The sequence below is a fragment of the Nymphaea colorata genome, chromosome 3, assembly GCF_008831285.2.
Source record: "Nymphaea colorata isolate Beijing-Zhang1983 chromosome 3, ASM883128v2, whole genome shotgun sequence".
Lineage (NCBI taxonomy): Eukaryota > Viridiplantae > Streptophyta > Magnoliopsida > Nymphaeales > Nymphaeaceae > Nymphaea > Nymphaea colorata.
The window spans coordinates 16,048,161-16,190,391 of record NC_045140.1 but is presented as its reverse complement, the minus strand read 5'-3'; the positions used below and the strand labels follow the sequence as shown (position 1 = coordinate 16,190,391).

Here is a 142,231-nt window from a genome sequence, read left to right as displayed (position 1 = left end):
GAACGGACAACGGAGGTCAGTTACGAAATAGACTTCGGATTCTTAGTGAAAGACAGAAGGCTCCCTTTTTTTATCTCAAAAGAATCACATCGAGTTTATGATTCGTTGTTCTTTAACTCTTTGTTTTCTTAGATTTGATCCGAAGCTTAGAATTATTTTAGGGGTGAACCTCAGTTACTAGATCCAACCAAATGGGGCGGTCCATCATGGCCCTCGGCTTCACTTTGTGGGTGGTGAACTTTGTCATCTTTCTCATGGCTCCGAAAAAATTATTGGTCTTCTTTTGTTTTTTCAGCTTTTTGTAAGTGACCAAAACAGCCTTTGCACGTCTGTCCACTGCGAGGATTCTTCCTTTTGAAAGTTTGACCGATGACGGACTGCCTGTTTGGTGGGCAACGAGAACGCGACCGAGTTCTCAAACTTTGCGGTTGGTGGATGAAGAAAGTAGGTTCAAGTTCTCGAACTTTGCAGCGGATCGCTCTGCTAATCGATTGAAACTTGTTCCAGACAAACGTGTACGTTCATTGCGTGCAAAATTCTCCTAAGAAGCCAAATAGTTAGCCACTTTTTTGGCCAGGCAATTATGTGCATTATTCTGTGAAAGGGGTGCCTCTAGATTCAAGATAAATGGGGTCCACCAACTTTGGATTCTCTTATTATTTCATACACATGTTCTTTCTAGGCGCCATTACTGGTCAAAGTAGCCCCACTTATAACTCCACCCTGTCTCCAAGGACCCCAAGACGAACTGGACTCTTGTCCCTTGCCTTCATGGTGCTTTCCAAAACTAATCCGGGATGACGCTAATATATATATATATATATATATATAGAGAGAGAGAGAGAGAGAGAGAAATATCCCACATGTGGTTTTTTTACTGTGTTGATGAGATGAAATGACTTGGTAGCATATTTATGACCAAATAGCAGAGCTACTGTGCGGGCTGGTGTGGGTCATTACAAACACCAGCCATGAAACTCCTACTATGATGTTCAGCTGCATGTGCTGCCCACATCAGACTTGGGTTAGTGCCCCTTAGGCACCCACCCACTAAACCAATGAGATTGGTTAGTGCTACTCAGCAAAGATTTTTTTTGCTCCTCCACTGGCTTGACCAGTATTGGCGAAAACAGGAAGAAAGCCCAGATGGATCTGATACAGTTCGCACTGACCTGTTCAACACCCAGACAAGCTGGTCTGAGTCAAGCAAACCTCCAAAAGCACAGCTGGGAGGGAGGAGGAGGAGATCAGGCTCGCTTGTGGGGCTTACCTTCTTCATTACTAAATTGAAGCCTTTGACCGCATAAATGGAACTAGTTTGAACATGGTTGATAAAGAAGACCTCATGATCAACATAATGTTTTCTTAATGATCTTCTTCAGAGAGATTCTTAGTGTCTGGTGTGTAATGACAGTAGACAGACAGCTGCCCCCACCACATGCTATTCGCTGCGACTCTATTGCCTTTAATGACAAACAAAAGTATCAGACAAATGGCAAGGGAGAGGCCTAGTCCATTAAAGAATAATAGTCCTAAACTATGAATTTGAACCTATCAACATAACGTTTCTGCCTTTTAAATAATTCTAGTAAAGATTGGGGATCCCCTGGGGTCTCAGATTAGGACTTGTAGGCCATTATTATAGCCCTCTTTGTGTTCTTCATTTAGAAGCAGTGCCGGCCATACCATATTTTCTTCTTATTTTTTATATCTTCTCTCTTCCGTGGCGTTAAACCACACTCAAAATCAAATTAATGTCCACTACCGCTTTTCTTAGTCAATGTACAAAAAGAGGGCCTCAAGTTCTAGAGATATTTGAGATGGTAATTAAATATTTTGAGATTCGAAGGGGTCAGCATGTCTTCGCAAAGCATTAAAATCTATTAATATTTTAATGAGAACAGTTATTTAATTAATAGTTGGTTGGGATACCTTCAATGCATTCTACAGGAACCAACAACATTAAAATATAACAAGTATTATGCGAAAATTCAAGAACATGCACGCACATGTTCAATTTGCGCCTGACAGGATAGCTGGCTCCCGTTGAGCCAAACCATCTTAAATTCTTAATCGACAGTTTCCTGTTTGAATCTTCTAATTAGGCTCACCGGCAGTTTCTAGAAATTCAGTTTTCAAAAATCAGGTCTTCGTGGCCTGTCTTGCGGACGGGACTTAATTTATTTGCATTGGTCATATTTTAGATTGCGAAAGAACATATGTTCCAATCTCTACTCATTCAGCTCGAATATAACCTTTCAAAAGTAAATAAACCAACCATTAATTATGACCATTCAGCTTTCTAATTGTTGTTAGTATGGGGCATGATGTTCCTATAAAGCCAAAGCAGGTTATCAAGAAGTGGGGAGTTTTTTTTCTTTATTTCTCTTATTTGCATCCCAAAGTGTGCCATCTTAACAGTGATCTAGGAACAAAAAATTGCAGTGCAAACAAATTAAAAACTAAAACATACATCTAGAAGAAAAACATCTAGTAAGTCGCCTTCCATTGCAAGGGACAAGAGCTTCAGTAGTTGACATGGGGCATGATTGTGATAGCTGGAACGCTTCAGTGGCAATGTTTTAGCAAGGGGCCTATCTCTTTGGACCTTTTATTTTATCTTCCAGCTTGGCTATAAAAAAGAATGCAGAAAAGGCATGAACTTGCCTTGTCCTTGACTGCTACCCATTTTTTTTATTATATTGAGAAGAATGGAAGCAGAAGAAAAGGCACTGCACCATGCATTCACATTCACTGTGGTTTGTTATGGAAAGAGCTAGGTGTGCCCATGTACTATTTGTTTAGGATTTATCAAAAGAAACTCCAATAATAGTGATCACCTTTTGCCCATAATATTATAACCAGGAGTTTCGTGTATCTGATTTTCTTAATGAGCCATCAATGCAAAGCTAAATACAATCATTTTGCAGCATTAATAAAACCTTCTTCTTTTCTTTCCCATATCAACCACCAAAGTTGATGCTAGATGAGTTAAAAAAAAAAATAACACCAATGACAAACTTTTTTTTGATAATTATGAGTAAAAACACGAAACATCAAGCACATTGTTATAATCATGACTAAAGGTGGACATCTGAAAATTCTTCTCGCTCGGCTTTTTAATATTCTCGACTTACCTCATGTGGTTCAGACCCTAGCTAGATAGAGCTATCACGTGACACCATTGCTGTAGCTCACGTGCAACTGATTATGTTCAGATACTTTATGTGCCCAAGAATGATTATCATAAGCACTGTGCTTGTCCTCTGGGGCAACTAATGACATGAAACACGGATTGGGAATAGTGATCAAAAGAAAAGAAGAAGTACCGAAAGGAACCTACATGTTTGGGTCAAAGGCAATAAAGGGCGCTATGTTAGGGGAAATAATATGGCTGATTTCTAGCGATCCATTGCACAAAGGTCATTAAATATAAAAGTACCTCAGCCTTTATTGGAACGAGGGCATTAAGTAGCTAGCTAGGCTCGGATATGGGCCCATAATTAGGTGGGCCTAGACCTGGGTTTAATAACCTAGTAAAGGTCAATGCGGGCCAGATATGGATCAGACAGGTTCTGATATGGACAGAAATGATAGTAGTGTGAATAATACTACTTTTTTGGATGTGACTGTTTGTTGGACTACTTTGTCAGAATCCGGATCTTATTTGGCATCCTACTTCAGATCCGAGTCCATTAATGTAGGTAAGATACTCCCTTCTTTAAGAGACCAGATTTGACAATGAAATAAAAACGTTCATAAAGAAGTCATTAGGGTTTCTGAGATTATAAGAAAAATGAAGTCTTTCTAGCGTTCAATCCATCATAATAAATGGCTGTAAGAAAGAAAAAAAGGTGATAAATATTTTCATCATTTTTATTGTTTTATTGTTAGTTGACACAACCCTTACTTGTAGCTTATACATTGATCTTCCCGCTTTCGCTTCACATATCATGACTTCCGGTGACTCTCTTTTTCTTTTACTCGCTACCATGAATTAGACAAATACATGATTTGCAGGATAATGTCTTAAAGTGATGTGGGATTTCGTTGAGCACCTCTTTGGAATGATAAAATTTCTGCTGTCTATAACGACGCACTCCTTTTGTGGTTCCCTCGACTTCTAGGGGAATAGTCAGATGAGGCAAACTGACAACGGAATCGGCGTATCATCTTGAGAGTTGCTCTCTCGAGGAATAAGTGCTCTGGCATCTCTCTCTCTCTCTCTCTCTCTCTCTCTCTCTCTCTCTCTCTCTCTCTCTCTCTCTCTCTCTCTCTCTCTCTCACAGAGTGGCAGACACATGGGGTCATGGACGAAACTGATAGTTTAATGCGACCTTATCCCTAAGCTTGACCAGACATGAGCTACTAGGCAGCCAATGATTGGTGCATGTTGGAGTATCCAAACTCCAGACAGCGAACCTTGTTTTTAAACTGTTCTTTCTAATCATTAGCTTGGTTTGTTGAGACATCTTCAACTGTTAATATCCATGCGATTTTATGGTGATTCTTGATGTTTAAATCAAGATCTCCTGGGTGGAACATGTCTGACCAAGCATTGTTAAACACATCAGGAGTTCCAAGAATGCGCCAGCTGAGGATCTGTTGGAGCTGTAATTAAGTGGATCTAGATTCGGTTCATGATGACCGACATGAAAATAGAAGGATGAATAAATGTGATCAAACAGGTGATTTTCTCGCCTAACTTTGCAGGCCTGGACTCTGACCCTTCCTGTTACAGTTTTACAGGAAAATGTCTGGACTTGTGATTGCTGAAGACATCTGGCAGTGATGTGAATAGTTTGGATTCCAACAATCTAATGCAATCAAATTTGCTGACAAATGTACTCGATTGAGCAGAAAAAGGAAAACTAAAACTGTTAAAAATCATAACCTTATCCAAAGTCCGGATTTCCAGTGGTTATTCCATCCTTGGATCCGGCCGGCACCGGTTGCAGATCCACCTGATCAGCCTCGTTCAAGTTCCACGCGTTTGCGTCCCCCTGGTAAGAGTGGTCCATATGCTACTGCTATCCAGGACAATTCGGGCTTCCAATTGGTAATAGCATGTACCCAAGTGCTTAAACATAGACACCTGTATGGTGTACTAGTACTCCTTCCTTAGGGCTAGAGCTTATGGGCGTTAGGATCCATGTCCAAGAAAATTTAAGCTACGTGAGTGGTGGCTGATGTTAGACAGTCGGTCGAGTCAAATAGTAATATTCGTGATTCTGGATCCGGCAGGTCTTCATCATCCTCTGTGTGTACGTAGTACTGGTTCCAACTGGCAGAGATTGAATGCTAAAACTTGTCCAAGCAGGAAGCAAATGAACACCCATGTCCAGATTAAGAATGCCATTATTACGAGAAGAATAAGAAGAGATGGGAGGTTTTCAAATAATTTGATTTCAGGCAGTTTCACAATCTGGATCTTAAAATGGTTCAGAAGCAGAGATGGCTTGGGCGTGACCTCATGTATGTATGGTTGCCTCCCTGTGTCCACGGATTAATCGTCGGAAACTGCCTCCTCTCTACTCTAGTTGACAGCGGAGAGATCCATGAAAGCATGGTGTTTCCGAGCCATTGAAAAGGCCGTTCCTGGGGTAGAGAATGCCATCGTTCATTCCCAATTTGACTTGTCTGCTGGAATCCGCTTTATCACACTGTCAAACATGCATTGAGAATGTCAAGTTGCATCGAGAGATCCAACTCAAATACGCCCCCCTGTTATTGATTCAGGACTTCAATTGCCTTCAGTCGGCTATCTGCCACAAGGGTCTCTAGAACTGAGATTTTCAGTCGCTTTCTTTAGTACTGTACCACACTGTGCTCTTTCCAGTATCATTTTTAATTTATCCTTCGTTCTTAAATTGACAATAGAAAGCTCATTCGGAGTATTTGTACCTCAAGAGTTTGTCCTCCTTAATTTAAATTTTAAATTCAAAGTACATTTTATACAATTCCCTGTAAATAAATGTTAAAGGATACGCAGTTTAGTTCCAGAGAACAACTGTTAGTTTTCATGACAAGATCACCTCCGTGCCTTTACATCTCCAGGAGGGGTACCTTGTATTCTCTGGGATTTGGTCACATCAGTAGTCAGCCATGATGCAGAAAGGCTCACTAGCTTGGCAAGAGCCTGTCATCTGATAATTCTAACCTGACTCGATCAAAACAATTATGTCTGATACGATACCCCAAGATTACCACCAAATCCTTCCCTTCTATCCTGGTGCTGGCCCTCCAACCGGAGTACCTTTCAAAACCTGTGGATTTGCAAGGGATCCATTAGTGCAGACTTTAATGGAGATCCTCAGCCTTATCACATGAGAACTTCGGTCCACTCATGGGAGCCTCAAATTCGGTCACAGGTTGAACCATTTCCTTTTGTTCTCCGGCTAGACTTAGTTTAGCCAAGGATCGTTCTAGACATTAGTGTCTTCAGTTTCAGTATTGGAGGTAAATCGATTCATCCTGTATCACCCCTGCTGGCCGTATTCAATCCGTCTGTAAAAGTTTGTTAATATTTAAAAATCAAAGATTAATTTCTTATGACAAGCACACCACATGTCACTCGAATTTCCTGAAGAACCAATTTCTGCAAATAACAGATGCAACACTTTGTTAAACTTAAGGACACATGATAAAGGGCAAGCCGTCGATCAGGATTCTCACTTCGTCACTGTGCTAAAAGCACAAGTGACCAATTATTAGAAAACCAAGTTTCCATGTTGTTTTCTGAAAAATCAATCTATCAGTCCAACTGTGACTGGGCAATTAAGACCAACAGAGACACGCATTTTGTGCGGAAAACTTGTAGCCTTTCTGCTATATGTTGAAATCAAAGAATTGATGTCCCTTAAGAAAATCAAGATGCCATCTCAGAAAAGAATGTGGAACTCCGAATTTGATGGCCCGATGTGATAGGCATGTTTGGTACCCTGCATGTGGAAGTAAACAAGAACATGAACAACGTATGGCTGTTCTAGTACAGACTACAGTAATTTGATCAGGAAATAAACAAGAACAATGAACAAAACTTTGGGCTAAGGAAACTGTGCCCCCAGATTTAGTAAGGAGTAGTCCTCCTGATCAAGAGAACTCATGTTTCTGACAAGCTATATGATTTCCAATTGTTGCTGTTCTGGTGTTGCAAAAAGATAGTTTCGGCAATTTTCGGGAAATTTTTATGTGTGCACGCCAATAGACTGGAGTTTGATGCAGGAAGCCAACCCCAGCTCTGTCAAAGTTGTCCATGCGACAACTGTAGATAGAAAAGATTGAGACTTTAGATTAGCAAGGGAAGTTTAGAATTAATCAATCATGATCGTGCATAGTTGCTAGTTACTGGCGTACTGGGACTTGCTTTTCAGTGAAAAGTTTCACCAGCCGGAGTTCCAACTTTTGAACTAAGTTTCTGACTCAAAAAATAGGTCTCATGAAGAGAACCAACCTAAACCTGTTCCGTAGATTTACTTGGTGGAGCAATCTACCTATAAAGAGTTATGCAGAGCGGTCCACACGTACTGAGGTCTCTCGTTAAAATTTAAAACTAGACATTTCATGAAAGCCTGCATAAGTTTGGTGAACATTAATCAGCTTCCTTGATTGAATACTATTCTCTGTATTTCATAGTGGTACCGAGTTATTTGTTGGTTCAATAATAAAATCTAAACATCTCGAAACTTGAGAAAAAGCACTTCAAGCCATGGGAAGTCAACATATCTCCTGGGGCATGTTCGTATCATTGTTAATTAATTTAGTTCAATTGAGTAAAACAAAAAATTGCTGAATATACTTGGTGATGTGGAAAACCAACAAAGATGTTAAGCTCATGTACACTTACCAATTAACATTGATCTGGATCCTACCCACTACAGGTCCTATATATCTAGCCCACATATTATAATTATAAATTTCAAACTAAAGAAAGTAAGCATCCATTCCATTCAAAATTCGGCTAAACGTCTATTTGATTCTAATTAGTGTGTGGATCCAAACATAGTTTCATATATAGAGTTCCTAGAAAATGATCCTACAAGTTGTCATTGAAAACAGACACACAAATACAACATTACCGTGACGGTAGGGCCTGGCCTGGTCTGAAAAAGTTGTCGCTGATCCTTATGGTAGGTCCAACCAGATCCAGACTCGCATTGGGCTTGATAAGCGCGAGTCCTACGTGCAGATTGGTTTATTTCACAAGCAAACAGCACGTGCGCATGCAGACGAACGATAATAGTTTGTGTTCTCACCAAAAGCTGCAAAATTTCTAATAATGGGATGGGCTTTTGAGGGGCAGTTTGACATTTGGAATAAAGTATAGTGTTTTTAAAATTGGGGTATATTTGTATAAAACTTGAACAAATGTCCTATAAATCTAATAAATAAATTCGTGAAACACAGAGCGCTCCGAAATCAACGGGTGCCTCCACAGACGGAGCAATCTAAGTAGATGGCACGCTACAGCTTGTTGAAAATGAACCCAACCACATAAATCTTACCTTCCCCACCTTGACTGACTCGAGGAAATTCAAAAGATCAGCTAACCACTATTCTCGCGGCTGCCATGTTTCCTTCCCATTTCCCCTTGACTGAAGCTGTTTGTACAATTTGGTTCTACTCGGTTTATCATATTTGTTCCTCAAAAGATCAAATCAAATAGATGGCAATGAATCGAATCTATTCCCTTCCAATGTGGTGCGAATCGATCAATTCTATCTGCTGATGTTTGCAACAAAATTTAGAAATTTTCAGATACACAGACCTTGGAAAATAAGTATATATTTTTCCCTTCCGAAAATTTTGATAAAGTAATAAATGACCCTCTGATCTTCATAAATCCATAGTACAGCGGACGATGCACGACCAACCTGCCTGCATGCCCTGGCAGGCTGCGCCTGCAATTAGGGTTGGCATTAATGGATCCATAATCGTCAACACACAAGCTCCACCACCTTTCCCAATCTTTTCTACAATAAACGCCCAGTTGGTTCTTTTCTTAAATGAGATCCAAATCCTAGCAGGCTCCCCATTCTGGCTCGGGTCGGGTTTCTTGTCCCTGCAAATTGGTGCAAAGGCAGTTACTTCTCATCGAAATTTTTTATACTGTAAAGAAAAATGAGGGACTGACATGCAAGTTAAAGCCTGGCATGCAAGTTAAAGCATGGAGTGAGTGACATTCAAAACACCAAAATCAGACCCCTATCTTAGACAAAGGGGACAATTGGGTCCGTGATTAGTTCGGCCAGAGTCAGAGCCAAATCCATACCCGTGCTTCCGCCACCAACTTATTTTATATCATCATCAAGCATTTAAAGTACCACACGTATGGAATATAACATGTTGAGGGGTACTTCACATAAATGATGGGTTGCATCATCTAGATTGCGTGATGGGGAGATGCTGGAACGAATATGACCCGACATAAGACTCGATTCTGATGCTTCGGCTCACGGTCTTTCGAAATTTTGCAGGCGAGGACACGACTATCATGCCGAATTTTTCTTTTCTTTTAATCGTCGACAAAAGAAAACGCGGCGCCGGACGCGATCTTGGCACATGGTGTTCGAAGTTCGAATTCATCTTGAAAAAATTGATGCACAAAAGCAAATGAATTATAATTTATCCATGTAAAGATTATATTTTTAACTGAACATTATCGAAGAAATGTTAATATCCACACATTTCAAGATCATGTTTGCCTTATAAGTAACGTACATCGCCAAAAGACAATTTAAAATTTTAAGTTGTTATATAGTAGTAAACGTATGACGACGCATAGAGATCTGGTTTGGCTACCCATCTCCCTTTTGCCTTGTTCGTGTCGCCCTCTTTTAAGTTCCTCATTAAAGCTAGCAATGAAGACTCGTAAGATCCCAATGTATCAACTTCTTATCTTATGTTATAAATGGCAGACACTAATATACAAGTTGAAACATAGTGAACCCAAAAGAGACCTGGTATTCTAGAGATGATGGAAAATGTATAGACTTCAGCGGCAGGTTAACATAATAGGCCAAAATATTCGCAAGCTACCTATTGATAGAAAACACTTATTTTTGATAAAAAAAAAAAGATAAAAATGCCACTCATAGAAAACCATTCATCTGTTAGCAACGAAAGATCTTGATCTTCAAGAAGGGTCTTTTTGTTATTTAATATTAAAAAATAATACCTTTTAGGTTTGGTGTCTCTTCTAAAAATTTTCTGACCTTTTTTATTAACGTTCGAACGTTAATCAATTAGTTCGAGTTTGACTATTTCTAATGTACTGATCAGTTTTATTTTAATCTAATCTCTAACGCATTTTGCTGTGCAAACCCCTGTAGTTGTTTGTTGGCAAACAAAATTAATAGCGCCTCTAAGTTATGCAGGCTGCACATGCACATCAACACACATGCCTTACACGCGTGCAAGCAAGAAGCACTGGGGTTTTCATGAGTGATAGCCGTATCAAAATTATCATGTCAGACTACAGCTCTCAAGTACCCTCACCCCAAAAGCTACTTTTGTTACTTGTTTTCTACTCTGTAATTATCTAATGTGGATAGTCATTGTTCGTGTCATTTATGGAGAGATACTGCGTCTGCTAGCGTTTCGATATATATATATATATATATAACAAAGAAACTGGAAATTTCCTTGTTTTTGGGGTTTTGAGTTACATGGATAGCAGCAATGCACTTTCCAACTTTGGTATTGTTCTCACCACTTAACTTAATGCTCATGAAAATTGAACTAGATGCATGTTTTTTTGGAGGCCCTTAATCAGAACAACTACACTGTATGATGTATCCTTTGAGAGGCAAGAAAGGAAAGACTTTGCCAATTTTTTGAAGAAAAAAAAAATGGATTTCTTGAAAGCTTTAGTCTATGTGCATGTGCTGCTGGTTAGGCATGGGGAGCAGTATAATATGTGGTGGCCACCAACCATGCAATTTTCATGAAAACGACGTTCACGTGCCAAGTAGAAAAGCCACTGGGAGAAGAAGGAATATAATTAGATGAGAGCGCCATGCCGACTCACACACGCTCTTGATGCTTTCTTTGACAGACTTTTGGACAACTAAAGTTTAATTTGTGCTTATTCTCATTGCCCTCCTTCTCCCTTGTCTTTTTTGTAAACTTCCTTTTATTTATGTTCATGATTAGCTTCAGAAATAAGTAACCACGCACCCATTTCTCTTAGTGCTCGAAATTCGTCAGTGACTAGTTAATACTGACGCTAGACTGCGTCGTAGCCGTTGACGACCCCTGTAGTGTGCATGAACTCTTCTTTCTTGCTGAAGCGGGATTAATAATAATGCCAAGAACCTCGAAAAGTATTGGTACTGAAACCGGGGAGGTACATGCATCCTAAAAGATAAACGACATGAATGGATTTAAAAATAGTAATCAACCCTTGTTTGGCACCTCCATCGCTTGGACACTCTCGTGTCAAATCTTTTTATTTTTACAATAATATCAGAAGGCTGATCATTTAGGTTGGATAGAGGATGGCAATTCAACAGGTGAGTTGTCACACACTCTTTAACAGATTTTGACTTTCATAACAATCGTCGCGAATTATTATAGTATCAGCTAGAATTTTTTTTGTAATGTAATTTTGGATGGTTTTGACAAAACTTTTGATGTCTCACACCAGCCACTATGTATCTCCGCCACTGGTTGGTAGCTAATAAGAAATCGGCCAATTGGTATCTACTTCTGAACTGATTTTGACTTCCATAACCATTGTCACCCTTTGTAGAATGAAGGTTAACTAGTGTGCTCTAGTCAAGGAGCGTAACGAGGGTTTTGGTAAGATGTGCTTCCACCTGGCTGATGCTAGAATAATACATGCTCCCAACTTCAAAGGAGGCAGAAAGTTCTTGAAATGAAATATATGCTCAATCATTGAGTGTCAATGGCAAATTATTCAAAAAAAAAAATTACTATTATTAACATTGATACTATTATTGTTATCATTATTTCACTTGGCACTTTTTTGACTACCAAGCCGTTGTATCTTCTTTTCTTGTCCAATCATGTTTTCTTTATCCTTAAGACGATAGCTTTGATCACAAGGGCGAATCTAATTATCTGTCAAGATCTGCTTTAGACTCGATTAACCCTTAGCTTAACTACCACCTTTCTTATTTTAGCTGTACTGCTTGTGGGATTTAAATCTCATAGGCATTTCCATTAGGATATTGATCTGAATGATAAAATGTTAAAAATTTATTTTTACTAATCAATTGAAAAGAGGCCTCGTGCTTTATATCTCGCGGAAAAAACTCGAAACTAGCCAAACTGAGGTCGACTAACGTATCTTTACATGCCTAAGTCGTCGTGACCTAGAGCGCCACCACCTCTTTGTTCATGGCTTTAATCGATAGTAACCATTTGAGTACTCCATTGCCTGATAGCCTAAGCCATTTTTACCTTTCTCTTTCCCTTGCTCCAAGGTCCAAAGTTGTGTCGGCGGCGTCTGGTGTGGGTCTTTAATGAATGCCAGTTAATTAGGACATTGCTCTATTCATTAACACATAACAATGTTTGGCCAGTAGCAATTTGGAGCCACTATTCTAAACCCCCACAATGGTAGAAACTAAAACTTGAAATGGGTTGGATGTGGTACAAAGTCTTTTTTCCTTTTTTCAACATATTGAACATGGTTCAATCGTCAAGGTATGATAAGAGTTGGTAGGTAGCTTTTTTAATAACTTTTCCTGCTGCTGTAAATGATAGGTAAGTTGAAGTACCGAAACATCAAAATGAGACGTTCTACTCTTTAACAATGAAAGGAAGGATGAGAACATCGGCAGAGTTTGCATGGGCGCTTTGAAATTTTTGCCAGTGTAGTTAGGATAACTGCAGTTAGACTTTAGTAGGAGGACTGACCGGAAGTCCGAACCACATTTGGCTGATCGGACCAGCTGTCACATCAGGCCTGGCTCACCAACTCTGCCGTAACGGCTAACCGTGGGTTTATTTTGAAAAGTTCAAATAACAGTTAAAAATAGGAAAATATTTTTTATCAATTTTTTTCTTCCTTTTCTCTTTTCTTTGGGGTCACAAGTCACGGAATATCCCTTCGATGTTATAAAGGTTTCCGTTTTGTTGCTGACGGGGCTAACAGTCGATGGTTTCTTAAAAGGGTAGAACGTTGTGAGTTTAAAAGATTTTTTGTATATTTTTTAAATTTTGGTGTTTCTGACGCTGTTTTTCTTTAATTCTTTAAAAGTTTATTGGGGATTTCTCATTCTCGGAACAATCTTCTCCATTACTTACAATCTGCCATAGTTTTTCCAAAAACCTTCCACATGCCGGTCTTCTTGCCATTGGGTTTCACGATTGAGCTTTTTTTTTCTTTTCTTTTTATTTAGAAGGTTTTGCTTTGTATATAAAAAATATGTCCTTACCTTGGAATTGTATGGCGTTTGGCTCGACTTATCTTGGACATAACCTGCATGAATTGATTAGCAACTTTGAAATAAACCAACCGCAAATAAAAAAAAGGTTAACAAGGCAAGGATGAGCAAGAACAATATCTTTTCGCTACAAATGAAATTTTTCCCAACCCAAATAGAAAACAGTAATACTTTAGAATTTGCCATATTTTCTGCCTCCTCATAGTTTTTATTTTGTTAAATTTGCTATCTTTTCAGGGCCACTCATGTAGAAATAAAGGAGTTTGCTGGTCATGGCCATTGGGGATGGTGGGTTTTGCTCTTTTCTCTTTGCAGGTTCCAGGAGAGGGGACCCACAGGCATCCGCCCTTTTTTGCATAAATTTTGGCCATAAAAATCCAGAAACGACTGAGTGTACCTGCGCATCAAGGATTCCCTTTGGCTTGGTTGAGAGTCCCAACACTCCCTTTTTTCTCTCTGTTTCCGTTTCTCTCTTTTTTGTTTTTCCTCAAATTTTCTTTAATTTTTATTTATTTCCCTCTCACGCTTCCCTGGCCTTTCCTTGGTATTGGCGACGTATGAATATGGTAATCCTTTTATAGCCCCTTCATACATTTCTTCTTTGTTGCTTCATAAATCTCTTCACCCTTTTCGTCTCCCCCCTTCTTTCTCCCTCTCTCTCTCTGATGGATTAGTTTTGCTTTCAAGGAGGAGTTAAAGGTTAGGAGATAGATCGCCATGGATCCTTCTTTCAATGGTAGTTCTCATTTCCTTCTCATGTTGATTTTTTTTCGTTTTCTCATTGTTTTTCCTTTTTTATTGAGCTGTCTTTTGATGTCAATGCTTGATGGGTGATGCATTGCTTGTTCTCATCATTATTCTTGGGCAAATGCATGAGATGGTTTGGTCTATACTGTGTCGGTGATGTTGGTGTCCGTGGTATTTCTGTACTTGTGTGCAAAGGTACATGACATTGGCAATGCTGAGTTTTTCCTTGCTTGTGGATTTTTTTTTTCTTTTTCCTTTTCTCCCTCCCTCGTTTTCCTTTGTGTGTTTCTTTTCCTTTCTTCATGTTCTTTTGGTATGATGGTTGCATGACATCAGTAGTTATGTTGAGACTCGAAAGTTTGTGGTTGATATCATTCTTTCATGATTTTGAATGGAAAACGCTTCTGTTTTTAGGTTTTTAATACTATGTGGCTCTGGCTTCTATAAGGTCTCCTATGTCGTGAATGGTGCAATTAATCGGAACGTCTTCATGCATGTAAGTTTTGTGCTTGAGATTAAAATGGTCACTGGTACTAGTTACAGTCCGGAGCTCTCTCTCTCTCTCTCTCTCTCTCTCTCGCTCCCCCTACATTTCCTTCTTGTTCTTTTGGAGTACACGTCGAAGCAGAGTTGATTCAGTTCTTATGTCTCAGGCGCTTATTCACCTTTTCTTTGCGTTAAAATGGTTCATGCATGTTTTTCCTTGTCATGGTTCCCGAGGGACAAGATGGTATGTTGAAATGTGTCACTGAGATAAATGTATCCACGGTTAGGAAGATTATTTTCATGATGCCTCTGGTTGTTCGACTACTAAAACCAATCGAATTGTATTTAGAAAAATAATTACTCTTAAAATTAGTGACAGAAATTTCCGCCTCTCAATGAATCAAAGGGCCCCAAGCAAGTGGTCATCTTCTGCGATTAGTGGTCATCTTCTGCGATTTAAACATCGACAAGAAAATAAACTCTATATGTCGCTTGCAACGTCAGAATTGCAGTGTGTTCAACAGAATGGAATGTGCCACAATTCTGTTCCCTTTGCTTTGGGCGGAAGCCCCAGAACTCGTCTGTTTGGTTTGTTCAAGCTATCCAGTCGATTAGCACCTTTTCAAGAGATGGAGCTTCACGAGAAGCTAGTTTAGTATTCTTTGTGCTTGGTTTTAAAATTGCAATTTGCATTAATGCATTTTCTGCAACAGAAATGCAGATTCTGTAGCCAAAGCTTCAATACTAGTTTTCCTTTTTCAGAAACTAGATTGGACAGAGTGTACATGTCAAAGAGCAAAAATGGTTTGTTGAGGGCATCTAGATCCTTACTGTACCTTCACCCATTATGCAGTCTATGTTTCATTTCTTGAACAAATTATTATCCTGCATGATTTCCTTCTATAATAAATGTACCACTAGCTACCAATCTTTACTTCCTGCCAAAAGTTTTGACCAGTGATCTTCTAAAAGGTAATGTTAAATTGTTAATTGCTACGAGATAAGTATTTGCCTTTATTTTATCCTGGATTAATGGCTAGATCCCAAGTTTGGGAAATTATTTAATCTAATGACAAACTCATGCTTGTAGGCTTTGTTCTCGATCCTTCAAAATGTAGCAAGCTGACCATGGAAGAAAAACAAGAGCTAGTGTATGAACTATCAAAATGGCCCGAACTTGCTCCTGAGCTGCTGCAGTCATGGAGCCGCCGGGAGCTGCTGGAGGTCATTTGTGCAGCCATGGGAAAAGAGAGAAAATATACTGGCCTACCAAAATCTAGGATGATAGAGCATCTTCTTAGGATAGTTTCAGAAAAAAAAATGGGACATAGTGACGAATATGCACAATCAGGATCATCTCCGATGCTGCCAAGTGCTCCAAATACTTCAAAAAGACAGAGGAAGACTGAGAATCCTTCACGACTAGCATTGGATTCTACCAGTTCATTGTATTGCCAGAATGTAGCTTGTAGAGCTACCTTGACCAACAAAGACACGTTTTGCAAGAGGTGTTCATGCTGCATTTGTCACAAATATGACGAGAATAAGGATCCCAGTCTTTGGTTGGTTTGCGTCTCTGAGCCTCCTGATCTGGGTTACTCTTGTGGCATGTCATGCCATCTTGATTGTGCCCTTAAGCATGAAAGATCTGGTATCACAAGGAATGGAAACTTTGATCGATTGGACGGAGCCTTCTGCTGCATTAGCTGTGGAAAAGTCAATGAACTCATCGGGTAAATCTTGCACATTCTTTACACTCTAGCATGAACAAAAAATGTTTAGCTTCTTCCTGCCCTAGTAGCATGCATGATGCACCTTTTTTCTAGCACTCATGTCCATCAATTTTGAAGGTGTCAGTTCAAAGTAGGGAGACCTTATCTTTCCAGGGCAGATCTCAGATTTTTCATGTTGGGGATTCTGTGTTAGATTGATATTTTTGGTGTTGTGGATTCTCATATGCAGGAAGCACATTTCCATATTAACTAATAGCTACAATGTCATATGACATTTACGTGGTCAAATTATCTTCCAATCAAAAGATAAGATAATTGACGATGCAAAAGTAGTAGGCCAACATTTACAGCACCATACCATTTTCAGTGCTTTGGCTATATGAATTATGAATGGGGCTGATTTATTGCTCATCTGGCGTACATTGCATAAAAAGTGTTTGTAAGTTCATATTCTCACTGTATTATGTATCCCTTGTCTATGTTCATATGCAGTTCCCAGGGGAGCAGTAACAGCTAACGCAATAAATATTAGCCTATTCTTTTAGTGATTCACTATGCCTGCTGATCATGCTACTAATACAGACAGCTGCTCCTATCCCTCTCATTGACCTAATGGCATTAGAATTCTGTTGCTTGCTTTCAAGAAACTAATTGGGAAAGAAAGTGCTTCATAAGCAATAAGATTTTAGCTTTGATAAATTCTGTGCTTAACAGTTAATACAAAAAGATATATATATTTTTAATATATATCAAATAGTCAAATACTTGACCTTGAGCCTCTTCACAAATGTTCAATCCTTTTCTTAACTTCTGTCAATTGTAGAAGTTTTTTGGAAAAAGGCCATGTGAGAGAAAGTTCGTGCAGACCATCATGATATTGCCATACTAGTGCTTTGAGGAAGTTCCACCGTTTGATATTATTATTTGAAGAAACTTCTCTGTCCTCATATCCATGCTTAAGGAATTAACTTTATGGTATTACAATACTAAATGGAAAACATAAAATTACAAATGGACATAAAGCTGGCAATGGTGAGGTGCTGGAAAAGGAAGCTGCTGTGGTTTTTGTTGATGATGATGACAGCAATGAAAATATCAGGTGGAGATCTTACATTCTGATTACAGCTAAGGAATCCTAGGCTAAATCGTTAAAACGTAGTCTGTTTATTTAAATTAATTCTCTAACATGTATTTACTTTTTTGTTTCTTCTAAGTAAGTTTATTATGTTGACATTTATGCGACCACATTGACCTGCTCTTTTGTCCTCCCATCTGCCACTATTAAACCTCCAAGACTGTAAAATCAACTAATTAGTAATTGCACAGTAACTATGACTTTCTGCTGTCAACCAATTTCCAATTTTGAGATACGAAACATGGCTGCCATCCAGTGTTCCATTCAGAGTGTGACTACTGATGTACCTACTCGATGGCATGAGAGGTTGATGCATTGGGATCTAAATTCAGTATCTTTATAACATTTTTTGGGAGTTAGTTTAATAGCTATATCTGCTGATATACTTGGATGATTTGAAATAAGAATGTATAAAAGGTTATTGACAGGGAAGAGTAGGAGATGTTGAAAATATTGATGTTTGGCTTTTGAGTTTGGAGCAGTCAAGATATATAGATTATAGAGTCAATTAAATACATGAGGTTGGACTGTGTTTTTTCTTTTTATGGAAAGGTATATGCCTTCCTATTGATATCTTGTGTTCTAATTAGAGCATGCCTTGAAGCTTGCCTCATTTTCTTAGTCGTATTCTTGCTTCCAAAAATCAAGTCTTGTAATTAACCTTGTGCCTGATTGTATGCGCTGGTATCTTTTCTCTTTCTTTCTCACTTGTTAAATTTTGCTTGCATATGGATGAAAAGCAACGATGAAGGTTTTGCTTCTACCCTAGATATAACTTTTTATTCACACAAGGCATGTTCAACTTCTGATTCTCGACTCCAAAAGAGTATGTATTCTAGTATACTCATCTACATGCTTTTTCTTGTGTGTGTGCCTGTAAAATGGTTGTTTCTGCTGTATCCCTGTGATTGACAAGCTGCAAGCTCTTCCTGTTTAGCAATAAAGAAGTTTCTTGAGATATTAGGATGCCTTGTGATTTTGTTCTTGTTTTCTATGATTTTTTCTGTTTTTATTATGTGTTACAATTTATTTGGTTGCAAAGCTAAACTCATGAAAAATGCTGATGTAATCAAGACCAATATTGGATAAGTAATACATAAGGTATAGGTTGAAGTCTTCCATCATTTTGATATATGTGCTTTAACCATCTCTCCTTTCTGAGATTCTGGTTGATTTCCCATGGAATTACCACCTTGTGAAGGTCCTGGAGAAAGCAATTGATGGTTGCAAAGGATGCTAGAAGGGTGGATACCTTGTGTTATCGACTTTCTCTTAGTCGTAAGCTCCTAGAAGGGACCAAACAGTACCAGGAGCTCAATAACATTGTCGAACTTGCGGCCGAGAAGCTAGAACAAGAAGTTGGGCCCCTTGATGGGTCACAGGTAAGAATGGCACGAGGAATCGTGAATAGGCTTACTTGTGGCTCTGAAGTTCAAAAACTCTGCATTTCTGCAATAGAAGCACTAGATTACATGCATTCAATGGCCTTAGATACATATTCCAATCTGAAGAGCTATATCAATTGTAAGTATATCTTCTGCCATGATATTATATGTTCTATAAACTTGAAATCTGAAGATGGACATTAATAACGTTGACATGAATAATTGAACCATGCAGCCATTGATGTTATGCCTCTCAGAAGTATCAAGTTTGAAGAAGTCTCTCCAACATGTCTTATGATTCTTCTGGATTCTGATGAAGTTACATGCTGTACCATTTGGCACCGAATATTTAGCACAGTTAAATATCCTGAAGAACCTACATGTACTCTACTGAAATCCGACAGGAAATGTTATCTTTCAGATCTCCTCCCTGCAACAGAATATGTTTTCAAAATCATTCCTCTCATTGAAACAAAGGAATTGGGATGTTGGGAAATTAAATACATGACTAACCAAGCTGCTTGTGATGCCAAGATGAGCCCATGTGCAAGAAGCGCCTCTTTGGAGAATGGAAAACCTGATACCACATCTGGCCAAGGGAATAATTTGAATCAGAAGCATGAAACTGAAGGTTTAAGTAGGATACTTGATCACAGTACAAATGGAAGTGATGACCAAGCAATGACCTCTGAGATTATTGAGGCTGTTGAGCAAGATGTGCCTTGTGATTCTCTCTCTATACAAGACGGGCATCTGGTTGGTCCAGCTGCACAGAAAGAGTTCCAGAATGGTTTTCCAGGTTGCATTAGCAATTACCAAGACGACCAATTGCATATGCAAAATGTGCATTGTGAAACAACGTTTTACAGTGAAAATGGTTGCAATGAGAAACTGAATGTGAACAACGGTCTGGAGGATCAGCCATTTTTTGTTTCCTCGGCAGCTGTTCTGCCTTGTACTCCTTGTAAACTAGAAGCTTCCATAGATGCACCTGGAAGGAAGAAGAGAATGAAACTAGAGAGCCAATTTGAGAGTGGGCCAGTCAGTCCAGTCCAGGAGATTCCCCCAAAAGATCCACAGTGTGGGAGTTCTTCAAAGAAAAAATGCCCAAGGAGAGTTGAAGATGGACATATTAGGGTCCATCCAGGCTTCACCCAAATAGAGCAGACCAAAGATATCTCGGGCTCATTGGAAGGGGATTATGAATACTGCGTAAAGGTAATCAGACGATTGGAATGTGAGGGCCATGTCGAGAAAAACTTTAGGGTGAAGTTTCTTACTTGGTTCAGTTTAAGGGCAACTCCACAGGAGAGAAGGATAGTTAGCGTTTTTGTGGACACTCTTATTGATGATCCAGCAGGCTTGGCTGGGCAATTAGTTGATACGTTCTCTGAAGGAATCTGGGGCAAGAAAGCACCTGTCCCCAGTGGGTTCTGCACGAAGCTCTGGCACTAGTTTTGTCTAGTGGTCTCTGCCAGTTTCCCAGTCAGTCATTGGGTTTTAGTTCTTCAGCTGGAGACTCCCTGTTTTCTCAAAATTTATTCCCATTGGAATTGTTTTAGAGAGCAATCGGTAGGTTGTTCACCTCAGCCAGAAAGCGTGAGGCTCTTTTGCATGCGGCTCTCTCGCAATAGAAAACCAGCCGTCATGTTAACCTTCATTACATTAGAAGTTTTGGTCTTGTCAACTAAACTATATGATGTTACTCTTCCTGCGTGCAGATAAATGCAGGTGCATACTATACTTATACTCTCTCTCTCTCTCTCTCTCTCTCTCTCTCTCTCTCTATATATATATATATATATATATATACACACACACACACACACACGCAAACAAGCGGCATAATTCAACTTAGAAGTGAAGGAAAAAAAAAAGGTTCTGCTGCTAAGCATGAAGCCAACGGAAAACTGAAATTTCATTTGTATCCGCAGCATATTTACATAATAAGTCTCAAAGATTTTGCAGCAAGAGAAGTTTATACGTCAGAACAGAAAATTTTCTGCATTGTCTACTGTCCTCGCATTAACCAACTCACATAGGCAAAGTATGTCTCCAATTCTCTTGCCTAATCCATGAAGCTTGCAACCGAGAACTGTCTATAACTTTTGACCCGTCAAATGAGTAGCACGTTTGGATAAGAGAAGGAATGCGTCAATGGCGTTCATCTACGGGAATCTGCACACTCGGTAGGTAGCACAAACTGCTACCTCCGATCCCTCCGGCCCCCTCATTTATAGTTAGACCGTTTTTCAAACAAAAAGCAGCGAAATGCTTGAATCAGAGAAGAAATATATAACGTCAATTCCACTGCCATTGTTTCCCGCTTCCTCTCTTGCCCTCCCCGTCGATCGACAGGAGAGCAGGCCGAATGCCTCCGGCATCTTCTCTCATCGGAAACTCTTGGAGTTTCTGGTGCATTCCCCGATCCCCGCCGGAACCAAAAGCAAGTTTCGGAGATTGGGTTCGACGAACGTTCCCGATCACGAACTCGGTCACGATCTGTTTCACGCTCTCGATCACGATAGAACGGCCTTTTGCCTTTTCCACTTCTTTCTCTGCCTTCCATTTCTGCGCTAGGGTTTAGGGTTCTGACAGCGATGACCTTTTCCGTCCGAGTTTTTGGGCCTTTCGAATTAAGAAAAACAGTCGGACGACCGGACGGTCATGCTGCAATGAAGCCCTCCTTTTTTTTTTTGAAGTCAAACAGGTGCACGTGGCAGCAAGTTTAACAAAGGTTTGACAGACCGCCGCTAAGAATTTTGGTGCAATAGCGGACAGGGGTACAGTGTCAGCTACTGAGAGTTCTTTTCTTAAAAAACAAATGCTTGATGCTAGTTTTTAGAAGTTCAGAAAATGAAGAAAAAAAAATAAAGAAAACAACAAAATAAAACAAATTTTTGGGTTGCTTTTTCTTTGAAACAATAAAGAGATAATGGCACAACTTTTTGAAAACTTCAAATTATCTTAAATATCTTTATTCTGAAAAATAGTCTAAATATTGTAGTTAAATTGCAACCATACTGCAAATATTTGTTGAATATTCGTTGATATCCTGGGAAGAGTGGTGCAGATTCGTTAGTCGGCCTCCGTTCAAGTTTTACATCTACAGTTGGTATAAAGAGTGACGTTTATGAAAATTGATCTGTGCATGTACCCTTTTTTTATCATATTCGAATATGACATTTTTTATTTATATTTGAATTGAATTTGAATGTTTGAAAAACCAAATACGACTAAGGGTATCTACAATTCAAATCCGATCTAGAGAGAAACTTGGTAAAGGTGCAGATTAAGTGATTGAACCGTGCTCCGAAGCTCACTTGTGGAGAGGATGCAGGAAAACTAATATTAGATGACAAAAATGTATATCACACAGTTCTTCTTGTTTTGGCCTTAACTCTCCATCATGTTAGATTGAATGACACTGATTATACATCATTTGAAGGTATGTAGATCTGCTTTTATTACCCCTCTAAAAGCAGGATCTGGGCACAAATGTGTGGACCCCTAATATTATTTAGATCAATTGTACCATTAATTGCCTACACTAGCCTAGTCAACACACCACTAGATTCAAATTTTGGATCTCAGAATTAATTGGTTGCTCAGGCTTATGGACGTGGCTGCAGGTTAAGACCTAACAGTATTGAACATATAAAACTCACAATCAGATAGGATCATGTTAACCTTTTCCTTCCGTGCAGGACCTGGATTTGGACTTAAACGTGAAAAAAATGCCACGAAATTTGATTCCGAACTGGTTTCAGATAGATTTGTTAGTTCAATCCTACATCCAACCCAAACAGAATGGCTTCCGCCTCAATTTCCTATGGAAATAAACAAATTTTATGGTCTAACAGAGGCCAAATTGCCAACAGTTGTTCGCAATAGCTCCGGGCAGTTGGATCTTTAAGAAGTTGGGTTGTGTGCTTATTAAGTTATTTTATAAATGGTACCCAGTTAGGTTTAATCTTTACCTAGGCTATTAAGGTCATGGAAATATGGTCTGAACATTTTATTTATGTCACTTTCGGATTAGATTCTCAAATATTTTATGAAATTGAGACGTGCAATTATCTGCAAAACCTAGTGATTAAGAAATCAAGGAGCAAACAACGGCATCTAGGGGCCAAAGAAAACTAGAATGTTTCTCAAGGCAAGTACATATGTGTTAAGCAATCACAAAATAGCATTTTCAAGCCTGTTTCATCTCTCAAGGTTACTTTAAATACACAAATATAAGAGAAAGGAAAACCCAATTAACAACCAACAAAAAGAAACGCCCTCTCCCTTCAACCCCTTGCAAGCAACCGGGCTCTTATTCCCAGTAGTCCTTCACAAATAACAACTCCTCCATTACTCCAACTAACCCCACCTTGTGTCAGCAGGAGCTCTAACAGAGCACCTAAAAGAAATTCTAAGCTTGTACAATTCAGATGCATTCGTTTGGGAACGGATATTTTGAGCAAGGGACAAGAGTGATAACTAAAGAAGCTAATCTGCTGATGCTATCAGAGTACACATGATTATAATATGAACCAAAGTTTGCATAATAATAATATAAACCAAACCTTGCAACAACTCTGAAAGGTGCGGTTCCTACGCTATTCAAAGCCTGCAAGTCATAGTTCAGTTGCAACTACCATGGACGGTCATTTAAGAGAAAAAATGGAAAAGGAAACGTACTCTACACCTAAACTCTTATACGAAAAGGAAGGTACTACTTGTAAGACCGTCCCTTCCGATGTGGTCAAGGGAGAGAGTCTGGTGACTGGCCACTCGCCCTGCCTCCTCACCCATACCAACCAAATTTTGGATGGCGTTTGGCATGCAATGTGATGTTCTTGATACTTGAAAGCCTTCTTTTGATGTCATCTCAAAATATAAAAGAAGATTGATGGGAATATCTTGGGAATGCCGTTCTGGTTTACGAAACAGAAATGTCATTTTTACAGGCAAAATTGTTCTGCGCCAATTCCCGTTCTGCGTTAAATTGTGCTTATAAATATCTTATTTGGCATTATTATACATACTTATAAGGAATTTTTGCATTGACTTGGGGCTGTATGTTCGATTGTCCACTCTGAATGCAGATTTATGGCTTCCACCACTCAAAAAGGCAGGATAGCATCGGGACATGCATTACCAAGCCCGCCCTTAGAGGACTTTCCTGATACATCACTCTATTGTCTTGTAATGCACGAAGAAATATTATCCCACTTCGACAATTGCTTACATCAAAACTCCACCTTAATGTGAAAGCACTAAGCTCCGGAAATTTGAGATGTTTCAGTCGTGAAAGGCAAATGGACCCCCGCATTTGTGGGTTGCATGTGCCATGTTCTGCGAACTCCTGTTGAAAACTTCGAATTATAGTTGGGGTTTCTTACCTAGAATCATTAGTGATCTTGTGAAATAATGCAGACAAGAGCTTGTTGGATCTATTATGAAGTTTACCTAAAAGGGCACAGCATTGCTGGTAGGGTTAGTGGCCCAGGAATGAAACCTGTTGCCCGTATGTTATGCTCCTGTGCTACATTACATGGTAGAACACAACACCAAGATAAAGATACTTTGTCTGACTTTGGAGGTAACAGTGGGTCGTAATATTCTCTTACTTAAAAGTTTGCTACAAATGTTGGTAGCCAGCAATTGTTGGTTGCAGATGAACACGTTGTGACCAACAATCGTAGGTTCCAAAGTTCTTAATTTTCATCAAGCCGGGCGAGTAGAAGGTAGTAAGTAACCTACATTTTTTTTTTGTGTGTGAACGGCCGATTTGATGACAGTCGCAATTTTCAGCAGGAGTCTCAAGAATAATTGTGAACAGAAAGTTCTTGTTAATTACGACCATTTTCTTTTGATTCGTTTTTTTTTTTATGATCACAATCCTCTTTTCTTTGTTACAAGTGGAAAAAGCACCAGTGTTTGTTATGCCTGGTCAGAGTGCATTTACCAAATGAACCCTTACAAACAAAAGCAACCGATCACATGAAAAGCCTTTTAAATATTGAGGTCGAAGACCCAATATGCTCCAGTATCCCACTATTAGTAAACCATGTTAAAAGCTACACAGGAGGTTGAGTGCCACCTAAAGAAATGGAGTGCCTTTTTCCATAAACAAGAGAGCAGTACTTTGGCCTTTAAACACAAATGAATTATGAAACCATACATGTGATGTGAGAGACAGGTTCGGAATTTTCAGGAAAAAGAAAAAGAAAGACTTTGATTCTTTCTCCATCAAAAAAAAGAAAGGGAAAAAGCATTTCTCCTAAAAAAGATACCCATGTCTGTAGGTATTGGATGACTCGATTGGGAGCACCCACTAGAAAATATATGGATAAGTGCTCAAGCAAAACGTATAAATGTTAAAGCCCGCAAAATCTTTCCCCTTTTTCTAGTCAGAAGAGAAACTGGAAAAAAATCTTCTCCCGAGAACACCACAAAACTCTCCCGGTGTAACTGGTCCCAAGCTGTAAGGCGAATTCTTTCCAGTGACCTTTGGAGATTTCCTTTGGAAACATAAACAGAAATTAATTGGCAATCCACAGAAAATGATATGGACAAAGATTCGTCGCAAGGTGTTCGGTCCAACTTAACCAAGACGGTCAAGTGTGAGATAATTGACAAAACAAAAGCCAGAACACTTGATATCTTTAATATGCAGTAGGTAGTTCAAAAAAAAAAACGGAAAAAGGATCTCGAGAAGTGGTGTTATTGGCTTTTCAACGTGGAGGTACAGTTGGGATCACGCAAAAACGCGACCAAGTTCTTGAACTCCACTGTTCCTACATGACCGATGCAGGTAACTTCGATCATTTGGATCCATGACCAAGCAACTGGTCGGAAGAAGATTGAACGGTCGATGGCCTTGGATGTATTTACAAATAACAGAGGGCGTCGAGAGCCGTCGGGCAATTTTTTTTTTTTTTATCTAAAACTGCTGGTTGATGTGCGAGGAGGCGTCAACAAGGGGCTGTCGCCGTCCAGGTCGTCAAATTCGAGATCATCGAAGCCCCAGAAGTCATCATCTTCCTCCTGTGCCGGCATCGTCCAACAATCCCGGATTTGGCCGTCCACCAACAACTCCAGTATCTGAAGAAGAAAATAAACAATAAATATCACATGCTCCGCTCAATTCATTGTAGACATTCAAAATGCAAAACTATGGTTACTGAAAGATGTAGAATTAAGATCAACACAAAAAAGGTCACATGCCATCTGGTACAAATTTGGTCTTTTCAGGGCAAAAACAACTTAATTTGTTTTCATCTATAAAATGCTGAGGAATTATGTTTTGGGTAACATTGATAGCTTCGCTTAATTTCTCAAGGATGGAAAATCGCATGTGTCTGTGTGCACTTTACCATAATATCTTGCTCAATCTACGTCTCTTTTTCCTTTTTTTTTTTTAATGAGGCCATCTAATGACCATACCAACCGTTTAAATATATTGGATGATTTATTTTTCATGTCAAGAAGTTCATTCAACTTATTTATATAATAAGGTTCATGTTTTATATTGTAAAATATCAGCAGCACGCAATTCATGAATATGGTATGGGGTGCTTAAAGTTTGCGGGCTGTTAGCCTCCATTTAAAAAAATAAATATATAATGTATGTTAAATAAAGTTCGAAACCATGGTTTTCCATTTGGAACTTAGATGTATGACATTATTTGGAATTAAATCAGCATTGCATACGATATATTTCTTGTGGAACAAAACATGCTTTCCCAAGTTAGCTAAAGCAATGTTTGTCAAGCCGTGGCCAAATCAATGATCTCATCTTCTAGAAGTTTCCTATTGATATTTAAGTCTGACCAACCAACCATTAAAAAAAAAAAAAAAAGTTTTGAACTTATGGGAATCTACTAGCAACTAGCGTATGAACCACATGCAAATTGTCTTCAGCCTTACGTCTTCAAAGTGGTTGAGAAATCGACCCTTAGGTCCACGGTTCAAGTCCACCAAAGCAACGACAAGAAAAACAATTTGACGTGCCATCTTGAATAACTAAAAATATCGTTTTTAATTAAACAAACAAAATAGAAAATTTAACAAAACGTCTTTTTCACCTGTAAGAACGGTGTATACGTCACGGATTTTTTTTTGAAAGGCCAGTAGATCATCGCTTGGAGCCAGCACAACGAAAGTAATAGTTGTTTTTTTTTTTTTTTTTTGCATTTGGCCCCCCATGTAAACTGTTGAAAAGGACATCTCCAGCCTTCCCACATTCTAATTATTCACAAAAGGACGGAATATGCTATGCCCTCCCAAAAGTCTTTTCCCAAATATGTGTTAAAATTAAACTAGTCGTGAGAAAATGGACGTGAGGACTATTTTTGGCACCGAGAGCTCGGTCCCACAGCGCACGACTGTCAAATCCACGGGACCTCGTCCTCCATCAAGGACCTGTGGGTCCACGCACCGGACCCGTCACCATGTGGATCCTAACTTGGTTTTTATTGCATGATCTGATCTGATCCGGTTTCCGTTTGTGTAATAAGAACAAAGTAAGTCCATGATGATTGATGCGGGGATGAGAAAAATCATGCAACATACCTCGCTCATGGAAGGGCGCCAAATTGCTGAGGATCTGATACAATAAGATGCAGCCGACGCTAGCCTTTGTAGTTGCTGCTCATCGTATTGGCCTTCAAGTCTTGGATCCGCTAGCTTCTCAAAGCACCCTTGTTCCAGATGCGGTTTGGCCTATGGAAAAATGTATGTCACATCAGAAGATACATACCAATGTATTATATCATATCAGAAGATATAATCGTCTTTATTATGCAAATTACCCATGAAAGTAAATTTTGGTGAGACCCATCGACGGGTTTTCGGCTGGAGATTAGCTCCAAAAGAAGAACACCATAAGCAAAGACGTCGGTCTTCTCATCGACAATGCCATTAGTGAAATACTCCGGTGCCAAATACCTGATAACACAGTTATTAGTACCAGGGAAATTTGCCCGCTAACAACAGTATGCCTTTTGTGTGGTTAGAGAATGAGTTCACCAACCCGAAAGTTCCTTCAATTGGAGTTACAGAGTGATGACTCCACTGAGATGGTAGCCACTTTGCAAGCCCAAAGTCAGAAATCTGCAGAGCCACAAGATAACAATTATGGAAGGCTTGGTCCCATTGTAAAGGAAAGGAGACAAAACAATGAGAAAAAGTAGGATTGGTCCCATAATATTCTGCCTCAAAAAGGGGGCAGAGAGAGAGAGAGGGCGGAAGAGAGAGAGTAAGAGATTTCAATTGAATAATGCCTGACAATCATCGAGGCACAACGAACATTAAAACCATTTGGATCAAAATTTTGGGGAATGGTTTTGTGGAAATTCTATTGGTGACTTGAGTGAATAGCCAAATAGCTACAGCCTTCTTTCTGGTTTGCAAAAAAAAAAAAGAGAAGGAATACAATTGAAGAAAATCTTCTCGCAACAAACGGTAGTTTAGTTTCCCCAAGCAACGAGCATCCAATACAAACCCTGCCCTAAACTAATACAGCAGTTATCCACCAAACAATGCCAGCACATCAGCAACAATAATAAGCACCCACTCTCCCATCCCAAACATAAGAATAAAGAAAGCAGGTGACAGATAAGCCCACTGCATCACTCTACGCATGAAAAAGACCAAGTTCACAATGATTCACCTGCGGCTCGAAATCTGCAGTAAGAAGCACATTGGATGCTTTGATATCCCTGTGAATTATCCTTCTCTGGCATCCTTTATGCAGATAATGAAGTCCACGGGCAACACCCATGGCGATTTTGTGCCTAACTTTCCACTCCATAGGCGGTGAATCTTCATCTGCAATGGCACCAACTAATTTCAGAAAAAAGGCAATTTAAATGAAGACGGCGGAAAATGAAGAAGTCCAGACAAATCCTGTAAAGCAAAAAAGCAGTTTCTTCTGCTTTTTCCGTTAATACCATGTAAACGAGAAGCCACACAACCATGAGCAGAGAACTCGAATATCAAGTGGAGGCCGTTGTCGATGCAGCAACCAATTAGGCACGAAATATTGGGATGACATACGTGGCCAATGGTTCCAAGCTCTGTCAAAAATTCCTTCTCTCTCTGCTCATCCGTTGCAGCTCTGGTAAGCCTCTTCACAGCTATGACTTGCCCTTCTTTCAGGACTCCCCTGTACACCTCCGCATACCCTCCTTGTCCAACCAGATTATCTGTTACCATGAACAAGATTTGTGACAATTGTTCACAGAAATCAGTAGTTAAGAGGGAAAACAAGTAGGCAAAGAATTCTATGGACGAACCGGAATGAAACCCATTTGTGGCCTCGAAGACTTCTTCATAAGAGAAACACCTCCATGCTGGTTTGGTCAGCGGTTCTATGTGGGGGAAAATCTCAGTCGGTTTTGAAGCCTCGGTTTCCGGCAGCCCGTCCTCCTTGGGGCTATCGTCATCCGCAGAGCGGCGGCCGAACGAGAACAATCTCTTCAAACTATTCTTGCGCACAAGGAGAGACCTCATTTTTTTGTTGTTCTGCTCGAGTGAATACTGAACAGTTTTCTAGTTAGAAGGGAGGAAGAGAAGAGGTGGGCAACGCTGATCTCCTCTCATTTTCGTTCCCCTAACCCTGTGTTGACATCCAATATAACAAAGAAGCAAAGCAGGGAGGGTTAGTAGAAGATGGATGATGACAAAATGATCAGGTGATGTACAAGCTGCCAATGAAAAGAAAAGAATATATATAACAAATATGCCTACAGGGAAGGACGTAAATAAGAGATTAACAATGTCGACGAAGAAACTACGACGATTCAAGATCATCCTCCACTTGGCGATTTCTGGAATACGGTTTTCTTTTCTCCCGCACGATCACTATATATTCCGGTCTGTCTACCGTTACAACCCCCGTTTTGTTCAGGTTAGGTGACTGGTCCTCTGATTTTTAAAAGCATCCGTAACTGATACAGTGAAACCCTCAGTCTTCCTTATTCTCGTAACATTCCACCTGGTTAAACAAAACAAACGTCCCCCGCTTACCAAATGGCTAATGTACCACTACATCTGTTTCAAATGACATGTAGTCAATGAGTAGCGTAGGGGTAATGGCCACCCAGCCCGTGAGACTATAACGTGTGACAACCTGATCACTAAGCAACAAAACTCTTGTGAGCTAATCAACACGAAGTAGCAAAAACCAAAATAGCTGCTAGCGCTCCAACTGTCAAATATGAACCAAATTTTGTTGTTATGTGATATTCTGGTTACGAACAGCTCTAGGTTGTGCCCTGATTATGGACTAGTCAAGTAAGAGAAGTTTTGAACGTATCTTACCTCAAAGCTTGGTATACAAAATAATACATAGCTTTTCTTAACTAGCTTGTGCTCGGCCAAATTAAAACAAGGGCGCAAACACAATCTTAATATTTCAAAACGAACAGCATCTCGGGGATCAGCCTAAACTTTTTGGCATAACTACAGTAATACCTATTAATCGACGTTAGCTTGTAATCACCTGTCCACATGATATCTGGAAGGTAGGGGCACCAACAATAATCACGTAGACAGCACAGGTGCACCATACTGCATGAAAATTAATAGGCAAGTTGTGCCTGCGGTAGTGGCTGTCACGGGTACGACCTCCAAAAACAAATGCCACTGTGTACATTTTAAATGCTAAAGACTACATAATCTTGGCTCATTCTTGGCGGTCCTAGTTTTCTGACCAGGCAGAAAACTATCCTGATTTCACATGTTTCCTTTTCAAAGAATAAAGAATGTAGTATCTCTATCAGTGTACCTCTGTACACTAAAATTGAATCGTTTTTAGCCCGCAAAATTATGGCAACTAAAGCAAGAAACCGTTCTCCCATTTCCGAACTGAATTATTGGTGCTGAAAGTGTGTTTGGTGCTAAAATGTAAACACCAAAATTGAATAAAAAAGACTGTTACCTCGGCGAGACTGTTGATGGTTAGTTCGTCTAACTCGAAGACTACCGGCGTCCTCCTTTTTCTGCATATGCGACATGGCAGCAACATCAACATTAAAACAACACACCTCAAGGGGACTAGCTAGCGACTGCATACTGTTGGGTACCCTTTCTAGAACCTGAATTAATACCACCTGGAGTATTTTCTTCCGTGATCCTTACACTTCAAGCAGTAGTCCCAGGCCTCACCACCACCTGGGCGTCAGCAGGGCAATGAAGCAGGAGTAACTGGCTGGATATATATAATGTGTATTCTCAATTTTGGTTTCCAGCCAACAATATTTTGTTTCTTTTCTCAAGAATCACTAGAGATTCCCTTCTTCCTGTCTTACTCACCTCTTTAACTGCAAACATACTGCCGACCACAAACAGAACAGGGCGCAGCTTGGCAGTGTATAGCACTGAATAATTAAGCATTTCCACAGAAGCGATGACAAAGAGAGCCAGAATTCGTTGTCAATCTCAAGGCCCTTTGCTACTCGATGCCTTGATGGCTATGCAAGTCGACCAATTTCAAACCTGCCTTTCAAGGTTAACTAATCAAACAGTCATGCTCAAGCGAGCCAAAGTCATCTCTTTCACTCTTTCATACATGGATATACTTCAACCATTTTGAAGGATAGGAATAATCAGACTAAAAATGGCAGAAACAACGAGCACGGTAAGGACCAAATTAATCCGTAGAACGTGCCAGTGAAAGACGGGGAGAAAGAAGAAGCAGGTCTTTTGCGTGACAAATTGGCAGCATTACGCATCATCCGGAAAGTAGGATCAGACAACTTGTCTTTTCTTTTACTCTCTTGTCTCAAAGGAAACGGGCTAGGACGGTACAAGAGACAACCCTCTCCTTTCTTTACCTTCAATGCGGTTTACTTTTCTATGGAAATATGTTTTTTCAACATCCAAATCTATACGAATAACCTTTATGGCCAAACAACTAGGAGCCTCAACTGATCACCTTGAGGAGGGCCAAATACATGGTCATCAAGGAACGGATTTAAAGAGCTACATTGGATCTGATCCACCTTACATACCCAGAAACCAACGGGTGCGGTCCGCAGTAATAAAACTGGATACAAAATCAGAAAGCGAATAAAAAGGTAATTCACATCCATTTTTCCTTGGTTCACAAAAGATTCCACTTCGTCAGTGTGGATCTAGCATGCAACTCTGGAAGACACTGCCAAAAGTCGACTTCGTCTGTTGTGGAATTAACCTTCATATAGGTGCCGTCCTTTGGAGTTGTGGAGTTGGTCATTTTTGTTTTGCAGTCAACTGCGAAAACTTGGAGGACTCCAATTTACTCCGTCAAGTTCTAAGAGTAACGCGCAGTAAAACTAGTCAGGTTAAAACGTTTTCGGCTACGGGTACGCAACTTCTCGGACCACTATTGGCCTGGCGTATCCTGACCTTACCGAAAGTTACCACGGAATTTTTTCTCTCACAATCAGACCAGCATTAAAGAATAATCTGCATCTCCATGACCCTACGTCCCCAGTTAGTAGGGCAATTAGAAAGCGGTTTGGAAATTGGAGCCCGTTACAAATAGAGACCTTTTCAATCTCGATGTTCATATGTTGGCGCACGTCTACTACGTGGCTGATTTTACTTAGAAAAGGCCTTCGAATCAAACCAATTCGGTTCAATTGCCCATTCAAGAGCGTCACTTGTCAGCATTGAACTTTTTTTTTAAATATTTTATTTTGAATTAATTATCATATATACGTATATGTCTATTTAAAATCATTTTTTATATATCTAGCTTATTCACAATCGATCCAGCCTGATTTAGCCAATCGGCAGCAGCGCTTTGATGTGAAAGTTTTTTTCGTTAATCACAAAGATCTAGGCATCTTTATGACTGTCAAATTTTGAAATAGCGAAAAAATCAATTTTCAATAATTGTTTCTTACTCCAAAGACTGGATGCTATCAAAATTAACCTTGCAATTCACTCTACATTTTTAAAGCCGATTTAAAGAGCTTAAACATTTGAGATTACAGGGTATTTGCATCTAAGCTTGTTGCAAAGGCTTGTACTCCATCACATTTCAGCCGGAAGCTTACCGTGCCCATGGACTCAGTATCTCATTATCTATCTGTAGACGACGGGTCTCTAGTACCATTGATGCCAAATATTATCTACAACTAATATCGCACCTAGTAATTGGCTTGTTATATGAATCTAAAACTATAGCTGAGATTAAAAAGGTATCGCCGAAAATAGCTTGGAAATTCTAGGCAGGTTGTAAAATCCTGTCCTTCTAGAATCGTCACACGCTTCAATATTGGGGTTTGGGGAAATTGCGAAGGGAAGAATGGTCGATTTTGTTGATCCCAAAGAAAGTTAAAATCCTAAAAGAAGAGAAGATCTTTTTTCTTTCTTTGATGGAAAAAACAAAAGCCTAACTCCAAGCAATCTTTTATTGGAAAAAAAACAATCACAACAAAGAAACTGGCACTTATTGAAGCAGTTCCAAGGGCAACAGGGGGCAGGTCAACAATAACTTTGACTAGCAGTAAGTTGCTAGAAAAGATGGTGACTGATTACGCGAGGATTCCTTCCTTCCCTGCTTTCAAAACCGAAAATTTCACGCAACTGTTGGTGATGCTTTGCTTTAAGTAGTCAGTTTAAAAACTTTATTTAACCAAACGAAAAAAACTTCAATGTTCTCATGCTGGAGAAAGACATTGTTGCCCCTTCTTCTAAAAGGGGACGACAGATCTGCCCCTCCCTCTGGATTCTACCCAACCATGGACAAAAATTTAGAACAAGAAAGCGTTGGCACCAAAGAAGTCGACACATTTTATTCGTCTGCAGTTTTCATTAGCAAAAGCTTACCCAAAATATAGAAGGCAACCATTTTTAGTTCTTAATTGTTTTCCCATAAAGAAAAAGGCCGTACCGAATTTCACCGGCAAACAAGCGAACACAGAAAGCGACACGTCAAGGCGAGAGAAGATCAGAAAAAGTTTTACAGAACGATGAAATTCTAGTAAGGAAGGGAAACTGGAAAGTCATGATCAAAGCCAAAACGAGATGCACATTTTGATAAAGAGACGTGTCAAGTCGACCTTTCTCATAACTATGCGTCAGAAAATATCGCTAATTCATCAACTTGAGGAGAAAGATTTTACAATATGGTCATATATTTCGCAGGGAGCATTGTTTAAACAAAGTACCATCACATTCCCTCCTACCACCTGCTCAAATTCATCCCTAAGTGGATATGTGCCATAGTGGGTAACTTGGTATAGCTGGAAGATTAACAGTGCGACTCTCTCAGTTTCGTTCTCGTCAAAAACTCATCCGCGATCAACTTGTTAGGAAAAAAGAGCATTCCTAATCTTGTTCATATCTATAAACATGCTTCGCGTCATCCTAGTTTGTGCCTATTGTGTGTGTGTCTAACTGTCTATATATATATATATATGTATACTCGTCTTGGTTGAGCTAGCATATAAATGGCTTGTCACAACAACAACCAGCAGCCGAGTTCCACAGCTGGCGTTTGGGTAAACGAACCGAGGCCCATGAGCTGTTCAGATTTCTTTGGCGCCAGGCCTGAGATGGGAAATGCGTATTTGCGGGGGCCATTTTGAGCTGATTAGCTGAGCTGGGACCCACCAAAATGAAGATTGGTAAGATAGGAACAGATATTTCATCGGGCCCGGCAGTGATTGAATAAGCTCCGGTCCATTTGAGGGCCTGAGAGATCGGGCCCAAGCCGTGGCGATCCAGCTGTAGCTTGCTTTTTGCCACCAAGATGGAAAAGGAAGGATCATAAGCAATACGGTTGCACTGCGTCTTCCCTTCCAAAAAATTTCAGTCACTTACTTCAAGCTTCAAATTGGAGTCCTATACCAGTCTTAGGCATCAAACTTTACTTGCTTTTCCAAAAGTCCGGCCATCGTATTGTTGCTCACATGCTTCAAAAATTTTAAGAACTTGAAGGACAAATATTCAGAGAGAAATTTTTGTGAATTTTATAGGATCTGATCTTTATATCCGAGTAAATGGTCCAAGCATGGGTCTCTGGGCCTTTAACCATGCACTGTGGATGAATGGTTAAAATTTTGGAGAACAACATAAGTAACCGACTTCCACAAAGTGTTTGAACCAAAACTTAACACAAACACACGTACACCAAATCCGTTCTACAAACCGAACCATCCCCTTGCGTGTGCAAGCAGCGAACTGTCACAAACCCACGACCAGGGCGAAAGGTCAGGAAATGAGCGAGCGTTTGGTTCCAGGTTTCAATTTAGTAGTTCATGCAAGGTTTATCATATCCACAGTGTAAACTTTGTATCTTTCAAACCGTCATGAGAATTCGAGGGTTTAGAATCTTAGAACTAAAGGCCCTAAGATCTTGTATCACCTCAGCTCTAAAATCGGAGATAATCCAACACATCCTAAAAGAATATAAAACCAACAAGTATGACTTTCTCTTGTGGAATAAATTTAGTGAAAAAGACAAAAAAAAATCCCACCTCTAGCAGCTAATTTGTTTATGCATTACGTTATGCTATGTATCTTTTATAAGATATAATATATAATAGTGTTGGCTGAAGCCCTAAAACGCAACAATTAATGGAAAAAAGGGTTGTATAGAAGAGCTCCCGTTTAGATTTGAGCATAATCGATCCGCATGGTTCATCTACCAACCCAAACCCAAGGGAGAGTGTCGACGGTGTCCATCCGGCCAAAAATGGTGCATTAAAAATGGTTCCGGGACGCTCGAGGTGATGATAGCTCCAAAGCAAACATAGGGAGACCGGAAGGGACCGGCTTGTTCATAGTAGGAACGGGGAAGGATGCACAGGAACTGGTACCAAAGCGCATTCAAATCACAGAGCCTTTTAAAAATAAAAAGAAAATATTAAAAAAGGGAGAAGAAGGAACAGCATTTAGTTTCAACACTGTGCAGAATTTGGAAGATCGGGAACAGTAGGTCTCAGAGGGAGACTGGAGCTCCTAGGCTTGTACAGAAAGGAAAACGAGCTTAGACCAGAGAAAATGACTCTCTCTTTCTCTGTCGAGACTTGCTGAAGGGGCAAGGACGGCCAAGCGAAAGAACCGGCGTTCGGTCGCGCTGCGTCATGACTTCGGGGAAGAGTTGACGGAAAAGAGAAGCGCGGGCTACGTCATGATTTCGGCAAATGGAGGTAGAAAGGAGAGGAGAAGCAGATCAAATTAAAGGAAGAAGGCGAAGCGAAGGGGCGATTCTCGAACATAGTGACTTTCTGAAAGAGCTGGTGTTCGTTTTTTAGGCCGTTGAGATCCGAAAAGTCTCGGGCTAAAGAAAACGAAGTTTTATCAGTAACACGGTCTGATGACGCGACGCCCGGAACAAAAGCGATCGTGCTGAAGAAGAAAAAATTTATAGAAGAAAGCACTCTGAAACTAAGTGTATTGCTGCTAGCTGGCTGAAAGCGCAAGACATCAAGCTAGCCTGCGAGAACAGCAAAAACAGGAACCAAAGTCTCGCGACGCCCGACGAGAATTCGTCCCGTCTTTTACCCTAATTAACGAGCTACGTATTTCGTAAAAAAAAAAAAAGCGTCTTTTCTCACAAAAATCGGATCCTAATAGCTTCAAACATCCACAGAAAGAGAAAACCTCAGGGCACAAGGAACAAAATCTCGTAAAATCGCTAGTTTGAACATAAAACAGCATGTTGAGCTTCAGGAAGCATAAAAAAGAAACCTTTGAAGCAAGAACGATGCACAGAGAACTCACCTGTGTTCCTCCTCCGGCCGACCTCACCGTCCGTCCGTCCGTCCTGAAAACCTTCTCTCTCTTCGTAACCGAGGGGAAGGCAACCTTAGGTAATAGCCATTGAACACGTGTCAGGGGGAAGCTGACGCTCCCTTCTGTCCCTCCCTTTTTCCGGCGACCAACTGTTGCCTCACTGCCATGAAAGCCGCTGCATTTAAGGTGGTTGCTTGAACTTGGACTTGGAGTGGCACAACCGCAATAAACAGAAGTTTCGGGTTTTTTTATTGCTAGAAGGACGAGAGCAAACCAACGAGAGCGAGGGTAAGAAAGCACGCGTAATGTCCGATTTCGGGGACTGACAGTGAGGAGATCCCAAATTTCGGTCCCAGCCTGAGTTTCCCGAACTTTCATGGCCTTGTTCCCGCCGGCCCAAACAGGATCCTCAAGTTGCGAGCCACGCCAAGCCAAACCAAGGCCTCCCCATTCAAAAAAAAACAAAAAAAACAAAACCAAGTGCAATAGCATAAGAACGTTAAGCATCCAAAACTCAAGCCTTTCACGTAGTTCTTCCTCCTGTGGAGCACTAAACCTGTTTTCCAATGCTTGCCATGCCTTTGCATTAGTTCTTAACAGATCCTTTCCTTTGCAACGCGGGAAAATTACCAACTTTCTCTTTGAAGTTCATCTTTGGATGGTGGAGTCTTCTTCTTGGAGAAAGAAATATTTGATGATGATTGATTGGTCCCTTTTCCTTTTGTATTATTCTTTTGAGGAGTTTAATCTTTTGATGGTTCCATTACTGGCCACCAATTTCCATGAGCTTTTGGTTCTTCCCGTTGACTTCATGACCTCGTCCTCGTCATTGTACTTTACAAGATTTCATCTGGCTGCGGTATTTCTATCTGAATAGGTCACCGCAAAACGTGATGTATCCAGAAGGCGTCCTCAATAGTAGTTTTCTAGCCAAATGGAGAAAAGTTGATGGCCATGACCTGGAAAAAGAAAACTGTAACCTATTCATCTGCAGTCAACCATATGGAACCACTTTAAAGTACTACAGTTTATGCTCCTCATATCTAAAAGCGTATGGAGGAGCTAAAATTCAAAATTCTCCATAGTTTGGATGATCTCGCCATGCATCGGGCTTTGTGAATGTATATATATATATATATATAGACTACGTATCTCTCTTTTCTAAGGACTGAACAAAGAAGATGGATAAAAACAAAATTCTTGAGGAAGTTATTATGGGTGTAGAACTAGAACCTACTTTATTAAACAAACCATGTATTCCAAATCCGAAGCGGTACTTTGTCCATCTTTCCAATCAAAATTAATTACACAGCTAGTAGCTAGGTTATGTCCTTCCCATTAACGTGATTTGCTTGGTAAGCAATTTCTACTTTAAATTTTGAATCTTTGGACACAATAGTCCATATTTAGACGTAAAGGCCTAGTGCATGTGCAGTGAGGGACCATGGTTAATGGGCTTCCTTCCAAAAACAGTAAGCAAAATGTAGCAGTGCTTTAGGGGTGCAAGTGAACAATATGACAATTCCATATGAGACTCCACATCTCTCCTCGATCCGACTCAATCGCAACCCGAGATTTTCTGTTACGTATTTTTCCTCATACCGACAGAAAATTACAGAGTGAATAACTCGATTATGTTTGAACCGTTCTTCTTCCTTTAGATTCCTCATCCTTCACACTATAAGCCTTACCAGTTACAACTCCCTTTATATGTCTAAGTTTCGCTCTGCAAAGTGAAGGTATTTAAAGGATGCCCCACTATACCAACCCGAACGTTTATGCCTAATTTGAAGTTCAAATCCTAGCTTATTAAACAAGCTAGTTATATGAGAGAACATGCACATGGATGTATGGGCTAATCTGATATTATACTAACACAGGCCGTTATATAATTTATATTAGCCTACATATAAATAACCAAAAAACCTGTAACGTCGTAGCTATTTCCTACATTAAAGGTGTTGGTTTTAAAAGTTATTAAAGCATAGTAGTGTTTTTTAACCCTGCAGCCGTAGGATATTGACCATGAAAAGCAAAAGTAACATTTAATTCCAACCAAAAGAAAGCATGTCTTATTGCTATCCTTTTCGGTACCACCAATTTATACATCATACCAAACAAATAATCCATCTCTCTCTCTCTCTCTCTGTGTGTGTGTGTGCATATATATGTATTGCACGCTTACCTGAGTACCGGGCTCTATTGCAGCTTCTCGCAGTTAATGCTCTTCCGGAATGTGACACGTACTTCCACCTTTCATGACTGTCCGGCGCCATCTTGATGCTAGTGGAGGTCCAGTAGAAGCTTGTCCGAAAGCCTATATAAAAGTGCCACATAAATCATAATACTTAATGTTCGTTAATCTATCAACGGTGTAGACGTGATTTTGGTACATAGTTCGTTTGATAAGAATCGCCTCAAGGCGACAAGAGCTCAACACGAATATGGGCGATCCGATACTGTCTTTAAAAAACGACGGTAACAAAATTCTCAACAGTTAGTGATCCCAAAAAAACACTTTAATTCCGGAGAACATGTAAATCGCGTCTATGAGGTGTAATTTTGTCTGACGCAACTTGAAACATTTAGATATGTAAATTCATGCTTTGCATTTTACATATCTGGCTTTACCTTCTCACCAATGGACGGGGTCTTCGCCTCTCTGGAGGACATGCACTAAATGCCGCTTTTCCAGGACACTCACTGTGTCACTGAAAGCCACTTTCTGTCTCGTCCTTGACTCAAGGGATTTGAGCGCATTTCCTTTGCTCAAGCTTGCTTTCCTCTTCAGATTCCAGACAACTACGAACAAGAATCCCCTTCTTTCTGTAACATTCCAAACACCAAGCTACAGCAAAGCACTTGCTTCACATCCCACCTCAAGAGCCCTAATTCAGCGTGCGTCCAGAGATCACGTGACCATGAGCACATAGATACTTGGTCCCTGTGCCAGGGCCTGGCAAGTTCATCCTCACATGGTAGAAGTTACACTACATGAACAGGGCTGGTTCAGTACCTTTCCTTCCAATCACAGCATAGTAATATGTGGGGACTCTGACTACCCTCTGTTCACATGGTGAACGCTGGGAGTCGTCCATTAACAGTTTTCTTTGGATCCCTTTCAATGATGAGAGAAACCACCGAGTTTCTGCTTGGACGCGTTCAATTTTGCCTGTTAGTTTTAGGAGGATCATGTTGAGGATGCGTTGTTCCATTTACGTTTTTGTCATTTGTGATATGCTCATGGTCAGTTTTGAGTGGATGACAACTAAAGGGAATCTAGAAACTACTGTATATTCGTGTCGAATTCATCGGATTTGGTAATGTAAGTTGAATCATGCCAATAATTCGACGGGGATATGGTTTTGGGCTTCTGCATGTGAGTCCAAAATCTGACGGCCATCACGATTTCTTTAGATACGAAAATAAATGTGATTGCATGCACTAGGATAGCGTAAACCAGATTGATTTGTTTGCCGCCATCTTCCATTCGATCATAACCCCACTCTCAAATTTGATTGTAGTTGTGTAATTAGGTCCGACTGCCACAATCAAATGGATGTTGAGAATGGTTTTGGTTTTCTGTTTCTGGATCGAATCATAAGATTTACTTGAAAAACGACCACCAATCAAGTTCTCCCACCAATCTTGGCCCACATGAACACCAAAAAAGAACGGCAGTTTTGAACTTCAGTTGCATTACAATGTGTATTATCAACACAGGACTTCTGCTTACCGTTAATTTCGTTATGAGAGAATGGCTGTTAAAAATGTCCTACCGAAACAGCGAGGTTTTCAAGATGCCATGCTTGGTTGAAAGCATGTGCAAAACGTAGCAAGTAAATAATTATATATTTACGAACACAAAAACTTAAAATGAAAAATAACAAGATTTAGAAGCGAAATCTTTGTCAATTGGCCTACTGTGTAGATAGGATTCCAAAAACAGGCAGCGCCATGCTTCACGCTTTTGAACAAATTATTGTCAAACAAGGGTTAAACTTTGTATATTCTATATTTATTATGAGAACTAGCTATAAATGGTAACCATACCAGCTCACTCAACCCAACCGAGTTTTTAAATTTGAAAATAAATAAAACAATAGTCCTCCCTTTTTCAGGTGACCGGAAGCTACCCAAAAAGGACCGAAATCCTCTTCCTTCTTTCCATCTTAACTCTGTCCCGACACTTGAGTGGAGCCATACTATACCAATCAATTAAAATGTAGTACTGCAAAACCGATAATCAACAACCATACTCGAACCTAAGTAACCGTGATGCTTGTAACAGTTTAGCATAGAATAATCCTATCAAGAAACCCAAAGCCCTTCTCGGATATTATTTAATAAAAAAGTCAGGAAATACCTAAAAATTTAATGAATGCAACTCGCCCACGTCTACCGAGTTGATGGTCCCATCCCGAAGCACAGTCTCCATGACGCACATGCGACGAGGCAGTTGAAATGGCCACCGTGAGTTGTGAGCAACGGCAGCATCCCAAGCTCACTAGCCAATGTGGTCAGGCCTTCCTCCCCATCCCAAAACAGTGAAATATGTCCTGCAAAAATAGATGACAGGTTCTAATTTAATTTTCTTCCACATTCATATTTATTATTCCCAACTCCCGGAGGCCGTAACATCCGTCCTGGACCACCCCCTAGCCGAAACCATAGACATGGTTTCTGCTGTCCTCATCAACCCCCAAAACAGGCTGTGCTTCTGCAACTTGGTCTCCCAGATGTATCTACAAGTGCTCCCCTCCCCCCTTTTCTCTCTCTCTCTCTCTCTCTCTCTCTCTCTCTCTCTCTATATATATATATATATATATATATATATATATATATATATATATATGTTACCACTCTGATATGCCAATTATAGATTTGGATTCTGGGTCGTCCCAAACGGATGAAAACAGCAATCTGTCCCCATTTTGTCTTTACTGAGAGTACTGTTCTCAAACCATGTGGATATGGGACCCGTCTAGCTTAGATATCCAGATCACACCATGGTGGGTTGCCTGTCCTAGTTCCAGGCTCATCCGACTCCGGAGGCGGCTTCGCCTAGATTGGACTCAATTATGTACTCTCTCTTGTTCAATTCAGATGTGAACATGATAGGGATACGTCTAACCCACCGTAATCTATGATTTGTTCATCTAAGGATGTGTTCTGAACATCCATCTTACAGCATCCAGTAAAACAGGTTCACATCCAATTATGCAGCTTGAATCTGAATTCAGGTTCCGACCAAGCCTTCCGTCAAAACGTCGCGATTTGTCCTCCCCAAAATCGAAGCATGGCGCGGGCCCAAGAATAACACGCATTGTGTGCGGAGGTGCCCATGTGGACGGTTGCACTTTGATGTTTGCATACGCTCCTGTATTCAATTCTCAAGTACTTGGACGTGCAAGATTGTCCTCTATAATCCTTCAATTGAATGAGCAAAAAATAACTCATGATTTGGAGAAATTCTTTCGATTGAAAAACTACAGGTGATCACTTACCTGATGAATGGTAGTTTTTTGCATTGTATTTTAATGAATAGAAAGAGTTTTAGATATCTAGTTAATATCGGTCTTATTCGTCTATTGCCCTCGGGCGAACGCACTTTTCAAAAGAACATATGAAATGACAACCTTCAGATTTAAAGAAACGTTGAAATGGTTAAATTTCCGTAATTTTCCGGCTTACCAAAAGAGGCCCAACAGGCAAAATGAAAGAGGAACAGTTTACGCTCCACACGCGCAGCCGAGAACACTGCCTCTTTGATAACGCAATCGCAATGTTGAAATGCAGTACGCCTGCCATCAATCAAACACGGTAGCCAAAAAGGTCAACCCCCAATTTAACCCAGCAAAAGGCCGCATGGCAGGTCATTATCAGATTTTGACAGGCAAAATTGAATGGGAACAGCTCAAAGGACATATCCAATGACTCGACAATCGCGAACCCGGTCACTGAAATAGCTTATCCAAGATGCCAACTGTACCAGAGATTGAGAAGCTATTGAATTAAATCGTGCACAATTGACAAGGTCTTGTAGATACATACACGAGCCAAGTACAGGTCTGAACCAAGAGAGCAACCTTTGAAGGGACTAAGAATATAGATCTGTTCAAACCTTTTCCTGTGCATTTCAGGTCATAAAATGCCGTAAATATGGTTATGCAAAATCAATCGCTATTTTCCACTGCAAACCCCATATACACGAGCCAAGTACAGGTCTGAACCAAGAGAGAAACCTTTGAAGGGACTAAGAATATAGATCATCTGTTCAAACCTTTTCCTGTGCATTTCAGGTCTTAAAATCCCGTAAATATGGTTATCCAAAATCAATCGCTATTTTCCACTGCAAACCCCATTTGGGGAAATGCCTATTTTCAACTGAACAAATTCTGAATTTGTGACAATTCAGATCATTGTCTTTATCTTTGTCTTACAAAAGGGATGGTTTACATCATCCATTTTAGTCCCTAGAAACTCTTAGAGTAGATTATATGTTCAAACCTTTTCCTGTGATCCTGAACTAGTTAGCTGATTCATTACCAAGTCCCCTAGGATTAAGTTACATTTGGGTCAATACTCGACTCACGAGAACTTACACCATAGACCATACCGCATTAACATTCCATTAGTTCAAGTCTGTAGGCTTGTTCTCCAAGCTTGACAATCCCAAAGAGAGCTTCCATCCTAGCCCATATACCGAAGCAATCTATATTACCCAGCTTAGTTCCCACCAACTTAGGTTGAAAAATAAATATACAAAATAGGAAAAGCTGCAAAACTCTTCAACAAGTTGTATGCTCAAAAGCTCATGCCCAATTCTATAAGGCCCAATATAGCATCAAATCAGTGTAAGGAACTTGAATGAAAATAAAGTAGTTATATTTTACAATACCCCAACAATGTCCAAAAGACTTCAGCATCCTAGCCATTAGTGGTTGATTTGTAATGGTCATCATCAATAGTTGAATAGATAAATCCTTCGCTTGCCAAAAAATCAATCGCTTCACTGCAAGAATGAAAAATACTAGTGACGAACAAGAGAAAGAGAGAGACAGAGAGAAAGAGAGAGAAAGCCTTACAGGACACGCTTCTTGGGCAACCCTAGTCGCCTGACAACTTCATCCACATGCAATCCTTGCTCTATAGCTCTGTGAAACCAAAAAACAGTAATTAGATCAAGGTAGCTACAAACTTTTCTAAGAACGAACTCGTCTCGTATTAACTCACAAGCTAGCAGGTTCCTCGAATATCTTCTGGACTCGAGTGTTGATATCCTGTTCTGATCCAGATCCAATTGTCGATGCACGTGAAGAATACTGAAGGAAGAAGCAAATGGCAGATGTTTAATGAACGATGCTACTTCAGAAATTAAAGCAGATATGATAGAGAAAAAATAATAATGAGCTCTACTTGATTAGCGACAGGCTGATGTCCCATGGAACCATTCTGAAAGACCGAGGGCGTTGAACTAGGCTGCATCTGTGCACCTCCAGACTGCAGTTCCACATAATCAAGCAACACTCAAGCATGAAATGCAACGGGCAACAGAAAAAGCTAATGATAATACAATATACCTGTCGTTTGACATTGTCCACATGAACAGCAATACAATCAACATAGTGGCAAGTGAGTTCATCAAAATCAGTTATTGGCCTAAAAATACAAGAAAAACAGCCCAGTAAGTCCATTAAACCCAAGTAAGTTTATCATGAGTCATGTCCCTACAGAGAAAACTGAAATCAAATCCAATTTTAAATTCAAAAGGTATGTCAGCAGTTGGATATCAGCATACATCACCGAATGCTTGAGAGCAGAAGCAGACAAGTCAATAACTTCTAATATATAACAATCATTCAGGACAATGTTCCAGCTGCTGGTTGGTTCAGTAACCAGTTCCTTTATCTTCCCACAAATTGCAGTTCTTTATAAATGGGAACCTAAAATACTATGCAATTGCAAGGACAAACAAAGCATCAAATAGAAAGAAACTTTCTCAAATTCAACATAAGATATGAGAAACTTACTGTTGATTAGATGAAGTGAAACAACGGTATGCATTGGGAATTTCAGGGAATGAAAATTTTCTCTATTGAATTTTCATGAAGAAAATACAAGACAAGAACTCCAAAAATTCACAAACAATAATGAAAAAGAGAACCATTTCATGATCTTCTTCTAGTTTGTCGAATGCCCTAACTTAAAGCCAACCAACTTGGTATATCCTATTTTTTCCTTGCATTTTCTTCACTTATAAGAGATCGCAGCCTCCTCATTTAACTCCACTTTGGTTTCTTCTGGAGGTACCTGGTGAACTACTAACCTGTGCATTCCATCAAAACAAGCACGCTAATCTTTTTGTTCCTTTTTTTTTCCTAGCTAGGCAACAGGAAAGCACCTAATGATTGCCATGCAATGGTGGCCCTGTACTTGGCAAAAACTTTGAGCACCCCCTTGTCAATCAGAAGGTAATCATGGTTTCAACTTTCAACATTGCACCAAAAAAGCACCCTCCTAGATTCAAAACAGCCAAAGTCTTGCCAATGTTCAGAGGTTAACCATATCAGCTGAGCACAACCTATATCATATTAAACTTTTATTTCCTTTTCAAGAATGTTAATACCTAATAAACCATTTACAGCCTCCCTGCATAAAGAGCACACATAATGTAACATGTTTGTAACATGTGAAGTGGCCCCAGCCCTTGAACAGCTCATTTTTACAGCAAATTGAGTCATCTCAAGCTACTGAACAGATTCTTTACAATCAAAAGTAGATGGCCATACATAAGCCTCTTCTCATTCTCAAAATTGTGCATTCTAAAAACAGGAACAAGCACAACAGCCAGAATTCAGGTGCTTCTTTCCTTGTCTTCCAACAAAACCACGATAAGATCACATGCAGTTTTTCATAGGGTTGGCACCCTTTTCATGCTCAACATGCTCATTAGGTGCTTACACTTAGTAATAAAAGGTGCTACATTGGCCTAGGCTACTGACCAAATAAGAGGTCTAAACAGGGCCTAGAAGATCCGTAGAAAAGGAAAAAATAACATAAAAATGGTGAACTGCATACATGTTGAGATTAAAATGGAAAAAACTCATGATCAGCGGCTATTCAGCTCCACCAGGCAGTGCCCACCTAAATGTGTTGCCTAGTCAATCGTCCTGGTCCCAAGCACTTAGGTGGGCACCTAGCCACACCTTTGACTATTAAGATTAGGTGGTACTAACTACTAGACAGTCCCAACAGACTAGAGAACCTACTTAAGGGCATTAAGGGTGATACCTGTTCATGGATATCTTGAACTCAGTTCAAACCAAGCTCATTAGGTGCGAAGTTTTAAGGCAACTATAACCAGCCGCATTCTCATAACACTGCACATGTATATAAAACCATGTATCATATGTGCGCGTGTGTCCGCTTGTATATGTGATGCAAGGTCACAAATATCCTTCCTTAGTTTCTCTTTGAAAAATATCGAGAATCAAAAAATTGAAAAATACACAAAAAACCATAGAAAGATTATTAAATTATGAATTTTCAACTAATTTTCTAAAAAAACATTAATAAAAATTCAATTAATGATTAAAATGTTAAAAAATTATAAAAAATTTCTTTTGAGAAAAAGGGCCTTACAATTCTTTGTTGTTTATTTTTTTGTGTTTCTTCATGATAGTTTGAAAATATTGCCAATATATGTGCCTATGTTTCTTTAATGCTTGCCTCATATGCATATACAGTGACGGACCAAACATTGTCTAAAGCTATTCCAGATGAATATAAATAAGCTTTTTAGGTTCTGAGCCTGGCCAAGCCACAGTGACATTACTTTTAATAGATAAAATCCAAACTCCAAAGCATGAATGAGGAAATGCAAACCACGGCCAAGATACTTTACAGCAAAGTCACTAACACTAACACTTCAAAGCATATACCAGGTTTTAGTTTATTTGATATTCCAGAGTTTTGACAAAAACAGCTAGAAGATTGGCGGCCATTTGCCACAAGTTGCAGTTTCCAGAAATTCGCTTACCTCCATTGAGCAACAAGATTACATAAATGAAGTGGACAAAATAATCAATGCACACAATCAAGGCTTAGAGAAGCATGCTATTTAAAGAAAATTTACATAGTTTTTTTTTTTTTTTTTGCATACCTTACACAGAAAGAGTTGATAAGCCTTTTTCCTTGGAACGTCTTCAAATGCCCATGAACACGAACATAACAGCCATTCCTGCATAGGAAATATTGCCTTAAGAGAAGCAGCCCTTATAAATAATATTGGGAGACAATGTGTCGAACTAGAAAATGGCTCCCGAAATTTGCACATGATAGAGAAAGAGAAATTTTACAAAGTATCCCCGAAGCGCAGAAAGAGACCAAGACTGCTAGAATTCAACTTATGACAGACAGCACTTCATGCTGCTTTATGTGGATTATGAAGACACTAGTTAAATCAGATAGCCAAGGAAGAAGCTTACTCAACCAAAGCCATTTCATTTGATTCCCATGCATCATTTACCCTGAGAAATATGATCGAGGATCAGCAAATTTACTAAAAAAAAGTGTTGAAGGCTCAATGTTTCAAATCAGAAGGTAAATACAGGACTAACATACTGGCAAACATTTGAATAACCTACCATCGGGTAACATCTATTCTTCCAGTCCCATCATCTAGGACAAATTGAACATCAGTAACCTTTTCAAGTTTGTTCAACACCATTCCAACCAATGTCACCTTCCAAGCAATGTAATTTAATAAGTAATGCAACAAATAGATGAGAACCAGAAAGAATATGTCATAAAACTTCAAGACAAATGAACCTTCCGCCACCCAACCTAGTGCAGTAAAAGTAAATTCAGAGAGAAAAGTCGGAGCAACTGGTAACATTTGATTGTCGTTCATAGACTGCCCAACCCTGGTGTTAAAAATTCATAATTCAAAGCAATGAAAAATATAGCTCAACATCTGACTAGCTTCTAGCGATATGAACAGACCCTTGATTGCCTACGATGAATGGTGACTGTGGCTAGTTATTTTACCAAAATTTAGTTGATTAACGTTGATTTATGAGCCAGATCAAATCATAGTTAGCTATCACAAACATGTTTAGAAGCATATGAACCACAAACCGGAAATAGATTAACTTCAAAACTACATCTCTTGACCAATTCCAAAAAGAAATTTTAAAGCGCCAACCGGATAGGGTTTCATCGAGAACAACAGAATGCGTAAAAGCTTCAAACCAATAACTCAGCAAAAAATGTAAAGGTACTATCAACATGTCAACATACTATAGATCTGCGACGGTATCCAACAATTAGTATAATAAAGAAAATATTAAAAAAGAAACTGCATTCTTCAGATATTTAGAGTCATGAAAAGGTGTTTTTCTTTCATAATAAACTATGTTCTTCCCGAATATCAGAGCACATGGTAATTCGAATTAGAAACTGATAAATGAAAAAAGAAAAGCATGCTAGCAAACGAAACAGGAAAAAAAACAACTAAAGCAGATGCCCCAAGAAAAGTGAATCGACGAGGACGATCTTACCGAAAGAGGATGAAAATCAGAAGAAACATCGCACAGAAACTAGGGTTAAAAGAACAAGCAAAAAGGAAGGGAAGTCAAGCGTTCGGCGGGAAAATAACTTACATTATTAACCTCGCACCCGTCCACCACAATATTTGAATTATCATCGGACAGGTTCTGCACGGCCTGGCTTATCTGTTTCACGGTCAACGGAATGACTCCGCCGTTTCCTCGCTTCTGGGATGTGCAAGAAGCAAGACACATCAATTTCCGAAAGAAGAATCAAGAAGAACTGGACGAGTTTTAGGCGCCAAGATTCCACGATCTACCTTGAAGGTGGACAAACCGGAATCGGTGATCGTCGCCGTCGACTGGGACGGCATGAATCCACCGCCGGAGAAGAGGGCGTTGCCGTCATACTGGCTCGAGTACATCGCTCCTACAGAAAACGGAACCCCCACGATCGAACGAAACGCAGAAGGATTTTTCTCCCTCCTCTGTCGCTGCTTTTCTCGTGTCACCGCTTTTCTCTTTCCCGCGCAATAGAAACCAAGCCCTAAACCCTGGGACTGGGTTGATTGCTGTACGTCCCCTTTTATATGAATACGGTGGCCTTTCCCGCCAAATAGGTTACACGTGAACGGGTCGGATATAGTTCCGACATGGTTCAGATCCGAATTCGGTCCTTGTTTTCAGATCCAAATGCCAAAGGAGTTGGCAAAACCCATATGTAGGTCCGTTACAGGTTCACATATGGGAGGCCCGTCGCCCCACCTACTTGCAATTGATTTTATGAAATATTTTTTTCGGGAGATTGGAAGATTAACAATCCACCTCCGAAGGTCTTTCCATTTCAGTGAAAACTAAAGCAAATCAATTTCTTCAAACTCTTCTTCCTCATTCGCATCATTTTTTCAACGATGGAATATTTATCATCAATGTGTTCGTCACACTTTCGAAAACTATTTTTACCATAAACAACATATCACCAAACAATAAGCTTTCCCGTAGGAGGGTTATGTAACCTATGACATTATAATATCTAACAAATATACACTTTCAACATTTTTATCAATTTTATAATTCTCACTCAAATTAATTAATAAATCAGAAATATATATGACAAATATATATTTATATTACTTTGAGGAGAATGACAAATATCATTTGGATATTGGCTTTCACTAACATACTTCATGACGTTTCAACAACTTTGTTGTTCTCTATTTATATTACTCGTTTTTGTTTTACGATTGTCTACCATTAATTGCACGCAAACAACATTTTTCTTGTACAAAGTGTCATATTCATCAGAGAAGAATTATCCTCCTCGGTCACTATGGAGAGTTTGAAACACTTTAAAATTGTTAGTCACCTTGATTAGACTTGCAAGCAATAAAATAAACTCAACTCATATTTGTGAAGTCGCATCGAAAATGTAAGAGAATGTATTGACATGGATCTCACGAGACGATAAATGTCAGTATCAACCAGCTTAAGGGGCTTTATTGATTGTTCTTTATGTTTTTCCCAAGGAATAATAATTTATATTGTTTCCCACAACTATATGCCTTACAAATATTGTTTTCAAATTCAACAAGCGATAAACTCAATACCATTTATCGTCTAATTAATAACTTTAGACCATTAAAGTGCTGATTACCCTAATGATGATGCTAAAATTTAAATTCATCAACATTGAGAACTAGTGCACAATCATCTGATAAGTGAAAAAGTAAGATGAAACATTCTATTTTGCATCGTATTAGATTTAGCAAGCAGACACCCATTTTATTTCATTCTGATTTCACATATAACGTTGTCAAAGGCATGCTGATCAAACAACAAGCAAATCACGAGCCAATTCTGAATGTAATAAACATCATAGACCAATTGTTCCATGCCTTACTTTAACCTTACCACAGATTGCGCCTATTCCATCAGCTTCCACATAGCTGCTATCTTCAAGCCATAATGCAGCTTTGTTGTCTCATTAATGGTGCGAAATTAGTAGCTTCCCCACAATGGAGTTCTTCTTTCCAAGTTTGTTAGATGTCTCAAGAGACAATGGAGTTCTTCTTGCTGCTCCTCTTATAAAAACAGTTGTTGGCCTTTTATATGCAACTCAAACTGCCCAATTCAAACTGTCTTGACAGATTCAAGAGTGCTTATAGGATGTCTGATGCTATAGATGCTCCAAGTGGTAGCTCTAGTGACAGTTCCCAAGAACATACTGCTTCCCTTGTGCCCATTATGTAGAGGTGAAATTATGGGCTGAATCATTATAAGTGCGTACCCATTTGGACACCAAAAAACCTTTTTGTGCAGAGAAGAACTGTAGGCTTTCTGGCAACTATGGAGAACTATGAAAGCACATGATTCCTTGTCGTCCTCTTGCTCCATAAGAAGCGAATCCTGCACGAAAGCTAGAGTGGAGAACTTTCAAAGATCATCTGAGCCAATAGATGTTCACAATACAATCCATTTGCAAGTTCTTGATAAGGTTGTTATTGGGGATTATGTGACTGAGTATGCAGAAAATGGGACTGCTGATGATTATGATGATTATCATGGAGATGAAGGCAATCAGTACACAGCAAGCTTTTTTCATAAGTATATGAGCCGTATCCCTCAAGAGGAAGTTTTCTTTATGCAGTTATCACGTGTTTGTGGATCTAAGTCATGGGCAAAATTTAAAATGGGACTGTGCCTAATACCATTATCTCATACGTTGACGACTCCAAGCACCTTTTTTCCTTTTCCCCTATAAGAATGGAAATACACGGTCAGTTTTTCTTTCTAGAGAAGGAGGGATCCATCTTATTGTCTCGCTTTTGTACACTAAACCTTCAAACACCTTTTCCATCTATGGGCGAACAACCGCCAGTTCTAGACAATGGATGAATCCTTCGCAACCGACCGCTCATGCGCCCTTCCACATTATAATTTTGTTCCAAATACTGGGAGGATGTTTGATGATATCGCCATTGCATTATAAAGTGAACTAACAAGACCAGGTAGCACTTTTATCACATTACTTGAAGGAAAGCCAAAAACATGTGCCTTCCTGGAATGGCACCGAACACGGTGAGAGCTCAAAGCAGATCAACAACATGTTAAAGCTTGTCCCCATAGATAAGTACTGGGTGTTCGTTAGGTTAGTCGAGTTTCTTTGTCACAAGATTGCAGTAGAAAGTGCATTGAAAACTGAACTTAAGGAGACAAGAATTTCAGAATTTTGTGCTTAATAGCTAAAGCAAACAAGTCAGAGCATTTCTGAGATTATAGGGAGTGAAGAACATAATCAATCTTATACACAAATTATACTGCCAACCTGTGCTGTCAAAATCCTGTTCAATTCAAAAACCTGTTCAAGGCTTAATAGAAAATCAATCCAATTTCGCACTAGTTGCTGAAATCAGCTGAGAATCAGACCCCTCAACGCAAATCGCCTGATGTTAAACCCGTGGTTCCATTGCTTCAGTTTTTCATCATAAGTACAGGTTTGACAGTATAAAGCAGGCAAACCATTACAGCCGTGCATGCTTTGAGAGAAGGAGTTTTACTGGAAGAGCAAGACCCACAATTTCTTTCAAGGGACATCTTTTTCAAATGCTCCAGTTGTGCTTTTTTGTTTTCTTTTGCAAAATAAACTAAGCTATTCCAAACTTATTTGGCTGAAGCTCAGTTCGGTTATAAGTTAGGTAGTTCATCCCAGCCTTCCAGCTAGCGTTCACCCCTAATTCCTATGCAAGTTTGGCACAGTATAAACCAAATATTGATGTTGAGTTTATATTCTATATTTTTTTTCTTAACCACTTATGCTTTTATACTATTTTTAGTCTTTCTCTTCTTTTGATAATTTTCATGTTCATTTAAATTTTTAAAATTTTAAAACACATTTTTCATCAAATTCGATTCACAAAGGATTCCAATGTCAATTCGATTTACCGAATTTCTGAACCATTTGGCTTTCAGATTAGATTCAGAAATAAAGTTGCTACAAAGATCATGAATAACCATGATTCAGAAACCATTTATTCATAACATTAAATGCATACTCAACCGTTACAGGCCTGTCCTACCTTTTGTTTACAAAGTTAAATCTAAACGAAGAGTACCAACGAAACTGCTGTTACGACTAGCAAACTAGGCAAATCCTGTCCATGATCAACCAGTTCAGCTTGATAATTTCAGGCATTATTAGAGTGATGCAATAAGTAAGCTTGTCCAACTACCAAACAATGTGCCAGTCAGATAACAAATTTCATGGCTGCACGGAGCAACAATGCAATTGCAAAAGAAATTTCAAGAAAACTAAACATCTGTGAAATTTACAGCCATATGGAGATCATGTACAGAGATGTAGAAACCACAATTAATGTGCCCAGAAGGGACTAGTTGTCTTGAACCCGAGAACGATGTCTCCTCCTCGACCTGTCAACAATAGCAAACACTTCAGGTATAATACAGATAAAGATAGTAGTAGAAGGCAGGTCATACAGTTGAAGCAAGAAATCTACTTCCATGTTTTACAACAAGTTTTACAACAAAGCTGATAACCAAGCCAGAAAATAAATGACGCAAGCAAATTCTGTGTGTGGGTGAAATTCACACTAATATAGAACCTTGACATATCACAAATTTATGGATTCCTGAGCAAGTCTACCTGCACATGCTTCACGTTTAAAGAGAAGTACCCTTCTTTTGGCTTGCAAACAAGAGATATCTTCAGCAAAGTTGCCAGCCAGAAAGACCATTTGGTCCTCTGTATATTTCTCTAAAGGAAAAGCATCGAATATAATGTGCTTATCCCAAAAACAGTGAGCAGAAAAAATTAAGATGTTTAATAGAAGACAATTACAGACACCAGCAGCCAGGCATTATAAGCGTTTCCTTATGCCACAAGGAGCTTTTTCAAATTACTGCTGCAGAAGATGATGCATGGATAAAGAAATTCTGGAGCTAATAGATGGTATGTGATGAGCATTGTCATAAAAAATAGCTCCTCTCACTTTTGACATTGGAAGAAACAGGACATGCTTAATGAACTTTCCAACATATGCTCCCAGAAGAGTCGCACATATTTTGGCAGGTAAAGACATCAGTACTTGAATCCACCAGACACAAGAATCAACACGAAAATATTAATCCAAAGGACCCAGATTGGCCAGATCCTGTGTGGTTTGGCAGAAAAAATACGGGGCCTAGGAATATAACTCTAGGAGTGCATGCAACATGTAAACACGTTCATAGGAGAATCAAATTCAACAAACAGATACACCTCCAAATAGTTAGACTCAGTTCACAGAGCTCATCTAAACGCAGAAAAGTAGCACCATGTGCAGCCGACAATGAGATCATTATACTATAGGGGTGAAGCTTAAAGGAGGTTTATTCCGTTCCACTTTGCTCACATAGAAAAGACAACTACGTTATTAAGAAGATCACCAGAATTTCACAAATTATTGCCATGTGTGATCTAAATGCAAAAGAGATAATAGAGCCTTTATGCATCCTTATCCTAGAAAGACAAAAATTAAAAGAAAGCAAACTAACTTTTTTCTGGCACCCGTTTGCAAAAATAATTGTTCTACCCAAGCAAGCCAGAACGGGCTCAACTCATGTTTAAATAGTTTGGCTCAGCTTGGCCAAAGCACAGGAGGGGTAACCTGAAACGCTGACTTGAGTTTGTATTAGGAAAGCTAGTGAACCTTGAATATATACACTTGATTCTGGTATACTTTAATTTACCAGATTACACATTGAGTGCTAAGTTTCCTATCATTCATTAAGAAAGAAAAAAAGCAGGATTTTGGCCCTCCACTGCTTGGAATTGAGAACATCGCAAATGCAAAAACAAAAGGATACATAGAAGAATGAGATTAAGACAGTGACCTTCTGTGACTCCTTGCAGAAGCATCTCTTTGTACAAATTCATCGCTAACCCTAAAACTATATCCAACAGAACCAGTAGCATCTTCAGGTGGACCTGAAGCATCTTCCCATTGTTGACCATGTGACCTCGTTCCCCTTGATCCTGACCTTCGTCTATTCCTTCCCCTGAAATTGAATATCGGATCAAACACTTGATGGACAAAGCAAGATGTCCACCGATTGCCTTCATATCCATGATAATCATCATAATCATCAGCAGTCTCATTTTCTGCATACTCAATCACATAATCACCAAGTACAACCCCATTAGGAACTTCCAAATGAATTGTATTGAGAACATCTATTAGCTCGGATGATCTTTGAAAGTTCTCCCACTCTAACTTTCGTGCAGGATCCACTTCTGATGGACGAGCAAGAGGATGACAAGAAACCATGTGCTTTCGTAGTTCTGCATAGTTTCCACAAAACTTACAGTTCTCCTCTGCGCAAAAACGTTCTTTGGCATCCAAATGTGTACGCACCTCATTGATAATAATCCATCCCATAACTTCACCTCTGCATAATGGGCACAAGGGCAAGTCATAAGATCTTGGAGTTGTTGACTGCGAACTATCACTAGAGCTACCACCTAAAGCCTCTAAATCCCTTGTTTCTTCAGACATCCCATATGCACTCTTGAATCTATCAAGACAGTTTGAATGTGCACAGTCCGTGTCGCATATAAAAGGCCGACAACCCTTTTTGTAAGAGGAGCAACAAAGAAGAACTCCATTGTGGGGAAAGTCTAAACATATGGGACACAGCACATCCTCCCAACTCCTATCTAGCATAACTTCTTCTAAATTCAAGGAGCAGTTCAGCAGCTCCAGTTCCTGAAAAGTGCTTGGAGCCATGGCAGTACTGTATCACATAGACAAGCACAATCATGAAAAGAAACAACTGTCACCTGCTCCAAATATGTATTCTAAAACAGCTCAACAAGATCATATCAAAATTCTGCAAAAATGAATAAATTATCAAATGTATTGACCTTAACACTAAAAGACTTTGAAATGGAAGGAAATAAGACTGGTGTAGTCTATATCATGCAGATTTACTTAAAGCAAACAAACAACAGCAGGAAACACCTTCTGCACTACGTCAGGCTTTCAGCATAACACATTGCCTGAAAGTAAAGTTTGTCCTCAAAATGCAGGAATCTTTTCATAGGAAGCAGGGTTTCCTACTAGTATTACAAGTTATTATCAAAAGATCATAAAGATGGATGCAGGACTACGAAACTTTTCACTCAACAGAGTAGCCCCACAAACCATAACCATTCTTAGGGAACACCCCCCTAGACCTTTCTCCACTGTAACCTGCCATAGGCATGCAAATATGAAGAAACACTTAATTGGTTGCCAAACCGAGTTACATCAAGGCACTCTGAAAATACTAGTAGGATAACAGTCCTTCAATGCATGTACCTATTTAATATGAGATTTTTCTCTGTACAAGCAAACTCTCTTTTTCTACCTGGAAAACATAGAAAAGAACTTGACCTACATTTAGCAAGGTAACTTATGCATCAACATGCAAAATCTGGGAACACCAAGTTTCTTCAATTTTCAAAGATCTTAAAATCAGTAAGAGGGCGTTTGGATGACACCCTCCTCTAACCCAATTTTTTAAAGATTAGGTTTTGTGCAAACCAAGCTTTTTAATGAATTTTAGAAACTTTGCTTTTTTGGTTGGTTTTTCTTGTGACACATCCAAACCTGGTTTTTGAATACCCCAATGGAGACTAGGTTTTTCACTCCCTTTACAAAACCAGGTTTTGTCAAAAACTGGGTTTTCTTCAACCTAGTTTTGAGGGCACCTAAACACTCCAAAAACCTGGTTTTTGTAGCAAAATCAGGGTTTTGCCTCCAATACCTGGTTCTAAAGTGTCACCAAAACACGCCCTAAATTCAATAGGATATTTTATACAAAAACCAGCAGCACCATAGGCCAAATTTAACACAAAAGAACAAAAGGCTATATTTAAAAGGCTCAGCTGGCAACTAACAGGCTCAAACTGCATGCGCAGTATATAACATATTTTAAAAATCAAAGTTAAATTACAATTTCAGGTAAAGCTACTCCTTTTGAGCTGGCAGTTTATCAAAATGCCTTCTAACGTTTTCAACTTAGCATCTCAGACACATGAGCACATGTCTGTGATTTCAGCAGCTGGCATTTAAAGTCCATATATATATATATATATATATATATATATATATATATATATATATATATATATATATATATATATATATATATATATATATATATATATATATATATATATATATATATATATATATATATATATATATATATATATATATATAAGTATTCGTGCAAGATATTCTTTCAAAATTATTTTGCATACTTTAACCATAAATCTTTAACCTATTTTATGTGTTTTAAAAATTTTATTAATGAATCCCCTTGTTATTTTGCAAGAAAATTTTTCCAAGATTTACCTAACCTTCCCCAAGATCCCGTCAGGATACAAGATTTCAGTCATGGTACTCCAATAAAATCTTGTCCTAGCAGTTTGACACAAGGATATCAACAACCAATCAGCTGGCCTATCTTGACTGGAAATTATGCCAAAACATTCATACAGATCCTCTTCCATCATGCTCAAAATAGCTTAGCAAAATCCACAAGGATAGCTCAGAGGTTCTTTAGGTTCTTCATTCAAGATCAAGAGATTACATCAAAGGCTCAATCTAGAGAAAATGCCCTCTAACAAACAGTAGAAAGGAATAAAAGAATAAGGTAGCAAATACAGCCACCATAAACAACTAGAAATGGAACGTCAACCAAGAAGAAGTACAACCCAAAATCAGGTCTCACCGCAGTTGTGATGGCACGACCATTTCAACCACAAAGTGTACAAACCATACGCCCCTTGGACCAGGTTATGCTTCTTTTAGAACCGTCGAGCATAAGACCGAAGTGCAACAATTTAAATTATAGAAAATATAGCCTCATATAGCCTAAAGTTAACAACATGAAAGACCTCAAGGACCCAAATATGCTATTTAAAACATTATAACAAAAAAAATGGAGAGGTTTAGAAATCTGAAAAGACTTTTAGAAATCCGTCTTCTACTATGACACTCCTATAAGTGCCATCCTTTACATGTGCAATATTGTAGAAAAACATTAAATATTTCGCCCCCTTCCACCAAAATTTCACATAACTTTGCCTTTGAGATAGTTGTGGTGTTAAAGCAGTATGTAATATCCAACAACTTTCCTTTCCACAAAATTATCAACCCATAAGGCCAAAGTATTGCAAGAGAAAATCTTTTTTTCATTCAGATATCAGGTCGAAGAAAAACAGAGATACATATATAAGACAGAGTAACTACATAAAACCTTTTATTAGAAGTATACATAGAACCTTCTATTAAAGGTATCCAGCATTTTCAGAGTTCATTATGTCTCAGATAAGTCGTCAAAAATCATAAAAGATTCTTAAAGCAATAATGTCAACTACGTCAATTGAATAATCCGTCATTTCCATTCAACAAGGTCCATCAAGATGAAACTGGAAATACACTAATTAGACAAATTAAGCCAATCAAAGTTTCTCTCGCCATAGTATTATTGACGGGATAGGTTTATAAAAACGAATAAGACAGAATAAGATCAGTTCTAGGATTAAAGCAATTACCAAAACTTTCTCCAGGGCGAAGGTTTCGAACCTAATAAATCGCATACAACATAGAAGATCAGAAACTTCTGGTCCCAGTTCAAACTGAACGAGTATGTAAATTCACATTCTCAATGCTAACCACTCACCCTCCTGATTTGTGGAAAAGATTATAAAATCAAATTGGTCCGGTAACAGCAAAGTCAAAGAAACATTCCTATTTCAAAAGACACCCAAAGAATAAACTAAGCATTCTCAGTGCAATCAGATGTTAATTCTATGAACTAAACCGATCGCCAATAACACAAGACAGAGCTTCAAGAATTTATATTCTCAATTAGCAGGAAGCTGAGGCAAAAAGAAAAGCACAATCTAACTCAATCCGCAAACCAACACGGGGAAATTCACCGTTCTTAGAACCAAGAGCAGAACACCATCCAAGGAGAAAGAAGTCATTATAATGTGTAAAAGAACTTCGATCAAAGCCCAAAATCTTCAACGGAAAAGAAAAACATAAACAAACACCACCAAGCTGCACGCAAGAAAGAAACATCGATAAACCGAACGCCTCTAATTATAACACCAAGGCTTCGACGCCTATCAGAAGAGATCATTCGGTCGCAAACATAAAGCCATACCAAATAATACCCTCTTACTAAAGGAGAGCAAAACAATAAAGTATCAAGAAAACGAATGAACAGACAAGAAATCCCAGAAAGCTTCACGAACATCAAAGAAAGCGTTCTAAATCATACCCTTCTGATCCTCGCTATATATAAAACAAAAAGAATCGAAAGCCCTAACGCGACTCTTCCATCCCCCTCGGAGAGAAGCAGAGAGAGGAAGAAGAAGCGGAACGGAGAGGAAAAGAGAATTGGGGAATGCCAGGGTGCGAAAGCTCTCCGGTTTGACGAAAACTCCGCTCTGCTTTTTGAGGACGGTCATTTTTCTGATTTTCCACGACTAACTTTTGACTTTCGACAATCCAAGAATTACACACCTGCCATCCCCGTTTCTTCTAAGCAAGACGTACCGGCTTTTGCCTGGAGCCTGCATAGCTCTACTACGCTCTGCGAGCCTATGACCTCCGAATGAGGAACTTTTTCCACCGCTCATCCACGAGACCCGGAGCCACGCTCCTATATTTCCCACAGATGGACGGATGACATTAAAAACACAAAAAACATACGTGAGCTCGAACGCATGCAAAATATACTTTACCCTGAACTCGAGAGAACCCGAAGCGATCCGGTTCTGAGAGTTGATTTCGGGCATTCCGTGTCCAGTGGTTTACATGGATTTGGATTCACATGAGCATGTGACTTTCTGGAGAATCAAATCAAATCCAGGTGGGTCCGAGTCCGAATCCAGTTTACTACTTCAATGCATCGTGATCTCATCGCCCGCCCAGGGACGGCCAGTGGAGGCCACCTTAGTGGTCCTGGATCATGGATAAACTTTATGTTGCATCCGGATCCAGACCCGCTATAATCCCGATCCAAATCCTTCTCTCTATGAACCTGGCTGGTTTTTCGATCCACATCCCCCGGGCGAATGCAATCTGCAATTGGCGGTCAAGACTGGGTCCGAACCATAACTGCCCAGGATTATCGGATATGCAACCGTAACCGGCACCGTATCTGCGTGCGTCGTGGATCTTTGTCGATCCGATCATGTGCCCCATAAACTATTCGAACAAAGGGACGAAAAGTTCTGATACTTGTTTGGCATCTTACCGGGACGCAAACAAGTTCGTGATTGCGAATATGCCTTCAAGCAACGGAATCCGTTGATATCGTGACAAAAGTTCAGGAACTCCAGAACATTTGATCATGAACGAAATCGTGTTCGGTGTTCATTTCCAGAACTCCTCGATTTGGAACTCTGACAATCTCTGGTGTTGGGTGAATTTTTTTCTCTTCTTTATCTCCTGATTCCCGATTTCGACTTGGTAGAGTTCCGAATATGCATCAAAAAATTACATTTATAAACCGATATGTAAGAGTTAAATATAAAATAGGGCTTCATATTTGAATTTTTGCTCGACCTGCTGCGTAATAATGAAAGCAAGAAGCAAAGGAGAAAGAGAGGGCTTAAGCTTTCGAGCAAGAGGATTCATTCACCTATCTGTGTCAAATCGTTTTAATTAAGTCCTGATCAAATATAGAGACCTGTTTGGGAGCTCAAAAGAAAACTCTGGGCCATGGCGTAAAAATATATAAAAGTGAAGCATGTTTCTCAAAACGGGTCCTGAAGGTTGGCCCCTAAATAAATATCCCTAACTCAACCCCATTATTAAAACATGATGACTTGTTTGTCCTTGTCTAACCGGCAGTATTAAATAATTGAGTCATGTAGGCACGTAGCCTTAAAATAAGGCAGGCCGCTTGGTCACCTTGAAGCCCTCAATCAACGATGTGAACGAACGGAACAGATTTATACTTTACAATATCCGTATTTTTGGGTATCTATATTTTTCGCATTCAAATTGGTATGAAGAAAAATCTACCCAAAATTCAAATTTATAATTCATATCCGATCTGAATCTGATTTTTAAACCGAACCCAAGCCATATCATAGGCATTGAGTATAAAATACTTTATCAAAATCTCCAAATCTGATTGGAATTCTTGATTGGTCGTCAAAATTTGTTTCATATCTTATTGTTTTACATGCTTCGGCTCGAGATTGAATTTATTGACGCACTATAAAGAATAGAAAACATGTACTTTATTTAAGATGGAATTATCCATTCAAACCTTTGGCCCATCTCCCTTTATCATAAGCTTAGATCGATGGAGCTAATTTTGAGAAGTAATGTTCCCAAGTACCAAATTCTTGTTCATCATTTGATTCTTGTTCATCATTTGATTCAACTTGATTGCGCCTTTAACTTTTATCAGTGAGACAATAATAAATATAGGCCTAAATTATATTACTATTATTATACCATATCATTTAACTGGGGCCATAGTTGACACAGCCTGATTTGATTGCATGGTATTTGTCCGCCATCCTTTTGAAAAAGTTGGGCTCTACACTTCTCCTTACTTCAGGTTTAGGCTGAATCGGCTTCTGTATGAAGTTGATACCCACGGAATCGATTTAGAAACTCCACGAGCAACAAATCAAAACTGATTGTCTCCACAAATTATCACCGTGCACTAAATTTCTATTGGAAAATACAAAATCCAAAGACCATACTTCAAATCCATTTTCGTCTACTTTCGTGTGCTACATCTGTCTACACTCACATCTTCTTTTCCTACATAATCAAATATAAAACTATTTGTTTCGCGTCATTTTGTGAAAATAAATGGATCCCATTTTAGATTGCAAGACGAGTAATATGAAGTAAGCAACTCTGAGATGATTAAAAAAAAAAAAGATATACCTATGAATGTGCAACAAGTTAACGAATATGAAAGAATTTCTTATGGCTTTTTTGGTTGGAGGGAAAGGGAGGGATTGAGCGATCCTTCTTTTGTTTGGTTGGCTAATTAGAAATAAGAGAAAAGAGGAGGGGGGAGAGAAAGAAAATGTGTTTAGCTGCAAGGGAATGAAAAAGAAAGGAAAGGATTGTCTAGTGTAAATGCAATCCCTTTCAAATCGGATGGATTGGAAAGAAAATGTAAAGAAGGAAAAAAAAAAATCTTTTTATTCTCACACTACCCCTCCCATTCTTTTCCTTTCCTTTTTATCCAAACAAACTTTTAAATCACCTCTTTCATTTTTATTTCATTCCATTCCTTTCTCTTCCATTCTCTTTCCTTTCTCTCCCTTTCCCTTCCTTCCTTTCCCTCTTTTTCCCTCCAACCAAACACGGCGTTACTTCCCGGTTTCATAATAAAAACTTAAGTCGTTTTGGCAAAACGTTCAGTGATTGATGGGTTTTCCTAAAAACAAACGGGAACTTCCATTTATTTATTTCACAAAACCGGGTATAGTGTCTTCATTTTTTTAGATGCTGGACTTGGTTTTCTGACTAACTAACTGGCATAGAGCTATTTATTTTTACCCATGAACGTCAGTTCAAGTCAAAAGTTGGTGGTTTTTTTACCGACACTTGAAAAGAAAAACTTATGTAAAACATCACAGTATTTCAATCATCGAAATGGAGAACATGTCACATGTTAGGTTGCCTGAATGTTTGTTATGAAAATAAAATGACATAAATAACCTGACTATAAAAGCGAATATGACTTCTTGTATAAAAATAAAAATAAAAAATAAAAAAGCCCTTTCATGAATTGATGGAATACAGGTTCCCATGTTAGCCACCTAACACTAAAAGATGGGCAGAGTCAACTGGGTGGGCAGGGTATCGTAAATACAAATTTTGAAAAATTATATTTTAACTCTCATTAAAATTTTAAAATTATAATTTAACGCTTCTTTGTGAAAAGATTTTATTCTGCCCCTACACGAAAATCCAAATACACCTCTTTGAAATTATAGACATACAATAATATTATGCTTTTCTAAGCGGAGACATTTTTAAATAATTTTTTTTTTTCAAATTCTTGCACCTCTAAAATTATGTCCGTCATTTTCATTTCATGTATTAAGGACTCAAGGTATAACCTCCTCCCATATGGCCAAACAAGTCAAACGTTATAAAAAAATTTAAGCAGAAAGACTTGTTTTTTAAGAAAAAGCCGTCCACGCCAACGGCCTTTTTTTTTTTTTTTTTTGTCCTTATGAAAATGTCACGTTATCCTATTATGAAAACTTTCACCAGATAGACAGTAAGTTTTGTTGAGGTTGTTTGGTAACAAGGATATTTTATCAATGTCTCATAAATTTGCTTTCAAAATTGGTACATGTTTATTAAAAATAGTTTTAATGTTTTATGTACCTACTCAACTTAGAGACAGATTCACGAAACAACTAAAAAATATTTTTACTACCAAACAACCCATTTAACTTTCTTCAAGCCCTTCAGTGGAAGCTTGATTGATCATTAAAACATCTAAAAATATGCTTTCAAGTCACACATGGCTTTCATGGAGCACCTAAAAAGTAGCGTGAGATGCACCAGTACTGAAAGACCTGCACGTCTCGCCAACCACTTGGGTTGAAACTTGAAAGGAACACCAATTTAGTTGCATTCTCTTCTCTAAGTTTTAACAAATTTACTCACTTAAAATGGACTAGGCAGCTGCAATAAAAGAAGTTTCTTGGGGGCGCTCATGTGTGTATAGTCCTAGAACGACGACAATAACTAACGTCTGATTGTAAAGAAAAGAAGGAAAAAACGTAGAGAAATTGGTAGACACGACACCTTTAAGTTGAGATCCGTGAGGAATTATCTTGGCCATTGAAGGTTGAGAGAAAATTGAGGGAAACAAGAGATTAGATGTTCTAACCATGAAGCACTAATTAACAGCTTTTTTTCTGCTGATTTTCTCTCAACCAAGAATTCAAGAAGGGGATGTTGGTTTCGTTTATGTTGGTGATTGAAATTTGAAAGGTCTCCCAATTGAAAGAGCCATTTCTTTACCCTCCTTTTTTCTTTTTTTTTTTCAAGGAGGGGGAATGAACTCAAGATTTGAAAACAGATCATCAAGAGCAATTGTAACAGGAAGAAGCACTAGAAAGCGAAAAGAATATTCGTTTCTTTTTCATACATGCCTTGTCTTGTAACCCGCCTTTCTCGCTTATCATGTCTTTTATGAAATTTTTTAGCTATACGGAAATTGCAAAATGATGCATAAAAAATTGACAATGATACAAAAGGCACCTAACTTCCGGGTGAATGAGTGAGAGGTATTAATCTCACCGTTCGAAATAGGCCGGAATGCCCCCCTATTCTTTCTGTCTGAGGAGTCCTGAGCTGCATCAGTGTCAGTAATAGCAACGATGCACCCATCAACTTGAATGGTCATGATAAGACTCAAAGATACGATCAACCGACACTGCCCCAGCCATCAATCTAGGTTGTCTGCATGGTAATGAACGGAAGCACGAACCCACACGCCTAAGGACACCGGTTGGTCAAATTAGCCTCCTGCCATTAAATGCAAGAGTTGAATCCAAATCCATCCTAGCTCTAGTCATAAATATATTATAAGGACAGCAGATGTTCAAATGGTTGCCGACCCCATCAATTTCCAGCACAACTAGACCTCACCAAACAAGCAGCTAATTACCGTGCCAAACCGCAATACCTTAAAGATTTCAATTATTAAGAAGTAGACGAATTCCATAAGATAAATATGCATTTCTTCAACAAACAAGCTCCCATATGTAAGCAAAATTTGTGATTTCCCACCTCAGAATAAGAAGGCAAAAAAGAAGATGGAATATTTTCCTAAATCGATATATCAGTGGCTATATTCACGACCACAACATAAGAGCTACTCTCTCACAATATTTCACAAAGGCCATATCTCAATGGTGAATGTCGGGCGTCGCCCGACTCAATATGGGACGTTCTTAGGAAGATTTCTAATGACATTGTTCTTTATTCCCAGCCTTGCACGCATTGGTTCCATGCCTGTTCTTCTTATCACCTTCAAAATTTTCATTCCCACAAACCCACCTCTTGATTGAACAGATAATACACTCATCTTACCATACCTGCAATGAAATGTTTCATTTATGTTAGAGAGAGAGAGAGAGCAAGCGAGCGAGCGAGAGAGAAAGAGATACCTTCTTCTCACAATCGACTTTGGATGGGAGGCACCTTCATCTTCCTCTTCAACTGAAGTGGAGCGTGGTTTCTGGCGGTAATAACGGGCAAACTGACGAGCACCAATAATTTTTGTTGAGATTCCTGTACCAGCTTCTCTTGTGATCATGAGTTCACCTCCGCATCCCAGTTCGACATTGCTGTTTTCATCTACAGCCACCAGCTGTTTCCCATTCTCATCCATGTAACTGCCCAATGGCAAAGGAGTAAGTAAAAAGGCTAGGGTAAGCAACACATAAGCTCCGAAGTGGAACCAATATCACACAGACACAAGGCTCCTTTGGTTAAAAAAGCAGCATCAATGTTCCTTCGCCGAACTAGGCTACATTACACCAGAATTAGGAATGTAGCCGACTGTGTAATTGAAAATTGCATGGGTATATCTCATCAGTACAACCTAAATTACATGGCTGTGTATTAACTTTTAAGAACAGGATAAATTATAAACCCTACTGAGAGAAAGGAAGCAAATAACAACATAATCAGGAGATCACGCTGGATTTCCATGAGCAACAATGGAAAATGTCACAACACAGAAGGGATCATAAAGAAACTAAACGTATGGACACTAAATCCCTTAACATGCACACTGTAATACTGTATTTCATTTGAATTCACAAGAGACAGATTGTTCAGATACACTTTGGGAGAAAATATGTTGTGCCAGACAAAAAAAAAAAATTGCCACCAACTCAACGGTAAGACAATATCTGCGGTGAGGAAAAATACCACAGCGCCACTACGTCTATCTCGAGTTTTCTGATTTACAAACAGACCTCAGGAAATAATTTAAGAACAGACCTCATAGCTAAATCAAAGACAGTAAACATCAACTACTTCCAAAGGAATCGGACAAGCAAGAAATATCTTTTACCTAGACCCATAGCCAGAATTTGCGACCCATCATTTCACACCATGTGCAAGGAAAATTGCATCAATTCTCAATGAGTCAATTGCATTACAGGAAAAAAACATAAGCATAGACATTAACGGTCCGCAAGTCATGTTTTCTCTTGGGTCACTCTGATTCTTATCATGCGTCTGGGTTGCAGAAAGCCATATCGGTTAACATTTCACAGGTTCTGTTAGTAACTGATTTCATGGAAGCCTTCAAAGAACCAAAAGTCATACGTCATATTTTCTTGTTTATGTGGCTTGCCAGTTTTCTATGCTTGGGTAAGGAATCACGATAATCTGCAAAAGTTTTCAAAGATTCCTGAACAATGGAACTCAGCTTCAGGTCAAAAGTATATCCCTTCATTTTTGAATTGCACCCAATTTTTCCACTTCTGTTAGGTTTGGTCTCTCACTCTCTCTCTCAACAGGTATAGGAGACACAACACATGCACATCCATTGTGCAATTTATCTGAAATGACCGTACATGAGAGCATTACCATCTTAGTGTCCATGCAATGCGACTACGAATCAAACAAAATTCAACATCAAAACAACTGAAGCTATCATGAAAAACAAAATCTTGGACCCAAAGGGTGAGGAATTGCACAATCAAATCTAAGTCAAATCACTGTTAATGAACATAATCTGCATCAGGATTACAAAGAAACCATGAAATTCATGGGCTAAATAATTGTCCCATTGGAAATTAAAGAGACAAAAATGAAAGTGGCTAATCCAAGTAAATGCTGGATACATTTAACTCCTTTAAGGATATTTACAAGTGCAAGGCCAATAACGTTTCAAATTTCACATGCAAAAACCGGGACCTTTTATGCTCTACCAAACCTGATTAAAATTGATAAATATATTAAAATTTTAAAATAGCTAATAATTAACGATCAGATAATAGTTGAATTGAGACATTTGTGCTCTGCTGAACTGGAAGTTAGATTGAAGTATAAACAAAATGATTAAAATATCTAATAATTAACCAAAAGTTATTTAATCATAAGCTTACACAAACAATTAAAGCAAATTCACCAAAAACAAGCTGCAAATGTGACTTGTTGTGCATGGTAACTGGTCACCAAAGGAGAATGAAACAAAGATGCATGGCTATGTGGAGCAAAACGAAATAAAAAACACAAATAAATAAAGATAATATGCTAGTGGCTTGCATAGATGCGTAAAGAAAACCAAATACCTGCTGCTGTAGTCATAGAAATCCTCTAACTCAGCATCTTCATCATCACCACCCTCTCCATATTTCACTTTGCAGTGTGACTTGGATATCATGTGCTTTCTCACAGCTTCCAAGCTAGCAAATGGTTGCCGTCTATCATGGCAATACAAACAAACAAAATCCCTCACTACCTGAAAACAAGCGAACATTTTCAGTTAGAATGCACAATCATGACAATATATTAACCTAAAACTTATTGACCTAAAGCATATGCTCACCCTCGTCGCTAGAAATGCAAGGAGGCCTGTAGGATCCTTCAGATACTCAACATCAGGAATAAAAAAGCCATGCTCTTTATGCATATGCTGCACACAACCTTTTATAGTGCTATCAGGATTCATGTCACAAATAAAGCAGTGTGATAAATTCCATCCATCACCAACGCTCTCACTGGGGATAAGATCAGAATCAACAGCAGCTTTCACATTCAGATTTGTCATAGCCTCAGCTGCCTCATGAATAATGAGATCATCAGGGTCAACCTCCTCCCATTCCTCATCACTGTCTTCATCCTCATCATTTTCCATTTCATTGTGAGTAAAGTGTCTGTCAAAAGCAGTCGACTTGCTGCTTGTAGAGTTTCGCAGCGGTTTAAGTACAGTCACCCCTGCACTTTGCACATCTCCAACCTGGTTCATGCGCATTATATGACTTCGTGAATTGAGATGTTGAGCGTGAGCTTTGGCACTTCTATACTCCTTACTGCAAAGAGTGCAGGTATATTGCATCCGAGTTTCATCTAGTTTTTTCTTCTGTTCCTCGGCCAATGCTGCTAACCTTGCTTGAAATAATGCTTCTGTCACTCCAGGAACTCCAGCAACCTGAAAGAGTCAGCCAGTTACATTGCCAGATATCCGCCAACCCTTAAATTCTAATATATATGCACAAGAAACCTTGTTCTGGCTACACATGCAGGTTTTGAGTAGCTACAATAATCGTACGGTACCTAGTTCAATCAGCTTCCTTTGACAACAGCTTGTGAATCTTACCACGTAGTTCAATCAGTAACACTTGATCATGTTTACTCGAGTTATATTAGTTCAATCAGTTGCCTTGGTAAATTGATTGTAAATCTCCCATGTGTAGTTCGAGTTACATTGCTTCAATCAGTTGCACATGATAGATTACTTGTAATTGGTACAATCCAATACTTGATAAATTGACATTCAACAACTTGTTCAGAGTGCATACACATAATATCAGAGAATTGTCCATTTATTCCACTCAAAGAAGCATGCAACCACCCACCAGTGTTGTCCATATGCACCACGCGCACTTGAGTTGCATTACTACAATTAGTTACACTCGATACTTACGCTTCTAATGAACCCGACGTGAAAGTGCATATACATAACATCAAACAATCCCACTTGTCATTCCAGTCAAAGCAACGCACGACCACCCACTCAACACCGGAATACACTGCCCTTAATCGCCCATTGACAGACCAACACAAATGTTAATCGACTTTTGCATTCTTAATAAAAACAACAAACCCAAATAACATACCATATCATCGCAAAAGGATCGTGAATAAGCCCGGTTTAATGGGAAAAAATCGCAGCAGCGACTTGTGTGACAATCCCAATAATCGAAAGTCTACGATTTCGTGTCTTCATACACACTGTTCAACAGGAAATTAAAGGACAAACATAACTAGCCTCAATCCGCAATCCTTTTCCCATTGATTCTTTAAATGCAAGAGCAGCTAGAAGAATTGAAACGGTGGCCCAAAAGAAACAAATCCCAAACTCCAAAAGCCACGAAGAAAGCAATTCAAGAGATCCATTAACTCCGAACCTCGTAACAGAGTAAAGTTCTCAAGAACCCAAAAGAAAGGAAGAAGAGAGAAAGAAAGGAAGGGGGCAAAAGCGCACCTTTCGCTTGAGGTTGTAGCGGTGCCATTCGGATTTGTAATGGAGCTTTTGCTGTTCGTCCGTCTGGAACTCCGAGTTGCAGGCGTTGCAGGTATACACAGGCATCTCTCTCTCTCTCTCTCTCTCTCTCTCTCTCTGTGCGATGTATCGAGGGTACAAGAAATCTGGAAATGGACGGTGGGGTGAGAACTCCGCCTTTCCTGCTTTCTTGCTTACAGACCGTTTAGGCCTTCCTAAGGGCAAGCTTGGCGCGGCGTCGTCGTTGGACTCCCCACTCTTATTACACCTGCGGAAATATCAGGAGGGAAGAAAATTCAATGGCGGTACGAGCCAGTCGGTGAGGGGTAGGGTTGAGTCAGCGAAAAATAAAAAATTAAGGTTAAAAAAAAATCATAATTAGCTAAGATAATTTTTTAGTGGCAAAAGAAAAAGAGATTTTCAGTTTTCACGTACTGGAGTTATCAGTTCGTGAGAAACTATTTTTGGCAATTTTTCTGTCTGAAATTATATAATAACATGCCTAAAAACAAATTTTAAGTTTAGTTGAAAGGATTCAATTTGAATGTCTGATAAAAGAGTGTCCAACTTTACATTTAAATTTGCTACTCTTATAATCGGACCTAAATTTCTTTATCATAAGCATGTGTGATTTCCAGTATTCCAAAATCCAAATACATCAATTTATTGCTTTGGATATGCAAATGAGCAACCACAAGAATCAGATGCGATGACTTAAAAAGTTTGTGGGTTATGACATAGAGCCCACATTTAATAAACCGATGAGTTGAAAAAAGGTAAGTAAATGGTGAACTGTTATTTTTTTATTTAGGGAAAATACCCTCAGTTTAAAAAATGAAAAGTGAAGTTCAAATGCGTTTGCCGGGAATCGAACCCGGATCTATTGCTTGGAAGGCAATTATCCTAACCTTTGGACTACAAACGCTGCACGTATTAAAGACGGTTTTTTAATTTCCACAACCTACGACCCGCAGCACGATCTGATCCAGTATAAAAAAGAGGACCCGAATAGCAATAAGATTGGGATTCCATTTCCGGTTTCACGACCAAATCCAAATTCGATGCGGCGGTTAAAGGTAATGCCTGTCCGTTGTAGACTCGGTTCTAAGAATTCAAGTCTTAGTCCTAGTCCAAATCCAATTAAACACATCCATTTTGGTCGGATGTGTCAAAAACGGGATCCAGCCCTTCACATCCTACAGAGTAGGTCTTTGTGTGCCAATGTAATTCCAGTTCTCTTAACTTCTAACTTCCAGATTGAAAATCCATCCCTGCCTAGTGATGATCGACAAGTTTTTTCCTCGGTTGATTTTTCCAAGACAAATATAACCGTTTACCATTCTGCTCCATTCAAACATATCGTTGTCTATGCTCCATATTGTTTTTTATGCAGATTATATTTTTATGTTATTTCTTTTTCATTCTCTATGTAAGCGGGGCTACCTCAGGTAAATATTATTTCCACTACATAAAGTAGTTTCTGCTTTTCAATTGAGACTTATTTCAGCTTGATATCTTTAAGGTGCACTTGTTTTACCGGGAATCTTGGATCCAAGGGTTTAAGGTCGTACTCCTTTCCTCTGTCTTTAAATCCATGGTTTTTTACATGTAACATGAATTTAAGATCCATGTTAGAAAAATACAAGGATCTTGAAAAGCACAGCTTTTATGGCAGCTCGGATCATAGTGCGACCATAAGCCTTTCCTAATAATAGGGTTTAGGGTTTAGGATCTTGCCTACATGTCTCTGCCATTGGATGATGGTCCTTTCTATTTTTTACTCATCTAAATGTCTCAATTGATAGGCTTGGCTGTTCATGCCTCTTCATATGAGGAGAGTGAGTTGCCTACATGCTCGGTGCACGCAAGATAGGTACTTAAAAAGGTAGGAGTTGGGGTGCTTTGAAAATTGTTTTTAAAAAATGTTTTTTTTAGTCTTTCAACTTTTGTTGATTTTCTTTTGTCTTTACAAAAAGAAGTTACCTTTTTTTATTAACCAAGAGCATTTTGGTCATTAATTAGACTGGTTAACAAAAAGTTTGTGCACATATAGCCAGTTTCACCATCAAAGAGGAAACCCGAGATCCAAATGTTTGCTAGGAATATTTACATCTTAGGAGTTGAACCCATGCATGAGTATGATTATTACTAAATATGTAGAACCGGATGTTTCGCTAAATATGACGTGATGGCAGTTGTGTTTACCTTTTTTTATTGTTAAATGTTTTACTGCCGACGTTCAATAGGATAGGCGTCTCATTGATTTGCATAAACAGATTTTATAGAAAATAAGATTAAAAGGGGTTGTTACAAAGACATAAAGGCGTTTGGAGTTCTAAGTTTGTTCTTAACCCTCCTAGTATATATAGATATATCCAATTATTTAATGAAGACCGACAGACAATTAAGGAAAAAAAAAGAATGCCGAACATTTTCATCATATAATATCAATTTTCATCTTTTCTTTCATGTTTTTCTATTAAATGATTGGGTGACTCTAACTCATATATATATACATATATATATATATATATATATATATATATACACATTGCAAGTTAAAGAATAAACAAAAATTGCAAACATTTGGAACTCCTCTAGCTTCCCCTCAGCGCTCCCATGTGAAAGCCCATTTAGAGGACGGGACAATTTCCTAGATTGGAGTCATCAGGATTCCTGCTAGTTAAATATATATGCACACAAAAATATATCAACTCAAAACCAAGTTCCCCAAGCATCACAGATTAAATGTAAATGGATTTTTCAATTCTCGTTGCACCACCTTGATAGAGAGAGAGAGAGAGAGAGAGAGAGAGAAAGAGAGAGAGATGTTAGAAGAGCAATAAAGCAGAAAGAGGTGGAGGGACGGTGATCGATTTGTATTAAGAGTACCTTGGCAAGCAAACTTGAAAGCCACAGAACGAGATACAGATATACAGATACTTGCAACCAAGACGGTAACGACTGTTACGATTTACAAGGACGTAAAGTCTGTGAGACTACCCATATATACCATTCGATATTTTAAAACTTCAAGATTCACGATAGACTGCCAGGAGAAGTTGAGACGCTGTAAAGAGGTCGTTGGTCGGCAAGGAAAACTGACATTTTACATGTACCGAGCAACAGCATCGGCAGAAGAGCAGAAAATGTGATGACGAAGCATCTACAGTCTTACATGAAATTTAAATTACATCATTCCCAAAGGAGATATAATTTCAAAAATAATTCACGAACCAAACTTGGCTACCGTTCCTAAGTTCTGCACCATTCCATGATCTGAGATAGAGCAACCATCATATGTTAACCATGGACACAAAGTGATATCGTACAATCTAAAGACAATATTCACCTTACCTGCTCCCCCTCATCTTTCAGACACCTTGCCCCTTGCTTGTGATTTCTTTAGGTTTTAACCCATTTTTGTCCTGCAAAAACTCATTCAATACTCAACAGTTACAAAAGACGCTAGCAACATCGATGCGACAGAAGAAGTACCCATAGTAATAGAGCCAATAACAGCAGGGCCAGTTAAGAGGTAATAAAAGTAGCTTCTTTCTCCCTTAAGCAGTTCTTGCCGAGAAAGTCCACTTCTTGGCTAATTTAACAAAACGATATAATACATTCATTGCTTCACAGACAAGCCACTTACAGCAGTCTAAACTACAAGAAAACAAGCAGCAAAGATTCTCCACTTTTAGGTAGCATGCCCTTGCATCATGAACTCTAGGTCTACAGAAGCACATAATGAACTTCGGCTTAAATAAGCAAAAAAACGACAAGTTATACAGGAATAGAGATCGCCGTCGACACAATTAAAGCCTTGGAATGAATGAGACCTCGCCCTTCAAGAACACTTCTCCAAATAGAAGTTTCGGTTACTTGAAACTGGAAAATTTCATAAACAACTAAACAAGCAGAGATGATCAAACCATACTCATTTCCACTTGTTACAACTTATCCGCATTCCTAGCCTACCACCAAGGATCAAATTTATCTTTCTCAGGCACAACGTGAAAGTAAGACCAATAGTTTAGCTATCTCTTCACGACCAATCTCTTCATGACCAAACTTCAGACTCATGGACCTCCAGAAGCACCAATGGACTGGCTAATTAATTTCTCACCATCTCATTCTTAAAGAAAAAGGAAAAGAAAGGAAAACCTTACGTCAAGGACAGCTAAACAATTCCCTCTCCTTGCCTACAAGAAATCTACTTCATCATTTTAAAGTTGCCCGCCAATGATAAGGATACAAGGGAAGTTGAATGACCTATGGCATCCAGATTTCATTAATACAACATTAAATGATGTGCCTGTGCTGCATATGAGAAATGCCTATCGTGACTCGTCATGGCGTGCTACAATCCTCTGCTGATTTTGCTATCAGCCCCACAGCGAGAGTGTCGCAATGCTGGAATTGGGGGACATTTTACTTAGTAAGCCGACGAAGAACAGGAATTTGTCTCTAGCAAACTTTGACATAGCAGAAATCAACATGCAAGAAAACAAGCCCATCAAAAATCACCAATATTTTCTGAAGCCGAACGAACAGCATAGATCTGTCAAAGCTAAATCGGGCCAACACAAAAACAGAAGCAACACACCACCAACAGACAAATCTACATTGCAGATCACCAAATGAAGAAGAAAAGACGACGAAGCCAACATTTGTGTTAAATCCAGCAGAAGCGTACAAAAAGCAACACCGGATCCACGAAAGAAACAACTCTAAGAACGAATCTTTGCTACAAAAAACAAGTAAAGCAACAAATGCCGCTTAAAATACGCTGGGGGAGAGAGAGTTAGAGGAAGAGGTTACCAATCCTTTGCTCTCGTAATACTCGTTGAGAGCCCACTGATACTTCGACTGGTTTAACCCGAACAAGTCCGCCAGATACTCATCCACGCTTGAATGAACTTCAGCAAAGCAAAAGAAAAAAGAGAGATGGGGAAGAGAGAGAGAACACGAAAAAAAAAAAAACACTTTCAGGAAAAATAACAGCAGAAAAGGGGGGAAAGGGAGAAGGAAAACCCCTGAAATTCCATGGGAGCTAAAAGCGAGAAACAAAAGAATAAAGCGGCATACCTCTCTGAACCTTCGCCACGGCATTCCAGAAGAACCCGAACAATGAAGCCGGAGAAGGCTCGGGGGCAGCCTTTCCGAATTGCTGGGGCGGTGGCCTCACCGGCGGCGACGCTTTCTCAGGTGTCGGCTCCGGTGACCCCGCCTTCTCCAGTGACCCCCCCTTCTCCGGTGTCTGGTCCGGCACCTTGGGCGGCGTTATGAAGACGGTGTACCGTCCGGCCTTCCCAATGATCGGCGGTGGAGTGGTAGTCGGTCCTCTGGACGTAGCCATGGATGACGCAGAAACGGAAAATGAAGGAGGAAAAGGAGAAGAAGAGACGGAATGGAGAAAAGATTAGGGTTTTTCTCTGTAAAGAGGTTTCAGGGAGGCCAAGAGTCTGTGGATTGCAGAGGTCTTAGGCGGATGAGCTACGGCATCTCGGAATCGCCATTTGAGACCCCTCTGGTTTTCATAGTTCACACTCAAAAGAGGGAGTGTGAGACTGTGAGTGCGCGCTCTCTCTCTCTCCTCTTTTATGGCTCCCTTTTCTCTTCTTTTTCTCTGTTTTGGCTTTTTATCTCAGATTTCGAGTTGACAGTAGACCCTACTTTCCATCGAAATTACGAAAATGGTACCACCAGGTTCGCCGCTCATACGACCCAGCGTATGTCTATGTATTGCACCGTGTGGTCAAAAGCCCCCCCTCCAAAAATCATATTTAGTTTATATAAGTTGTTGACAAAAACGGCACTTGCAAAATTTTGGATGGAAAAGTATTTGTAATGAATACTAAATAGTAAAACAAAGTTTGGGTAAAACTCAATTCAGAAATGGCATCAAAATGGAGTTTTGAGATAAGAGTTTGGACGTCATCTTTATAAAAACGAAGCTACTTCAGCTACTATTGCTTTACTTTAATTTGCATATCAGTCGTTTTTTTTTTTACAACATAAAATGTTAATAAAATGTTAATAAGTAAACCAAAGTTCTATCTTTTTATATTCTTACTGTGAAAATTAGGGTGTGGTTGATCCGGATAGATTTGGTGTAGAAATCGATTAAGTGTTTCTTAATTGTTTTGAAGATGAACCTTAGTTATGGACTAGAGACACCCACCGCTTGGAAAAGAGTCGAAACTCTATAGATTACCTTCAGATTGAAAACAAGTTTTTCATCCCATAAGAGTAATAATGAGATGAACAACACACCCATTCACGCAGGGGCGAAACTAGGATTTTTTTCAGGAGCGGGTCAAACCATTTGTGGGTCGGGCTAAGAGGAGCAACGGTAGGGCCAAGAGGAAGAATGGGTCGAGCCAAACTAAAAAAATTTGATTTTTTACATATAATTTTTTTTTTCTTTTGGGTTCACTCGGGCCATGGCCCGAGCGGCCCCCCCTCCCTCCGGCCCTGCATTCACGTGCCACCAACCCAACCAACTACGTTACTATAAGCCTTGAGACCTTATCTAAACATCAGTTGAAACCATATTTGAAACCATATTTGAAGGACTTTCTTTTCGATCAGACTGCGACCAAAGTGACTTAATCATAAATGTAAGGACCTGCGGGTCATGAATGAGTCAAATTGGGGTCCCAATTATAAATTTTGTCTGAATTTTGAATTGCATACCGAATCAAGATGAGATTCATAATCAGACGTTCTCCTGTTTATTAGATCCAATTAAATGGTTTCAAATTTGCACCAATTCCTCTAGTTTTGCTTATACACAGTAATCCTATGAAACTAGTTAAAATAAAGTGTCAGCTAAAAATAAAATCAAAGTGGAATACAGAACTATTCTCGAGATCATGATCAAGAAGTTTCCAGCTTCTTTTCCTTTTTCACATATACGTCCACAATTTGAGATTGTTTTATGTATACAGGCTCACAGCTGTGCAGAATAGAAATTTTGTAACTTGCGTCAATGCAAAAGGTGACGGAACTGCAGTTTCAAAGCTTGTCCCAACTAGCCTTTTTTTGTTCTTTTCTTCCTACGTGACGCTTAGTGCCTGGTGTTCTTCGCAGACAGTTCTTAATTTCAAAATTTTCCAAAAATGTGGACTTAAATTATCAAGATCTAGATCGGCGGATAACACGGGAAATCCAACTTTTAGTCGAATTCAGTACAACCAGAACAAAAAGAAAACCGCGGATAAAAAATCTTATCAGAATTCTCTTGAAAATTCATAGTCCTAAAAATCGAGACATTTTGTCGCGGATAGAAGGTGCATATATGAGACATATCCTCATGATATCACGTCTCTGGGTATCATTTGAGCAAAAGTTATACTCATCCACTTTGTCTACAGTGAAATTCTTCAAAGACAAGCCAAAAGGAGGATGCGCCAGAACTACCCACAAAGAAAATAGGACTCCTTTCGATCTTTGGATTCTCCAACTTTTTCTCATACGGTTCTATTCTTTTCTTCCATTAGTTTCTTCCTTTTCTTTTCCCCACTTTTTCTCTCGATCGTATTGAGTCGATTGCTTTTTGGCAGATAACTGTTCCCCTTTTATTGAAAATAGTATCGACTTCGCTTTCCCTTCCTTTGAATACAGGCCACTTCTGTCAGCTATTGCCTTGCTGGTTTTTGTTGAAATCGCACCACCACCTCTCTTTTTTCCACTGCGAACAGACGGTGAAGCAGGAAAAAAAACAATGCCTTGGTAGGGAAATCTTGTTGGCGGATCAAATTAATAGCGAAATGGCTCTTTGCATTCCACTTTTCGGCGAGAAATCTATGAAGATCACAAAAAGAAAAAGGGGGAAATAAATCGTAGTAACTCCAATCGGCAGCAGTGAAATTGAAAACAGTAGCATATCTTTTGTTGGTTTGATTTTCAGAAGAAAAGAAAATCCTAAGTTCGTCTAAGTTGAGAATGGTAGATGTGATTCTACTCCGTAGAATCAATTCTCCAACTAATGAACAGAAAAACAGCATGCTGCAGGTTCATTGATCGAGAACAAAAATGGGTCCCAAGAGACGGCGCATTTGGACAAAAGAATTTACTGTGCCAAGGCTTTAAGCTGCATGGTGCCTGTTCTCCCGCTTGTTCAGTTCTGTCTTTTTGTACCGAAAGAGAGAAGAGGAAGGTGCACCATGCATTTGTGATGCGCCACCGTCACCTTTCACCTGCGCCAGAAGCAATATTAAATTCTCAGGGTTTCAGATTTCCTCGTTGCATTTTCTACATTAAAAATTTGGATTTCAGATCTGGATCTAGATCCACGTGAACACATAGTTGGAATATTGTAATGTATTCATGTGTGGCAGGGGGGAAAAAGAATTATGTGACCAATAAAATATCGGTGGACGCATCTTTGCCGCATAGAGAATATTGATGGCAATAATCCAACTTAGGATTCGAGGAACGGAACTTCGAATTCCCATTGCGGACCAGTTGATCATTAAGACATTCAGTGACTTCATAAACAAACAACGTTGCGGAAAGTTTGAAGGGAATTGAGAGGCGAGCTACGGATTCCCTGGAATACGGAATAAATTCTTGCTTTTTCTTTGCTTATGCAAGGTTCTTCTTCGAAACATTCTGATCCAAACACGGGGTTCTTTGTATCTTTTTTTTCACAAAAAGGGTAGAAAGGGTTGGCATAAAGCGGTGGGTTGTGGCAATTAGACGAGAATCATTATTAAACAATTTTAGTAAGCATCTCCTTCTGGCCTCAAGGGGCATAGCGTAGCTGGTCGAACTAAGGGCCTGTACTAAGGCAGGTCTCTAGTTCAATTCCCGTGGACGTTATGTTCCTGTGTCTTAAGGCGGTAGGGCGCGGCATCCAAACTGAAGGGTGCACCGTTGCTATCGCTGACACCGGCACAGCTCAGGACTCTGGAAGTAGGGGGAATGGAGGGGCCTTCAAGCCTTTTTCGGGCGGTGGGATTAATACCCCTTGCTCACCCGAAAGCATTTCCTCCTGAAAAATTCACTTGATCCTTTTTATGTGATTAATGCCGATTTATTATTATGACTGATGGGAAACTTTCAACCCAAAAATAAAAGCTAGACTTGGGAACTTTAATGTGTTTATTAAATGCGCTTTGGGAGACCACTTGATTGGCGTGATTATTTTCAACCTATGCATCCGCATTTAAAATGAAAAGCTTTTCTTTGCACTTCTTTGGAGTAGATTACTGTGAATCTTCTTACCAGTTACCATCATTGACTTCCAAAACAAAAAATTTTCAAGTGAACTGTCATGACCCTTCGAATTGATAACTCTTGAAATGAACATGGTTATCGAAATTTAAAACTTGCTACAAGTCCCAATATTTTTTAATTTATCAATCAAATGTTTTTACAATTATTATTTTCAAACAATTGGTGCACCCATTTTTGGGCATTTTAAAAAATATATTTCTGCTGTATGCAGCATGAAAGAACCTTATCCTAAACTATTTTTCATACTATCAAACAATCGAAAAAATAATCTGAATAACAAACTAAACATGCAAAAACAAAAACCATTTATGCTTCTACGACATGCTCAGATATCATCTAAGATGAGAATGTATGAAGTGACATACGAAAAGGTCCTCCAATCCAGCATTGCCAGAAAAGGTTGAAGACTCAATTTTTCTTCAAATATTGACGAAATATATTGACATAGAAGCTGTTTCATAAATTAACCCCAAGAAAAAGCGTGCTTTAACTTCAAAGCGGCAGTTTCACTTTCACCCTTTTCTTTAACCTCCCTTGGTGGCCTAAAAGGAAAAACGAAAACAGAAGCTTTTTTCTTTTTTTCCCTCCCGCTACTTTTTAGATGCCATGAACAATGTATTGTTTTCCACCGGGCCCATACATTCCCGATCTCTGATGAAGAGGAAGAAGGAAGCATGTTTAGTTGTGCAGGACTCCACAGCGGCCATGGCATCTCCCTTTCGAAGAAAGGCTTCAAGCTAGAAGCGTAAAACAACAAATTCGAGTTAGTGTGCGTCTTTAAAGGTGGGGAGGGCGCGCTACTGTTTATATGTGCGGAGTAACAAATGAATATATCTCCTCGTAAGTTGGATCCAATTAATAGTCAGATTTAAATTCTCAGTGCACCATGCAGTTGAACAATCTGATCCAAATCTGATATCCAATGCCGATTAGATAAAAATCTTACCCAAATAAAAGTCGGATCCTAATTTGGTTATCAAAAATAGTGCAGGAACATGAAGACATCCGACCCATCCCAAAGACATTATTTCCTTGTTCTCACTACTTATGCTTGATCTAATTGTAACATCTCAAATGTGGGGATTGACATAATGATAGTCATGTATTTAAGGGAGTTAAAAAGAGTAGTCATCATAGATCACAGCCCCATGCTACTATTGTTCTTTTTATAATCATTTTTGTTGCATGTGGTGAAGTCAGCTACAGGGCAGGCTAGACGTCTCTCTCTTGGAACTTTGCCAATTCAATCTTCCTCTCATCCACAGGCAGAGGCAAGAGGAGCCGGCAGGGGACGTAGCCCCCCTCAGATTTTTAGAAATAAAAATTATACTTGTGAATTCTAAAAATTTTAGTTGAATCCATATAAAAAACTTGAAAAAAAAAATATACTTCGGCCCATGTTAAAGTTTTAAAATCATATTTCAACCCCTACAACAAAAAAATTTCTAGTTCCACCGCTGCTCTTACCCCATCAAAAGAAAAGGAAAACAATGTTCAACATTCAAAAGCAGTTGGGAAATCAACTAATCAAGGACCAAATGAACCAACGACCCACTAAGAAGTAAGGAGGCACACCTTTCTTTCGTGGTAGAGGTATCTACTCATCCTCAGCATCCCATCACCATCGTTGTCTATGTTAGTGCCACTCTAACAAACAACTACCGGCCAAATCATACATTGGCTTGGCCTGAGTTGGTCTGCCAAAACCAATCTTACATTCGACTGTTTTCATATTCCAAACAGCCTTCAAATACATTGATTCACTAAAGTAAAGCAATTTGTTTACGTAAATATTATTGATGAGCAGAAAAAGTATTTTATCCTACCACCACCTAAGACGAGAGGAGAAGTCCCCATCCGCCCTTCCTTTTCTTTGGAGCAATCCAAGAAACCAAACCCATTGTCAAGCTATTTATGGTTGCAACGGAAGATGTTATATGGCCCCAGGGCTGGGCATCGGACAGTGGCGGCCCGGGCTCCACCATCATGGATCAGGCCCAGGCTTGGTCTACTTTTAATTAAAAACTAAAAATATTTATATCATACATATATAAATATAACAAAACTATGTAAAAATATATTTAAAAAGTAACCATAATATATTTAATTGGACCCGAGCCCACCCCCCAACCCCAAAAAGAAGCCTGCATCCACTCAATTCATTGCCAGGCCTATGCTGGCCTGAACCCATTTTACAATCCGGACTAGAGGCCCGAAAGCCCAATGAGACCACAGCTCAGTGGCCCACCTTATGGCCTTTTTAAGGTTTAAAATAACAAAACTGCCCTTCAGGTGTAAAAAAGAGACCCACCTCTTCCAAGGACAAAAAAAAATGGTTCCTTTTCGTGAGATGCTGAAAATATCTCTATTTTTTTCAAAAAAGCCAAAGTACTACCCTTGAAAAACAAAACACAAACTGACCTTTGTTTATAATTTTCAGAAAGTTTCAGTGGCTATTTCCCAAAGTAGGTGGAATTTTACTAAAAACTGTATCAAAGGATGAAGTGCGCTCACATATATAACTACAAAATGGCGAAAACTTTATTTCTGCTGAAGGCTGTAAAAAGGAGTCCGAAGTTCAATCAAGACATGCTAGAATATGTGAAAAGCTCATACTTTTAAACTTTGGTTCTTGAGGGCATTTGATATACTGAAAAAGAAAACATATCTTGGGTTAAACATCTCAGGAGAAAAAGTTAAGGCCTTTTCGTGGGACAGAAAAAAATAAACAAAGCCATTCAAAATGCAATTGGGGAGAAAAAAAAAAATCTTTTCAGATATTCCTTCTTGTGTTCGATGAGAAGATTTACAGTGACCATAAACTCCTCTTAAAAGGTAGAACTGAAAAAATTCTCCATCGATCCTCAGACGTCCCTTTTAAGTTACAAAGAGCTTTTCACTTTTTTCTTTAGAGGAAGAGAATGAGCGGCTGTTTCCATTCCATTCTATCTCCTTCTTTGCATTGAGGGGGTGAGTCCAGCCCACCATGCTCTACAAGAAAGCCAGTAGAAAGCTCAGACAACAGAATGAGAGATTTAAGTCTTCATTTGGGGTTCCAACTTGATCCCTTTAACATTCCCCTCTTCTAAGCAAATAGAGGAACTTTTTACGTTACTACCAAACAAGAATTTACAAGAGAACCTGACAAGGCAATTCGTGCAAATTAAACTATATAAGACATCGCTACTATCAAGAAAGCCTCAACATCTGGGTTTCCCATGTTCAGCACGTGTATATATGCGTACTCTTACCTTTTTAAGGCAAAACAAAAGAAATTAAAATTTCGAAAGATAAGGAACTACTTCAACTTATAAGAACAAAATCTGACTGCCCAACCTTTTAATTAACTTTCTTTCAATTTTCCTACACAGTGTTCATGACTTTATATTACAAGGGCCATGCTTCTAAATACACGATGACTACTGTTTTAAACAGCATGCCTCTATAATGGTTTTCCGGAACGGATCTCTCTCTCTCTCGTTTGAAACAAGAACCTTATGAAAAAAAAGTTTCAAATGGCATGCTTCACGACTCATGAACAAGACTCAGAGAAGGCGCCATTGATTTACATCACCACCAAAAGAGAGAGAGAAAGAGAGAGAGAGCATAGCTAGAACAAGGTACATTAACAGAGTAGCATATTCTGCAACCGGAACAAGGAAAAAACAGAAAAGGGAAAAGAAGAAAATTTAAAAAGAGAAACAAAAAAACAATGGCGACCAGACCAAGCTTGTCTGTTCTCTGCCTCCTCTACATATGAGACGGACACAGACTACACCAAAGATGCATCTGTTAGAAAGCGGCAACAAAGTCTAATAATAATACTATTTACAGACACGCTTGATTCATAACAACGTCATGAAGAGGAATTGAAGGGAGAAGACGAGAAAGAAATGAACCAACAACAAAATCCATTACTCGTTTTAACCTACACTTACCTGACTCCCACTCCAGCCTGGTGTCATGCTACTGCTTCCAAAGACCATGACCACCACCAAATAAATGTCATGAGTTCCGATACAGAAATCACAAATGACACAAGATTCATCACAGATCTAGAGCGCTTCAAATACAATACACCATCACTAGTCTCTGTTCTTTTCCTCACCCTCGTAGCTAGTCAGAGACAATTCATGCAGTTCACTCAGCATCCATTCTTCCCCTGTATGACCACCAAGAACGATAGCCCTTGTGCCTCCAACTACGCAGGTGCTATGACCCCAAGCAAATCTGGGTGGTCTGCCCGGCACGTTCATTATCCTCCATGTAGGCTTTTCCTCTGTTGGGTCCAAGAGATAAAGCTGAGAAGCAGAGTGAAGACCCGCAACTGAACCTCCAAAGATCAGAATTCGTCCACCAGGAAGGCTAACTGCTACATGATCAAGTCTAGGTGGTGGAGAAATACCAGAAGGATTTCCAGAACCAGGCATCAGACTCCCTGTAATGCACCTCCAGCATGGTTCCTCTTCACTTAGGTCCATCGTGTAAACATCACTTGAACGTAAACGGAGTGGTCCACTCTTTGCCAATCCACCAAACATGAGTATCTTCCGACCATCATACACAGACAGACTGTGACCTAACCTAGAGGGTGGAGACCATGTTGCTGGTATCTCCCTCCAGATAGGCTTCTCCATGGTCAGATCCAACAGAAAGGTATCACTGAGAAGGACACCTGAATCAGCACAGCCACCAGAAACTACTAGTTTGGTACCATCGAGAGTGCAAGAGCTGTGCCACGACCTGGGAAGAGGAGGGCCAGACACCGATACTTCCCGCCAAGTAGGATGCTGCGCATCCAAATCCAAGACAAACACATCGTTAAGCAAACCCTGTCTTCCACAGCCTCCAAAGACTACCAGCCAAGACCCGTTCAAACATGAGACTGTATGACCCCAGCGACCAGGAGGTGGAGAGCTGACTTTCACATGTCTCCACTCAGGGCTGCTTGAATTCAGGTCTAGCACAAAAGTGTCATTCATAGGCTGCATATTCACCCCTTCGCCACCAAAAAGAACAAGCCGATTACCAACTGCACAGGCACTAAAATTACAACGAAAAGGCTCAACTGCACCGCCAACAGTTAGCTTCCTCCACGCTGCGGCCTCGAGTGTAGTTAGCTCTCTTGCAAGACGGACCCACCCCAACCTCTTCGCCCCTGGCACAGTCTCTATTACACGTGTAGTCTCACTGCCCCATGCATTCTGGCAAACCATTCTCCACAAGTCCTCAGTCTTTGTCAACTGATAAAACCGCTTGCAAACTGAACCAGCAGAAGCAATGTCTCTTGGGGATAGCCTTGCTAGGATCTTGTGGGATATCACCTCATCACTCAGCTGAAGAATGCCACAGAACTCACGGCAAATAGTTCCATGTGTTCCATGGCCCACAGAGACAGGTCTATAAAAAGTTTCCGATGTGTTACGGTCATAGGTCCTTGCAGAAGCCTTGGCAACAGAACCAGGTAATGGGCCCAAATCTATGTTGGCCTCAGTAAAGAACTGTGTGCCAATTATATGAGTTATCACATCATCATCTCCATATATTGGCTGCAATCGCAATCTGTTCATCAGGGGGGAGCCATCTTTTCTGAAATTCAACAGGTCACCTTGGAAAGGAATACCCTCCTGGAGGCACTTACGGATTTCTGAAATAACTGTGGAATCCACCAATGGATGTCTTCTTTGAGCAAATGGTCCTCTGTACTGCAAGAACCGACTGACACGAGAATTTGGAGCTAAATTAAGTCTTCCAACGTTGAGAAAAATCTTAACCATCAAGGCAAATCAAAGACAATCCCAAAAATAACTATTTTTTACATGAGCCCAAAAATTACCACTTTTCTTAACAAGCTACAGCACAAGGATGCACATGCTAATTTATCAAAAGAGACAAGCAGGGAAATGAAATGCTTTCAGAAATGAACAGCAGAGATCTGCTTGATTCCTGATGTACAAATAAATTATGAGAACTTATGACCAATAATACAGTCACAGGAATTCTAATCTACTACATGTACAAAGCAAACAAGACAAAGTGGTCCAACAGCTTCAAATTCCAATTCCATAAAGCCAAGGATCGGATGGAGAACATATATCAATTGCAATCAACAAATGCAATCAAGCGAAATAATGAACCACGTGAAGAAAATAACACTATCGTTTACCTCAGTGAGCTTCTACTGAAAGACACTAAGCCTGAAATGTGAAAAGAACCAATCTGCTTCAGAAAGCAAATGGAGCCTAAACTCTACATGGATCATATGCCTAATCATAGAAGCTGAATGTAACCATGTTTATTAGAACATTTAAAGTCATACATGTCCACACAATAGTTACACCAGTTACGGGTGCCCTAGCTTCTCATTTTGCAATATAATATTGCAATAGAATAAGCACAGCAAATCGAAAAATCAAAGAACATTTTATAAAAATACTCTTAGGTTTTGGTGATACAACAAAAACATGTGCAAGTTTTAATTTCTTTCATTGAAGAACCTGAGATAAAACCAAAGAAATAAAAAAACCAAGCATGTTTTTGTTATTTCATCAAAAACTTGACCATGTTTACATAAAATTTTCAAAATTCAAATGAAGACCAAAGATTTTTATACACACATTAGTTCTTCATTTAAGTAAACAGTGACCATGACCATGCATCTAGAAAACAACAGAATAGATAGGACCAGAGCCACAAATATAGTTCTCGAATTTTATTGATGACGTTTCCTCAGGTATCTTCCAGGCAAATTTTGGCAAATTTTAAAAAATGAAAAAGAAAATAAAAATCAGATACAATAAAATAAATGAAAAATTAATAAGAAACCATAAAAATAACTGGATAAAATGACAAAAAATCATAATATAATGATGATAAACTGATGGCACATAATTTAATTTAAGTTTAAAGTTGAATCCATGATGATATCAACATTAAAAAGAAAGAAAAACGAAAAAAAAAAACACGAAACCTTTATTTTCATATTTTTTCAAAAAATGTGATTTTTTTTCTTTTCTTTTTTTTCCTCTTCCTTAAGTTGTAACGTTAATATTGTGCTTTTAAAGAAACTCCCATGTTTGTGGATATGCATAGAACTCATTTTCCTAAAATTTTATCAGTTTTTTCTTTTGATATATATAGGTCAGAAAGCGTACAAGAAAAAAAGATTTGATCCAACAACTGTCATATAGAAAAGAACATTTGTAGAAAGCTAAATCTAGTCCTTGAATTCTTCTTGAGTAAAGCAATGGAAGGCTAGAAGGAAGAGAAGCAAAAACTGGACAGCCAGGATCAGGGCTCCAGGGAGTTAAATAAGGTCATTCCATGATGCAAAACTTGTTATGCATTTGACATGTTAACAAAGAAACCAGATCTCCTTTTTACACAATAAGCTAGTACATAAAGGCAAAAAACAACTTTAAAGCAACCTGGCAGAAGCTGCTCTTTCAAGCAGTAAAAACTGCAAGAGAACTTTGTTACAAAAACCTAGTCGCTGACGAAAGATATAGAAGCATGACAATGAAGGATTCTCCTCCGGGAGAAATAAAGAAAGTTCTAACGGGTTCCTAAGGTGTTGTTAAGGAAAAGCAGGTGGTGACATTTGAGCTTACCGGCCAAGGATGAGAACGTATCAGTAATATCCATGTTTTTTTAATAAGGAAAAAACATCAATTCCAGCCCTAAAAGATACCAGTTCATTTTGACGACAAATTCTGGCTCTCAAATGTCACTCTTTCTTACATTTCCAGATCACTTAATTCTATAACATAGTGCTCTCTGTCATGTTACTGAAAAGAACAAAAATAGTTCTTTGTTAATATATACATGTGAAAACATCTTATAACACATGCGCACATACATGATGATATTTGTCCAAAATAACAACAATTTTCAATTTACTTAGGTTCAGTAAGATGGCATAGTTAAAGTCCTTCAATAAGTGCCTAAAAGATCATGGACTTTGCTCGTTCCGCCTTAGGGTCATGAGCTACTCAATCAGCCTTGGTGAGCTTTACAGGCTGGCTGAAATATAACGAAAGTTTCTCCTTTCATCGTGCTTTTTTATTGGAACTATAAGATATTGAAATTCGGATGTAAAATGTATAAACAAGTCATTAGAAAAAACAAGATCGACCCCTTAAATCAAGAACATTACTTGGGTTCAGACATCTTGAATTGATCCAGAAAAAAGACAACCTGCTACACGGTATTGAGATTTCCCATGTCCAGTTTTCTACTTTAGCGATAAAGCACCACTCTTGTGGAGGAATATCCATACATATATCTTACATAGACTGTGACACATTTACATCATACAATACACATACAAATGCACGTTTTTCGTGTACAAACGGGTGCTTGTACAGGTGCACGTATAGCATTGCTCTATTTTTTTTTTTTTCCTTCTCTTTTTTACTTCGCTCCAACCCTTGTTCGCTTTACACTGATGAAAGTGAAACGATCTAACCTCAGCAGCTTAATCATACTTCCCATATTGGTCATCTTCAACATGGCCAATCACTTCAATGAACATGATCATTGTTCAGGGAAGAAGAATTTGTACGTGGAAGTAGAACGAACTACAGTAACAAGTACAAGACAATTTGACGATCTTTATTGAATCAGCTGGAGTTCCATCGTGATCTTTTTTTTGTATTATGGGGAAAAGGTGATCTAGAGACAACTATACATGAAGCAAAATGCATATAAGAATCATCAGAACCAATTTAGTGAAATTCTTCGTATTCAATTCGATCAACGTCGTCAGAACCAAAAACCCAAATTAAAGCACCCCATGAAGAAAAACTAGAGACCAAGAAAAGATAATCACCAATTTCTGCCAATAACCTCCTCGGCCTTGTAACCAGTAACAAGCTCGAACACAGAATTCACATAAATAATCGGATGGTCAGGCTCCAATGCATCTGTAACGACGAATCCGCACGGTGCTGACTGCACCAGACTCCCGAATGAGATAGGAAGCGGGCCTCCATCATTCAGCAGAAACCCTTCCTCGTCACCGCTCATCTCAGAATCGCTGTCCCACTCCATAACTTCCCTCTTTCCTCTTCTTCCTCCTCCCGCTCCTCCACTTTCCTCTCCCACTAGAGAAATGTGCAAACACCACCTCCCTCCTCAACCTCCAGAATCAACCCCAATAGCCATGGAATGCTATAAAAGATCCCCTCAAAACACCAAATCTATAAAAGAGCTTACGAAAAATTCCACGATACTCCTCGCTTTCCCCAACTCCTTCAACCGCCGGAATCGATCTGCATACCCATTAGAGCTACTTCGCCTAACCACAAAACAAAAAATAAACACAAAGAAACTGCGCAAACTTGCCTATTTCTCCCTCCTATTCTTCAACCCCCAGAATCGAACTGGCAACCCATCGCAGAGAGAAATTCCGCAGCAACCGTAGCTGAAACCGCCAGGAAAACTCCGCAAGAGAAAGAGACAGGACGCAAAATCCCCAATTTCTTCCGCGCCTTTCCGTTCATCCACCGGAATCGATCTCGAAACCCATCCTCCGATAGAGAGAAGCTAGTTACAGGGTCCGCACCTCAAGCGAAGATCAAAACGAGAAGGGGTCTTCTGGGCCGATTTTTCTCCTATTTCTTTTCCGGAGATTTCTCCCTTTATCGGCCGGGGCGAGATGCGATGGGATAAGACGAGAATGTGAGACTAGGCATGTTCGCAATATCACTCCGCATCGTAACGAAGCGACCGATACGGTTCCCTTACCGTTTTTTACAACGTCAGAGAGAGGGAGAGTCCGATAAAAATCACAAACGTGGTGGGCGTAACGTAACGAGCTTATGAGGCGGTCATCGAAAGGTCAAGCCCCTGCTGCATATTTCGACATCTATGCATACAAATATCCTCGGGCCAGCCAGATTTTTTTTATTTTAAGAAAAGTTACAGAAAAGTGTTCGACGTTTCTCGTATTTGGCGTTTTTCAACTTGATCTTTTAGATATTTTCGTTTTACGGCTCGGGGACCGGCGACCACTTGGAGTTGGAGAGATCAAGGAACGAACCCTCGTTTTCAACGCAGAGCCCCTTGATGATGCTGGGTGAATCTTATTTCCAACAAAATTTCACAACTTATCTTCATTTTGATCGTTTTATTTGTAGTACATTTTCCATTGTTTTCGTGAAACAAGAGCCACTGATATTCGATAAAATGGTATTGGATCCATAACTAAATTTTTTATTTTTTTACCGTTTTATATTCAACTTTTCATGCATATTAACAAGGGCAAAATTATAATTTTTTCATGAAGAGGACCGAGATAAAGTTTTTAAAATTGATTAGGGCCGAAATATCATTTTTTGAAATTTTTATATATAAAAAGTAAAATTTTTACGTAATTTTTTATATATATAAAAAAAAAAGATGAGATGCGTCCAAGGCCTAAGCGGGTCTTACCTTGACTCTACCCCTACATATTAACATCTCAAATAGTATATAAAGAAAAACACCTCTTATATCTATCTGATTACTTGTTCATTTTTTGGTTGTTTTGTATCTGATTTAACTTATTGAACATTGTTTGCATTAGGGTGTATAAAGATATTTGATGCCCAACATCTTAGTCTCTTGTCCTTTCATAGCGTTAGCATCAGCGCCCGAGATACATGTTTCATTGTAAGGATTGAAAGTTGTATATATATAGGTTGGTGATTGAATGTCTTTCTACCAAAAAATTACCGGGAGATACATATAGATTGGTGTGCACATCAAGAGTTTCATTGTAAGGATTTAGAGTTATATATATAGGGTAGTGACTGAATGCCTTTCAACCAATAAATTATGGGGAGATACATAAAGGTTGGTGTGGGCCTCAAAAGCTTCATTATAAGGACTGAGAGTTATATATATAGGTAAGCGATCGAACATCTTTCTACCAAAATATTATGGGGAGATACATAGAGGTTGGTGTGGGCCTCAAATGTTTCATTGTAAGGATTGATAGTTATATATATATAGGCAAGTGATCGAATGTCTTTCTACCAAAAATTTATGGGGAGACACATAGAGGTTTGTGTGCGTCTCAAAAGTTTCATTATAAGGATTGATGGTTATATATATAGGTTAGTGATTGAATGCCTTTCAACCAATAAATTATGGGGAGATACATAGAGGTTGGTGTGGGCCTCAAAAGTTTGATTATAAGGATTGAATGTTATATATATAGATTGGTGATTGAATGTCTTTCAACCAATAAGTTATGGGGAGCTACACAGAGGGTGGTGTGGGCCTCAAAAGATTCATTATATGGATTGAAAGTTATATATATATAGATTGGTGATTGAATGTCTTTCAACCAATAAATTCTGGCTCCGCCACTTTTTAGCATCAGTTCATAGAGTGATTTTCCTCAATGCATGACTCAGTAATTGGACCGAAATCAATTACGTTGAGACTATCTCGAAACACCAAATTCAACTGTTTCATATCGAACTATTAGCTTGAACGCGCAGAACATAACGTTCCACGGAACAGTGGCAAACAAGGGACTGCGTGGGAAAATATAGATTGTTCTTGAAATGAACCCATGTCGTTTGCTTCATACGTTCCGTATGGACCATCTCTTACCACGGGAAACAAGAAACATATCGGACAGTTTAAAGGAGATGGCACCGATCAAACCACCTCTTAACTATATTAAGCGGACGTTTGAATGCTTTGGTGCGATGGACGTAAAAGGCGCAGTAACGTGGAGTGTGACCACGAAATGGGGTAACTATATTAAACACTGTAAAATTTATAGTTGAGAAAATTCGTGGGCTCCATTCGGCATGTGGTTGGGTCATTGGGTCAGTGAGTTGACTTGTTGACTTGATCGAGTATTCAAATAACCATAATTGCAGATGAATCGGGCGAGTCATAAGCAATTTGGGCCAAATCTTGACTCTTACTAAATTTGTTGGCGATCCGAGCATTCTCGAAACAGCCCGGCGAGTTTGCCAATTGTGGTAAAATTGAAAAGAATGCGACTACAGTAAAAAAAAACAAAAAAAGTGATTAGACATGAAATCCCTGATAACTAAATAGTTATCTTTTGAATTTAAGATTGGACGGAATGTTTGATTGCTTGGGATATCCAACAAGCGTTTCTGTTTATTTGACATTTAATGGTTGGTCCCTTGTGAACGTCACGTAACCTTTCGAGTCACATGGACTCTGATTTTATCCCCACATTGAGTTCGGGCTCCCGGTTTGGTGCACATCAATTTAGTCATAGCGGTTTTGGTTTCCATCGAAAACCTTGAGAACTAAATGAAACAATCGTTTAACCAACACCTACGTAAACCTTCAGAAAATTCTTAGATATCGGATCAAACTTTTTTATAACAAGCCATTACTTATTCCGCCTATTGACAAACGGACAGAGTCGACACTTGATCTAAAACAGTTTACTATTCGATCACATGGTCTTGCAAGTAAAGCTAATTCAATCATCGTTTTATTTCAGGAGTCGCTCGGCAATAAAACAGTGTATCCAAACTGTTGCATGACTAAAGGTTGAGACTGATTGATGGAACATTTCCATTACAATATTTCATGAATCTGTCCAAGTTTATAATGCAGCTTAAACGGAACAGTTTGATAATCATGCTAGGCTTCGCATGAACCGTATGAAATAGTTTCATGTGATGCAAACGGATCAACTAGGTTCACCAAGAGTACGATTTGGATCAAATCCGGTCAAAACTTTCAAAACCTCCGACAAGATCTTTCCCCGTAATGCCAAAGCGTTAAGTTGCATTTGATAGTTTCAAATCTTAAACTCAAAGCTGCTTTGAGATCGAAAACTGATCTCAGTTCTATAATGAAACAAACGCAATCTTATATTTTCGTTAATCTATTTCTGTTAATTTTCTAAATTTTATGTTTAATTAATCTTAAAAAACAAATTGATTAGTATTTGAACTTTAAAAACCATGGTTTCAACTTTAAATTCGTCGGCAACTTCGGCATTCCCTCCTCTGGCGCGTTCCCTCGCTTTTTTCTGCATTCGTTCCCGCGTGCTTTCTTTTCTTTCCCCGCTTCCTCCCTTTTTTCACTTTGCCGTGACGTCGACGGCTTGTAGGGTACACCAGCCGGAAGTAGGATCGAAGGGAAGGCCTTCCTGAACCGACGAGGGCTAAGTGAGTAAGTGGTTGTCCGGCAAGCTCCGTCCTACATAGAGGATTATTGCTAGCGGTCCCTGAAGGTTGATTATCGGGGATCGGCAGCAAAGAGGCTGGTAGGTCGCCGTCGTCATGTGGCCACGATGATCCAAGAACCGGTGATCTTTGTGAATCCATCTGTTTGCTTTGAGTCCTGTGTTTTTCCGAGAAAGGTTAACATTGTTTGTTGTTTTGCGTTTTTAGTTATGCATCGGATTTTTTACAATTAAACCGTCGATTTTTCTTTTCCCATTCGTACCTGCCAACGATTATTTTTGGTTTCTAGATGTAGTATGTACGGATTTTAGTTTGGGTTTTACATGAATTATTGTCTGTTAGGGCATTGATGAGTGGGACCTTCTATTCTTTCGTTTTTTTGGTCTCTTTGCCTACTTTAACCCAGTATCGGTAGGAACTTGAGCGCGTTCGGGGAATTAGAGAATTGATTTTGTTTTTTAGATCCCGTTTTATTCGGGCATCAAGGTGGATTCGGGTTCTTCTGCTGTTTGGTTAACTGTGCTGCCTTTGGCTGCGTTCCTCAGCTTGTTTGTTACCCTAGATGCTCTCTGTAGTGGATTCTTTCGTTTATTTTTTGCGTCGGTTGCATATAATTTGCTAAAAGTACTTCCATCACTGGCAACGCTGCAGATGTAAGCAGAAAAATGCTCTCCCACTATTGACCTTCAGTCTTGTTCAGTTTTTTTAGCGTTTCACATACGACTGAATAATTTAAAAGAAAAGTGTTGAACGTTATAAAATGCTTCATGTGCACGGGCACACTCATATGGATGCAGGTATTAGTTCTATGTATATTTTCAAGTTTGAAATTGCGGGTACCTGATTGAACTCATGACAGATTGCCATATGAATCGGTTAAATGTGATTATCCTACCAGAATAACAGTTATGGCCGTCCTGCTTTTCCAACTTGTTAGAAACTTGTTTCTTTGATTTTTCAACTGAAGCAACATTATCTTGTCCAAAATCAAGATTATCCATGAGTTGCTCCTGATCAAACTTTTGACAACTCTTTTTCATCTAGCTACAGGAATGGAGTAGCACAAGAAATTGGCTATAATTATGCTGTAGTTCATATTTGTCGAGCAGGTATTGCTGGAAGCAATCTATGCTTTTTCCTGTCTTGTGCTTTTGCGATTTGAAGTCATTTTCTATAAGATTATTTCTCCAATTGGGTTTTCAATGCGTTCAACTCAAGAAGGTGTGAAGAGCTGTTGGCACTTAGCAGTTCGTTGTTTACAACACTGTCTCATCCTTGTTTAAGATGCTCTACTTTAATATGGCAATCTATGAAAGACCCTTTTTTCAGTTCGTAACTGGTGGGACAAGTGTTGGATGCATTGTTCAAGTTCAAGCTTGGTTGAAATAGATTCTTGTTATTTTTTATCGCTTCTTGTTGCTGGAATAGATTGTACTTTGTTTATCGTAACTGTTGCACTAAAATGAAGTCTTTCATTTGGTTCTTTAAGTTTTAATAACCTATCAATCTTGCCTTTCTTATTCATGAGGGAAGGAGGTGGATGATCCTTCTCCTCATTTATTTGAAAGGAGTTGCCATGAAAATGGTAATTTCCTCACGAGTGAGGAAAAGGGAAGATGGTAGGAAACAACTCCCTCTTTCTCCTTATTATAAATAAAGGGATTGAAAGAGGAAAAAAAAAAGACAACATCCTTCAGCCAAAATGTCCCTAAACAATCTCTCAAACTTGGTATTTCCAAATTCCAATGATAGAAAGTTGTTGTCGCCCTTGCGATCAAAAGGCACATCATGCCACATTTGAGTTGTTTGTGTTAACATCTATGTGACCACCACCGACTCATCAAGCCACCAAATTGACTTGCTTTTGTGGGGACATAAAGGTCAGACCACTTTTAATATTTGATTTGGTGAAGACCATCATTGGTGCAAGAAGCAGGTTAGTTGGATTTTTCTGGTTCTCTATTTGCTTGACCTCATGCCAAGTGTGATGATACACATGTTTTATGTTACACCCAGATTGCTTGCAATTTGATGTACTTGGTCAAACCCAAATGCAATTGGTGGAATCTTGGGTGAGCCCATGTTCAATGGCCCAATCTATGTTGTTAATCAGAGGCTGCGGCACATAGGTGCTGATATCGCAAGATGGGGATCGTGACTCTTTGCATTGAGCCTTAAGGTATGCTCTGTACTAGCCTGATAGAGTACCTTACGATGCTTTATGGAATTGGAAAATGCTCAAAAACATTTGAAAGTGCTTTGGTTGGACCAAGAGCATATTTTGGAAAAAAATAAACGAAACCCTCAGAAGAAGTTTTTTTACAAAAATCAGGTTTTGTTAAAACTGGTTTTTGAATTAATTTTTGAAACTTGGTCTCTATGTTTGGGTAACACATAAAACAACATTTGTTGGGTGTTATCCTAACATATTCTAAATTTGATCCCACTTGTTTCTACATTTGTTATTTACCAAAACCATGAAAATGATTCCTTTCGTGTGCATGTGCGATGTATTGAGTTTTCAATGGCTTTTCATGCACATTTATTCATTAATTATCATTTCCTATGCATGCTATATCTATGTGTTCTTTTCGTGCATACATATTTATGAATTCTATTGCATGTTATAAATTTTATTTGAATGTGGATATAGTTGTCTGATTTTGAGTTATTGGATCTATAGTTCATGATTTCTATGGATAAGTGGGATATTCGTTTTTCAAGTATATTTCAAGACCAATTATGAGTATCCCACTCATCCAATTTAAACAATGAACCATCTATTCCATGATTCAACTCAAAACAACCAAATGAACAAATACTGACTTATGAGATTCATATTCAAATGGATTTGTAACATGTAAATTGTAATATACTTCATAAATATCTACACATAAGGTATAACATGTACAAAAAATTGATGGTTAATAAATCCATGTGCATGAATTTTTCTTCTTCTTCTGTGCTTCTTTTCAACAGAAGCAAACAGGTTCTAGTTACAGAGATATCCCATTACAAAATATTTTGCTAACTTAGTACAAGCTGTGAGAACCGCAGAGACCTTCTCCTCCACCTCTTTTGCCCGGAAACTTCGAGGTTTCTGTCTACTTATAAAATCTGTGTCCGGTTCCTTCACATTTTTCCTGTAACCTTTCTCAAAATCCTTGGGCACGATCACATACCCACGCATGCGTAATAACGACGTACAACACATGATGTAAAGAATCAGACCGTAACGGCTACTTTCCTCTTACTACAGAAATTAACATCGCTTGGGGACGTTTGATGGGGAGGAAAGTTCTTTTGGTGGTGGAAGAAAATTCAAGTTAAAAAAAAAAAAATCCTCCCCATCAAACGTAGGGCGAGAAAAAGGTCCCGGATGATATTTCCTGAAATATGCCCGTCACTCGTCAGGGCTTCACGTTTTCTCACGAGGCTTGTGCTGTTGCGCCCTGCCAATATTAGCTGGCTAGTTATTTCAGTGGACTAGTTTTTTATTTTCATTTTTTGGTCACCTCAAAGTTTACTGAGGCGTACGCCTCTTACAACTTCATGATTTTGCTACAGCACCTAACTAAATTTTAAGTTGGACACAGCGTGATCTGCGTACATCCCTGGCCTTGTAAGTATGTGGTTCCATTCTAGAGAAATCAAGACTTTCTAGTGGGTCAGGCTTGAGTACAGTCGACCCGCTGATTATGGATCCATCTAGGCTGATCTGGCAAACTATAAAAGATATGGTGACTACTAATTGGGATCTGGATTTGGTATGTAGTCTGCACCCTAGTCCAAAATAGTGACAAATATCCAAACACGTTGAACCCATTTTGGATGTACAGGCTAGGATCTTAGTTGACTCCAACCTTCGTTTCCTTTCAATAGACCACGCAGAAGTGTCGATCCCAACTCATTACTTTGGTGGATGTGTTGGTTTCAGTAAATGTCCTTCACATGAAAAAAAGTTCATTTAGTATATGAGCCACATCACAAATGTAACAAAGATATCACAGAAACATGGAAATACATTTGAAGGGAAGTGAGGGTGCAATTGCAAGATTGCATCATCGTTCGATTTTAAAATATCCTTGCAGCATGATGAATATAAGTTGTTAAATTTTTGACATTGGTCTTCATTCATATTAAAAAAAGCAGGACTTCTTATTGCAGTTTGATAGCAATCAATGATAATAAATCAATTATAATGTGCTATAAAAGGGACCTAAGCCAACCAAGTCCTGGAACAAGATGCAATACTCCCCCGATAAAAATATAAGTCCTCTTCTTGAGCTCAGATTTTTCTTTCTTTCTATTCCTTTAGATATTTCATCCTCTCCTCGAGTTCAGATTTATTTTTTTTCCTTTACATATTACATTTATACAAGCAAGTTTATACCTAGATACAGCTGTGAATTCAGTTGCAGTCTACAAGCTGCGCATTAATATCTCTCTGTGCATAGAGAGACCTATCCTAAAACTGACCTGTAACATTTGTACAATGGTTCCATGAAGTACACAAGGAAAATCTACTGATAGCCATTTATACCCTTTTCTGCGCACATAGCTTTTGATAAGAAGCCAGCATCTCATATGTCCTTCCTTCCATTTCATCAATATAAGCAAACGCTATATCATCCCGAACGGAAGCAATTGCAAGCAGCCCACTGCATGCATAAAACTTGGTTAAGGCATAGAAGAAATTAGACAATATTATGTCCATGATGGCTGTATTTTCATGTTCGCATAATTTTTCGTTGTTCAGTTTTTATATTCAGAGTCTTCATATACATAGCACTAGAGCCTTCTAACATGCCTTGAAGAAAAGGAAAGCAAAGATCCTCTAAACATATCCCACTGGACATCTGGAAACGTTTGAAGAACAATCATCTTGTGTCCACTTGTATCTTATACAATGAACTTCTTATAGACATTAAAAACAACCAACATAAATAATGCAAATGATCATATAAAATCCAGCAAAGCCATATGTTACAAGTTCTTGCCACATAACCTACCTCTCTCTCTCTCTCTCTCTCTCTCTCTGGGTTCTTGAAACCGAGATGTCTCCCCAACCCGGTTCTTGAAACCGAGACACATTCCCAACCCGGTTATTGAAACCGAGATGCTTCCCAAACCTCCGTTGTCTTCTCGACCCGGTTCTTGAAACCGAGATGCCTCTCCGACTTGGTTCTTGAAACCGAGATGCTTTTCCAACCTGGTTTTTGAAATCGAGACGCCTCTCCAAGCCGGTTCTTGAAATCGAAACGTTTCTCCACCTGGCTCTTTAATTTTTTATTTTTTTCCTTCTTTTGTAGGGGGGAGCAGCGGTGGAGCTCATCCAACGGCCGGACGACCACTGGAGTGCCGAGAGCAAGAAAAAGAGAGGTTTTGAATCCCTCTTTTTCTGAACCTGGCCAGATGGACCCTCCGCGACGGGATGGTTTTAATTCTGTAAAAATTGAGAAAGAGTTTCTTCTGTGGTGGCGTTTAATTGAAGTTCTGAGTTGAAGCTCAGAAATATCACATCCATCGAATTAACAACATGAACTTGGCGCTGGCCGAGGGTTCATGTTTGGTTTTTCGGCAAGCCCTTTGCCTCTTCTTGTAGATGGCTAGAGAGAGAGAGGGTGGACGGCGGTGGGCTTGCCGGCACCTCTTATTGCCAACTTTCGGTCTTCCTGCCATCGCCTCTCCTGTAGAGCTGAGATCGAAAGTGAATCTGAAATCCATGGATGTTAAAATCGCTGTTTGATAATACAATGGTAAAAATCCATCCTAATCCACGAAAAGTTTTTTTCATAAAAAAAAAATCCATCCTAAAAATCCACGAAATCTTTTCATTGACTAAAAATCCATACAAAAGATCCACCAAAAGTTTTTTTCCATAAAAAAATTTCATCCTAAAAATCCACGAAAATTTTTCCTTGTAAAAAATCCATCCTAAAAGATCCACGAAAAATTTGTTCCATGAAAAAATTTCCATCCTAAAAGATCGTTTATTTTTCTGAGTCACTCTAAAAGATATCCACGAAATATTAGTCAGGGTAAAAAAAATCCGTGGATGTATCAAACGTCCTAGCCATCGCCTCTCCCGTAAAGCTGAGATGCAAAGTGGATCTGCAATCCATGGATGTTAACATCGCTGTTTGATAATACAATGGATCTCTCTCTCAATTAGATCTGAGATCCACGGCTATGAAACCCGCCTTTCAATAAGCCAAGCTTTTGTTTTATCGTCCGAAATGTGCGAGATGTGAATGTCACATTAACAACAACGCTGCTTCGATGAAGTCTACAAACGAAATTAAATCCAAATTTCAAACGATCGGTGGAGCGCGCCAACAAAGGAAACTTAATAAACACTTAATAGGAAAGTAACCTTCTTATGTAGTCACTGATGAGTGAGGTCGTCCATAAAAACGTAACCGTCGGTTTCTTCCCTTTCCCGCTTTCGCGCGCTTTCAGCCCTCAACCGCGACCATCGCTCGCTCTCCCGCCGGCGCTCTCCACCACCACCGCTGCTCTCTCTCCAGTCCACGATCTCCACCACCACCGCTCCTCGCTCTCCAGTCCGCGATCTCCACCACCATCGCTCCTCGCTCTCCAGTCCGCGATCTCCACCACCATCACCGTGTCCCGAAGGTAAATGCCTCTTTTATTTCTTTCTCTTTCCCCACTGTGCCTTAGCCATGGCGAGGGAAGGAGGCTGCTCCGGAGAACTGTGTGAATCTAGGCAGCGTTACCAAATCCATCAGTTGTAATCGACGCTGATCTTGATGTCTTTTTTCACCCCAGAGAACTCCAGAGCAAGGGGGCGCTGTCATAGAAGAAAGAGGAAGAAGGAGAAAGAACATGGTCATTGATTCTTTTGAGTCTTTGTGGATGTTGAGCTTCTTGTGATAGCGGCACATGTAGGGATCATGTGACCCTAGACACCTTACCGGATCACTCTCTCCATCTACCTCACCGCCCGTCGGATTATTAGATCGATCATCGTGCCTCCCGCCTGCCTACCGTTTGGACCTCATATCTGATCAACTTTGCTCTCCTGTCCATCGTTGTTCTATCTGACGCTTTCTGAAGTTTCAATACTTTGAACAAACATGATACTAGGCAAGTAATCTCTCTCGATTGCTCGTCTTCTTCTCTCTTTGCTTTTTAGGATTTCCTTCACTAGAAACATGTCAATTTGTGTTTTGTCTGAGGTTTTCTCTACGTTTTGTCTATTTTGGCACAGATAACAATGGAAGGGAGGAAGACGAAGCTGTGCCGCGACCGTCGATCAACTCGTTGGACGACGGGTGCCTTATGCGCATCTACAGTTTCTTACCTCCGCTCTCTGGTACTTTATTGATCTCGACTCTCCTGTTCTTTTTTTTCTTCTTTCCTCTTTTCTAGGGTTTGAGTATTGCATGCTCAAAATGTTGGTCGATTTGCCTCTTATGTGAGTCTAAGTTTTCGTGGCAACTGTAAGTCCAATCGTAGATTGGGCTAAGTGGTTAACATGTGAAACGTGGGCTTTTAATAGTCAATGAGCATTCTTAGAATCATCGAACAAAGAAACCACATGAAACCTTTGCATGCATGAGAAAGGAATAATGAACAGCCAAAGAAGTTAAAGGGCAAGTGAAAATCTAGAAACAGAGACAATGCATTTCCCATAACCCGTGGCTCCTGAAAGCAGCCTCTCCACTCTCTACCGGTCGGTTGAAGGATTTGGAGAACCAGGCCGGAGACACCCTTCCTGAGGCACAAGGGTCATTGTAGGGATGAGAGGCGGGACAACCAATCCCTGATGCACGAAGGGAGGCTTGGAGACACGGCAGGATACCCTATTCCCCAGTGCCCGACGGTCGATTTGGGGACGTCGAACCAGAGGCCCCAGTTCCAGACAGTTGGTAACATGAGAGAGAGAGAGAGAGTCAGGCGATGAGGGTCGTCGGAGACCCCTCCCCATTTGGGGCTAGCAAGAATCCGTATACCACAAAGAATCGGAAAGAGATCAAAGATAATATCCTTATTCTAGTAACAAAAGCATAGGAATTTTGTATCATATAATTCAAAAACACATGTTTTAAAAAGCACAATTTTCTTCTTATCAAATAGTTTCTTAATACAAATTTAATTTCCCAATAGTACATTTGCAACAGATTTGAAGCTCGTACGTAGAATATCATAATTTTAAACAGATTTTGTTACGAATTTAAAAGTGGATCCCAGTTTGGGTTCAATTGTGAAATTAAAAGTAGGATTCAAATATGGTATATATTCTTTTTATCCGTTTGATTCCGAATTTGAATTTAACGGAAGAATCTGATCCATTGATATTCTCATACTAGTTATCGGGAACTCATTAATTAATGAATGAACAATTAAGGCACCACATCGGATTTATATTTTCTTGCTTGGAGTGACGAATTAGCCACGATGATTTAATATTTTGTATTTGCGTCTTCGGTTATGGACAAAAGTTAAAATCAAGAAGTTCAAGAAACAAACTCTCAACCGTTACCGTTTCAAGAAGGCTCTCCTTTTCCCGCGAGTTCTAAGGAGGGAAAGCAACCTCTCTCGCTCTCTCTTGACGGGAGCGAGGCTGGATCGTTGATGGCGCCGACGATGAAGGAAGATGCAGATTGCGTGCGTCGGTTCCCGTAGTTCATCCTTCAGAATTCGCTACTTGCCTCTGGTGGTGGAGTCAGACTGTAAGTTTCCTCCCTCCTCCCTCCTCCATTCGCTCTTTCTGTGCTCTCATTATGGTTTTTCCCTCCTCCATTCGCTCTCTGGCTTTCTGCTCTCATTAGGATTTGGCAAAAATTTTGACCCACAAAAACAATGATGGCTATGACCCGAAGGGAAAGGGGGCATCTAAAAGTTTGAGAGACGGAGGAACGAAGTGGAGACATACAATAATGGCGGCTTACGCACGAGATTTTTGGAGGAGGAGAGAGACAGGTTTTCGAGATGGTTTTGAAAAGAGGGATTGGGAGAGATTGCCGTCATCCTCCAAAACCGCCGCTTCTTTGCGCATCTTGTCCTCTGCTGGGCCAACCTCCTCAAACCTCATCACCGCCAGTGGCAACATTTCATCGCACCACGACGTTTCCTGGTTCATGGTTTGGGGAATCGTTCCTAATATCTGCATAACCACAAGGGCATGTTAAGGTGAGCAATTTTTTCTATAAGAAATCTAATTTCCTATTTTCATCTAATCTCTCCCCATTTTGTTATCTATCACTCCCTACTTCGCAGGAGTTTTCCTGATCTCTCTCTCTCCCTGCTTTTCTAGTACGTTCTCTCTATCTCCATCAATGTTCAATCTCCTCTTTGATCTCTCGATCTCAATCTGTCCCTTTCTTTATTTTTTATCTACCGATTGGCGTGTACACCTCTCTCACTCTCCGGTTCCCACTCTCCCTCGGTTGGCCATTCTGTCTGTTTTTCTCTTGATCCGTGTCCCTTGATCTTGACCTCTAGCTGACTATCGATCTATCAACATTGTTGTCGCTACTTGCTTCACTTGCTCGCTGTTTGCCCTAAGCATAGGAGAAATTTCATTTCCCAGGCTGATTGAGGAAATTTCAAGTTAATTGATTATTCTTGCTTGCGTCACTTGCTCACCATCTTCCCTGAGCATAGGAGTCTCCTATTTCCAGTGGACTTGGTCTGTTTGAACCTTGCAAAAAAGTTGTGGGCAGACCTTGAAGAGGCTGGTCTTGCTGTGAAGAAGGAACCATCTACATCAAGAGTACCAAGATCAGAACGTGGTGGGGAGGTCAGGAATTTTCTCTCTCTATATATCATAATTCATAACACAATTGGTTTTTGGCAAAACAGTCTAGTCAAATTAAATGGAGCACTTGTATGTGATAGGTGATCGAGCCACTTGTCGGTAAGGGGTCGGTAAGCAGTAGTTTGTAGTCCTGGGGCCTGAGGGCACTGGAAAAGGGAAACATACCTATCATTCCTGAGAGGTTTGAAAAGGTACACGTGGTATGTGAGGTTCTTTTTTTCCCCAAAATGAAGTTAATATTCTATAATATGTTGCTGAAGGTCCTTCACGTTTATCATGTGTCTATTCCATGTTTTGTTTGGAGAACCTTGTTTTCATTCATCCCATTGATGATCAACTTAGACTGCCCTTATTTATTTGCAGATGTTTTGTGTAGTTGTGGCTTGTCTGTTTCTGATCTAGTGGTTATCTCTATTCCATGCTTGAAAATACTGTTGATTGTTGTACAGTTTTTTACTGGTTCTTATTGCCATCCATATGACAATTAATTTTTACATCCATAGCTTCCGTTGTCTAGGCAGATTACAAGAGCTCTTCATAAATGGCTTTTATGGCTTTTTTAGTTTTCAGATATATTACTCAGCTGTGACAGTAGTTGCCTTTGTAAATACGATAATATCCCTCTACCATGAACATTCAAATTTATGATCTTGTTGTGTATTTTAGATTATTTCCTTTTCGTTGAAAGATTAGGCAAAACATGAGTAAGAAATCCTTGGGTAATGTTTGAATTACTATATAGAGATGCATAAAGAGTTTTTGAAAAAAATACTCTCCCATAGGTAAAATCAACCAATCTGAAATTACTATAACCAATTTTGTACAAAAAGAGGGGGAGTAATCCCATGAGATGTGGCTATGTCCCCACCATCAAATTACAAAATAGCAACTGGTGCAATATTTTTTTATGATAAGTTGACTCATAAGCATAGACCAAATGGTCGATGCAGCATCTGGTGGTGGGGGGGGGACATTCATGATGAAATGTGATGAAAGAAGCATCAATTTTGTTTGAGACTTAATAACTATTCTATGCATCTTGCCTCATCATCTATGCAAGAGAGAGCGCCGTAGATGTCTTTGGGAGCACTCAAGAGATGCATCATCATGTTCTATTATTGGTGCAAAAGGGGATGGATCAAATTGGAGATTAGTTGGAGCAAATATTGACACTTATTTGAGCAGTGAATGAGATATACTCATTCAATTAATCAGTGTCTTATATACATTGCAGTTTTAAGAATATTGTCCAAAACTAGTACAAGCAGAGAAAGGATGCTGCATATGGGAGAACAATCTTGTCGAATAGTGATGAACAAACATAAGACTTTGTTTGACATTATTATTGACGCATCTCGCCTCATCATCTTCGCAATAAAGAGCGACACATATATTTAAGGAGCGGTCACATCTCCGCTCAAGGGATGAGATGTAAATGACATATCGCTGTTTCATTATGAGCGCAAACGATATGATCAACCTTGTACAACAAGATGAAAAGCAGTCTCGTGAGACCTGAGAATTGCTCCAAGATCTTGATGAATCAACGTCCTGTCTATAAAGTTCAAAATGTCAATTGGATGCAATTGAAATAAATGACAAACAGATTGATTCAACCAATGCATGGCCAACTTGATGCATCAGTGTAATTGTCAGTTTTATGATGTTATGTGTGATCGTGTCATTATGAGCGCAAAAGTCACGATGAACCTCATCCAACAGGGCGTTGAACAGTCCCATTAGACCTGGGAATTGCTCAAGGATCTTGATGAAGCAACGTCAATTCCATGAAGTTAAAAATGTCAATTGGATGCAATTGAAATAAATGACTAACAGATTGACACAACCATTGCATGGCCAACTTGATGCATCGATGCAATTGCAGTTTTAGTATGTTATGTGTGATCGTCTCATTATGAGCACAAAAGAGGGGTTAAGCAGTCCCATGAGACCTGGGAATTGCTCAAGGATCTTGATGAAGCAACGTCCCCTCCATCAAGTTGAAATTGTCAATTAGATGCAATTCTAATAAATGACATACTGATAGACACAACCACTGCATGGCCAACTTGATGCATTGGTACAATGACGGCTTACCCACGAGATTTTTGGAGGAGACAGGAGAGATAGAGAGAGACAAGTTTTTGAGATGGTTTTGAGAAGAGGCCAACCTCCTCAAACCTCTGCTGGGCCAACCTCCTCAAACCTCATCACCGCCAGTGGCAACATTTCATCGCACAACGACGTTTCCTGGTTCATGGTTTGGGGAATCGTTCCTAATATCTGCATGACCACAAGCGCATGTTATGTTGGGCAATTTTTTCTATAAGAAATCTAATTTCCTATTTTCATCTAATCTCTCCCCATTTTGTTATCTATGGCTCCCTACTTCGCAGGAGTTTTCCTGATCTCTCTCTCTCCCTGCTTTTCTAGTACGTTCTCTCTATCTCCATCAATGTTCAATCTCCTCTTTGATCTCTTCATCTCAATCTGTCCCTTTCTTTATTTTTATCTACCGATTGGCGTGTACACCTCTCTCACTTTCCGGTTCCCACTGGATGCATTGGTATAATGGTCAGTTTTAAGAGTTTATGTGTGATCATCTCATTATAAGCGCAAAAGATGCAATGAACCCTCTACCACAAGAGAGGAAACAGTCCCGTGAGACCTGGGAACTGCTCAAGGATCTTGATGAAGCAATGTCCCATCCATCAAGTTAAAAATATCAATTGGATGCAATTGAAATAAATGACTAACAGATTGAGGCAACCATTGCATGGCCAACTTGATGCATCGATGCAATTGCAGTTTTAGTATGTTATGTGTGATCGTCTCATTATGAGCACAAAAGATATGATGAAACTCGTCCAACAAGGGGTTAAGCAGTCCCATGAGACCTGGGAATTGCTCAAAGAAGTTGATGAAGCAACGTCCCCTCCATCAAGTTGAAATTGTCAATTAGATGTAATTCTAATAAATGACATACTGATAGACACAACCATTGCATGGCCAACTTGATGCATTGGTACAATGACGGCTTACACACGAGATTTTTGGAGGAGACAGGAGAGATAGAGAGAGACAAGTTTTTGAGATGGTTTTGAGAAGAGGCCAACCTCCTCAAACCTCTGCTGGGCCAACCTCCTCAAACCTCATCACCGCCAGTGGCAACATTTCATCGCACAACGACGTTTCCTGGTTCATGGTTTGGGGAATCGTTCCTAATATCTGCATGACCACAAGCGCATGTTAAGTTGAGCAATTTTTTCTATAAGAAATCTAATTTCCTATTTTCACCTAATCTCTCGCCATTTTGTTATCTATCGCTCCCTACTTCGCAGGAGTTTTCCTGATCTCTCTCTCTCCCTGCTTTTCTAGTACGTTCTCTCTATCTCCATCAATGTTCAATCTCCTCTTTGCTCTCTTGATCTCAATCTGCCGCTTTCTTTATTTTTATCTACCGATTGGCGTGTACACCTCTCTCACTTTCCGGTTCCCACTGGATGCATTGGTATAATGGTCAGTTTTAAGAGTTTATGTGTGATCATCTCATTATAAGCGCGAAAGATGCAATGAACCCTCTACCACAAGAGAGGAAACAGTCCCGTGAGACCTGGGAACTGCTCAAGGATCTTGATGAGGCAATGTCCCATCCATCAAGTTAAAAATATCAATTGGATGCAATTGAAATAAATGACTAACAGATTGACACAACCATTGCATGGCCAACTTGATGCATCGATGCAATTGCAGTTTTAGTATGTTATGTGTGATCGTCTCATTATGAGCACAAAAGATATGATGAAACTCGTCCAACAAGGGGTTAAGCAGTCCCATAAGACCTGGGAATTGCTCAAGGATCTTGACGTCCCCTCCATCAAGTTGAAATTGTCAATTAGATGCAATTCTAATAAATGGCATACTGATAGACACAACCATTGCATGGCCAACCTGATGCATTGGTACAATGACGGCTTACGCACGAGATTGTTGGAGGAGACAGGAGAGATAGAGAGAGACAAGTTTTTGAGATGGTTTTGAGAAGAGACCAACCTCCTCAAACCTCATCACCGCCAGTGGCAACATTTCATCGCACAACGACGTTTCCTGGTTCATGGTTTGGGGAATCGTTCCTAATATCTGCAAGACCACAAGCGCATGTTAAGTTGAGCAATTTTTTCTATAAGAAATCTAATTTCCTATTTTCATCTAATCTCTCGCCATTTTGTTGTCTATCGCTCCCTACTTCGCAGGAGTTTTCCTGATCTCTCTCTCTCCCTGCTTTTCTAGTACGTTCTCTCTATCTCCATCAATGTTCAATCTCCTCCTTGATCTCTTGATCTCAATCTGTCCCTTTCTTTTATTTTTATCTACCGATTGGCGTGTACACCTCTCTCACTTTCCGGTTCCCACAGGATGCATTGGTATAATGGTCAGTTTTAAGAGTTTATGTGTGATCATCTCATTATAAGCGCAAAAGATGCAATGAACCCTCTACCACAAGAGAGGAAACAGTCCCGTGAGACCTGGGAACTGCTCAAGGATCTTGATGAAACAATGTCCCATCCATCAAGCTAAAATTATCAATTGGATGCAATTGAAATAAATGACTAACAGATTGACACAACCATTGCATGGCCAACTTGATGCATCGATGCAATTGCAGTTTTAGTATGTTATGTGTGATCGTCTCATTATGAGCACAAAAGATATGATGAAACTCGTCCAACAAGGGGTTAAGCAGTCCCATGAGACCTGGGAATTGCTCAAAGAAGTTGATGAAGCAACGTCCCCTCCATCAAGTTGAAATTGTCAATTAGATGTAATTCTAATAAATGACATACTGATAGACACAACCATTGCATGGCCAACTTGATGCATTGGTACAATGACGGCTTACACACGAGATTTTTGGAGGAGACAGGAGAGATAGAGAGAGACAAGTTTTTGAGATGGTTTTGAGAAGAGGCCAACCTCCTCAAACCTCTGCTGGGCCAACCTCCTCAAACCTCATCACCGCCAGTGGCAACATTTCATCGCACAACGACGTTTCCTGGTTCATGGTTTGGGGAATCGTTCCTAATATCTGCATGACCACAAGCGCATGTTAAGTTGAGCAATTTTTTCTATAAGAAATCTAATTTCCTATTTTCACCTAATCTCTCGCCATTTTGTTATCTATCGCTCCCTACTTCGCAGGAGTTTTCCTGATCTCTCTCTCTCCCTGCTTTTCTAGTACGTTCTCTCTATCTCCATCAATGTTCAATCTCCTCTTTGCTCTCTTGATCTCAATCTGCCGCTTTCTTTATTTTTATCTACCGATTGGCGTGTACACCTCTCTCACTTTCCGGTTCCCACTGGATGCATTGGTATAATGGTCAGTTTTAAGAGTTTATGTGTGATCATCTCATTATAAGCGCGAAAGATGCAATGAACCCTCTACCACAAGAGAGGAAACAGTCCCGTGAGACCTGGGAACTGCTCAAGGATCTTGATGAGGCAATGTCCCATCCATCAAGTTAAAAATATCAATTGGATGCAATTGAAATAAATGACTAACAGATTGACACAACCATTGCATGGCCAACTTGATGCATCGATGCAATTGCAGTTTTAGTATGTTATGTGTGATCGTCTCATTATGAGCACAAAAGATATGATGAAACTCGTCCAACAAGGGGTTAAGCAGTCCCATAAGACCTGGGAATTGCTCAAGGATCTTGACGTCCCCTCCATCAAGTTGAAATTGTCAATTAGATGCAATTCTAATAAATGGCATACTGATAGACACAACCATTGCATGGCCAACCTGATGCATTGGTACAATGACGGCTTACGCACGAGATTGTTGGAGGAGACAGGAGAGATAGAGAGAGACAAGTTTTTGAGATGGTTTTGAGAAGAGACCAACCTCCTCAAACCTCATCACCGCCAGTGGCAACATTTCATCGCACAACGACGTTTCCTGGTTCATGGTTTGGGGAATCGTTCCTAATATCTGCAAGACCACAAGCGCATGTTAAGTTGAGCAATTTTTTCTATAAGAAATCTAATTTCCTATTTTCATCTAATCTCTCGCCATTTTGTTGTCTATCGCTCCCTACTTCGCAGGAGTTTTCCTGATCTCTCTCTCTCCCTGCTTTTCTAGTACGTTCTCTCTATCTCCATCAATGTTCAATCTCCTCCTTGATCTCTTGATCTCAATCTGTCCCTTTCTTTTATTTTTATCTACCGATTGGCGTGTACACCTCTCTCACTTTCCGGTTCCCACAGGATGCATTGGTATAATGGTCAGTTTTAAGAGTTTATGTGTGATCATCTCATTATAAGCGCAAAAGATGCAATGAACCCTCTACCACAAGAGAGGAAACAGTCCCGTGAGACCTGGGAACTGCTCAAGGATCTTGATGAAACAATGTCCCATCCATCAAGCTAAAATTATCAATTGGATGCAATTGAAATAAATGACTAACAGATTGACACAACCATTGCATGGCCAACTTGATGCATCGATGCAATTGCAGTTTTAGTATGTTATGTGTGATCGTCTCATTATGAGCACAAAAGATATGATGAAACTCGTCCAACAAGGGGTTAAGCAGTCCCATGAGACCTGGGAATTGCTCAAGGATCTTGATGAAGCAACGTCCCCAATGAACCCTCTACCACAAGAGAGGAAACAGTCCCGTGAGACCTGGGAACTGCTCAAGGATCTTGATGAGGCAATGTCCCATCCATCAAGTTAAAAATCTCAATTGGATGCAATTGAAATAAATGACTAACAGATTGACCCAACCATTGCATGGCCAACTTGATGCATCGATGCAATTGCAGTTTTAGTATGTTATGTGTGATCGTCTCATTATGAGCACAAAAGATATGATGAAACTCGTCGAACAAGGGGTTAAGCAGTCCCATGAGACCTGGGAATTGCTCAAGGATCTTGATGAATCAACGTCCCCTCCATCAAGTTGAAATTGTCAATTAGATGCAATTCTAATAAATGACATACTGATAGACACAACCATTGGATGGCCAACCTGATGCATTGGTACAATGACGGCTTACGCACGAGATTTTTGGAGGAGGCAGGAGAGATAGAGAGAGACAAGTTTTTGAGATGGTTTTGAGAAGAGACCAACCTCCTCAAACCTCATCCCCGCCAGTGGCAACATTTCATCGAACAACGACGTTTCCTGGTTGATGGATTGGGGTATCGTTCCTAATATCTGCATGACCACAAGTGCATGTTAAGTTGAGCAATTTTTTCTATAAGAAATCTAATTTCCTATTTTCATCTAATCTCTCCCCATTTTGTTGTCTATCGCTCCCTACTTCGCAGGAGTTTTCCTGATCTCTCTCTCTCCCTGCTTTTCTAGTACGTTCTCTCTATCTCCATCAATGTTCAATCTCCTCTTTGATCTCTTGATCTCAATCTGTCCCTTTCTTTTACTTTTATCTACCGATTGGCGTGTACACCTCTCTCACTTTCCGGTTCCCACAGGATGCATTGGTATAATGGTCAGTTTTAAGAGTTTATGTGTGATCATCTCATTATAAGCGCAAAAGATGCAATGAACCCTCTACCACAAGAGAGGAAACAGTCCCGTGAGACCTGGGAACTTCTCAAGGATCTTGATGAAACAATGTCCCATCCATCAAGCTAAAATTATCAATTGGATGCAATTGAAATAAATGACTAACAGATTGACACAACCATTGCATGGCCAACTTGATGCATCGATGCAATTGCAGTTTTAGTATGTTATGTGTGATCGTCTCATTATGAGCACAAAAGATATGATGAAACTCGTCCAACAAGGGGTTAAGCAGTCCCATGAGACCTGGGAATTGCTCAAGGATCTTGATGAAGCAACGTCCCCAATGAACCCTCTACCACAAGAGAGGAAACAGTCCCGTGAGACCTGGGAACTGCTCAAGGATCTTGATGAGGCAATGTCCCATCCATCAAGTTAAAAATATCAATTGGATGCAATTGAAATAAATGACTAACAGATTGACCCAACCATTGCATGGCCAACTTGATGCATCGATGCAATTGCAGTTTTAGTATGTTATGTGTGATCGTCTCATTATGAGCACAAAAGATATGATGAAACTCGTCGAACAAGGGGTTAAGCAGTCCCATGAGACCTGGGAATTGCTCAAGGATCTTGATGAATCAACGTCCCCTCCATCAAGTTGAAATTGTCAATTAGATGCAATTCTAATAAATGACATACTGATAGACACAACCATTGGATGGCCAACCTGATGCATTGGTACAATGACGGCTTACGCACGAGATTTTTGGAGGAGACAGGAGAGATAGAGAGAGACAAGTTTTTGAGATGGTTTTGAGAAGAGACCAACCTCCTCAAACCTCATCCCCGCCAGTGGCAACATTTCATCGAACAACGACGTTTCCTGGTTCATGGATTGGGGAATCGTTCCTAATATCTGCATGACCACAAGCGCATGTTATGTTGAGCAATTTTTTCTATAAGAAATCTAATTTCCTATTTTCATCTAATCTCTCCCCATTTTGTTATCTATTGCTCCCTACTTCGCAAGAGTTTTCCTGATCTCTCTATCTCCCTGCTTTTCTAGTACGTTCTCTCTATCTCCATCAATGTTCAATCTCCTCTTTGATCTCTTGTTCTCAATCTGTTCCTTTCTTTATTTTTATCTACCGATTGGCCTGCACACCTCTCTCACTTTCCGGTTCCCACTGGATGCATTGGTATCATGGTCAGTTTTAAGAGTTTATGTGTGATCATTTCATTATAAGCGCAAAAGATGCAATGAACCCTCTACCACAAGAGAGGAAACAGTCCCGTGAGACTTGGGAACTGCTCAAGGATCTTGATGAGGCAATGTCCCATCCATCAAGTTAAAAATATCAATTGGATGCAATTGAAATAAATGACTAACAGATTGACACAACCATTGCATGGCCAACTTGATGCATCGATGCAATTGCAGTTTTAGTATGTTATGTGTGATCGTCTCATTATGAGCACAAAAGATATGATGAAACTCGTCCAACAAGGGGTTAAGCAGTCCCATGAGACCTGGGAATTGCTCAAGGATCTTGATGAAGCAACGTCCCCTCCATCAAGTTGAAATTGTCAATTAGATGCAATTCTAATAAATGACATACTGATAGACACAACCATTGCATGGCCAACTTGATGCATTGGTACAATGACGGCTTACGCACGAGATTTTTGTTGGAGACAGGAAAGATAGAGAGGGACAAGTTTTTGAGATGGTTTTGAGAAGAGGCCGACCTCCTCAAACCTCTGCTGGGCCAACCTCCTCAAACCTCATCACCGCCAGTGGCAACATTTCATCGCACAACGACGTTTCCTGGTTGATGGATTGGGGTATCGTTCCTAATATCTGCATGACCACAAGCGCATGTTATGTTGAGCAATTTTTTCTATAAGAAATCTAATTTCCTATTTTCATCTAATCTCTCCCCATTTTGTTATCTATTGCTCCCTACTTCGCAGGAGTTTTCCTGATCTCTCTCTCTCCCTGCTTTTCTAGTACGTTCTCTCTATCTCCATCAATGTTCAATCTCCTCTTTGATCTCTTCATCTCAATCTGTCCCTTTCTTTATTTTTATCTACCGATTGGCGTGTACACCTCTCTCACTTTCCGGTTCCCACTGGATGCATTGGTATAATGGTCAGTTTTAAGAGTTTATGTGTGATCATCTCATTATAAGCGCGAAAGATGCAATGAACCCTCTACCACAAGAGAGGAAACAGTCCTGTGAGACCTGGGAACTGCTCAAGGATCTTGATGAGGCAATGTCCCATCCATCAAGTTAAAAATATCAATTTGATGCAATTGAAATAAATGACTAACAGATTGACACAACCATTGCATGGCCAACTTGATGCATCGATGCAATTGCAGTTTTAGTATGTTATGTGTGATCGTCTCATTATGAGCACAAAAGATATGATGAAACTCGTCCAACAAGGGGTTAAGCAGTCCCATGAGACCTGGGAATTGCTCAAGGATCTTGATGAAGCAACGTCCCCTCCATCAAGTTGAAATTGTCAATTAGATGCAATTCTAATAAATGGCATACTGATAGACACAACCATTGCATGGCCAACCTGATGCATTGGTACAATGACGGCTTACGCACGAGATTGTTGGAGGAGACAGGAGAGATAGAGAGAGACAAGTTTTTGAGATGGTTTTGAGAAGAGACCAACCTCCTCAAACCTCATCCACGCCAGTGGCAACATTTCATGGCACAACGACGTTTCCTGGTTGATGGATTGGGGTGTCGTTCCTAATATCTGCATGACCACAAGCGCATGTTAAGTTGAGCAATTTTTTCTATAAGAAATCTAATTTCCTATTTTCATCTAATCTCTCGCCATTTTGTTGTCTATCGCTCCCTACTTCGCAGGAGTTTTCCTGATCTCTCTCTCTCCTTGCTTTTCTCAATGTTATCCGTATCGTACGATACGGACGCGTATCGTACGATACGTATCGTCTGTATCAACAAAAACGATACGACACGCCTACAATACACGATACGGAGGTGTATCGTAGACGTATCGCCCGTATCGCACGATACGGGCACTGTATCGTACGATACGGTCGATACACCCCCGTATCGTACGATACGGGGGAAAAATGGCAAAAGGGTCCGATGGCCCCTTTTTTTCATTTTATTTCAAAAGATATGCTCCTCTCTCTCTCTCTTCTTGTTTCTAAACATTGCAAGAGACGTGGGAGGAAGAGATTTTCCTCATTTGCTTTAAGTTTTGCCCGTGAGATAGCTTTCTTTCTCGTAGAGGGCACAGTGGAAAGCTTGGAGAAAGAGGGCTTTTTGGATCATGAAAGATGATAACTATGTCTGTATGTTTTGACTTCTGAACTTATGAATTGTGATGTAATCGAATACTCTTCGGCTGCTTAGTATGTTATTTGATTTTTGAATGTCTGATTTCTTATTTTGGAATGTGTTGTTCATATTCATACTTCATAGTTCATACTTCATATACATGAATGATGAATGTTCCTTTAAATACATTTTTCTTGATTTTTTCTTGTTTTTTCGAATTTATTTAAATTTTTTTTGATTTTTTTCTATTTTTTTATAATTTTTTAATATTTTTTACAAATTAAAAATTAATTTTACGATACGTTACGATACATTTACGATACGTTACGATACGGCGTATAGGTCGGCCCGACCGATACGCGATACGATACGCCAGTGATAACATTGGCTTTTCTAGTACGTTCTCTCTATCTCCATCAATGTTCAATCTCCTCTTTGATCTCTTGATCTCAATCTGTCCCTTTCTTTTATTTTTATCTACCGATTGGCGTGTACACCTCTCTCACTTTCCGGTTCCCACAGGATGCATTGGTATAATGGTCAGTTTTAAGAGTTTATGTGTGATCATCTCATTATAAGCGCAAAAGATGGAATGAACCCTCTACCACAAGAGAGGAAACAGTCCCGTGAGACCTGGGAACTGCTCAAGGATCTTGATGAAACAATGTCCCATCCATCAAGCTAAAATTATCAATTGGATGCAATTGAAATAAATGACTAACAGATTGACACAACCATTGCATGGCCAACTTGATGCATCGATGCAATTGCAGTTTTAGTATGTTATGTGTGATCGTCTCATTATGAGCACAAAAGATATGATGAAACTCGTCCAACAAGGGGTTAAGCAGTCCCATGAGACCTGGGAATTGCTCAAGGATCTTGATGAAGCAACGTCCCCAATGAACCCTCTACCACAAGAGAGGAAACAGTCCCGTGAGACTTGGGAACTGCTCAAGGATCTTGATGAGGCAATGTCCCATCCATCAAGTTAAAAATATCAATTGGATGCAATTGAAATAAATGACTAACAGATTGACACAACCATTGCATGGCCAACTTGATGCATCGATGCAATTGCAGTTTTAGTATGTTATGTGTGATCGTCTCATTATGAGCACAAAAGATATGATGAAACTCGTCCAACAAGGGGTTAAGCAGTCCCATGAGACCTGGGAATTGCTCAAGGATCTTGATGAAGCAACGTCCCCTCCATCAAGTTGAAATTGTCAATTAGATGCAATTCTAATAAATGACATACTGATAGACACAACCATTGCATGGCCAACTTGATGCATTGGTACAATGACGGCTTACGCACGAGATTTTTGTTGGAGACAGGAGAGATAGAGAGAGACAAGTTTTTGAGATGGTTTTGAGAAGAGGCCGACCTCCTCAAACCTCTGCTGGGCCAACCTCCTCAAACCTCATCACAGCCAGTGGCAACATTTCATCGCACAACGACGTTTCCTGGTTGATGGATTGGGGTATCGTTCCTAATATCTGCATGACCACAAGCGCATGTTATGTTGAGCAATTTTTTCTATAAGAAATCTAATTTCCTATTTTCATCTAATCTCTCCCCATTTTGTTATCTATTGCTCCCTACTTCGCAGGAGTTTTCCTGATCTCTCTCTCTCCCTGCTTTTCTAGTACGTTCTCTCTATCTCCATCAATGTTCAATCTCCTCTTTGATCTCTTGATCTCAATCTGTCCCTTTCTTTTATTTTTATCTACCGATTGGCGTGTACACCTCTCTCACTTTCCGGTTCCCACAGGATGCATTGGTATAATGGTCAGTTTTAAGAGTTTATGTGTGATCATCTCATTATAAGCGCGAAAGATGCAATGAACCCTCTACCACAAGAGAGGAAACAGTCCCGTGAGACCTGGGAACTGCTCAAGGATCTTGATGAGGCAATGTCCCATCCATCAAGTTAAAAATATCAATTGGATGCAATTGAAATAAATGACTAACAGATTGACACAACCATTGCATGGCCAACTTGATGCATCGATGCAATTGCAGTTTTAGTATGTTATGTGTGATCGTCTCATTATGAGCACAAAAGATATGATGAAACTCGTCCAACAAGGGGTTAAGCAGTCCCATGAGACCTGGGAATTGCTCAAGGATCTTTATGAAGCAACGTCCCCTCCATAAAGTTGAAATTGTCAATTAGATGCAATTGAGCTAAATGACTAACAGATTTACACAACCATTGCGTGGCAAATTTGAAAATTTCTATATATTAATCTGTTTTAGGATGTTATGTGTGATCATCTCTTTATGAGCGCATAAGATACGATGAACCCCGTACAACATGGGGGTAAACAGTCCCGTGTGACTTAGGAACTGTTCATGGATCTTGATGAAACAACGTCCCCTTCATCAAGTTAAAAATGTCAATTGGATGAAATTTTATATATGACTTGACTGATTGACACAACCAATGCATGGCCATCTAGTTAAAATCGTTTGTTGTTTTGGGTTTTTAGTTATGCATCAGATTTTTTACAATTAAACCGTCGATTTTTCTTTGCCAATTCGTACCTGCCAATGATTATTTTTGGTTTCTAGATGTACTATGTACGGATTTTAGTTTGTGTTTTACATGAATTATTGTCTGTTAGGGCATTGATGAGTGGGACCTTCTATTCCTTCGTTTTGCTGGTCTTTGCCTACTTTAACCCAGTATCGGTAGGAACTTGTGCTCGGTAGGAACTTGAGCGCGTTCTAGGAATTAAAGAATTGATTTTGTTTTTTAGATACCGTCTTATTTCGGGCGTCAAGGTGGGTTCGGTTTCTTCTGCTGTTCGGTGAATTGTGCTGTGTTTGGCTTTGCTCAGCTTGTTTGTTACCCGAGATGCTCTCTGTAGTGGATTTTTTTGTTTATTTTTGCATCTGTTACATATTTTTTGCTAAAAGTACTTCCATCACTGCCAACACTGCAGATTTAAGCAGAAAAATGCTCTTCCATTATTCACCTACACTCTTGTTCAGTTTTTTTAGGGTTTCACATATGACTAAATAATTTCGAAGAAAAGTGTTTTACGTTATAAGATGCTTCATATGCACGGGCTCACTCATATGCATGCAGGTATTAGTTCTATGTGTAGTTTCAAGTTTGAAATTGCCGGTACCTGACTGAACTCATGACAGATTGCCATATGAATCGGTTAAATGTGATTATCCTACCAGAATAACAGTTATGGCCGTCCTGCTTTTCCATCTTGTTAGAAACTTGTTTCTTTGAGTACCACAAGAAATTGGCTATAATTATGCTGTAGTTCATATTTGTCGAGCAGGTATTGGTGGAAGCAATCTATGTTTATCGTAACTGGTGCACTAACATGAAGTCTTTGATTTGGTTCTTTAAGTTTTAATAGCCTATCAGTCTTACCTTTCTTATTCATGAGGGAAGGAGGTGGATGCTCCTTCTCCTCATTTATTTTGAGTTGCCATGAAAATGGTAATTTCCTCATGAGTGAGGAAAAGGGAAGATGGTAGGAAACGACTCCCTCTTTCTCCTTCAGCCAAAATGTCCCTAAACGATGTCTCAACTTGGTATTTCCAAATTCCAATGATAAAAAGTTGTTGTCGCCCTTGCGATCAAAAGGCACATCATGCCACATTTGAGTTGTTTGTGTTAACATCTATGTGACTACCACGGACTCACCAAGCCACCAAATTGACTTGCTTTTGTGGGGACATAAAGGTAAGACCACTTTTAAGATTTGATTTGGTGAAGACAATCATTGGTGCAAGAAGCAGGTTAGTTGGATTTTTCTGGTATATTCTCTATTTGCTTGACCTCATGTCAAGTGTGATGATACACATGTTTTATTTTACACCCAGATTGCTTGCAATTTGATGTACTTGGTCAAACCCAAATGCAATTGGTGGAATCTTGGGTGAGCCCATGTTCAATGGCCCAATCTATGTTGTTAATCATAGGCTGCGGCACATAGGTGCTGATATCGCAAGGTGGGGATCGTGACTCTTTGCATTGAGCCTTAAGGTATGCTCTGTACTAGCCTGATAGAGTACCTTACGATGCTTTATGGAATTGGAAAATGCTCAAAAACATTTGAAAGTGCTTTGGTTGGACCAAGAGCATCATTTTGGAAAAAAATAAACTAAACCCTCAATAGAAGTTTTTTTACAAAAATCAGTAAAATGTTAAAACTTGGTTTTTGAATTAATTTTTGAAACTTGGTCTCTATGTTTGGGTAACACATAAAACAACATTTGTTGGGTGTTATCCTAACATATTCTAAAATTGATCCCACTTGTTTCTACATTTGTTATTTACCAAAACCATGAAAATGATTCCTTTCGTGTGCATGTGCGATGTATTGAGTTTTCAATGGCTTTTCATGCACATTTATTCATTAATTATCATTTTCTATGCATGCTATATCTATGTGTTCTTCTTTTCATGCATACATATTTATGAATTCTATTGCATGTTATAAATTTTATTTGAATGTGGATATAGTTGTCTGATTTTGAGTTATTGGATCTATAGTTCACGATTTCTATGGATAAGTGGGATATTCGTTTTTCAAGTATATTTCAAGACCAATTATGAGTATCCCACTCATCCAATTTAAACAATGAACCATCTATTCCATGATTCAACTCAAAACAACCAAATGAACAAATACTGACTTATGAGATTCATATTCAAATGGATTTGTAACATGTAAATTGTAATATACTTCATAAATATCTACACATAAGGTATAACATGTACAAAAAATTGATGGTTAATAAATCCATGTGCATGAATTTTTTTTTTCTTCTGTGCTTCTTTTCAGCAGAAGCAAACAGGTTCTAGTTACAGAGATATCCCATTACAAAATATTTTGCTAACTTAGTACAAGCTGTGAGAACCGCAGAGGCCTTCTCCTCCACCTCTTTTGCCCGGAAACTTCGAAGGTTTCTGTCTACTTATAAAATCTGTGTCCGGTTCCTTCACATTTTTCCTGTGACCTTTCTCAAAATCCTTGGGCACGATCACATACCCACGCATGCGTAATAACGACGTACAACACATGATGTAAAGAATCAGACCGTAACGGCTACTTTCCTCTTACTACGGAAATTAAAATCGCTTGGGGACGTTTGATGGGGAGGAAAGTTCTTTTGGTGGTGGAATAAAATTCAAGTTTAAAAAAAAAAAATCCTCCCCATCAAACGTAGGGCGAGAAAAAGGTCCCGGATGATATTTCCTGAAATATGCCCGTAACTCGTCAGGGCTTCACGTTTTCTCACGAGGCTTGTGCTGTTGCGCCCTGCCAATATTAGCTGGCTAGTTATTTCAGTGGACTAGTTTTTTATTTTCATTTTTTGGTCACCTCAAAGTTTACTGAGGCATACGCCTCTTACAACTTCATGATTTTGCTACAGCACCTAACTAAATTTTAAGTTGGACACAGCGTGATCTGCGTACATCCCTGGCCTTGTAAGTATGTGGTTCCATTCTAGAGAAATCAAGACTTTCTAGTGGGTCAGGCTTGAGTACAGTCGACCCGCTGATTATGGATCCATCTAGGCTGATCTGGCAAACTATAAAAGATATGGTGACTACTAATTGGGATCTGGATTTGGTATGTAGTCTGCACCCTAGTCCGAAATAGTGACAAATATCCAAACACGTTGAACCCATTTTGGATGTACAGGCTAGGATCTTAGTTGACTCCAACCTTCGTTTCCTTTCAATAGACCACGCAGAAGTGTCGATCCCAACTCATTACTTTGGTGGATGTGTTGGTTTCAGTAAATGTCCTTCACATGAAAAAAAGTTCATTTAGTATATGAGCCACATCACAAATGTAACAAAGATATCACAGAAACATGGAAATACATTTGAAGGGAAGTGAGGGTGCAATTGCAAGATTGCATCATCGTTCGATTTTAAAATATCCTTGCAGCATGGTGAAGTCCATGATTGGTGGAAGCAATCTATGCTTTTTCCTGTTTTGTGCTTTTGCGATTTGAAGTTATTTTCTATAAGATTATTTCTCCAATTGGGATTTGAAAGACCCTTTTTTCAGTTCGTAACTGGTGGGACAAGTGTTAGATGGCATTGTTCAAGTTCAAGCTTGGTTGAACATAGATTCTTGTTATTTTTTATCGCTTCTTGTTGCAGGAATAGATTTTACTTTGTTTATCGTAACTGGTGCACTAACATGAAGTCTTTGATTTGGTTCTTTAAGTTTTAATAACCTATCAATCTTACCTTTCTTATTCATGAGGGAAGGAGGTGGATGCTCCTTCTCCTCATTTATTTTGAGTTGCCATGAAAATGGTAATTTCCTCATGAGTGAGGAAAAGGGAAGATGGTAGGAAACGACTCCCTCTTTCTCCTTCAGCCAAAATGTCCCTAAACGATGTCTCAACTTGGTATTTCCAAATTCCAATGATAAAAAGTTGTTGTCGCCCTTGCGATCAAAAGGCACATCATGCCACATTTGAGTTGTTTGTGTTAACATCTATGTGACTACCACGGACTCACCAAGCCACCAAATTGACTTGCTTTTGTGGGGACATAAAGGTAAGACCACTTTTAAGATTTGATTTGGTGAAGTCCATGATTGGTGGAAGCAATCTATGCTTTTTCCTGTTTTGTGCTTTTGCGATTTGAAGTTATTTTCTATAAAAGATTATTTCTCCAATTGGGATTTGAAAGACCCTTTTTTCAGTTCGTAACTGGTGGGACAAGTGTTAGATGGCATTGTTCAAGTTCAAGCTTGGTTGAACATAGATTCTTGTTATTTTTTATCGCTTCTTGTTGCAGGAATAGATTTTACTTTGTTTATCGTAACTGGTGCACTAACATGAAGTCTTTGATTTGGTTCTTTAAGTTTTAATAACCTATCAATCTTACCTTTCTTATTCATGAGGGAAGGAGGTGGATGCTCCTTCTCCTCATTTATTTTGAGTTGCCATGAAAATGGTAATTTCCTCATGAGTGAGGAAAAGGGAAGATGGTAGGAAACGACTCCCTCTTTCTCCTTCAGCCAAAATGTCCCTAAACGATGTCTCAACTTGGTATTTCCAAATTCCAATGATAAAAAGTTGTTGTCGCCCTTGCGATCAAAAGGCACATCATGCCACATTTGAGTTGTTTGTGTTAACATCTATGTGACTACCACGGACTCACCAAGCCACCAAATTGACTTGCTTTTGTGGGGACATAAAGGTAAGACCACTTTTAAGATTTGATTTGGTGAAGTCCATGATTGGTGGAAGCAATCTATGCTTTTTCCTGTTTTGTGCTTTTGCGATTTGAAGTTATTTTCTATAAGATTATTTCTCCAATTGGGATTTGAAAGACCCTTTTTTCAGTTCGTAACTGGTGGGACAAGTGTTAGATGGCATTGTTCAAGTTCAAGCTTGGTTGAACATAGATTCTTGTTATTTTTTATCGCTTCTTGTTGCAGGAATAGATTTTACTTTGTTTATCGTAACTGGTGCACTAACATGAAGTCTTTGATTTGGTTCTTTAAGTTTTAATAACCTATCAATCTTACCTTTCTTATTCATGAGGGAAGGAGGTGGATGCTCCTTCTCCTCATTTATTTTGAGTTGCCATGAAAATGGTAATTTCCTCATGAGTGAGGAAAAGGGAAGATGGTAGGAAACGACTCCCTCTTTCTCCTTCAGCCAAAATGTCCCTAAACGATGTCTCAACTTGGTATTTCCAAATTCCAATGATAAAAAGTTGTTGTCGCCCTTGCGATCAAAAGGCACATCATGCCACATTTGAGTTGTTTGTGTTAACATCTATGTGACTACCACGGACTCACCAAGCCACCAAATTGACTTGCTTTTGTGGGGACATAAAGGTAAGACCACTTTTAAGATTTGATTTGGTGAAGTCCATGATTGGTGGAAGCAATCTATGCTTTTTCCTGTTTTGTGCTTTTGCGATTTGAAGTTATTTTCTATAAAAGATTATTTCTCCAATTGGGATTTGAAAGACCCTTTTTTCAGTTCGTAACTGGTGGGACAAGTGTTAGATGGCATTGTTCAAGTTCAAGCTTGGTTGAACATAGATTCTTGTTATTTTTTATCGCTTCTTGTTGCAGGAATAGATTTTACTTTGTTTATCGTAACTGGTGCACTAACATGAAGTCTTTGATTTGGTTCTTTAAGTTTTAATAACCTATCAATCTTACCTTTCTTATTCATGAGGGAAGGAGGTGGATGCTCCTTCTCCTCATTTATTTTGAGTTGCCATGAAAATGGTAATTTCCTCATGAGTGAGGAAAAGGGAAGATGGTAGGAAACGACTCCCTCTTTCTCCTTCAGCCAAAATGTCCCTAAACGATGTCTCAACTTGGTATTTCCAAATTCCAATGATAAAAAGTTGTTGTCGCCCTTGCGATCAAAAGGCACATCATGCCACATTTGAGTTGTTTGTGTTAACATCTATGTGACTACCACGGACTCACCAAGCCACCAAATTGACTTGCTTTTGTGGGGACATAAAGGTAAGACCACTTTTAAGATTTGATTTGGTGAAGTCCATGATTGGTGCAAGATAGTAGGATTTTTCTGGTATGTTCTCTATTTGCTTGACCTCATGTTAGGTGTGATGATGCGCATGTTTTATGTTACACCCAGATTGCTTGCAATTTGATGTACTTGGTCAAACCCTAATGCAATTGGTGGAATCTTGGGTGAGCCCATGTTCAATGGCCCAATCTATGTTGTTAATCAGATGCTGCGGCACATAGGTGCTGATATCGCAAGATGGGGATCGTGACTCTTTGCATTGAGCCTTAAGTTATGCTCCGTACTAGCCTGATAGAGTACCTTATGATGCTTTATGGAATTGAAAAATGCTCAAAGACATTTGGATGTGCTTTGGTTGGACCAAGAGCGTCATTTTGGAAAAAAATAAATGAAACCCTCTCAAAAAGTCGTTTTACGAAAATCAGGTTTTGTTAAAACTTGGTTTTCTAATTAATTTTTGCAACTTGGTCTCTATGTTTGGGTAACACATAAAACAACATTTGTTGGGTGTTATCCGAACATACTCTAAAATTTTTCCCACTTGTTTCTATATTTGTTATTTACGAAAACCATGAAAATGATTCTTTTCTTGTGCATGTGCGATGTATTGAGTTTTCAATGGCTTTTCATGCACATTTATTCATTAATTATCATTTTCTATGCATGCTATATCTATGTGTTCTTTTCATGCATACATATTTATGAATTATATTGCACGTTATCAATTTTATTTGAATGTGGATATAGTTGTCTGATTTTGAGTTATTGGATCCATAGTTCATGATTTCCATGGATAACTGGGACATTCGCTTTTCAAGTATATTTCAAGACCAATTATGAGTATCCCACCCATCCAATTTAAAATGGGAACTGTCTATTCCATGATTCAACTCAGAACAACCAAATGAACAAATATTGACTTATGAAAATCATATGCAAATGGATTTGTAACATGTAAATTGTAATATACTTCATAAATATCTACACATAAGGTATAACATGTACAACAAATTGATGGTTAATAAATCCATGTGCATGATTTTTTTTTTCTTCTGTGCCTTTTTTCAACAGAAGCAAAGAGGTTCTAGTTACAGAGTTACAAAATATTTTGCTAACTTAGTACAAGCTGTGATAACCGGAGAGACCTCCTGCACCTCTTTTGCCCGAAAACTTCGAGGTTTCTATGTACTTATAAAATCTGTGTCCGGTTCCTTCACATTTGTCCTGGAATAAAAATTCAAGTTAAAAAAAAAAAAAAAAAATTCCTCCCCATCAAACGTAGGACGAAAAAAAGGTCCCGGATGATATTTCCAGAAATATGCCTGTCAGGGCTTCACATTTTCTCGCGAGGCTTGTGCTGTGGCGCGCTTTCCCATCGCTTTTGCATGTGGATATACTCCGAACTAATAAGTTTATGCACGTAAAGTCCTGCCAATATTATCTACCCAGTTATTTTAGTGGACGAGTTTTTTATTTTTATTTTTTCAGTTTTCAAATTAAAAATCATAAAAATGGCTCAGTCCTTGAGTAGGCAAAGAGTCTGCTTTGGGTTGTGGCACGAGGGGCACACTTTAGGGATGCTTGAGGCTTGCGCGCCTCACCCTTGCACTTGGAGGCGTTTTCTAAAAACACCTCAAAGGGCACTGAGGCGTACGCCTCTTACAACTTGAAAGCAAAATGATTTTGCTACAGCACGCAACTAAATTTTAAATTGGACCCAGCCTGATCCTTGTACATTCCTGGCCTTGTAAGTATGAGGTTCCTTTCTTGAAAAATCAAGACTTTCTAGTGGGTCAGGCTTGAGTACAGTCGACCCGCTGATTATGGATCCATTTGGGCTGGTCTGGCAAACGATAAAAGATACATTATTATTATTATCATTATTTTTAAATTGATCTTTATGGTCCATTGAGAGTTAGAATGTGCATTGGGTGTTTTGATATGCCATAGAGCAACATAAGGTGTTTTGGGGATTGAAAACGGAGCAAAAGCTGCTGCTTAATACAAAGGCTCTTGAATCTTGATCTTCGGTGTGCCAACATGCTACAACACCTGCATGTGTTGCAGTGCTTGCACGGGCACCACAACTTGTGCATAACAACATAGAGTGGCTTGGTTTAACCTAGGCTCACCAAAGGTTCTTTAGGGTGTCTTTGGATTTTGACCCAATGCACTGGGTTGCATGCAATTTGGGTGTACTCAGTAACACCTAAGGTCCAAAACTACCTACCGACACAAAATAAAAAACTGTATGGAATATGGACGACTTATTATACGTTTGTTTGTGTGTGTGTATTATTTAAAACACATGTCACGCCTTATATGGTGTTAAATAGGCCATGAGCACGTCGACAAATTTAACTAACTTGGCGCTTCTTTATTATTTTCTTTTGATATGTTTATTTATAATGAGAGGAGGTAGGAGACATTTTTTAATGTCTCTCCTCTTTCTTCATTCAGGAGGAAGTTACCAATTTAAATGGTAACCCTTATCATGAAAGAGGAGAGGAAGATCCATCTCCTTCCATAATGAAATGGTGGTGGGTTGGTGGCGGAGGTTGTTCTTCCTAGTTCCCCCCATCTATTCTCCATCTTCTTTGATGGAGTTGCAATCATCATGAATGGATTGCCATCAAAACCCCAACTCTATCTGACTTCAATTTTTACTATTTCGGATTTTTATCAAAAATGTTGAAAGCATGTTGGAAGACATGTAACAAAAAGATTATATCATCAAAATTGCAAAAAAGGAACATGGAGATACAGTAAAAGTCCATGCACAAAAAAAAAAAAAATCATCTTCATGGTTTTGGTGTATATAACAATGTGTGGGAATTTTTTTTTAATTATTAAATGCATAAATTTTCATGAAAATATAGTGGTTATAAAATCAAATTTGGTATGGATCTAGGATTTGGATTTGTTCCTTTAGGTGTATGATGTATGTGAGTTATTGGATCCATCGAATTTACAAGTGGGATATCTATAATCTGGCTTGTAGATCTAGACCAACTTGTGATCTAATTCATGGTTCTAAAATTCTCGTAGGCCATATTTGATAGTCTTGGATCTCAAATCTGAGGCTGCTTAAAAGGTTTTGCCACGTAAGATCCGTAGTTTGTAAAAATAAGGGAAAACAAGGGATCTTAGTAGCATAGATCTCAAATCCATGCTATATACAAAAACCATAGATTTAGTTTGCCCAGGTTTAGTTATTTGGTATTATGTCGACTCATGATGTCGATTTTAGTGCCCGGATGAGGACTTCTTTTCTTCATTCTTCACCGTTAAGGGAAGTATTAGAGCCTACTAGAAAAAGACAGAATTTGCAAAAGCTTGCAATTAAAACTTTTGTACTTTGATTAACAGTTTTAAATCTGATCTCTATCTTGAAGATTGTAATTGATATATGTTGTAGATGGGTTTCCCAATATCGGGGTTTTTAACTGGGATAGATGCGTACAGGTTGAAGACCCTAATCGTAAAATGCAGATCTGCAAAAATTATGAATAATAAGGATCTTAAAATGAGGATGCAATTTTATATATTTGTCATATCTCTACAAGTTATAGTTGAAAATCATCACTGACTGTATCTGTTGTTGTAATTGCACTTCCCTTGAACGAAGCAAGTCTTCCACTTGCAAATATTAAAATAGTCTGTGTTGGGCAATAAATCTGAAATTGTCGGATTGGGTGGAAAACTGGTTACCTCTAATATAACACAATCATTCGGAACTTACTGAAGAATGCATAGCATGAACATTGAAATACTAGCTTGACAATCAGCTGATCAACAAAAAATTTGCTGCTCTGGTACCATGTGGAAGTTAAAGAAAGATACTCAATGAAACAAAAAATAATGGAGAAGGATGTCAGATATATGTGGTTTGGCTGAAAGTGTTACATTGATGAAAAATGTTTACACATTTTCTTCTGCCATTTCTATGCAACCATTGGTTACATATTCATGCAAGTTAAAGACCAAGATTGAAAAACTTGTCTGTAAGAGATATTGATAACAATGTTAAAGGCAGAAACGAGATACTGTGTTTCAGATTTATGAAAATTAATTGAAAATCTTCATTGAGATGCTTGTTCTGACATAACGTGTTGATTCTTCATGCAGTCAATCATGGCTACTAATTTAACGTGCTCTCTCTCTCTCTCTCTGTGTGTGTGAAATGCTTGTGCCATTTGATAGATGAAGTAAAGGGTAACAGGAATCCATGTACTTATTGTAAAGGGTACTGCCTCTAATGGATTGAGAACTTTACCTACAATATATGTTTCTAAGAGTTGGGGTTTATTTATTCCTTTCATAGTCCTTTCTTTTCTCACAGCAAGCACCAGCAACATTATATCAGCTGTTGGAGTTGCAATGCATATATTTCCAGACTTCTAACTGAATATGTTGTCCTGTTGAGCTTTCAGTGAATCAGATTGGTGGCTCTGTATTTTTGGCTTTTATTAGGGCAAAAATTTGTAGTCAACTTTTGTCAATTTGAAAATTATGTCGAGGTTGCAGCTCCATCAAAGCCATGGGACTGTTTGGTTTGGGAGCTGATCATGATTTCTCAAGCATGGTCTCTAGATATGGCTAGATTGATGTGATAAATTGCAAATGGACGCCACTTTCTTACCTTGCTTATGCATTTGATACTAAAGTTGCCGTAGACTTTATGATGGACATAGAACATGCATTGTATATCTGAGACATGAGTGCACTGTGTTCTATGAAGTAGGTCCAAAACAGCGAATGTGTGTGTGCGTGTGCGTGGGGGGGGGGAGAGAGGAGAGTGGGGTGAGAGAGAGAGAGCACGTCTTAGATATAGAAAGTTTGGAGGCCTGTGATTTTCTGGATTCATGGCTTTATTAGATTGTAATCCATTCTCCAGATTGAGCAACAAACATGGAATTTCAAACTAGATCTGTTAGTCAGCCTTGATTTAATTGAGAAAGTGCCTCCAAGAGGAGAGGCTAGTACTAACTGATCTGGAACAAGTTCCATCACTCTCAAGAACTCCTTTTAGCTGTATAGGATAAGCACCCTATTCAATGAAAAGTTAAAAACATAGAGCATCTCTTGTGCTAGCCAATGCTGTCTTTGTCTAACAAGTGATAGTCATCTCATCCATTTGTTCATCTCTTGCAGCCTTGATGGAAACCTTTGGACTGAAATAGTTAGGTCCTTCAACCAAGTGACGGTGCCTCAACTTCAATCGAGCAACTTCGATGGAGGGACCATAATTTTAACTCAAAGGTGATTTATAACAGGTGACTTTTTTCCAGGCAGTACTATCAAGTATTTGGAAAATAGTTCATAGTAAAACTCAGTTGAGCTTGAAAGATATGATTCAAAGCAGGATTTCCATAACTGGAGAACTGGTTGAAGGTCATTTGTGCATTTTCTCTTCAAAGTGGAGACTGGACTATTGCGCTAGAGATGAAAAAGGTTGGTTTAGAGAACTGGGCTGCTTCTCCTTTGCATTCAGAATTGAAGATAAAGCGTGAGCAGGATGGCAAGAGAGTAAACCATGTTCAGGCAGGAGCTCAGTTTAGTGTTCAAGAAGGTACCATGCTGTTTATAACCAAGCAATCTTTTGGGAGGCCTTGGATATGTTTCAGTGATTCTGAATCAAACTGTATTACATCTATACATGTTTAGTAGAATTGGTTCACCATAAAAGAAAGAAAGCTAGCTAGCTGTATAATTGCATAGTTCTTTGATTGGATTTTGGTGGAAAGGCAGGCCTCTATGTTGAAGGTCTTACAATGATTTTTTTGTGACTGAAAATGTAAACTCTTAGATACTATTAGTAACTTTTTTTGTGGTTATATATTTGAAGTTTATAAGTTCTAATACACAGTAAGGGCAAAAAAAAAAAAAAAATTCTACTTGGAATATAGTTGAGCACTTCACTAGCGCACAAGGCCTCTGTTCATTTGAGGAAGCTTGAGAGCTTTACAGAATTACCTTATGAAACGTTCCAATCTTCCATCCGTAAAAGCTGGATTTACTTCTTGGTAGGCTTAGAGGACCTGAAGGTTTTAGTGACAGGAGCCGAGCGGATTACTTGTGGATGACGGGGGTAAGTGCTGCTGGCCCAGCCGCAACAATGTTGTCATTTGAACGATTAGTGATCCAACTACAAAAAGGCAATCTAGCTGACCGACTTTCTTGCTGATTCTCTGTTTTACTGCCGTCATGATGCCAACTACCTCATGATTTTAAGAAACGCAGCGAGTTTCTGGTTTTCAGATGCTGCAATTTATATGACAGGTTTTACTTCTTTAGGCAAGTGATACTTTTTTTGACTGCAGCCTAAAGATTTGCACTTTTTGATGTCTTTTCTTTTTCAATAACAAGCGATCTTTCAAGGGGAAAGCCCTTGGTGAGTCTCTCCACAGAGCTTGTCTCTTCACTTGTGAGGACTACTCTATGAAATGCTCAGACAACGGATCCGTCTCTTCAACTTGACATCTTTACGTGAACATGCATATACATTGTACACTTATCTCGCGATCCCAAAAAAAAAAAACCACAGGTACCTTTCTGGATGCGTTTGTCTACGGTGCCGTTTTCAACTTGTCTCTTTGTGCAAACCTCCCCAGTGCCCCTACCATAGCTAGATTCAATTTTCTTTGCATGAATTTCGTATACAGAGGATGTGGCCATGTTATCCAGGCCATACCGGTTTACTTGTACGCCCTTTAATCCATCTTACAAACGGCCAGAAACTGAGGTCAGCATCTCTTTGGGCCCGACGCGTGGGCTGATTTCATGCTCCTAATGCCATGTGATGTGTCGGTGGGTATTGGATTTTGTCTCCTGTGCATTGCCTCATTTGGAACTCACTGTCTGCAGCGATGATCCCCAGTGCACTCCGCGCTTGGGCCCATATGCCTCCAAGAAACGCGTTTTTGTGTATGCATTGGATTCTCTTGTTGCACATGAAGGAAGTTCTCTTGCTGCGTTCTATATAAGAACTTACAAAACCAACACAGTTGAACTTCTTTTTGGTGTTATCTGAACTTGGTCAAATCTTCTTTGCAAATTGGATTTGGGTCTAGAACATCAAAAGATTAACATTTTGAGATGTTGGTCCTTAGTGGGCAGCGACCAATGTGGTTTCAGGTGCCGGGTTTCTCTTGATCATGCTCATAAGTGCCCCTAATCAGAAGATGGAAAATGAAAGAAAGCATGCTTTACGAACCTTTCTTTTCTAATCACAAAAAAGGCAAAACCAGAAAAGATTTCTGTAACTTTGTTAGAATTCAATGAACAAAGCGCAGGGGCACATGTTTAGAAGTGCCTTCCCGTATTTTATAATTATGGGATTGCAAGGTTTCATACGCTCTGTGCCTTCCGCTTAAGATATCGTTTATGATTTATGGAAACGGTGCCCACAGAGTATCCGTGTGCATGTAGCTTACCTACTGAGCGACCTAATGGAATCTAATATTGTTTATTACGGTCACTTATTCTTCCAAATGATAGCTGAAATGTTTATTAACATGAGTTAATGGTAACATGCTTATTGTTCAGGACATTCAGGTTTCTTTACAGTATGGTCTATTTAAAAATCAAGCCACGGTGAGATGCTTCATTTTGGGCAATAATACAAAGAGGAAGTTGTTCCCCAATGAAAGCTCCTTATACTCGTGGCTTAACCAGGTGGTTGACTCTAGGCTTTCGAGTCGAAAGCGGTTAAACGTTCAATACCTAAACTCTGTGTTATCCCAACATGGTGGGAGTGAATTGAAAGCTACGCTATTATAAGGGCGTCAGAAAAACCAAAGCAGTGGTTTTCCTTGTAAAGGAACAGAAAGAGCTCTTTGGACCTGGTTAAGGGATTGGAGTTTAAGACGAATAAAGGGGAGAGTTCAATAGCCGAGTCCTTGGCATAGGCTGATAGGAACCTGACTGAACACAACTTGGTTAAAGCAACGAAAAACAAGGGAATGCTTCGAAGGAATCCTCTCCAACTTGCGCACTTGGAGACAGGTAACTGGGGCAGCTTGATTTAAGAAGATGCAGTTTGGTTTTGATTTGTTTCAGTGATGATTGCTTGGGGGGGACCAAAAATAGGGGAAATTAATTAACAAAACTATATGTAAATAGATTGATGTCAGTGGTTAAGGGGATTTTTGGCCTCACATGGAACATGACCATGTTCATGAGAGTGGCCCTTATGTTGTCAGAACCATAACAACTCCAATGAAACGCTCAACCTTTTGCTGTTCAAAAGGAAAAAAAAAAAAACCGGAAGAAGACCAATGATTTCATGAATAGCTCCTGAGAGGCACCACCAATTGCTGCGGCGGTTTCGTGGACGTGATTGGCATGATGTGAACAAGACTTTGGTCAAAGTTTTTCAGATTGGTGAAAAATTCTGCGAGGCCCCATGTCGCTGCCAAATTGGCATTCTAGATAAGAGATAATTGCTGCCAACATATTGGTCTTTTGATTGTGTATGGGCATCCGACATACAAAACGACCGAAAATTTTTCATTTACGTTCTACAAGGGGTGCGTGTGTGGAAGGAAATGACCTTTTAATTAATGACCTTTAAAGACATTTGTTTTTTTAGTGGATGGAAGGAAAAGTTGTTGCCTGAATCTTCATGGCTGTTTCCGGTGCTTTGACATGATGAGTTTGCTATGCTTCGATCGATACTTTTTTTTTTTTTTGGCAGAACAAAGAGTTGATGCCATGAAAGTTTGAAATGGAAGATGATTGTTTACCAGCCCCTGCCCCGTTATTGCACCAATCCCCCTCGGGGAGCTTTAATGACAAATGTTGCTGCAAAAGATTCATTGAATTGGTTCATAGGTCTTCATATGTCAAGATCAGTAGCAAAAGCTCGAATTGCTACTTTTATATGAACTCGAATATGTTCATCAACAGTTTTCCTTGTGTTGTGTTTTATGAAAAAGCACATACGGTGTAAGGCACAGGTAGAGTATATTGTGCTCGAGAATGGTAGGTGTGTTTTGCAGCTTGTCAAATTTGATCGGTTATCTCCCACAGACTCGGGTTTGCAGAAAGAAATGACGCGGCAATGGAAGTGATGTTGATCGTTGAAAAACAAAGGAGAAAGTGTGGGCAAGGAAGAGCATTTCATGTGGGCTGAAGATGGGTGCATGTGTTCATGTTGAGTTCCCAAGCTTATTCTTCATTAAAAAATTGGCTTTTATTTTGAGAAGCTTTGACAGGAATTGGAGCTTCTGCCCTTGGCTCCACGTGGGATCTGCTGACATGAAGAATACTATATTCATTTTCCTCCCCTAATAACTATAAGGAACGATAGCTTTATCATTCATTGAGCTTCTATTCAACCATTAAAACCAAAAGGAAGGGACAAAAATAACATGGGTTAGACATCAGCTTTGGAATTCTAGCCAATATACGTAGTATCACCCTGACCCATTCACTGCTGTAATTGTTTTAAGTCCTTGGAAGTTGCACAATAAGTTTCTGCTTTAGAACAAAACATTTTGTTAAGTAACAGCAAACTGCAAACAGCAGCTTCGGCAAGGAAGAATAGAAATTATAATTGTGATGAGTCGTGTTACCAAGTATCACAAAATTTCAGCACAGTGTCCTCAAAATCTTGAGAAGGCTCCAAACTACTGGCATCCAAGATTTTACTCCATGCTGGTTGAGCTCCTGAGGTACTTAAATTCGTATACCTTTGGAGGGCTACATCGAACCAGCATCCACCATGTGTATTGCAACATGTGCCGCAGACACATAGGCCCAGCCCACCTGACAAGAAGTGGCAAGGCACATGACAGGTGCTGGTTGAACCAGAGCTTCAAACAATGGTTGAACTTGAATACTTGGTCCACCTTCATGGCACAGCAGCCTGGGTAGGGCTAGACTGCATTTATGACATACCAAATAGTTACCAGGCAACTTGAATATATGTCAAACGGTTTGTGGCTCAATCAAGGGCAGGATTGGTGATGGCAGTCATTGGTCTGGTTTCTGGTCACTTATGCACCCTATTTCTTAAGCATCTTCCTTGTTTCAACTGTTAGAAGGGTGGCGCAGTAAATAGCGATCAAGATGGAGCAGGATGTGAAACACCAGGGTTTCTGGGTCAGTCCGTCACTCAAAATCCATCATCTATATATATTTTGGATGAGCCAGAGGTTAACAATCCACGGTTGGTAAAAAAAAGGCCAGAAAGCCCTCCATTCCCCTTGCCTCTGGGGTCCGGTGTTGTTTTGGCAGCAACGATAGGAACGGTGCACACTTCAATTTTGAATGTAGAGCCGGGTGCCATATGCTCAGGCACTGTACTCCCAGGCGCTCATAATGCAATCAAGGAACACGCTAAATCTATATATCACTGTCGTCATGATGATCAACATTTATCATCCACTGTTATTCTCATTACCAATATTGATAGGAGAACAGAACCAGAGAAGATTCGAGGGTCTTAAATTAGCGTTTTGCTGATGTTTCCTGGCCAGAAGCAGACGGTCCATGCCCCCTCTCCTCTGCTAACTTTTTCCAAGGTCTAAATTTTCAACAGATAAATGACTAAAAAAAGGCAACATGCATTAAAGGCATCGTAGCCCCCATATTAACTCATGCTACACTTCCACATGGTGAAAACAAATGAGTTGGGCCCCAAGAATAAATGCTTCCATATTTGTCAATGCTACCCTTCTCAACATAAAATCTCCCAAGGCGGTGCCGTTATCCGGTAGCCCATACTGAAGAGAGGCGTCAAACCGATGACTAAGACCACTGTGGTTGATCTCCTGTACTCAATCTTAAAGGAATGATCAAGTTATCCGGTAGCCCATACTGAAGAGAGGCGTCAAACAGATGACTAAGATCACTGTGGTTGATCTCCTGTATTGAATCTTATAAAGGAATGATCAACGGACCCACTTTACTGTAGAAGCGCTTGTCTTTTAGGACTCTGAATTTGGTTCACATCAGTTCTTGGAGAAAGCCTTAGTGGGTCGCCATTGATGGTCTGAGTTCAGGGCATATCTGTGAAAGGTATTTCTGTCATTTTGGACACATGGACAGTTATATCAGTTTGAAAAATGGGATTTTTTAACAAGGCGGTGCCCAGCTTTGTAAAGAGAATCTCAACTTCTCGCCTACAAAAGGCTCACTCTCGCCCCCCGCCCCACACCACTGCATTCAGGTCTCCCTGCCTTAGAAGAAAGCAGAAACAGAGAAAACCAAACAGAAAGAGCTCTTTGAAGTCAAGTTTCATCCATGGCAAGGCAACAGAGGTTCAAAGGTGTAAGGCAGAGGCACTGGGGCTCTTGGGTATCTGAGATCAGACACCCTTTGCTGTAAGTCCTTCAACCCCTTCTGCACAAAAATGCAGTAACTTTGAGCGCATGTGAACGAATTGCTGAGTTATCTTCTTCTTCTAATTGCAGGAAGACAAGAATCTGGCTTGGAACTTTCGAGACGGCGGAGGACGCTGCGAGAGCTTATGATGAAGCGGCTCGTCTGATGTCAGGCCCTCTGGCTCGAACAAACTTCCCACCGGATCCAAATTCTTCTGGCCCAAGCGCGTTCTCGGCAAGCATAACAGCAAAGCTGCAGAAGTGCTATCTTGCGAGTCAGAACCGGCAGAAGGTCGGGAACGGGCGCCGCGAAGGGGTCGCCGAACCACACGGGGTCAATGGGGATGAAGGCAGTGGGAAGGAGATAGCGCTTGAGAATTATGAAAATTTGGATGATGAGGACATTGAACAGATGATACAGGAGCTGCTCTATTACGGGTCAATGGAGATTTCCTCTTCTTATTGCTCCTCCTCCTCTTCCATTTCAGAGAATTAGCTGCTTAGACTTTCAGGCATGCATTATTGCAGCTGAAGTAGTTACTCTGCGTACAGTCATATTCTATGTTATGTGTTAGTTGTAAAAGAAAACGCTAGGTGCATGGATGTTAGTCATTTTCATGCTAGTTTGAACTGTTTCAAACCGAACCCATATCCACTCTGTGAGTGAGCGGAGATGGGTATCAGAGTTTGTGAAGGTCGGTCGTCTCTGTTTTCTCTATACGATCGAGTCCGACTCGTATAGGATCGAAATTAAAGAAATCAAGATTGTTATCATTGTCTTTCTTCATCTGTACATCTGCCTCACAGAAGGATGAGAGAGAGAGAGAGAGAGTTCCACTGTCACTTGGCCTTTCCGCTTGAATGCTTTGAGCGTTACAGTGCGCCTGGTTTGAATGGATGTTTCTTCCACTGCTGAACTTTATTGGCGGTTTAGGCTTAACATGACAGTTTCTGGTGTGAACATACAGAGAGAGAGAGAGAGAGAGAGAGGGAGTAACGGCCAAACGCATTAAAACTTAGAGAAAATGGGGCCAAAGACTGCAGATATGATCCTGTTTTTTATATTATTTTCTAACTAAAATCGAGCAGAAGGAAGTTGAGTCTGGGGAATGATAAATATGATATTCGCCAATTAATTTTCTTGACTGGACTGGACTTGATTTCTTTCTTTTTTTTTTTTACCGACAGTCAAAATCAGTATAATAACAGTGGATAGGCCATGTGCCGATATTTTTGGCACATTAAATCTTCACATGCAGGTTGTCATGGCCTCTCTCTCCTAAGCAAGACCCCCCCTAAAGAAGCTTCAGTAAGCTAAGCTATGTAGTACTCTTCATCATTTTTGAAACTCCAGTACCAATTGTTTAGTTTTATCGACTGAAAACAACAGCAAATTCAGAGGCAAAGTGTGAAAAAGAATAAGAAAAAACAACTTTTCCCCATGCTAAACAATGATAACCAGAAGCCCTTTATTTTATTACTGAAGCTCTTTATCATCATCACTGCAATGACTTGTCCCATCTATACGAGGTCCCTTATTATATGAGCAGCATTCTTAGTTTTCAAGGTCTTTTCTTTTGCACCTTGCGCCTGGACATACAAAGGATTGTTCACATTCTCTTCCTATTTTGAGTTCCGTCTAATCATGGCAACCCTATGCATTGCATCGAGCATACGTGCTTAAGAGTAAATACACCGCTTAATGTACTGCTGGGAGGTTGAAAGATTTCGTCGTCCAAACCTGGATGGAGAAGTCCACATATCTTCTCTCTCTCTCTCTCTTTATATATATATATATATATATATGTAAGACCAAACTTGAAAAGGGAAAGTGAAGAAATGCAGCTATAGTGGATGTCAGACTGGTAGGGGCTATTTCTGAAAGTTAAAAAAAAAGAAAGTCACTGTGGGCCATGCAGAAAAGAAAATGCAAATTTACTTTTGACATGTTTTGATTTGTCTTTTTGTATCTTACATTGCAAAACCATTTGTGTCGATTCTTGGGGGTGCTGTGGTTTTGAGGTCTCTGGGAAAACAGTAATTCAGGTTTGGCTGAAAGTTAGAAGACGTGTTGGTCACATGAGGGGGGATGGGCACCATTGAAGCAAAATTTAACAAGTAAGAGTTTCATGAGGGCGATGTCAGTATTTCCAAAAATCCAAAGCTTGGATGGAGCTACCTGACAAGGGAAAGATCCATATCTGATCCACCGAGAGCATTATTGGCTTAGAAAATGAGTCCCATCAAATCCGGACCTCCCCGCGTTGAACTTTTGTCTATCGGCACAGTGACTTTGAACCAGGATGACTGATGCCCTCCTGTTAAACCATTTGTGGATCTGCTTCACGAACAGGAGGAAAATCTTAATAGAAGTCTATTTGGATTTGGATTTTGTTCTCCAACATATCTAAGGTAACGTTTGAATGCCTGGAACTAAATACCAGGTACATTTTTTTCGTAGAATTTTTGTTCTACCCTTCATTTATCCTATTTGTTCGATTCCAATGAACCTTTCTTCTAAGCATCGAGAAGTTAACAGACAAAAAATTTCTTCCCAGTATTACAGTTCCACCTGTTTCTGAAGAATTTTGTTAGTACTAAAGTTCCATAATGGCTCCAAAACTTCTTCCACTAAAGTTCCGTGTTTGTCTGTAGTTGGAACTTTCCACTGAGTTTGAACTAAAGTTTCATTTCTACAGTGAAGTTTCATGCACTTAAACAGGTCCTTAGAGAAAGACTCCCAACATAAACTTTTCCGATCGATCACATTTTTGATCTGTATTATGCATGAGATTCCACAGGTCTCATTCCCTGAGTCTCTTAGGCGAGGATGCCAAGATTCATTGACAAGATCCGCTCTTTTTTATCACTTACCTGGAATTTGACTACCAGGAATAATAAATCTGCTGATTGAATCTGATTTCTGTTGCATGGTTTAGGCTCAGAGCAAAAGCAGTCAAAGCCAATGATAGCAATGGTGGATTTCATCAAGCTTGAAGTGCTCGCCACAATGATTTTTTTTGGAGGCCACTTGTTGCTGGCAAAGTCAAAAGTTCAGCATGATGCAAATATCAAATCAATTTCACGTCATTTTACACATGCAGTCTCGATGGTAAAGCTCCATTCTATGTCACAGAGGTTCATTGGTTGCAGAGTTTTGATCCTCTCATTAAAATAAAAAGCCCTAGCTTATTATTGAATCATTAATGCCAATAATTTCCTGTGGAAATATTAAAAGGTAACGAAGATAATAAAATAATGATGCCATTCATGTCAGCGCCCTTAATGGTGGTTGTCCAAAATACCAAAAAAAAAAAAAAAAGGAAGAAGAAGCATAATATGATTCTTTTCCATGTTCCTTATAATAAAAGCAAGCATCATCTACATTTATAATTCTTGTCTAATCGAGTCGCTTATTGAAAATCGCAACTGCGACTGTTCGTGACCTGAACAGAAGGTCCCCATATAAGAACATGATTCAGATACACATTAACAAGGTGTTGATCAACTGAACTTGGATAAACTGGCATGCTCAGTGGGTTGGCTCTGGCTTCACAGGATTCATGAGAATCAAAAAGCTTACAGCTTTAGAGATGGTAGTGGCACCCAAGTGGCCTTCACCATGACAGGTTGTGTTGCAGTAGAATGATTGGTGGCTCTTTAACAAAGATAAGGGTATGATGCCGCTGGATTTGATCAGGTTCCAATGGTAGTTCTTCAGTACTCATTAGCTGCCTTACTAAAGATAAAGCTTGGGGTTGTGCTAGGCCCAAAGATTTGTTGGGGGAAAGGAGGCTCATGATTTTCCCAAGCATTGGGGTTGCTAAAAGACACACCCATCAAAGCCACTGCCTACACTCTAGGGATGAAGTAATTGATTCATTTAGCATTCGTCGACTTTCTCTCCCTCTCTATACAGAAAACACATGCAGAAACAATGTTTTGCCGAAACACAGACTGCATTCTTCCTTCCAAAAGTTCTTTAAAGAAAATATTGCAAATAAATTCTCGGTATTTTACTTGGTTGAAGGCACACCATATGTTGTTTGGAAGAATAATGATCGAACATATTATATCACAAGAAAAATTTGACAAGGAAGCATTTATTTGCCATGAATAAGGAAAATAACGTTTAACGTATGTAAATAGCAATGCATTGGTATTCATTATAACCAACCGTGAATACAGAGTAGGAAGATCTTTGTAGACGAAATTCATTGGGTTGATTGCTGATTCATGGCAGGAGACAGCGTTGCAGAGCAAACAGCCAGAGCAGGAACTGGTGATGGCAAATAAAATCTAAAAAAAACAAGTCGAGAACAGGACCCGACCTGCCTAAGAGGTTAGATTTAAGACCAGGAGTTGCTCAGTACCAGGTAGCAACTATTTTATTTATTGTTTGGAACTTGCCTCCAGTCATCCGAGGCACCCACAAGCATGTCACTGCTAGTCACTATTGTTCCTTTGGCTGTTTCTGTTATTCAAAAAAAAAAAAAAATTGAATACTGTAAAATGAACTATAGATAGAAGAAGGGTTGGGTGGAGGGTTCGACCTTCTATTGGGTAGTGAGAAATCCCACTGACTCGAAAAGGAACCATATCAGACTTTCTTGCCTTAAAGGGGTATGAAATGTAGTGTTTGTGAAATCCGTTGTATTCCTGTTACCAAATGTTTCTTAAAGGGGTGTTTGATAATATGAATAGGAACATAATGTTTTATAAATTTATCCCAAATATTGAGATCAATTTATAGAACACTAAAATGCATTGTACCATCGATATGCTCTAATTTTAAAGACATTCATGAAACACTGTTAGTATTCATGTTGTCAAACATCCTTTAATGGAATATTAAGAACAGTGACCAGGCCAAGGGTGGGCTTGTCGGCAGTTGCTCACATCGACCTACACAATTTAGTTTATTTATATATTAGTGTTCTTACATAACTTAATTTATTACATATAGGTGCCTCTTAAATTTGAAACTTTTTACGTGATTTCAAATTTGGCATTATCTATTAATGCTCCTCAAGCCACAAATTTTTGGCTCGCTATTGATCGAGAGTGGCCAGCGAACATAAAGAGGAGAATGTAAAGCTGGTCGAAAGTCAAAGACCCTGAATTAAGTTCAAATTTTGTTGTGTTCTTTTTTTAAACGAATTAAAATACTAACTAATGACCATCCGTTAACATGCCTATGACTCATTGCCTCACCCATAACACTAATTCCAAATAAGAACATATCTTTGAGGCAGAACAAGTTATTTATTATAGCATTTTACCACCCAAGTCGCCCTCATCTTTTAGGAGCCCGTTCAAAATTTTCATAAAATTAATCAACTTAAGAGGAAATGTCATGATATTTGTGTGCCTCAAAATTTAGCATGTTGTTCTCTATAAACTTTTCTCATCCTTTTTCAAAATCTGACTTTTGAAATGATCATAAATACGATCTTCTTTCACGCTCATTTCTGTTCATACTTCATTTGGAAGTAAAATGGTCAGCAGTAATTATCATAGATTTTCCTCTACACCATTCCCTTTGTTTATCTTGAATTGGGTTTTTTTTTTTTTAATTCAGTACTTCATTTCACTTTTTTTGTGCATTAGTATCTTTTCACATATTTGCACCCACATTTTCCTCTCTTTCTTCCTTTTTATTTTTTCATTAGAGATATTATTCATATATTTTCTTGCGTACTCAGATCTCACTTCAATAACATGAATACATAAACCAATGATAAATTACCTTTCACATTTCTTTTTTTTCTCAGTAACTATTTGTTTACCCAAACTGATTTTATTTTCTGTTACACTACTTATTTTTCATACTTCCTCTTTCAAACTCCTCCCTTTTCGTTTATTTATTTCCAGTGGAGATTTTTTAAATTCCACTACTTTTTCTTTTCTACCGTGGACTACTCTCCAGCTCAGAAAATATTTCAATTTAATTTTTGGATTATTTATTGGGTACTCATAAAATATTACTAGATCGCCGATTAGTGGTGAAGTACCTGCACACGCAAAAAAAAAAAAATCAAGGTATTTTTTGTGTAACTAAAAAAAAAGATTGTTTAAACAAATTATACTTTAAAATATTAAGTTTTTCTTATTTTTCTTTTAGAGTTTGCACCTTGTAAAGTCGAAATCAGTAGTTAAATATTTTAGTTACGTACTTTTGTAGCGTGTATTTGCACATTTTTGTCTTAGGACACATGAACCTCCCACTCTTTTCTTTTGAAGAATTTTCGGAAACTCATCTATGGAATTGGTAACAATAAAAAATACACTTAAAATTTTCTGTGGTCAACCAAAGGACTTACAAATTTATTTTTAAAAAACCAATTGTTAAATCAATAGAGAATTTTCGCATTTTACCTTTTAAAGTCAATATAAAAAATAAGCCTAATTTTGTTAATACAATATAATCTTTCTTTTGGAAAGCTTTCGTTTTTCTGTCATATAACTAATAAACTTAAAATTTGTCCCCATTAAAGGAATTTCGGTGTTCCAATCATGATAGCTCGGACACCATCAAACATGAAACAGTTTTAACTGTTACTGCTCGAGGAAGACTTGTAGCATACAAAGTGAAGGGCGACGAGAAAATGTTTCAAATACGAAGTCATGACTCCGTCAAACGGAAATCAGGAACGGAAAGTTCCGGTTGAGATTTTGTTACACTGTCCTAACCAATTCTCAGTCGCCAAAGGAAAACTTCTTCCATGATGACTTCTTCATGGGGTGAGCAAGATGAGTATTTCATACAAACCCTCACTTTTGGCTCATTCACTCCCTTACCATATATGCGTTTAGTGTTATTATGCTTACCGGTGGTGGTCATTCCTCTTTCACTTCTTTCTCCCCGCTTTCTTTTGCAACACAAATGTGATTTTGACGTGAATAGTGACTGCCTATTAGCCTCCACTCTATCTATTATACTTAAGACCAAAGCCAAAAAATTTTCATGAGGCAGACCAAATTAAAGTTTCTAAATTTTGATTAGGGCCGAAATATCATTTTTCAAAATTTTTATATAGAACAAGTGAATTTTTTTAAATTTACATGTAATTTTTTTTTAAAGAAAATGGGCCCATGCGAGCCCTACCTTACTTTGCCCCTGATTACACCCATCTCATTAAGGATAGTTAATGATCATGCAGTTGTGGTGTGACGTAGTCAGACATGGCAAATGCTATGTTGGAAGCCAACAATGAATGTGACCCTAGTTGGATGTCTTCCCCAACAATTTTTTTAAGCTAATTGAGACGTGGTTAAAGAAAGTATCATAGAGTTTGGAAAATGGCATATTATTTATTTGCAGATATAGATAAAGCCAATATTCAAGAGATCGGTTGTTTATTTTGGTACTCGGAGAAAGCCTGACCCAAACTAAACTTGGCGGATGCAATCAAGATTGCTAACTTGCAGTGATGGAGGCACATATAGGCTAGTGTGGGCCTATGCCCACACCCGCCCACATAAGTTTGAATATTTTTACATTGATACCTCATGATTCTTTCATTATGTATATATGACTGCCCTTAAAAAAAATTTTTGATGCATTAACAATGCCCCTCAACTAAACATTTCTAGCTCTGCCGCTGTTAATAACTTGGGGAGATGGTGAAGAAATGAAGAAGAAGTGCTAAATTCTTTGCTACCATGTAGTCATGGAAGTCGAGGAATGAATGTAAATTTAAGAAGCAATAGGATCTCCATTGAAGCCATGTAGTCAAAACGCTTTTAATAAAGGTATTTCAAAGACGGAGGTATGGTTTTTATAAAATTTTCTTTGTAGATTCAACCGATTTTATCAATTTGTGCGAAAAACGTTCTCACTCAAACAATAGATAGATTTAAACAACAATCTTTTTCTTGGCTGCTAGAAATTTTCCTTAGGGTAGTTTGGAACGAGTTGGAGAAATAGTTGTCGGCGGTTCGCAAGACATGAAGATAAATCTTTGCACTTCGATGTATTAGTAAGAACTTTTGCTTGCTCACTGTCAGAACTTTCTGAGAATTTTTCCGAAAAAATGTAACTATTTCTCGCTCATTTTTATTCTCTTTTTGCCCTCAAATTTTTCGCCGCTTGCGAGGTGAATGCTGATGGGAATTTGGAGTTTACCGTCCCGTCCCGGTCCGGTTCGTTCCGTCGTCGGGAAGCTTCTATAAGACGTTCTGCCCGCTTCCGTAATCATCCGGAGATCGTTTTCCCGCCATCGGATCTCGCGGTTTCAAGTTTTTCCGTCCGGCCGATCTTTGAAGCACAGCAGTAACCTGTCGTCGCTATCGATTGCTGTTTAGGACACGTTCTTGGTGAAAATGAATATATCCCTCGATCTTCTTGTTTTTCGGGTATGTTTCCGTTTTCTTTATCCTGGAGGTCTGTGGTTTTGCTCGTTTTACAGGGCATCATCGTCCTATCTGTGTTCAGATGGGTCCTTCATTGACGCTCAGCAGACGTGGGATTTGGAGAATAACGTTGTGAATATGGAGGTGCTGGAGTCGGACGCCATTTTATTTCTACGACAAGGCGTTGCAGACAAAGAACGCAGAAAGAGAAGCCGTGGAACAACGACCCGCATTACTTCAAGAAGGCGATTAAATCTCCGCATTGGCGCTCCTGAAGATGGTGGTTCGTGCACGCTTTGGAGGGACGATCGAGGTAATGGGGTTGATGCAGGGTAAGACCGACGGTGATACCATAATCGTCTTGGACGCGTTTGCGCCCCCTGCGGAAGGGACCGGAACTAGGTGAATGCGCAGGCGGATGCTTATGAGTAGATGGTTGATTATTCACAGACGAACAAACTGGTATGCCTCATCGTTTGTGACTTTCTCCTTTGTTGTTGCTTTTCTTTTTTCTTTCATGGCGCATGCAAATGGAGATATTGATTATCAAAATGACTTGTATGGTTGTTCGAATATTTGATGCATCTTAAGTAGGACCATTACGGGTTTGGACTGAAGGAGTAAACAAATCGGCGACGAACATTTATTGGTTACTTTTTATGTAAACGATTCATTAGGCTATCTAGAAATACTTATTGATCAGCTGCAGTTTCAAATTTTCCGGGGCTTATCAAGAATAAGAATATATCTGAGTTAGATTCTGAATTTTGTAAATGTTTTATACGACGTGCTCGATTCTGCTAGTCTTACTTGTGCATAATGAGGATGTTTTTCTTCTCTTTTGTCATCTGACTGGTAAGGATGTGCACAGAAGGATGAAATCAATTTCAGTTGTGCTATTTATTAATTCTGTGGTAGGTCTACTGTGGAAGGTAACAGAGCATGGAAGAAAAGGGAGAAGAGGCTGGAGGGTTTAATGATTTTGACAGATTCTTAAGTTATTTTGCTTGAATATATGGAGAGAGGATAGTATTTAGTGTCCAACTGATGGTAAGGAGGTACAGAATACTTGCCTGTGAGATGCCCTCATTTATCATATTCGACTCTCTTGTTTAAGGCAATGAGTCACTTTTCAATTGCTACAGCGTTCCCATGAAAGATTCTCATGTGCATTGTTTATTCATTCACCCTCACTATGTGTTCTGAACATTCATGATGTTTGTTGTTTGCTTGCCAATCCCCTTTGGAAAGGTTGAAACTGCGTAAATATGTTTTGAAGTTACATTACATACTTATCCTAGCTTATTTTTCTTGATATATTCAGAAATTCCTTTTCAAGAAGTTCTCTTCCGCTTTACTGTTCTTTTGATGATTGTATGAAATTAGTTCCATTTTCTCTCTTGCACAGGCTGGTGAAAATGTGGTTGGTTGTCTGGAACCCTTCTTGGCAGTTGTGAGCTTGTGATAGACCCTATACGGATCATCTCTGCTGGGAAAGTAGAGATTGGTGCATTTTGAACATACCCTCAGGGCTACATACCTCCTAATGAACCTGTCTCAGACAGATCCTCTGAACAAAATTGAAGATTTTGGACATCACTGTAAGCAGGTACTTTTGGCTAGCTCAGATGCTTTTGTTCTCATTTTACTTTGTATTTCTAAGAATTCTAACAATATTCTGTGTTCCTGTAACAGCTATTTCTTTGTTGTCTTGACTGTTTGGTTTATGACATTCGAAATTTATTACTAACTCATATCTTTCTTTGTCTTTACAGTATTATGCATTTTATATAACATATTTTAACTCCTCTCTGGACTCCCATTTCCTAGGTATCCTATGGAACAAGTAGTGGGTGAATACCCTTTCTTCTTCTCCATTATTGGGAAACAGGGAATACGTTGCAGGACAAATTTCAGATCTTGGTGAGTGCCAAATACCTGTTAATGTGATTACTGTGGATTTTTTCTTCCTAGCTCCTGTGTTACATGTTTCTGTTGTTCACCTCTTTTTCTTTCTTTTATGTAGCTAAATCTTCTTTCTATATGCTGGTTTCTCCAAATTCCTATTGCATCATGGAATATTCATAATCCATAACCCTTCTGCACTTTAATAGTCTGTACAATGCTCAAATATTTTACCTTCATAATGCTTATCTTGGGCCTTGAAAGTAGAGCTTTGTATCATTTTACTTTACTCTCTTATTTAATGCTGCAAATATAGTTACCAACGTATCCTTTCTTTAAGGCCTTTATGTCGAACTTTTTGGGGCATCATTGTGATGTAAGTCCTTTAATGGTTAATGTAAGTCTAACTTTATTTGCCTTATTATTTTTAAGGGTAAATTAATTTTTTAATGCTTAACATCAAACGAGAGATAAAAATAAAACAACAAACTCTTGCTCTAAATGTTGAAATGAACCTTTATGAAGGAC

General features: G+C 39.2%; 8 protein-coding genes, 5 long non-coding RNA genes and 1 other non-coding gene across 38 annotated transcripts in view; 5 read left to right on the top strand and 9 right to left on the bottom strand.

Moving 5' to 3' along the window:
• Positions 1–13,682: 13,682 nt before the first annotated feature.
• On the top strand, positions 13,683–20,653 carry LOC116250939 (VIN3-like protein 2). Of its 3 annotated transcripts, XM_031624940.2 has the most exons (6): positions 13,683–13,981; positions 14,103–14,151; positions 14,577–14,658; positions 15,739–16,381; positions 18,718–19,040; positions 19,137–20,653. In XM_031624940.2, exons 4-6 carry the CDS (start codon positions 15,777–15,779, stop codon positions 20,354–20,356), a joined length of 2,148 nt encoding a protein of 715 aa, XP_031480800.1. In that variant the 5' UTR covers positions 13,683–13,981; positions 14,103–14,151; positions 14,577–14,658; positions 15,739–15,776; the 3' UTR covers positions 20,357–20,653. The 3 variants fall into 3 exon arrangements, with proteins under 3 accessions (XP_031480800.1, XP_031480798.1, XP_031480799.1); XM_031624938.2 differs by lacking the exon at positions 14,577–14,658; XM_031624939.2 differs by having other exon boundaries at positions 13,683–14,151.
• A 4,935-nt stretch (positions 20,654–25,588) lies between these two features.
• On the bottom strand, positions 25,589–36,798 carry LOC116251375 (probable receptor-like serine/threonine-protein kinase At5g57670). 5 transcript variants are annotated; one of them, XM_031625594.2, is made up of 9 exons: positions 36,620–36,798; positions 30,840–30,900; positions 29,194–29,516; positions 28,849–29,103; positions 28,569–28,726; positions 27,930–28,009; positions 27,709–27,844; positions 27,470–27,619; positions 25,589–25,999 (listed from the first exon to the last, which is right to left on the bottom strand). In XM_031625594.2, the coding sequence occupies exons 3-9, from the start codon at positions 29,408–29,410 to the stop codon at positions 25,835–25,837; spliced, it is 1,161 nt and encodes a 386-aa protein (XP_031481454.1). In that variant the 5' UTR covers positions 29,411–29,516; positions 30,840–30,900; positions 36,620–36,798; the 3' UTR covers positions 25,589–25,834. The 5 variants fall into 5 exon arrangements, with proteins under 5 accessions (XP_031481454.1, XP_031481455.1, XP_031481456.1 ...); XM_031625595.2 differs by lacking the exon at positions 36,620–36,798 and adding an exon at positions 31,012–31,507; XM_031625596.2 differs by lacking the exon at positions 30,840–30,900.
• A 6,449-nt stretch (positions 36,799–43,247) lies between these two features.
• On the bottom strand, positions 43,248–48,754 carry LOC116251030 (replication protein A 32 kDa subunit A). Its single transcript, XM_031625083.2, has 10 exons — positions 48,504–48,754; positions 48,298–48,411; positions 47,281–47,378; positions 47,122–47,163; positions 46,797–46,874; positions 44,215–44,293; positions 44,051–44,134; positions 43,868–43,956; positions 43,720–43,788; positions 43,248–43,646 (listed from the first exon to the last, which is right to left on the bottom strand). The coding sequence occupies exons 1-10, from the start codon at positions 48,606–48,608 to the stop codon at positions 43,562–43,564; spliced, it is 843 nt and encodes a 280-aa protein (XP_031480943.1). The 5' UTR covers positions 48,609–48,754; the 3' UTR covers positions 43,248–43,561.
• A 3,598-nt stretch (positions 48,755–52,352) lies between these two features.
• On the bottom strand, positions 52,353–58,689 carry LOC116250234 (uncharacterized). Of its 4 annotated transcripts, XR_004171383.2 has the most exons (4): positions 58,519–58,689; positions 54,046–54,972; positions 52,844–52,942; positions 52,353–52,611 (listed from the first exon to the last, which is right to left on the bottom strand). XR_004171383.2 is itself a non-coding variant. In XM_031623778.2 (3 exons), exons 2-3 carry the CDS (start codon positions 54,963–54,965, stop codon positions 52,572–52,574), a joined length of 933 nt encoding a protein of 310 aa, XP_031479638.1. In that variant the 5' UTR covers positions 54,966–55,068; positions 58,519–58,689; the 3' UTR covers positions 52,353–52,571. The 4 variants fall into 4 exon arrangements, 3 of the variants coding, with proteins under 3 accessions (XP_031479638.1, XP_031479637.1, XP_031479639.1); XM_031623778.2 differs by lacking the exon at positions 52,844–52,942 and having other exon boundaries at positions 54,073–55,068; XM_031623777.2 differs by lacking the exon at positions 52,844–52,942 and having other exon boundaries at positions 54,073–54,972; positions 58,519–58,688.
• A 5,275-nt stretch (positions 58,690–63,964) lies between these two features.
• LOC116251659 (cytoplasmic 60S subunit biogenesis factor REI1 homolog 1) lies at positions 63,965–68,776 on the bottom strand. Of its 2 annotated transcripts, XM_031626043.2 has the most exons (5): positions 68,476–68,773; positions 66,817–67,419; positions 66,560–66,729; positions 64,418–64,645; positions 63,965–64,345 (listed from the first exon to the last, which is right to left on the bottom strand). In XM_031626043.2, exons 1-5 carry the CDS (start codon positions 68,578–68,580, stop codon positions 64,186–64,188), a joined length of 1,266 nt encoding a protein of 421 aa, XP_031481903.1. In that variant the 5' UTR covers positions 68,581–68,773; the 3' UTR covers positions 63,965–64,185. The 2 variants fall into 2 exon arrangements, with proteins under 2 accessions (XP_031481903.1, XP_031481902.1); XM_031626042.2 differs by having other exon boundaries at positions 63,965–64,645; positions 68,476–68,776.
• Positions 68,777–69,346: 570 nt separating this feature from the next.
• Positions 69,347–69,418, bottom strand: TRNAG-UCC (transfer RNA glycine (anticodon UCC)). The gene has a single exon. It is a non-coding gene; the product is annotated as a tRNA-Gly (tRNA).
• A 1,920-nt stretch (positions 69,419–71,338) lies between these two features.
• On the bottom strand, positions 71,339–74,100 carry LOC116249593 (uncharacterized). 2 transcript variants are annotated; one of them, XM_031622730.2, is made up of 4 exons: positions 73,582–74,100; positions 73,315–73,412; positions 71,846–71,921; positions 71,339–71,772 (listed from the first exon to the last, which is right to left on the bottom strand). In XM_031622730.2, exons 1-3 carry the CDS (start codon positions 73,850–73,852, stop codon positions 71,868–71,870), a joined length of 423 nt encoding a protein of 140 aa, XP_031478590.1. In that variant the 5' UTR covers positions 73,853–74,100; the 3' UTR covers positions 71,339–71,772; positions 71,846–71,867. The 2 variants fall into 2 exon arrangements, with proteins under 2 accessions (XP_031478590.1, XP_031478589.1); XM_031622729.2 differs by having other exon boundaries at positions 71,851–71,921.
• A 7,246-nt stretch (positions 74,101–81,346) lies between these two features.
• Positions 81,347–87,414, bottom strand: LOC116251631 (adagio protein 1-like). The gene is made up of 2 exons (XM_031626004.2): positions 86,570–87,414; positions 81,347–83,457 (listed from the first exon to the last, which is right to left on the bottom strand). The coding sequence occupies exons 1-2, from the start codon at positions 86,788–86,790 to the stop codon at positions 81,825–81,827; spliced, it is 1,854 nt and encodes a 617-aa protein (XP_031481864.1). The 5' UTR covers positions 86,791–87,414; the 3' UTR covers positions 81,347–81,824.
• Positions 87,415–88,141: 727 nt separating this feature from the next.
• Positions 88,142–126,588, top strand: LOC116251007 (uncharacterized). Of its 3 annotated transcripts, none has more exons than XR_007572791.1 (4): positions 88,142–92,853; positions 92,934–93,096; positions 125,268–125,389; positions 125,479–126,588. It is a non-coding gene; the product is annotated as an uncharacterized LOC116251007 (long non-coding RNA). The 3 variants fall into 3 exon arrangements; XR_004171558.2 differs by lacking the exons at positions 125,268–125,389; positions 125,479–126,588 and adding exons at positions 96,230–97,556; positions 97,710–98,025; XR_007572792.1 differs by having other exon boundaries at positions 88,146–92,853; positions 125,268–126,588.
• Positions 98,150–100,469, top strand: LOC116251008 (uncharacterized). Its single transcript, XR_004171561.2, has 4 exons — positions 98,150–98,256; positions 99,386–99,616; positions 99,716–100,076; positions 100,164–100,469. It is a non-coding gene; the product is annotated as an uncharacterized LOC116251008 (long non-coding RNA).
• On the bottom strand, positions 102,005–113,570 carry LOC126409900 (uncharacterized). Of its 9 annotated transcripts, none has more exons than XR_007572787.1 (3): positions 109,550–111,186; positions 104,768–107,398; positions 102,005–103,830 (listed from the first exon to the last, which is right to left on the bottom strand). It is a non-coding gene; the product is annotated as an uncharacterized LOC126409900 (long non-coding RNA). The 9 variants fall into 9 exon arrangements; XR_007572784.1 differs by having other exon boundaries at positions 102,005–104,655; positions 105,577–107,398; positions 109,550–111,185; XR_007572788.1 differs by having other exon boundaries at positions 102,006–105,688; positions 106,626–107,398; positions 109,550–111,181.
• On the bottom strand, positions 117,654–120,210 carry LOC126409901 (uncharacterized). Its single transcript, XR_007572793.1, has 2 exons — positions 119,578–120,210; positions 117,654–118,930 (listed from the first exon to the last, which is right to left on the bottom strand). It is a non-coding gene; the product is annotated as an uncharacterized LOC126409901 (long non-coding RNA).
• Positions 126,589–131,146: 4,558 nt separating the features above from the next.
• Positions 131,147–132,217, top strand: LOC116251139 (ethylene-responsive transcription factor ERF003-like). Its single transcript, XM_050077033.1, has 2 exons — positions 131,147–131,443; positions 131,534–132,217. Exons 1-2 carry the CDS (start codon positions 131,364–131,366, stop codon positions 131,937–131,939), a joined length of 486 nt encoding a protein of 161 aa, XP_049932990.1. The 5' UTR covers positions 131,147–131,363; the 3' UTR covers positions 131,940–132,217.
• Positions 132,218–139,350: 7,133 nt separating this feature from the next.
• Positions 139,351–142,231, top strand: part of LOC116249962 (uncharacterized) — a 5,550-nt gene continuing 2,669 nt past the window's right edge. The window contains exons 1-4 of one of the 4 annotated variants that reach the window (XR_007572716.1): positions 139,351–139,801; positions 139,881–140,260; positions 141,207–141,407; positions 141,574–142,231. The exon at positions 141,574–142,231 is cut by the window's right edge and continues 331 nt beyond it. This is a non-coding gene — a long non-coding RNA (uncharacterized LOC116249962). Of the gene's footprint in view, positions 139,802–139,854; positions 140,261–141,206; positions 141,408–141,573 lie in introns of all 4 variants that reach the window. The other 3 variants (XR_007572718.1, XR_004171287.2, XR_007572717.1) reach the window with 3 other exon arrangements.

Excerpts from the sequence above, each read along its gene's own strand:
- LOC116251375 (XM_031625594.2), bottom strand. The coding sequence starts at position 29,410 with ATGAGGTCTCTCCTTGTGCGCAAGAATAGTTTGAAGAGATTGTTCTCG. Across the intron at positions 28,727-28,848 it reads TGTGGCTTCTCGTTTACATG|ATGAAGATTCACCGCCTATG; the intron begins GTATTAACGGAA and ends GTGCCATTGCAG. Across the intron at positions 28,010-28,568 it reads CTGCAGATTTCGAGCCGCAG|ATTTCTGACTTTGGGCTTGC; the intron begins GTGAATCATTGT and ends GTGGCTCTGCAG.
- LOC116251139 (XM_050077033.1), top strand. The coding sequence starts at position 131,364 with ATGGCAAGGCAACAGAGGTTCAAAGGTGTAAGGCAGAGGCACTGGGGC. Across the intron at positions 131,444-131,533 it reads GAGATCAGACACCCTTTGCT|GAAGACAAGAATCTGGCTTG; the intron begins GTAAGTCCTTCA and ends TTCTAATTGCAG.
- LOC116250234 (XM_031623778.2), bottom strand. The coding sequence starts at position 54,965 with ATGGCTCCAAGCACTTTTCAGGAACTGGAGCTGCTGAACTGCTCCTTG. Across the intron at positions 52,612-54,072 it reads TCTGCAAGGAGTCACAGAAG|GTCGAGGAGGAGACATCGTT; the intron begins GTCACTGTCTTA and ends TATTGTTGACAG.
- LOC116249593 (XM_031622730.2), bottom strand. The coding sequence starts at position 73,852 with ATGGCTACGTCCAGAGGACCGACTACCACTCCACCGCCGATCATTGGG. Across the intron at positions 73,413-73,581 it reads CGTGGCGAAGGTTCAGAGAG|TTCATTCAAGCGTGGATGAG; the intron begins GTATGCCGCTTT and ends GCTTTGCTGAAG. Across the intron at positions 71,922-73,314 it reads ATTACGAGAGCAAAGGATTG|GACAAAAATGGGTTAAAACC; the intron begins GTAACCTCTTCC and ends GAGTTTTTGCAG.
- LOC116250939 (XM_031624938.2), top strand. Across the intron at positions 16,382-18,717 it reads AAAGTCAATGAACTCATCGG|GTCCTGGAGAAAGCAATTGA; the intron begins GTAAATCTTGCA and ends CACCTTGTGAAG. Across the intron at positions 19,041-19,136 it reads TCTGAAGAGCTATATCAATT|CCATTGATGTTATGCCTCTC; the intron begins GTAAGTATATCT and ends TGAACCATGCAG.
- LOC116251631 (XM_031626004.2), bottom strand. The coding sequence starts at position 86,790 with ATGGAGTGGGACAGCGATTCTGAGATGAGCGGTGACGAGGAAGGGTTT. Across the intron at positions 83,458-86,569 it reads GAGGTTATTGGCAGAAATTG|TCGGTTCTTGCAGTACAGAG; the intron begins GTGATTATCTTT and ends TTCTCGTGTCAG.
- LOC116251030 (XM_031625083.2), bottom strand. The coding sequence starts at position 48,608 with ATGTACTCGAGCCAGTATGACGGCAACGCCCTCTTCTCCGGCGGTGGA. Across the intron at positions 46,875-47,121 it reads AATGAAATGGCTTTGGTTGA|GAATGGCTGTTATGTTCGTG; the intron begins GTAAGCTTCTTC and ends TTTCCTATGCAG. Across the intron at positions 43,647-43,719 it reads TTGCCCAAGAAGCGTGTCCT|TGAAGCGATTGATTTTTTGG; the intron begins GTAAGGCTTTCT and ends TCATTCTTGCAG.
- LOC116251659 (XM_031626042.2), bottom strand. The coding sequence starts at position 68,580 with ATGCCTGTGTATACCTGCAACGCCTGCAACTCGGAGTTCCAGACGGAC. Across the intron at positions 67,420-68,475 it reads GCTACAACCTCAAGCGAAAG|GTTGCTGGAGTTCCTGGAGT; the intron begins GTGCGCTTTTGC and ends TGACTCTTTCAG. Across the intron at positions 64,646-66,559 it reads TTCTATGACTACAGCAGCAG|TTACATGGATGAGAATGGGA; the intron begins GTATTTGGTTTT and ends GCCATTGGGCAG.